This window comes from Rhipicephalus microplus, unplaced genomic scaffold, assembly GCF_043290135.1.
Source record: "Rhipicephalus microplus isolate Deutch F79 unplaced genomic scaffold, USDA_Rmic scaffold_43, whole genome shotgun sequence".
NCBI classification, from domain to species: Eukaryota; Metazoa; Arthropoda; class Arachnida; order Ixodida; family Ixodidae; genus Rhipicephalus; species Rhipicephalus microplus.
In genome coordinates this window covers 2,892,439-3,036,617 of record NW_027464616.1, presented here as the reverse complement: position 1 = coordinate 3,036,617, position 144,179 = coordinate 2,892,439, and the positions used below count along the sequence as shown (strand labels likewise).

At 44.6% G+C, this 144,179-nt stretch overlaps 1 long non-coding RNA gene across 3 annotated transcripts; it reads left to right on the top strand.

Moving 5' to 3' along the window:
- The first annotated feature begins 25,151 nt into the window (after nt 1-25,151).
- Nucleotides 25,152-71,204, top strand: LOC142787061 (uncharacterized). 3 transcript variants are annotated; one of them, XR_012889236.1, is made up of 4 exons: nt 25,152-25,373; nt 32,615-32,747; nt 34,965-35,079; nt 70,966-71,204. It is a non-coding gene; the product is annotated as an uncharacterized LOC142787061 (long non-coding RNA). The 3 variants fall into 3 exon arrangements; XR_012889237.1 differs by lacking the exon at nt 70,966-71,204 and adding an exon at nt 66,917-67,149; XR_012889238.1 differs by lacking the exon at nt 70,966-71,204 and adding an exon at nt 35,979-36,183.
- Nucleotides 71,205-144,179: the final 72,975 nt, after the last annotated feature.

Genomic DNA, 144,179 nt, shown 5'->3' with positions numbered 1-144,179 from the left:
TTGACTTGTGCGTTGCACATGCTGCTGAGTGGTGACGAAGTGTGCTCCCTGCGTGAGCTACCAAGGAAGAGAAAGGAAGCGAATGTGCCGAGAGTGGTGTGCGCCGCCATGAGCGACGGCGCGCCATCTAGCGAGCATTCTTATAATCACCACAAAACAGACGACTTGGAAAGCGCGTTCGCGCGCGACCAGACCCAACACCACTGACACCCTCCTCTCTCTTTCACATTCTTTTCTTTCCCTAATACCCATCATCCCCCGTGTGGCGTTGTTGAGGTGACCCCCTCAGAGAGAGAGAGACAGTTACCACGACACACTTTCTTCTTTACTTTCCTTTTTTAAAATCCACTTCGAGGAGAAGAGAGCATGGGCCATCGAAAACCAACGCCTTGGGGAATGGTGCACAATCTAGTGAGCATTGTTGGAATTACCGGAGAGGCGACCTCGAGAGTGACCGCAGAAGTGTACAGGCAACTCTGGTGTACAAGCCACCGACATTGGACAAGCCGCAAGCAGGAAGAGCTTTCGTTGCCTCTGGCCACCTGGAAGTCGAAACAACGACCTTTCGGGTTGGTAACACCCACTGTGTTACCGACCCGTGGCTCATAAACACGTGCCCTATTTCTCGAATATTCTACCTCTCCATGCGCATTTGGTTTGCCATGATGATTGCTGTCTAGAAGCGGTGAAGTCAAGTACTGCGTCATGAGACTAAAGAGCGCCGACGGGGAGTGCTTTGATTGTGCAGCGGAGGCCAGCTCACCAACTTCCCACTCCCATTCTTTCAAAATAATTATCTCTTGTTTAATCAACAGGTACTGGCGACGTAATGAGTGTGATGGTCCTACTAAAAATAAAACTGCTGTTTTTTGCACCGCAGAACGCAAGGTCAAGGGTAAAAAATTCCGTGAACGAGTGCTGTAGTGCCGCAAGAGACATGGCAGCCTTCGCGTGTTCACACGTCAAACTACGAGCTTTGTCTTTGGCGCTCTTGTAGCATCATGCGGTATTCAATGCATGACAACAGGCGTAGGTTGACCCATCACTGATGAGCGCACATCTTGCCATTCATCTTCAAAAGTTACCGTATATCAAAATGTCCATCGGTCTTTTTTATTATTGTTTATTTTGTATGTGATTTCGCCCATGTGTGACTTCGTGTAAACAAACATCACTTTTTCATGTGCCTTCCCTTCTATAATTTATGAAGAAAGTGGTAGTATTGCTGAATAAAAATATAGTTGGTTTAAAAACGGTGTCGTTATGCCAAAGCACGAGAACAAAAGGGCATGTGAACTTGCTGAAGCATCACTGGTTAATCTGCATCGTGGTGATAAGGTCCTGTTTGCTCCACACGAGCCTACGTTTCGTTTTATCCAGCTCCCCTGTTAGAAGCAGCATAAATGCCAACAGCATAACCATTTACGTTATTACGGCAGCAAAATGTTCATTTCCTGATTTGAGACCCCAAAGGTGCAAGTGTTATTTCATAAAAGCGCTTTTTTCCCCGAAAATCAAAGCCAAAACAAGCCGGGCCCTCGGAAGTCTTTGAGGACCAACGTCTGATATTTCCGGAAAGTTGGCACTTAACGCTTTTTTTTTTTGCTAGCAGAAAAATACAATTCTCTTTTCTAATCCAGTGGGACAGTCGGGCAGAAAAAGAAGATACTTCCGGCTTCCTTTTTTCCCCGGCATCAAAGGATCCTTAATTCTATTTTGCGCGCCCGAACAGCTCTTGGTTTATGAAGGCGTGGTTCAAAGATTCGAAAGCGAACTTATACTTCTTGGAACGCCATAAATGGCTCTGTTCGCCTTTTTCTTCAACGCGGTATAGAAAACGAAATATATATTTCTGCTACGCCCGCAGCTAACACGCGTTGAAAAAGAGAAAAGAAAGAAAGAAGGTTGGAAGGAAGGAGGGAAAGAAAGAAAAAAGGAAGGAAGGAAGGAAGGAAGGAAGGAGAGCTTGACCAATTGAAAAAAATTTAAAATTTGAGAGTGATTCTCTGCGCCATAAGACCAAATACCTGGCCACTTCTTCGGAAAAGCTCTTGGAATGGAATGAAAAAACTTTATTTCGGTCCTGCAGGACGCGATTAGCGCGTAGCGGGCGTCTCCCACGTAGGGACCGACAGGGAGTACCTGGCGGCCGCTTCGTGGGCCTGCTGGACAGCCCATTGCTGGTCGGCGAGAAGTGAGCTCCTGAGGGACCTCTTCCACTTGCTTGATGTAAGTCGGGAGGAGTTGTTCTACACTCCCAGAGCATGTGTTCGAGTGTCGGTGTGTGTCCACATGATGGGCATGTGCCGCTGGGGTATGCATCGGGATAATAAATGTGAAGCGTAGAAAGGTTTGGGTACGTGTGTGTCTGTAATGGGCGTAGGGTTAATGCCTGCGGTCGGTTAAGTTTCGGACGTGGGGGTGGAAAAATGCGGCGTTCCAAGTAAAAGTGCTGTGTAATTTCATTGTACGTGATTGGTGCATTCCGATTGGTATCCAACCCAGCAAGATGAGGTTGCCCTGTGGCAGCGCGGTCGGTAAGTGCGCGCGCTGCATCATGGGCGATCACGTTGAGGTTGGATAGGGCACCCGGCATCTGCCCGAGATGGGCGGGGAACCAGATGACAGTGTGGTGCTTCAGGGCACTTGGGTCCGCATTGCGCAGGATGCGTAACGCCTGGTCAGAGATGACTCCGCGTTCGAAGGCTTTGATGGCCGGCCTGGAGTCGCTGTAGATGAATTCCCCTTTGCTGTCGAGCATAGCTATAGCTATAGCTACTTGCTCCGCTACTTCGGGGTTTCGGGTGAGGATTGTGGCTGAGTTAACAGTCTGCTGCGCGGATGATACCGCGACCGCGGCGAAGGCTTGGTTGTTGCGATAGGCAGCGGCGTCCGCGAACGAGACGTTGTCCGCTTCCATGTCTATGCGCTTGAGAATGGTGGTCGCCCGCGCAAAGCGCCTGCCTCTGTTGTATTCGGGGTGTACATTTCGTGGTATGGGAGCGATCGTGATAAGGTCGTGGGTTTCACGGGGAATTAGAGTCAACTCTGGGGGGTCCCTGGCCCTCGAGGAGAAGAAGCCGAACTCGCGCAGAATATGGCGGCCCGCCTTGGTGGTAGTGAGTCGGGTCAATTGCACACGTTCCTGAGCTTCGGCGATCTCTTCTAGCGTGTTATGTACACCAAGCTCGAGGAGTTTGTACGTTGGAGTGGTGATAGGGAGGCCAAGGGCTCGTTTGACCACCTTGCGAATAAGCGCATTGAGTTGATCGCGCTCAGCACGTAGCCACTTGTCTGAGCGGCAACGTAGGTAAAATGGCACAAAACAAACGCGTGTGCGAGACGCAGCAGGTTGTCTTCTTTAAGGCCATGGTGCCTGTTGGCTACTCTACGTACGAGTCGTATGGCATTCTCAGTCTTATTCCTGAGCTTGTGTACTGTTTGGGTGTTGGTTCCGCGGGACTCGATGATCATGCCGAGAACCTTGATGGTGTCTACCCTGGGTATAGTACGACCATCTCTGGTGTGGAGGGTGATATTGCGTTCCGCCGGAGGTTTCCACCCTTTGGGCTTGGCACCCCGGCGTTTGGGCAAATATATCAACAGCTCCGACTTCGCAGGTGAGCACCTGAGACCGGTGTGGTTGAAGTAAGACTCGGTGATGTCGATAGCCTCTTGCAGGGCGGACTCAATGAAGCCATCCGACCCTGTGGAGCACCATATGGTTACATCATCCGCATAGATAGTGTGATTTAGCCCGTCTATTTTTGAAAGTCGTTCGGAAAGCCCAATCATCACGAGATTGAAGAGCGTGGGTGAGAGGACGGATCCCTGAGGAGTGCCCCGCTGTCCGAGCTCCACTTCTTCCGACACTAGGTCTCCTACGCGGAGGACGGCTCTGTGTCGAGTGAGAAAAGAGCGGATAAAGTAGTAAAATCGATGACCTAGGCCGAGGGCTGCGATCGCTTTCAAGATTGACGAGTGCGTTATTGTATCGAAGGCCATTTCTAAATCGAGACCGAGTATTGCACGAGTGTCCCGAGTGTTTCCGCCATCTAGAATTTGATGCTTTAGGAGTAACATGGCGTCTTGAGTGGATAACCCTGGTCGGAAGCCAATCATGTGGTGCGGGATGTAGTCGTTATCTTCGAGGTATCGACCAACCCTGTTGAGGACGACGTGCTCAGCCACTTTGCCCACGCACGACGTGAGAGATATGGGGCGTAGGTTATCTATGCTCGGCGCCTTTCCCGGTTTGGGTATGAGAACCGTGTGAGCTAGTTTTCAAGCATCGGGTATCTCACCCTTTTTCCATATCTCGTTGATAGTGTCAGTGAGGTAAGTGACGGAAGAATCGTCCAGGTTGCGTAGGAGCTTGTTGGTGATGCCATCGGGGCCAGGGGCTGAGCGGCCATTGAGCTCATGGAGAGCTTGGCGCACATCCTCAATAGAGAAGTCGGCGTCTAAGTTAGTGTTGTGGCTGCCAGAGTAATCAGGGTGAGGGGTCACAGGGCCCGTGGGGCGCGGGAGATATTTTTCCACGAGGTTCTTGACAACATCTTCCGCTGACACTGTTTGTTTAGCCTGATGAAGTATCTTCACGATCGAATGACGCTGATTTGTGCGGGTGTTGGTTTCATTGAGGAGGTGTTTGAGTAAGTTACACGTTTTGCCATTTCGAACCTGACCATCAATCGAATTACAAATTTCGTCCCACTGCTGTTTTGAAAGGATGCGGCAGTGATCCATCATTGTCTTGTTCAGTTGAGATATGCGTTTGCGTAACCTCCGATTAAGGCGCTGGCCCTTCCACTGGGCCAATAGAGACTGTTTGGCCTCTAGTAGGTGGGCGAGACGACTGTCCAGCCTTTCGGTTGGAAGGTCTGTGCTGATAGTTTTTGTTGCCTTGTTTACATCAGCTTTGAGCTGGGCCGTCCACGTCTCGAGGCTCGGTGGGGTATCGGGAGGAGGTCGTTCTGCGCGGGTCTTACGAAGGAGGTCCCAGTCGACCCACGTGTACGACTTGGTTTTCCTGCTTACTGTGGGGAGGTGTACAGCCAATATGAAGTGGTCACTACCGAGATCTACCGCGAGGTTGGACCAGCGGGCGTCGGAGATATTCTTGACGAAGCATAGATCCGGCATAGTATCTCTTTGCGTGGACGTACCAGTGCGAGTGGGGAAGGCCTGGTCCGTAATGAGAATAAGGCCCATGTCATTCGCACTTTTCCAAAGCTCGTTACCTTTGGGTGTATCGTACGTGTAGCCCCAGGCGCTATGCGCCGCTTTAAAATCGCCTGCAATCACTAGCGGGTTAGGCCCCGCGAGACGGACAGCTTTCTGGAACAAGCGTGTGAATCTTTGTCTATGGTGGCTGGGACTACTGTATACATTGAGCATGTATACGCTTTGTTGTGATATGTTGCCAGGGAGAATTTCGACCATAACGTGCTCAATTTAAAGCACATTGAGGCTGTGCGCTGTGCAGGTAATCTTGTTAGCGACCAGGGTGGCGATACCGCGTCTTCCCGAGGGGCCGGGCAACCACTGGTATCCGGAAAACGTGGCGGTTGGTACTACAGTCTCTTGTAATAGCATGATGTGAGGTTTGGCTTCGTGGCTACGGAGGTATTGCTGCAGGAAAGCTTTTTTGTGGGTGAAGCTCCTGCAGTTCCACTGCCAGATTCGCAACTCGTCAATTGGCCTGGCCATCTTGAGCACCCGGCGGGTGCATAAGGGCCGCGTGATGTGGTGGACTGGGCATGGCTGTACGTTGCGACAACGGCTTATCCACGGCAACGGCAGGGGCGACGACGTGATCAAGATATTGCTCCACTTGGCCCAAACGATTACCGTGTACCGTGAGAGTAGACTGCATGAGAGCCATGCTTTCGCCAAGAAAGCGAAGGCTTTCCTTAATCGCTGATAGCGTGCTCTTAATGTCGTCTAACTCTGTCTTCAAAGCTGGCTGGTCGTGGGCGACCGCGCGTTTCTTGGGTGCGCTCTCGCCGTCGTTGTTACCAGCGCCTACGGGTTGCGGCTGCAACGGAGTGACTGCATTGTCGTCGTTGTCGGTTGCGGGCATAGCAGCGCGTGCGTGTCTGTCAGTTTTTAGTTCGGCAATTGTGACTGTGAGTTTGCGTATTGTTTCTTTCATCATCGCATTTTCGTGCTTTAAGATCGCTATCTCAGAGGTGTTGTGTCTTTCATGCTCTGGGAGTGAACCCGATCCTACCTGTGATATAGTGTTTCCTTCTCTCCGGACGGCGTCCGCCCAAGTGAGAGGTCCCCGCTTATTCTTGCTGGCGTTGCCTGGCGATGGTGGTGCCGATGGGCTAGGCGATCGTTCACGCGAGACCCCGGTGAGACTGGGGTGAGGCCTGGAACCAGCATGAGGCCCGTAACCAGAGTGGGAGCCGGAGCGTGACCTGGGCCGAGAACCTGAACGGGAACCATGACGTGAACCAGAATGAGACCTGGAGTAGCCTCGCCATATAGATCTGGTTGGGGTCCCACTTTGCGCGCTGCGGGAGTGGGTCCGAGGGTTGCTCCGGGACCTCGATACACGCATGGTGCGGTTCCTGGGACGACTCCGGGATCGGGACCGGGATCGGCTGCCATCGGATCGACCATCTGTAGAAAGCTTCGAGGCCTGGTCGTCGACAGCGGTTGCGTTGAACTCGTTCATTGCATCGTAACTGTTGTGTCGCGTCGAGTGTGCTCGCTCCCATCGTCGTCGGCGCACCACGTATGGAATGTGGTAGCGTTCTTTACATTCCCTGTCGGCAGTGAGGTGGGTTCCTCCGCAAAGCTTGCATGTTGGTGTGCAGCGGTGTTCCTTCTCGGGGTTCGGCACGCTGCAGCCTCTGCAGATAACGTCTCCAGGGTTCGGGCACACGTCCGCTCGATGGCCTAGCCAACCACAGCTCTTCTTAAAGAACTTTCAAGATAGAGGGGCGATTGATGAGTTCAGCTAAATAATAGGTATATAAGTACGAACGCAGAAAAACACTTCGATAATCCTGGCAAAACGCATGTACCAAGGTTATGCTGCTATTTTTTGAAGAACACCCAGAAAATCGAGATTTGTGAAGGAACAAAGTGGGTATTTAAATCTGGCACACGGTAGCGCAAAAAAGAAAAGAAATAAAGACTTCTTGAAAAGCAGTGCTGAAGAAGGATAAAGAAGGCTCATCTTATTTTCCCGAAAATGTGTAGCGACGTAGCATCATCGCGTCACTGCTTTTCGCAGAGATTTAATCCCAGAAAATATCTGTACTCCAATTCTTCCTTGCACCATCCAAAAATTACGTCGTCCTTCAGGAAAGTGCAACGTGTCGCATGGCTCGCTCATGAAACACTAAACATGTGGGTTCCCGCTTGGAGCCTCCGTGCACAACCTTCGCCACACAACCAAGCTTATCGTCTTGGTCCACTTACTTTTTCGAGCTTTTTGTTTACCTGTCGTACCAAGGTAATCTGTCTTATCCTCTATCAACCAACTACACACAACACACCCGTCCCGTTATCGAAAGCGGGCCTGCCCTGGGAATGACAACAGGAATAGAAGTCTGCGCTCTTACTTCTGATGGTTCGCTGTTGTGCGCTCATGAGTGAGTGAGTGAGTGAGTGAGTGAGTGTTGTGTAGTGGAGTGGGTGAGTGGAGTCAGTGAGTTAGTGGTTTTTTTTTAGTTAATCTGGCGCCCCATGACGTGGGAATGCAGTGTCGTAGGAAGATGAAATGACAGCAATCTCACATATATCCGAAGAAGCAAGCCATCCGATGCAGCTGGGATTTGTGCCGTAATAAACAATGTGGTATATTTTTGTAATCGTTTATATATTTACCACCAAATACACAATCAAAGAGAGAGAAATACACGAAGACAGGATGACCTGTGGTCCTTTTTGTTACGTCTGCTCTTTCGGCGCTCAATTTACTCTTATTTACACACACCCGATGAGGGGGCAATGATGGGGCTGTGCTTTTCGACTATCCATCGTTGTCAGAGCCACACCCACACATAGGTTCACATACAGCTTCATTTACGCTTATCCGACAAGAAAAAAAAATTGTACTTACACATGCCTGCGGACGAGGGCAGAATGCATTATTTATGTTTATTCCAAACAAAGCTTATGACATACTCAAGGCGTAAGCCTAAAGTATCGTAGTTCATGGCCCCTTAACGAAACACGGCAGGTGAATTAACAGGTCGAAAACCCACGTGTTACATGTTATATTAACGTCACATTACGACATCACTGTAATACGCAATAATAGTGTTAGTTGCACACAGCAGACACTTGCGAGGCAACTATGACGGAGTGCGAACAGGTAATTAAAACAACAAATTAGATAATGAACTTTACATAAAATTCATGAGCTTCGAAACAAAAACCATATTTCAGACTTACATGACCTTTTATAATGACAGTCTGATTATAGCAGTTTGCTTTAAACAAGGCAGAGTTGGCAGTGCAGAGGCAAAAAAAAGGAATTTTGCAAGAACCTTGCGCCAAACACTAAGCCGCGTAAGCCAGCGTAGATCATTCTCGAGACTAAGCCAGTTCTTTATCAGTTATTCTAGGCCTTCACAATGTCGCGAAGGTTGTTTCTCGATTGCTTCAAAGACTGATGCTAGGCTTTTTAGATAAGTCATGCGATGTTGTTTTCTACGCTGACCCTAAGCGCAGAGAGTTTCAAGTTAATTGAGCCATACACAGTCACAGACATGACGTTGATTTCCCAACTTCAGACACACAAGCTCGTGCGCAAATTGAGTGCTCCTATGTCTGCGACCACGTCGTCATTGGGGTCGGCCTTCCGTCATTTCCAGGTGGACTCACATCCGCTATCACCTTTGCCGTTCTCTCTATAGTGTTGGAATAACTGCTGCCTCCTTCCTTTTTGGCGGACCAGGGGTGAAACATGTCCATTTCAGGTACACATATTGCGGCAGCTCAAACAGCATCGCCGTCGAAAGGCATAGTGCATCATTGTCTGCCCATCTATTCGACCATCTGACAGTGCATCGAAAGTGAAAAAAAAGGAACGGAAATATGAGGAAAAAAACGACATGGAGGTTAATTAGCCTATATGCAGCCGGTTTGCTACCCAGAGAAAGTGAAAATTGAGACGTAACACAAGGTACGTATACAACGTGTATAGTTCTGGGACCGCGTAGATTATGACAGGTACAGTTGCATGGTGTCCTTTATTAGGGCGATAACCTCGGATGCCTTATCAAATACGAGGATTCTCTCGGCCTGAAGACGACCGCTGAAAAAAATAATCAAGTGATGACGTCCCAGATTGAAGTAGCATGATTACGTCATCTAATTACATATTCACTTGGTCCATCGTAGACCAATCACGGAGGCCATGCGAAGCTAGATAAGGTGCAACAAGCTCACAATTCTATGATTCTTGAGTCAGTGCAAAACCATGTTAAGGCAGAAAGCTTTCTGAAAGGGATAGGCATGATTAATACTTCAAGTGAGTGGAAAAGACGAAAACTGCTTTCGCGTTACAGTCGTCTGATATGAATGTAAAGAAACTTGTGCGTTTATTTTTTCATGATTGAGTTGCTTTCGTGACTCCGTTATAGAGCGCACATTCGCGATCGATCTGCTAGCTTCCTGAGGGTTATCGTTCTCATACGTCCCAGGTAATCAACTGCACCTTTGTGATTAGTTACTGGTTCAAAAGCCATATTCCCGTATCTTTGACAAATGCAACTGCTCTTTGTAATTACGAAGATGTATGTGCTGGGAATTTTATTGCGCTTCAAAGACTTGCTTTTGTATGCCTATGCATCGGAGTCCATCAGAGACTCTTTTGTCGGCAAGAGCTGTGAAGGCATTCACTAGAATGAAGGGCGCAAAAATGTCCAGCATATGTGCTCTGAATTAGGGGCTCTATGAACACTACTTTTGCAATCAAAGGAGCTCAATAGGAGAAAAGCATGCACTAATGTGCCAGACTGATGCTAGACATCTTATCTTAAGTAAAAGAAACATCATCAGTTCATCAAAAAAGCAAGTGAGCACAATACTGAATCTCCTTAAAGGGATTTCTGAGTAGCAGTTCCAACAAGAAAAGTTTTGTATCCGAAAATTCTGTTCTCTTTCCTTGTGAGTGTGTAATTTTCCATGCTGCAATGATTCCAAGTCACTTCTTGGTTAGTATATGACGTGAATAAGGCTGTCTTTTGTCGCAGCACCAAGACGTTGGTGGCCGCCGAAATAAGAGAGAAGTCCGTGACCTAGCCAATATACAAATGCCGCACTATGTTGAGCTTCCCTTTACGATGCTTTGTTCTGCACGTAGCGTACTTAACAAGAAAGATGCATCCTCTCAACTTATGCTTAGTTTAGAGGTGCAGTGGCCGCACTTTCATATACAGACTGCTTCAGAAGATCATTTCGGTCTCTTTCATTTTTTTCGTGATAGTGCTGGAAAGATTGCGCTAATTCTAGTTAGAATTAACATGCTTACGCGAAGCACGTTATGTGGCCGTATTCGTGCTATGATCATGTCTCCGAGTCACTGAATAGCCGATTACGATCGTGGTGACAGAATCACGATCAGAAGAGACCATGAAGAAAGGGAAAGAAAGTGAATGGAGAGCCAAAAAGATCTTGTTTCTTACGCTCGGACAGCCACCATGAAACTGCGGACGCGTGCTTTTGGTTGGTTGGTTGCGAAACTTTAATAAAGTCCTGCAAGGCGCGCTGACGCGCGCCTTGCAGGACTTTTCAGGTGCTTTTGGTATGCGGTTTTTAATGACGAAAGGTTGGAGTGTTGCCAAAGAGTGCAATCAGTGTTTTATGGCAAACGATAAATATTTGGCGAATGAACTATGATGAAAGATTGTAATGTAGCTCTACAATGTGTCTAAAAGACACATTCAATGAATGGTTAAAAATGCACATAGAGAATAATATTATATACGTGTGATGCGGGATGGTCCATGGATGTTGAATTAATGGAGTCGTGATGTTAAAACTGGAGAATGTTGAAGTAGCACGAATGCCTCATTTAAGCTTTTCAGCCCTGGGCAGTGAGCTAAATGCTTCCTTTTAACGAACCTACGCATTTCCCTGAGAAATTCAGGCGCAGTGGTAGCCGGCGTTGACATCCAATCTAATTTTAGATGTATCAATAATCACCACCACCTATAGTGCGCGTGGCGTTGAAATTAGTCTATGGCGTGCCGTCAGCGTCTACAAGAAGACAACGAAGTTGCGCCTCAGCTGCTCCGCACGCTCGAGCCCAGAGCGAGAGAAGAAGACGCCGGCAAGAACAACAGAGGCTGTGGTTGTCCATCGCAGAGCAGGCATCATTAAAATGTGCGAAAAAGTGCATCGCACCTTCCCACAAGTTTAAGCCCACAGGGTTGTTTCGAATTGATTACGCAGAATTTGATGCTGCTCTTTTTGTTCTCCCGTGAAGGGAAAGCGATAGCGTAATCAAGGAGGTTTTAAAAAAATGCTGGAGTAGAAGCTCCCGAAATGCTTTGCCAGCAGTATTGAAGCCAGCTTTTGTTCTACATCTCAGAAACATGCTATTTTCTGGTGGTGCCCATTCAGACATCAAGTGGTTTAGATTTTTTAGTCTAAAGGCTACGTTAATTATACATTAAAAGACAGTTGTTTCTAAACAAATAATCCAAAGAGACTATAGTATTGGTGACTTGATCTACAATTAAATTTGTCTTGTATTCGAGGTTTGCTAAACAAAATTGTGACACAAGGATGCACTTTGACCCGAAAAGGTTGCCACGTTAAACTCGTTGGGCGTGGGAGGGAAACTCGCCTTAGCAATCGCCGAAGGCTGATAGCTCATCATGACCCTTTAGTAAGATGGTTGCTGCAGTCGCCATCTTGTGCTGGGCATGGCGGCACTCGCGGCCAAGAATTTTCACTCCAATGCCCCTCGTAAGTCAGTCATAGAGGCCAAGATTTCAGCAGTAGCAAATAAATGCGTCAACAGTACCTCATCCCGTAATTCTGTCAAAATTGTTGTGCAAAAAAGATTGTCGGAAGTATAGCGGTTTGCGGACATATATACACTGACAGGAATCATGCGCAAAACAAAGAATTATCTAAAAAATTACCGTTTATTATGCAAACTTACAGTACCGCTGTATTGTTTGCTACACTAGTACCAATATTGTTATTGAAAGACATGAACGAAAGACCAGCTTGGAAAACAAACCAGGACACTATTAAACACGGAATACCTGTCGCGAGCGTCATGAAACCTTTCCTATATACCGTCACGCGTTGTGCATAACACACACCACGGTCCATGTGCGCCGTGGATTGTTTACAGTATGTGCGAACCGAGACCAGCGGCAACAAATATTGAGAACTGTATAATACGCTTGTCGTGGAGTAAGATAGAGAAATGTCTACCGGTTGTTATAGTTAGCACTATTATTGTTGCGTAACATGAAAAGGCTGCTCCGATCATTTCTTAATATGAAACTCATCTGAGTGAACTCTTAAACCCGTTGAAGAGGGTATAAGGCGTTGTACTATGAAACGATCGCTGAAAGCCCGCTACAAGGAAGTTGAGTTGTGAGAATTCCCGAGAGTTTTTATGCAGAATGAACTTGCGAGAAATCTTTTGAGAACTCTCAGAAGGCTGCAGTATTGATACGTTGACTAACCAATTTTACAGTATAATTAATGAATGTATAGCGCAGTTTGTTCCTCACAAGAGCATAAAACGTCATGCCAAACACCCTTGGTATACCAGGTCAATTATACAGCTTAAACGTCATATTAAGCGACTGCGAAAGCGACGGAGGGTTCACAATAATAACGGGGAGTCCCAAATTAACTTGCTTAAATCTGAACTAAAAGCTAAAATGAGTGATGCCAGAAAGTTTTACTTTAATACCACGTTAAGCTCTTTTATGAAAAATAATCCCATTAAGTTTTTGGAAAAGTATCAATCCTACCACGGCCTGTCCGTCAACCTTCATGATAGATGATGTGTCCTGCTCCGATTCATCCAAAATTTCTGAAGCCTTTAATAAGTATTTCCAAACTGTGTTTGAAGATGACAATGGAACTACCCCTGACATTCGTAACAGCCAGGAAATAGATTCGTTTCCAGCAATTGAAATTAGCTACACTGGCGTTCTTAACCTTCTGTTGAATATCGACACTACTAAAGGTGCTGGGCCAGATGGCATACCAAACATGTTTTTGAAGCGTTACGCAGAATGGAATGCTCGTTATTTATGAATAATTTTTGTTAAATCATCAGAAACAGGTATTGTGCCGACCGTTTGGAAAGTCGCCAATGTAATTCCTGTGTTTAAATCGGGTAATAAGCAACTCATTTCTAACTACAGGCCTATTTCATTAACGTGTACCTGTTGCAAGCTTTTAGAGCACATAATTCATCAACATGTACTTCAGCACCTCACTAATAACAACTTATTGTCCCGTAATCAGCATGGTTTCCGCTCTGGTTTTTCTACAACTACACAGCTCATTGAATTCACTCACGACATCGCTTCGGCTCTTAATACTCGAGGACAGGTTGATGCCATATTCATAGATTATAGCAAAGCATTTGATGTAGTATGTCACAAAAAACTTCTTACTAGACTTAGAAGTATTATTAACGATGACAAAATAATAGGCTGGATAGCTGATTGGCTACGTTTGAGGTCACAATTTGTTACGTTTGAGCATGCGCAGTCATCGTCGTGGGCAGTCACTTCCGGGGTACCACAGGGCTCGGTGCTTGGGCTCCTATTGTTCATTATTTATATTAATGATGTCACACAGGTCATTAAGGACACACCAGTGAAACTGCGATTGTACGCTGATGACTGCGTTTTATATACTAGAGTAAATAATGCTCATGACCAAGATGTTCTGAACAAAGCATTTTCATCCTTTTGTGGTTGGAGCGCCACGTCGTAAATGAACATTAATTACCAAAAAACTGTTCAAATGACACTTACTAATAAAAAACAGCCGCTAAGGTTTAGTTATAGTTACAATGGGCACTACCTAAACTCTGTTAATACATTCAAATATCTTGGTGTTACCTACACTCAAAACCTAAAGTGGCACCATCACATTGAAACAATTTGCGCTAGAGCACTTCGAAAACTGGGATACATAAAACGAACACTCAAGCACTCTACCAAGGACTGCAAATTAACGGCATATAAATCGCTCGTCCGACCATTGCTAGAGTACGCCTCGGCGGTATGGTCACCCTATACTGCACTTGACATAAATATGCTCGAGGGCATACAGAAAAAAGCAATACGATTTATATTTGGCCGGTATGACCGCAATTTTTCTCCCTCATCTCAAGCATGCTCATTGTCGTTAGAATCCCTTGCTTTCCGACGCACACTTGACCGTATCACTCTGCTACATGAGATTGTACACAGCCGCAGTTGCATTGAAGCACCGATTTCTTTTTGTGACTCAGCACGACGAACCACGCGCCGATCTCACCCACTCAACATTGTTCCCTTCCAACCATTTGTAAATTGCTGTAAGCATTTCTTTTTTCCAGCCGTTGTTGAGATTTGGAACAACCTAGATGGTTCCCTGCGCGAAAAACCAATTGAACTGTTTTTGAAGGAACTGCCTAACCATATTTTGTAATATGTTTTAAATGCTTTGTATGTTTCTTTGGTATTGCCTAATGTATGTCCGTTCCTTTTCCTAATGTACCCACTCCTGCTATGTCTCGTGTATCGAGACAGCAGTATCTGTAAATAAATAAATAAATAAATAAATAAATAAATAAATAAATAAATAAAATTATCACTTCGAGTACCTTGCAGCGTATGCAGTCATGAAATGTCCGGGGGATGAAAAGCGTTGTTGACACAAAGGAGTGACGAAAAATTTGGTGGGTTGTGTTTATGCCTAAAAACAACAGTGCTAGCCAGAGTGCTCACTGAGAGAGGTTTTGTTACGCGAAGGATTCGAATTCACGCGGTTTAATAAGCCACAGTTATTAAAACCGAACGTGGCGCGACCTGCTGCAGCTTTTCAGAAAAAAAAAGCAGGAAAAGGCCGAGCGGTTCCTCATGCATTCACCTAAAATAATAGAGGACGGAAAACGAAAATAGGGGGCATTACATCATGCCACCAGCCATGGCATGCCAACCCGTGTTGGAGTCAGCAGTGTCGGCAGAACACGTGACCATTTGAGGTGAGGTCAGTAATAAACGAGATAAGCAGATGGTTCTGAGCGTGTTCTCGGTATCTTTTAATTGAAGGACAGTCAGCCAGCGCAGTTCGGTTCGTTAACGGAGGTGCTTCAAAAACAGAGCGCTGTCAGGAGATCTAACGCTTACTTCCAACGTTTTGATGAAGTTTTGTACTGACACAATGGTATTTAAAGGGCCCCCTCACCACCACGCGTTCGAAGATGAGGGAGTGGTTCCCTCCTCTACTTCTCTACCCTTTGCACAGACGATGTATTCTCCTCACCACTAATTTCTTGCGAGCACGTGAACAAAGTCGGCACCAAGCGCAATACAGAATTTCGCGCCTCTAAGCTGCACGTTGTTATCGCCACTTGTGAAAACGTAGACGCGCGAAATGAAGTAAGATAAGTTGATCGCGCACGATAGTCGTGTGAGACAAGGAACAAAAGATGGGCAGCTGCAGGGCAAAACAGTGCAGGAGAAAAACCACAGCTCATGTTTCGCGTATATGAACCAATTAGAACACCTACACTACAGACATCGCAGGAATAACTGAAGTCTACTTCACGAAATGCGCAAGAAAGACTAGGAACGCTTGGAAAGAATAACGCGCCCTTCTTTTTAGGGGCGGAGCTCCTTATAGCGGCACCCGTTCGTCCCTCGTAGTCGTAGTCGTAGTGAGTAACAAGTGTTACATTCTGACCTCCAAGGTGGTGCTGGCGGGAGATTTCTTCTGTACGTTGTTGAACAATAAAAAAAAATTCGCAGCGTGCGCGTTCACTAAAAGCCGAATGCACCTGTCTTTCATTCCCCATTAGCAGCCATTGGCATGTAAATTGAGCACTATCTGACAGGAAAAGGTTGCTACGTTACACTCGCTGGGCGTAACCTGCTTGGTTTTAGAAAGGTTTAGCGCGCGTTGGGCCACAGTGCCATGAATACAGTGAACTAGTATATATACCATGAACTCGAGGTGGTTAAAGGTGGGAAGTAGACCCGAAGCGCAAGCCGTAAGAAAGTGCGCGTGTGCCACCTCTCGTTTAGTCATTGGAATGTCCGCTGGATGACGGTGCATATGCGGAATATATGATGAAAAGATACGAGATGGTGGTACTTGGAGTGTGGAATAGATGGACGAAGGAACACAGACAGATGCATGGACGGACTCACGGATGGCTTCACCGACGCATGGACGCATGGACGGACGCAGGGGCGGATGCATGGGCGAATGCAGGGACGGACGCACAGATGGACGTGCGGACGCACGACCAGACGCCCACACGGACGGGCGGATGGACGCATGGACGGTCACACAGACGTACGCATGGACGGACAGAAGCAAGAACGAATAGACGGACAAATGCTTCGCCCCACTCTCCATCATTCGCTCCGTGGATATGCTGCCATATTTTTTTCTATTTTGAGAGGCTGGTGAGGGGCCCTTTAATGAGGGGAAATTTCTGTCTCTTTTTTTTCTTTTTTGTTACAGCCCTGAATGCAGCAAAGGTATTTCTTTCCCATCTAGTTGCTGAAAGGAACGGTGCCAATTCATTAATTTCAAGTTGCGTTAAGAGCCACAAAAGTTCACAGAAAAAAAGAATGGTTCCTCATTCTTGCATGAGCGAATCACTTATATGCTCGGCATTTATTGTGTACTGCACTTCATACGCATTCATTCTTACAATATTAATATGTGCAGGACAACCTTGATTAAGGCGAATGGGTCCATCTCAATAAGGTGTTTGATAAACGCAAACAAACAAGACGTAACTATACTATCTGTTTTATCATTGCTGTTTGCTCTGTTTAAACAGTGGTTAAAGTGAAACAGATGAGAAAGAAACTATTCCTAATGCTGAGGCTGATACTTAAGCCTGAAACACACGCTCAGTGCGACATTCGGGTGAAAATTCAGCCAACAAATACCACTCAGCGTTTACGATGAGCGCAGTTTTCAATTAACGGCACTCGTTCGACGAGCGCCCACCCGAATCCCAAACGATCCCGGCATGAACACCTACTCCCACGGAGAAAATAGGGGTGGTCGGGTGAGGGAAGCCCTCCTGTCCGTCAAAATGCGACAAAGAGAATGATAAAATTCTGAAGCAATCACCGACTATGGTTCCGGCGGGAATCGTTCGGTGCATAACCCGCGAGCAATCTGCCACAGGGGGGCGCGACGTGCGACGTGACACCCATTTAACCGCGGTGCCCACTCAGAGCAACAAAAGTGTGGCCATAGCGGCTCAGGCCACTAACACAGCCGCGCCACTTTAATATATGCTGAACTGGATACACCCGTTTGGTCTCACCCGAAATAACTGCATGCAAGCGTATACGATCCGCGCTGTATTATCGTGATTTGATTTAAAATAGAAAGGCAAATTTTCGCGATCGAGTAGCGAAATAGAAATATGTGATCGACCAAGGCTTGTACTCCACAAAATACGGAAGATTCCTAACACTAGTTTTCCAGTCACTCTCATCTTTAAATTTTCTTTTGCCTTTCTGAGATTTAAAGTTGCCAAAGAGGGGCTTTCTGGAATGCTCAACGTGTTTTTGTTTTCTGCTTCTGTCGACGTTATCAATTCATCAAAAGTATGGTTTAGAATTTAGTGGCCCTTAAAAAAACTGCCGCTGCTGAAAGATACGAATCCAGCTTGTGCACGCGTGTGTCATCATCATCATTATCGACAGACGACGCTCTTCGTTGGGCAAAGACGTTTTTCATGTTTCTATAATTACCCAGTCATTTGATTGCTATGACCACAGAACGGACGTCTGCCCGCAGCCCGAACTTCACGTTTGTAAAATATGTGGATCCTTACAGCCAACGTACGGACGTGAGTGCACTCCAAGTTGATCGACGTGTGGAGAAGAGGACGTGACCGGAGATCGCAGCTGTCAAAAGCACCTGAAGCCCGCTAGACATCGCCTCAAAAAAACTGAACAGGAATCCGTCACCCTAGATGCAACAGATAACGCAAGAACCTGGTGGTATTCAAAGGAGCCGCCGACCACGCTGGTTTGAATCCGAAGAGCGAGAGATGCTATTTATCATCATCATCAGCCTGACTACGTCCACTGCAGGACAAAGGCTTCTCCCATGTTCCGCCAGTTAACCCGGTCCTGTGCTTGCTGCTGCCAATTTATACCCGCAAACTTCTTAATCTCATCTGCCCACCTAACCTTCTGTCTCCCTCTAACCCGCTTCCCTTCTCTGGGAATCCAGTTAGTTACTCTTAATGACCAGCGGTTATCCTGTCTACGCGCTACATGCCCGGCCCATGTCCATTTCCTTTTCTTTATTTCAACTATGATATCCTTAACCCCCGTTTGTCCCCTAATCCACATTGCTCTCTTCTAGTCTCTTAAGGTTACACCTACCATTTTTCTTTCTATTGCTCGCTGCGTCGTCCTCAATTTAAGCTGAACCCTCTTTGTAAGTCTCCAGGTTTCTGCTCCGTAGCTAAGTACCGGCAAGATACAGCTGTTATATACCTTTCTCTTGAGGGATAGTGGCAATCTACCTGTCATAATTTGAGAGTGCTTGCCGAATGTGCTCCACCCCATTCTTATTCTTCTTGTTACTTCAATCTCGTGGTTAGGCTCTGCGGTTATCACCTGCCCTAAGTAGACATAGTCTTTTACAACTTGAAGTGCACTATTACCTATCTCGAAGCGCTGCTCCTTTACGAGCCAAGGTTGTTGTACATTACTTTCGTTTTCTGCAGATTAATTTTAAGACCCACCTTTCTGCTCTCCTTGTCTAACTCCATAATTATGAGTTGCAATTCGTCCCCTGAATTACTCAGCAATGCAATGTCATCGGCGAAGCGCGAGTTACTAAGGTATTCTTCAATAACTCTTATTCCTAACTGTTCCCATTCTAGGCTTCTGAAAACCTCCTGTAAGCACGCGGTAAGATGCTATTCAGCAATCACGAATTCCCAGGTTTGCAACACCAAGCGTATGCCATGCTACAAAATCCACATTGAGATTCCGGTCCGGAGCAAGATCCAGATCAGGCCTCAGACCAACCAACAGCGAGAAGGAGTCCCAATCACCACCAGCACCCAAGACCCCTCGCCAAAGCCATCCAAAGTCAAGGTCAGCTCCAGACTAGCGGCAATCTGAACTACCAGTAAGCTAGGCACGAGCCACTTGTTGTCTACCAATAAAACAAAACCCGCAATATAAAAAGAATGAATCACAGCAAGAAGAAGCAGGAGGTAAAAGCGACAATATTGAGAATTCATTTGTCTATCAAAGCGCGACAAACGCAACTGTTGTTCGCCAAAATACACAAGTTAAAAAATACGTAGACGTTTCAGTTCATTTCGTCACTGAAAGTTTTGGGAAATGCGCGCGCAACAGCCTGGCAGCCCCAACTCGCCGTCTTAAAGTGTTAAAACTAATTGGTTACCTGATCGATGGAACCAAAAATGAGTCAATATTCAATACGAAACTAGTCAATCGGGAACGAGTCAAACGGCATCTCTCACATTCATATGGTTGTTTTGGGACGTTCAACCCAACATATCAAACGGGTCAATATTAGGAGTTCGTTTTGTGTATACTCTGTTTTGCTCAGCTTTTATAGGCGCCTATTGAGACATAATTGCTTCACAAACATTCTTATGTTCTTTTGGCAGAAAACAAGAAAGTTTCTAAAATATAGGACCTCAATGGCTCTATGTATTGTTGACTCTACATTTTATCTGTAAGCCACCAACACGAAGCTCGCGAGTTTGATCTCGGTTGCAGCGGCGGCATTTCGATAGACAAGAAATGTTATAGGGCCGTGATCTTTGAGATGTCAGTGCACTATAAATAACTCCAGATAGTCAGAGTTTTTGCACCCTACGCAATGACGTTTCTCATATTCATAACGTAGCGTTGAGAGCTAAAAACCGAGATGATATCATTGTTAATCTCGTTATTATTTTTCGGTGTTCTTGAGTATGTATACATACATGACACACCAGCCTGCTTTGATCACTGCATCATTTATGCTTCAAGGTACCTCATACATCGTACTTCTTGCTTTTTGTCAAGAGAAATACACCTAGGTGGCCTTCTTTTAGCCCATTAGAAGCTTATGTTCCCGCTAACACCGTTACGTGACTAGAACATGACCAAAGACATACGAACTTTCATGGTCGTCTGAACACTGAATTGGTTTCCGTTTGTATGAGAAAAATTCTACCGTAGTTGTTGGATCAAATAGAACAATAACGTCTCGATGTGAACAGCTTCTCTGATAGATTGTAATTTATTAATACACTGTAGATTACATAGTGAAGAAACTGCGACGCCTTCTCGGCACTTGGCGAAACAGCGCCTGTGTGACAGCAATACAAAAACAGCGTTGGTTTCTTTAGGGGTTACTTACCTTAAGGAATATTTAAGAATAGATATGTTTTACACATGTGTGTGTGTCACTGTACCTTCTACTTTGTGCATACGTTATCATTGTATATACTATCTCCATCAACCAACACCTGGTGCAGCAAGCCAGCCTATTGCAAAATATCACGTGTCGCGTGTGAACCATCTCGAATAATCTCGCATGATCACATGAGAACTCGTACGATTCATTTGCGTTCATACAAGATTATTAGACACGAAGCATGATTTAAAGCGGTATAGAACGCATTGCATAAAGTGTCACTACTTACATTGGCATGCCCATCGTTCGCCATTACGTATTGTTACCACATATATAATTTAGGTGTGTGCATCGGTGTAGCGGGGAACAGGGTGGTGGAAGAAGAAGAGGACGTTAGGCTCCGGCGAACTCTGAACAGTTGTGGCCCCGTGGTACGTCGACGTGCCGTACCCAGCACCTCCACCACTCTGTTACATATACGATGGGGTTTATTCAGAGGCGACGTAACGGTCGACTTGAAGGTATACAGTGAACGCGCACCGGAGACCTCTTGCCAAAAGCCAAACGTCATCTTCTTCTGCCACCACCCTGTTCCCCGCTACACAGATGCACATACCTGAATTATATATGTGCTAACAATTATGTATTATTAATTGCAGGGTCATATGTCACGCACCATTTGACTCTTTGTGCTGTTTTGCTTGTAAGCTCTTTTTTACTGTTCAAGTGCATTTCCACAGAAAATTTAATGCCTCCCCTCCTGCTTAAGGCCTGGAAATTCAGGCCAACAGTATTGAATAAATATTTGCCATATGAGAATTTTTAATGTGTAAGTAATGAGCCAGGCTAACATCTCAATGATAATATTTAAGCGGTTGTTATCTATACAATATTCCACAATGCAATTTTTGCTTCAGCTGTGGTCACGCGACCATGCACAGCTTGAAGCGTTAATATTTCGTTGTAGAGAGCATCAGCGGGCACAGCATTTTGATAAGAGGAAATTCGTTCCTCATAACGTCTACAATAAATATGGGTCCTATTATCGAAAAGTAGATGCCGAGAAATGACATTCAAGGAAATATGTTAGAGCAAGTCTATAGGCTGTCTCCTACTTACAAATATGTAAGCGTTGGACGTGCAGGAAGTTGAGAAAGAAAAGGATGAAAATGTACTGTAAAAACAAAAAAAAATTCTCTTCTCACTACTGAGTCATATGCAAATCAGGCTGAAACTTAACTATAGCGCAGCTATCGAAAACTAAATACACGTTTGTGAGGGTTGCGTACTTTTAATAAAGACGTTTAGAACTCCTCTTTCAGGCGCTCAGCAGGGCTTGTTTTGATTGTTGGCAATTTTTTTTGCCCCAGGTGTTCTTTGAGCTCCACACCAGTTTGTTTTTTTTTAATGAAATCATCATTCTGTACCTATTTTTTGCGGCACTCCCACTGCTTCTTTCCACGTCTGGCTAAGTGGTACCTTCGTTTTCAGGTGTTCGTCTTGGCTGCTCGAAGGGGACGATTCGCAGTTGTTTTATTTTTGGGCACGACCGCCAGGAATATCACTCCTGCTCCGCCGGGGGGCTTCGCTAGTACCTACGGTGCCATTAAGGCCTAGGCGTTAATTAGCATCATCACTCCATAGCAGCTGCTTCCCATTCGAGTAGCAGGGACCCGTTCCACGTTCGTCTTGTTCGGTTCACTCTTTCATTTCCCGCAGCTTCGGCAGCGAGGCCGAGGAATCAGACTTCTTCCCCATTTCGATTTTTCTATTCTGTGACAGGCTTCTGCATTTTTTCTTTGACTTGTTTTCACACGAGACTTGATGGCGTTGAAAGCAGGTGCTGGGATTCCGCGCAGCTCAGGAGCTTCACTTGAGAAAAGTGAAAGCGTCGATTACGAAGGAAGTGACCGATATTTAAAGCCTCGGGCTCTGCGATCGAATAATGAGCCTCACTCTATACTCTATGGTCTCAATTCTTTCAGACTATAAGCTCATCCTACTCACCATAAGCAATGGGCTTATGGCGAGTAGGACGATGGGCTTATGGCGAGTAGGACGAGCAAGTTATTACCCATCGCTTATAACGAGGAATGCAAGTCATCGTCTGCCTTACGGACGAGCATCGAGTTATTTGGTCTATGGTGAACCGTTAGTTTCTAAATTGAGTGAGCTTAGTCATGCTTCTGCTGATGGTGATATGGAATAAAGGTTTATTGATTTCGCCGGCAGACGGACAAAGAAGGAAACAACAAGAATGTTTGACTTAAACGCCGGCAGAACGAGAAATTTTAACGGCTATATTTTCTTTGTTAGACACAATAGTAGTGACAACTAACAGGCCGCATTGCCAAGAAAATTATAAGTGATGTTATTAGAAGTAAAAATAATGTATATGTGATGAGAGAAAATTGGACGATGAGATAAATTGCCGTGCGCAGGGACCAAACCTGTGACCTTCGAGTAACCCATCCGAGCTCGACCACTGAATATATCGGGCGGCCGTGCCACTGAGCTGCCCTAGCAGCCGACTCCCTGTCTACTTTATAGGGCATATGGGCATTCGAGCGTAAAAGTCTCATTCAGCGCCGCTAGTAGTCATTACAGCCGTTATGACGGCGTCGTGGCTACTAGCAGCGGTGACTGACGTTGCTGTGTTTCAAAGTATATATGTAGCACATGAATTGGAGGGATTAAAGACACCCATGGTTTCTTAGTTGGTAAGCATTGGAATGTTATTGGAAGGTTGCAGGTTGAGTCCCTGCGCATGGCAAGTTATCTTTTCGGCCGCTTTTATTTCTTCACATTTACGTTACACTTACTGCTGGTAGCATGTCCAATACTTTTCTTGGCAGTGCTGTGTGTTAGTTACTACGTGAATTTGAAATTTATTACTCATCATTAATTTTCAATGATGCTTTGCGGGTTCATATGGGAGCGCACAAATTGTGTTCATATTTAACAACCGCAAAACATGCACACAAAGAAGTGAGTGGCATTCCAGATAGAACAATAGTTGCCTGTTTATGTTCCATTCACTTCTTTTTTCCCTCTCAGCGGAGAATCGTGCGAATACTGCGCTATAACTTATTTGATGATCTAATTAAATTGATGGAAAAGTAGAGGACTACTAAAGCTGAAATTAGAGAAAATACCGAGAAATAAGGTGCACTTCACGCTATATCGCCCCGACAGGACTGAGTGGAGTCGTATCCATTCTGTGCCGGCTCGAAAGCAATTATACGTGAACGACCAACCGTATCGTTTCTTTCTTCTGGCGTCTGCGGATACGGGTGACTGGCTGAAAAACGCAAATAGTGGCAGTTTTTTTTTGTCCCGGGTATACTGCTTGTTTAAGTAAATACCCCGCTGAACTTGTCATTCGAGAAAGGCCGATTGCAGGAGATTTATATCCCGCTAACGGATTGCGAATGTGCTTATCGGCGTATTATTGCTTTTGTGCGATACGTTCCGATGCGATGGATGCATCGGAATGAGAAACTGTGGTAAAATGGTTGAAGAGCAGAAATGCTGGCGTGGTTGCCCAGAATTCTATTCGCTTTGTTGAACCGTGCATAGCACTCAGCGCAGCTGTGCTTGCATGGCAGGAATGATGGAGATTCGGAGCTGTTCCTCGATTATACGTCGGTAAACAAGTGGATTACAAACTCCGGCAGATGGCGGGGCCTCGCGAACATAGAGATCGGAAATGGGCCGTATCGGTGCAGTTGTGTACGCGTCAGCAGTATTCTCAGGGTATGCAATGGCTTTCTAGCCAGGTAATTAGAATGTGGCTAATGACGGTAGCGGGTGCTTGATTTCAATTAAAGCTTAGGTTCGACAAGTGCCTCAGCTAACTCTCATGATTGGCTGAGTTAACTCAAACTCACTTCTGGCATTTGTTCACAGCGAATCACAGCCGAAATTTGGACGAAGAGCTATCGTGTCTCAGAGAGTCAGTAACAAGCGGTTTCAGTTAGGCATTAGGTAAAATACGGAATTTCTGTATGCCGAAAGAGGTCCAGTTGTCACCTCCTAAGGTTTTGAATAATGTTTCTTCTTGGTACTAATTAAAGCTGTTGAGAAGATCGACCAACTCCATCGCAGTGGAGGGCTAAGGATAATGAATGAATAATTTAATGGAAATGTTGCTAATTTGCTGGAAATGTTATTATTTATTATTTATATTAATGATCTTGTCGATGCAATTAAATTAACTCACTGCGTGTTATACGCAGACGACACGACTATAACTGCAGCTGAGGACTCTTTAACTGCTCTTACTTTACACTTGAATAACACACTTCTAGATATTACTAAATGGTGCTACGAGAACAAACTTAGTATTAACCCAGCCAAAACCAAGTTTATGATATTTAGGTCCGCTCAAAGGCCATTGCCTTTTCATCAACCCTTAACCCTAGGTCCTGACTCTATACCCACCTGTGATACTGTAATTTTTCTTGGTGTACATTTTGACTACAATTTAAAGTTTAATCTCCACACTGATCACCTCAGAAAGAAAACTGCATTCGGAATTTGGTCTATAATAAAAGCTCGTGAAGTTTTTCATATAAACGTACTTATGTCTCTGTATTTCGCCTTCATTCATTCCCATATCATGTATGGTATCGCTGCTTGGGGAAACACGTATGACTGTCATCTATCACCCATTCAGAACATACACAATCAGGCGATCCGCATTATCACTAATAGCTCACGATACTCCAGTGCAGGCCATCTACTCCAAGACAACAAAACCCTACCTGTTCGTAAGTTATTTTTTTATAGCATAGCCGTTCTTCTGTTTCAATTGCGCAATGCACTGCTACCGTTTGAGTTCATTGATTCAGTTTTCTTACAAAACAACAATGCAACCAGATTTGCAATGAACCTTAACTTTTTGCTACCCGCGTCGCGCACAAATTATGGAAAAATGACCTCTGCCTTTGCGGCCATTACTTTTTGGAATAACATGCCTCTTTCTGTTAAAACGATGCCCACATTGTCATCATTCAAAAAGTCGCTTAAAAGTTTTCTGTTAAATTATTAGCTGCCTGTATATGGGCTTTTTGGGGGCTTTGCGTTTTTGGTTATGCCATTTAGATTATTGCATTTCGATTGACAATGTCCGCCACTGAACGAGATGTTTTTTTTTTCGTTCTTTCTTTTTTCTTTCCTTATTTGCCTTGCTTTTTGTTGCCTGATGTGTCACTTAGCCTATAATAATTACTCATCACTCTATATTGTATAATTGATTTCCATTCACTCGTTGCTTGTTAACTTGATCTGATTTTATTGATTGTTATAATGCATCGAGGGTCCCGTTACAGTTTTTATCTTTGGGACCCTCGTCTGTATATTGATATTACTGTACTACTTTTTTGAAGTGAAAAATAAACTGAAACTGAAACTGAAACTGCAGGCTACGTAAGTTTGTATTCCATCAGTACATGACTGAGTTAAGAGCGACGTTGTGTGAAACCGAAACGAGAGAGAAGAGAACCAGTAGCTCGTAGCAGCTCATTATGTTGCAAGGGTGTGTTGAACAACTTAGTTGCAGGAGAACTGCGACGCACTGGTATAAGTGCTAAATGCCAATTTTACCATAACTTTTACCCCTACAGCTGCCGCTCAATAACTTTAGTCTAAATGGTACAAATTTAGAAACTTCGTGTAGTTGTAGGTGTTCATAACTGATTACAGCTAGACATAAGAATATGACAGGTGATAGGCATTTGTATTTGATAGCCCGGCATTGTCTCTTTGACTTGTCTCAGCTTGTTCAGGTTCAGTTGGTGCTGCTGGCATTCCCATGAAGGAGTTTGTAGCCCGTTAATGTTGATAATATGACTACATTTCCTCATTATTATGGTCATCTCTACTACCCAAAATATAGGGTAGTCAGGTTAAGGCAGGTGGACTAGCTGAGAAGAAATTAAGTGGTTACACCTAGTGTAAGTTTAATCATACAAAATGCATGACAGCGAAAAATATGTATTGTAAGTTGCTAAAAAAATTGCTCCTCAGTGCCAGGATTTCGTGAAGCTACAAAAAAAATACCAACGAACCATCAGTTTCAAGCCAGTGGTTCTGTATGCATAATAGCACGTTTTGTATAAGAGTATATTGCAATCTAGGGTTATCGCGTCGAAGTGGCTTAGATATTGAAACTACTAAGAGGCTGTCATTCAATATCAATGACAGCCTCTTAGTATATGCAATTGTACAAGAATTAAGTCCTTAACTTTTTATTCTACTAGCGCACCTCTCTATTAAAAACACAGCGTGAGCGGTGCCTGTCGGCGCGACACTTTCTATTCTAAATATCTGATAGCGTACGATGTCACTGATGTCATTAGCCTTGCGTTCTTGAAAAACAACAACAGGAACAATACCTTGATTATAAGACTCCACTGTGTAATAAACAACTATTGCCTTTTTAACATCGTCGCCTTTCTAAAGCTCCGTGATATATATTTGGTTCATAAAAATGTGCCTTATAGGAAACCTATATGGCATATTATCTTTTGGAAGGCGTGAGTAACTTTTATTTCACGCCCGGCCGTATACCACCATGTAAAATTTCAATAGTGAAGGTGCACGAGAATCCGTATAAAAGTGTGATTCTAAGAAAATAAACTGTTGCGTCACGTTTTCCTTTTCTCGTTATATCTCTCTCTCTCTCTTTGGAGAAAAGGCACCGTAATTATTCGCTGGTATTCACAACATCGTAACGCAAGCTTATTCAAGCTTATTCGTAATGAGCACAGTACATCGCGTCTTACATGGTTCATTTTTATTCAAGCAACGCCAACCCGTTTCCTAAATTGTTTTATCCAGCGATGTTGCTAGACAGGAATCGCCTAAAAACAACAAATCTATTCGTGTTTCGCGATGCCTCAAACAACCTTACTAAGGTAGATGTCATGTTATTTACCCGCGTATGTTATGTGTGTTCTTTTTTTAATTTTATATTTACCTTGACCTAAGAAAAAAAAGTACATTTAAGGGCTCGCCTTTCTTTGTTAGACTCAATCATCATCATCACCACCACCATCATCATCATCATCGTCATCATCATCATCATCATCATCATCATCATTATCAGCAGCAGCAGCAGCAGCAGCAGCAGCAGCAGCAGCAGCAGCAGCAGCCTCACTACGTCCGCTGCAAGACAAAGGCCTCTCGCATGTTCCGCCAGTTAACTTGGTCCTGTGCTTGCTCCTGCCAATTTATACCCGCAAACTTCTTAATCTCATCTGCCCACTCAACCTTCTATCTCCCCCTAAACCACTTGCCTTCTCTGGGAATCCAGTTAATTACCTTTAATGACAAGCGGTTAACCTGTCTACGCACTGCATGCCCGGCCCATGTCCATTTCCTCTTTTTGATTTCAACTATGATATCCTTAACCCCTGTTTCTTCTCTAATCCACTCTGCTCTCTTCTTGTCTCTTAAGGTTACACCTACCATTTTTCTTTCCATTGCTCGCTGCTTCATCCTCAATTTAATCTGAACCCTTTTTGTAAGTCTCCAGGTTTCTGCTCCGTAGCTAAGCACCGGCAAGATGCAGTTGTTATATACCTTCCTCATGAGGGATAGTGGCAATCTACCTGTCATAATATGAGAGTGTTTGCCAAATGTGCTCCACCCCATTCTTATTCTTCTAGTTACTTCAATCTCGTGGTTTGGCTCCTCGGTTATTACCTGCCCTAAGGCGACATAGTCTTTTACTACTTGAAGTGCACTGTTACCTATATCTATGAAGGTTATGTATAGTGGTTGGCTGTATTCTGAGCATTTCTCTATTACCTGATTGGTAGTATGAATGTGGTAGATTGTTGAGTAGCCTGTTCGAAATCCCGCTTGTTCCTTTGGTTGATTGAATTCTAATGTTTTCCTAACTCTGTTAGCAATAACTTTTGTAAATAGCTTGTATACAACGGAGAGCAAGCTGATCAGCCTGTAATTATTCAAATCCTTGTCATCTCCTTTCTTATGTATTAAGATGATGTTAGCATTCTTCCAAGGGTCTGGTACTCTTCCCGTCAGGAGACACCTCGTAAACAGGGTGGCTAGTTTTTCTAACACAATCTGTCCTCCATCTGCAGCTGATCTGATGTTACACAATAATAATAAGATCTAACAGACACGTATACCAAGGAAAGCATAGGGGACGTTACCAGAATTATTTAGAGTGTAAATGTTAAGAAAGAAACGTGAATGAAGGAATAACTTGCCGTGGGCAGGGACCGAACCAGCGGCGCTCAAATAACACGTCCGATGCTCTACCAACTGACCTACTATGGCGACCATCCATCCTCCTGTCCACTTTATGCGGTGTATAGCTGCATGAAACGAGGGAGCGTTAGGTCAGCGACACCACTATCGTGGCGAGTGTGACTCAATACTTTCTATTTCTAAAATTTTCTCCCTCTTGCAATAAATTACTAATAAATTATGCTTTATTTGTGTTTACACCTTCTCACTGCAACCTGTAACTGTTTCCTTTTTATGCCTTGTCTGGCTCTGAGGGTGCTGATGAAATGAAGCCCAATTAACAAATATTATTAACAGGTGTTATCTGTTAAAGTGAAACCAAGTTTTGTGCATGAAACATTAGAAGTACGCTTGAAAAAAAGCAACGCATAGAATTTTTTAGTTGTGGTGTGAAATACTTTTTTTACTTCTAACAAAGAAAATTGGTTTCATTTGTGAAATTTATCAAGTTTCAATACTAATGCGTGTCTTGCTATATTTAGTATTTTATTTTATTCATTTGTTCTAAAGCTGCCTAGGCCTTAACGGATAATATTTAATTAGTGTAGTCAGTTTCATTCGGCAATATTCAACTTATTCCAAGACAGGAGGCATTCGGTATCACTCATACAACACCGCCGCACGCGCCCGATCCAGGAGGCCATGCTCATACCCAAAGATCGTGGAGACGTAATGTTTGAAATACAATCAGCATTAATTCGATACGAAACTTGCACGTATGATTGATACTTGTTGAACACGTTTTGTCTACTATACAATATTGAGCCTTCCTAACGCCAGCAGATTGTTGGCGATCGTAAAAGTTGCAGTTGAGTATTAACAAAGCATTTACTTCCTTTCTGTATTCAATGTGATTCCATGGTCAAATGGGGAAGTTAACATAGTCTAACCGAATGGCTATATGGGAATGGCCAATTCATGTACACAATGAACTAAATAACTGAAGAATAAAGCAAGCAATACAGGAAACACACATTTGAAAGCTCACTACAGTCATGTTTTGACCACAGTCCTTGCGTATAGCAAAGATTTAGTGAATATATGTTCTTAAAGTACTGAAAACACGTTCAAAATGCAGTTCTTTTTAATACTTCTTTCATGAGATGGGAGCTTCGATCTACAGTGGATTGCTTTAGTGTAGCTCCATATATCGATTTGTCTCTCTCATTTCAAGGGTTGCAGACACGTGGAAGTGTAAATCCGGCTGATTCTAATCCCCGTTTCTGCGCGAACGTTTCGACACGTCACGCTGTCGGCGAGTCGGCGCAGATTGTGACTTTATGCTTTGATGTTTATATCTCTATATACCCGATTTTTGTTCTTTACCCTACAACTTGTATGCATCAATACATAATAAAGTTAAAAGTGCCTCATCACTTTATTAATAAGAAAATAAGTTTCATAAGCTCATACATTTATTACGACATGACCCGTCTGAGTGCTCTTACTAAGGGAACACCACTTTCATCTGTGAAATATTTAACAGTAATGACTTAATTTTTAACAATACAAGGATATACCTTTGTATTTGCGCTTGTTGGCTGCCCCCCCCCTCTACCACCTTTTTTTTTGCAGAGCAATACCGAACATTCGCAAAATCTGTAAATGGAGACAGAAGCGTGCAGATAACAATATTATGTTAACCAAAAAATAAATACGACTGTCTTATATGCTGAATTTCTTGGAACTGACGAAGCATTCAATTTGTACACGCGTCTATTTGATGTTAAGTTTGAACACTATATATAAGTTATTTGCACAATTAAACTTCGGGGGTTATCAGATTGAGACACCACGAAATGCATAATGCATAAGCTTCGTACAGCGATCCCCATCATCGCGAAAGCTAGTCAGATATTTTGAAAAGCTCTTTATTCAAGCTGTAGAGATTCACCGACCGGGCCATAGACATAACGCCTAAAATACTAAAATGCTCAGTGATATTTTTTTTTTGTTTTACAGCAAAGCCTTTATCTTCGAGCTTTAGTGTATGCTTTAGAAAAAACAATATCGTCATCATTAACCAGTAAGCTACCAATCGCGTCCTCGCAATCAACTACAGAAGGCACGCTAATAGAGCATAGCATAGTAGCCTTCAAAGAACTAATGTAACAATTTTACTATTACGAAGAAAGAACTATTACAGAACGTAAAATAAAAAGATGAGTGTCCCGAAGTATGAAGCTGCAACGAAACCCTCGTTGGTGGTTACAAATGGATACATTTAGTATAGTTTAAAAAGTTGGTGAAAAAGAGAATTGAGTGTGAAGAGGACCGATATGTAAAGGTGGAGAGGACTGAAATGAGGGCTGGACAGCGAGTTCAGATAGAGATAGAAACCATCTTAATAATAATAATAATAATAATAATAATAATAATAATAATAATAATAATAATAATAATAATAATAATAATAATAATAATAATAATAATAATAATAATAATAATAATAATAATAATAATAATATCTTGTGTTTTGCGTCAAAAAACTGTGATATGGCTATGACAGACGTCATAGTGGAAGGCTCCACAATTTTTCATCACCTAGTCTTGCTTAACGTGCATCGCACACTACACCGGTCTCTACCATTTCGCCCCCATCGAAATGCGATCATCGTAACTTTTGGGTCGGCAGCCGAGCCCCATAGCCTCTGTTCCACCGAGGCGGACATAGAGAGAGAAAAAAAGAATATAAAGAAGAATAAAGATAGAAATGGGCATATAGAAAACGAAAAATTGGGAAAGAGACGAAAAGGCGCCGAAATGAAGAGACAGAGGGGAAAAAAGCACGCAGCTCTTCTCGTTGCGTTCTCTATTCTATTGGTTCCGAGAACAGTTTGCGTAGATGCTCGGCAGTGTCCCTGTAGGCTAATCATTCTTTGCCCCGCTCGTGTTCTAATTGTGTGCTTAGATTCCGCACATGAATCTAAGCACACACTTTTGGTGCGGCTACCATCCGTTTCAATGACTAGGGCGGCCGGTGATCGAAACAGAATAGCTGTAAATCTTGCTGCCGGCACTCCCACACTGACTGGACCTCTTTCTTCGACTTCGCACCCACCAAGAATCTTGGGGCAAACATTCTTCACTATTCTGGCTAACAAACCAATCATTGCTACAAGAACCTAAGGTAAACAATAACGCATACATAAAGAACAAACACGACAAGTAGGAGCACTTGTCCTTGTCGGTTGCGTAATTTTTAACAATGAAGCTGTTTAAGTTTTGCGAAATTCCGTTGTCATTCAGCATTAGGTGGTTTAGTGTGGAGCCTAACTAAGAGAGGGGGACCGTAGCCTGTCTATGCCGAGGGACCCGAAGCCGAGAAAAGGACACAGTATAGTGTCGCAGAGAGTGCAAAAGGGAAGTGACGCTCAGAAGCGGTGATCTGGAGCTGAGGAGGAGGCAAAATAGGAGAGGGAGCTTGAGGCATAGCATATACATTTACAATTTAGTATACAAAAGGTGTGAAAGTACGGTGAGGGTTGGAAGGAGGAAAATGGGAAGAGGCAAGTGTGAAGCTTGCCATTGTCATTTGTATTATGTATTGCAGCAAAATGTAAGAAGGAGATACGTCGGGGATGATGAGGAGGGGACATGATAAACTTTAGCGTAGTTTTGTGTAGTATAATAGCTAGAGTTGGGACAGGGAAGTAAAAGTGAGAAGAGGAGGCTCCTAACTATGCTATTTCCTTAAGTATTCGCATCATTATTGCGTAACTTTTTTCAGTTTCTGCGATGGATTTTTGTTGCAATATAGTAAGACCAGCCAGTCCAGCATGGATTTCTTTTCAAGTACAAACGAATGAATCGTAACAGTTTCTGAAATCAACAGGTCCACCAGACTGGTCATAGACATGATAGTGAGTTCATTGGGCTTGTTCTATCTTTTTTGTCTTTTCGCCCATTTATTTCGTGCTTCAGAGCTGCACGCAGGCAATCATTCGTGAAATTTCGTTAAGCGTTTCACTCGTCTCATTCTCTCGAACCTGCGCTGAATCATAGCTGTGTCTGAATGAACGTCCCGCACGTGTCAACCTTCCGAGTTGTCCGAATTCATTCATGTGCCAGCACGCGCATAATGTATGTTGAAAGTTGAGAAAGGTGGAAGCAGCCATTAGAATCCATTATCAGCACTGACCGAGAAGCTGTCAGTACCCTCCTTCCTTTCGCAATCCCCGCGTTCTCTAATGGCCTCCATTTGTGAAGGTGTGCAACAACTAGCGAATATCGCGGATGATCGCGGAAGCGTGGTCCTGGCTGCTTACTTGCATAACGTTTTGTTTTTCACCTTGTCGTGACGTTATACGCGATTCAAGCACGCTAGAGTGGTCTTTATTCTCAGCATGTAACGTCAGGCTTTTCTTTTACTCGTCCTAATGACTTGTACTTCGTTCCTGTTTCCCATTTTATTCTTTTTATTAGGGGTCTGTTCGTTGTATGTAGCGTGTTGGTGGTTCCACTCCGGCAACGTTCTTCCCCAGTAATACATGCACGCAGGCGCGTGTTCCCCACGCAGCGCGCAGAGTTAGCCCGCGGGCAGTCGTTTTCACCCGCACACTTCGCTAAGCGAACCACGAAACATGCTAATGGCCAAGCTACTCAAACAGCCGCCGGCATGTCGCCATCAGCCCACATCAGCTGATTCGTGCTTAATACCGCGTCTCAATCTTGCCACACGCCCTTGTCATTTTCTAAATGTGTGCGTTTTACTTTGAACCTACTGTAAGCAAAAGTACTTCCGTGAGGTACAGAAGGCTGCAAGGCAGCTTCTCGCCGCTTCCCGCTAGAAGCCTTGGTTTGCTGCCGCCGAAACGAGAGCTCATTTCCCGCGTAGCTCAACGCACGCCTGCGTCTGTAGCCACACTACTACTTTTGTTGATATCGAGCCACTAAACCATTTCCGAAGACACACTTGAAAAGAAACAGCTATTTATTTACAGATGGGCCCGTTTGCCGGCAGAGAAGGATTAGCCTTTTTTGCACTTCAAGGATTGCAATTTTTCGGGGTTAGCGCTTTAGTTTTAGCTCCTAAGTAAGCCAAGACACTATAGAGTTCTCCCTGACGCTACTATTGAGTATTGAGGCGCGATGTTGACGCCTTACAAACACACCCATAGTTATTTGAGAACCTGGTTTTCACGCAGCTCTCTCAATACGCCACATGACATATTTGAGCAACACCTCATTCAGGCCTGCCACCTCCATCGGACTAGTTACACAGGAGATCGTCTAGTATAGCCTCGTTGAGCCCAAATAAAGCGTACCTATGCGGTTTATGCCTATGAAAGGAAAAAAAAACGCTGTTTCGCGTTGCCACGCCGACGTGTCGCGATGCGCTGACGACGTAATCGCCGAAACAAGATGCCTTTATATTATGCCTGAGAGGCATTTACTGCGTTGAAGTTGCGAAGCACATAGCTGTACACAGAGCCCTCATTGACTTGTGTTCTGATACCAGACATAGCATGCAAGTAAGGTACGGGTGTAGCCATGAAAGGTCTCTGCTTTCTTAGCAGCCGTAATTGAGGAATGAAGGATTCCACTGAAGCAAATAGGACAGACAGCATTGAAGAGTGTTGCGGAAAGAGCGTAGTTGAACGTAGTCTGAAGGCCTGAAATTTGATTATAACCTTTAGCACCTGCATTCACGAGAAACTGTAAGCCCTCTCTTTGGAAACCTCTCATGAAAACATCAAAATTATGGAGCAATGAAGCAATCAACCGTGAAGCATAAACCTACACCACGATGCTTCCAGCCACCGCACCATAAAGAGATGTTACTTCATAATATATCAAGTCATCACCATCTGTGGCCTTGAAGACAATACCGCTTATTGAATTATTGGCTCCAGTGGCATTCTCTGTTCAAGAATTTGGCTTCGAATCACGTCACAATTACTTCATGTGCACCACACAGTAATGTTGATGAATAGCCCACGATCGTATCTCTGGCAGACGAGTGGTTGGTTCTTTGGTTGCATTGCGTTCTCTTGTTTTCATGCACGGCTTTCTTTGAACTAATAAGTGTGCCATGTTTTATAGAACTTTTCTCGCGCCATTTGCCACTTTCGTATTAGAATAATCTACACGTGCCACGGACATCCTAGTCACTAGGCTCTAACCAAAATAACAGGGCAATACCAGAAGAGGAGCAATCGGGAGACCGGTGCGAAGCTCTACTGATGACGCAAGGTAAGGATCAGTACCTCGAAATATATGAACAATTCGTGCAGCTTGCTCTAAGCCACGGAATGCTGGTTCGCGGCGGAGCTGGTAGTTAGTAACCTGGTTCGAGGTTTGGCTAAAGGTTTACCCTATCGCTCTCGGAGCTCTTGCTTGGCACCTCCAGATTGTTTTACGAATGTCCTTAGAGTGAGATGGATCAGTAATTCTGTTGAAATGTTTGCTCCACTGTTTTTTATTCTCTGCTAATCGTGTCACGTGTTAGTTAGATGAAGGATTTGTGTATTCATGGAAGCACTGCAGAGTTACTGTGTAGTTTTTTCCACAAACGAGTGGCACATGAAATCCAAGAAAACACTCAAGATCTTAATGTTTGCTTTATTTGGAATGAGCTACCGTTTCTTGTCACCCATGATTTAGGAAAAGACAAGAAGAAACAAACATGCAAAAAATACCACAAACAAATTAAAAAAAGACAGGTCATATGAAATCAAAAGCTTTAAAGTTTTCAGCGCAGCGCTTTAAAGTCCATCCCAGCTTGCTGTGAAACGATGCACGACAAACGAAGAAAGCGGGACCACCATGAACAACTGTTCACCATCCCCGAAGGGACCATTCACCTGTTTCATTGACAACGCAAAAGTTCGACTGATTGCTTTCTGCATAACTTAGCGGAAAATAGTTATACATGAGAACTGTATATCATGTGAGTGGCACAAGAAAAGGACACTGAAGCCACGGGTACTCATTATGACCTATACGGTCAGCGAGTCCATGAGAACGACCAGGTTTTTAAATTGAAAAAAAGAAAGACAGGACGAGTGTTCAATATTGAAAAGGAGATTACTTGTGTGTTTTTGTCCTATTCTCAAACGACTTCACTAACTTTCGCGCATTCCACATTCCAGAGAAACGTCGAGCGCCCCACAACCGGTTCTGCCAAGCGACTGCTCCATTCTTTTTGCATTCTTCGTCACTGGTCTCGTCAGCTTGTTTCCTCACTCTCTTTCTTGACCCCCAAAACGATTATTGATTATGACCCCCAAAAGGATTATTATCTCAGATATCACTTATATAATCAAAATATATTTTTCGCCAAAAGAAGTGCGTGTATGAGTTCTAAGAGTCGGTACCGAATACACAGCCCTAGCTCAGTTCACTACATTTGTAAAAAAAAAAACTGACTCTGATTTCAGTTATTCATGTTTCATTAGTTTAGTTTATGCCCGACGCGGTGAACTAGTGACTAAGGTAGTCGTTGCTGACCCGCAAGTCGTGGGATTGAATCGCGGCTGCGGTGGCTGCATTTTAATGGAGGCGAAAATGCTGGGAGGTCATGTGCTCAGATTTGGATGCAGGTTAAAAAACCCCAGGGGATCGAAATTTCCGGAGCCCTCCATTACGGCATATCTCGTAATCATATGGTAGTTTTGGTACGTCAAACTTTACATATCAATCAGTTAGCTCAGCTTGCATGATTGACCAAAATAATTTGTACGCAGTGGCAGACCTCGACTTGGCGTTAGTTATTATGGAAAGCCGACAATTATTACCGTTTATGTATACTGACTAGACCAAAAAAATTTTAACAAGTTAGGTTTTCATACACAAATTTATATCTTCTTACAGAATCAACCAATTATTATGATATTTTCAATAATTGCACAACTCATAAGTGCTCCAGATATGACTGCGGTGTAATTAAAGTAATAGAATATATGTTAAATAAAAACACAAGCTCAAAACAACGCACTATCGCAATTAGCGCTATTTTTTAACTGACATCCTTTAATATTACTCTATTATTGATATCCTGCTTCATTGATAACCCAACATTACCTAATCTTAGCACTACCTCGCAAGCATGAGACGTGATTCAAAAAGAGCTCACTCACCAGTTTTGCGACGCACCAGCGACCGGTGAGTCGCTCACCATTCGCAAGATCACAATGTGTCGTTCGCAGCCCGGAACCATCATCACACGATTCAGGTTCATACAACTCCTTTCTGTCGATGATAACCTTCATTGCCCCTTGTAGTTATTCGTGATATCCAGAAGGTGGACCGAGCGATTTCTTTTTTCTGAACGTAGCCGAAAGCTTCGCTCTATCCTCACTGCACTGGCTTGGTCTGCGCCATGTTGTTTTGTATAGGGAATGGTCGCCCGGCGAGGCCGTGTACGTCACTCCTCCCACGGCCAATGAAGCTGCCGAGCGATGCGCCAGAGCATTGCAGAACGACCGCTGGAGAAGGGAAATTAAGGAATAAGGAAATTAGCCCAATTTTTTTTCACGTTTACTTGGTTCGTCACCCACCGAAGGAAAGCGGTGGAAGACGAAAGTATATGCTCCGGTATATTTTGGTTTGATTGAGGCCACCGGAGCAGAGCGGGACATCATTCCCCAATTCCTCCCTGCAGGGTATCTTTTTTTTTTAATTTATAGACTACTTACACATGGAGGGGCCGTCACAAACGTGCATGGCTTATATTTCTCATACCTTCTTCTGCCAATGATTTGAGATGGCGGGAGTGTTGTTGGAGGCTGGCAGTGGTGAAGTGAAGTATTGCTTCATGACAGTAACGCATGCGAGCAAGAGGAGCCTCCATATATTAGGTGTATCATTGCAGGAAACCCTACGATTGGTGATTCGGTTTGGTGATGCTATTCCATTGTCAACTGCTTCTGCGGTGCGATGACGCCACCTAATAAACAAACAAGACCCTCCTACCACTTATGCGTGACAGTATCCCGTTCCTCTCTATCGGAACTCATTCAGCTTATGTGATGACCACGCTAAACACTTACACAGACATCGTCCTTGAGATCCAGGCATTGGTGCAGCAAATTGAGTATATTTCTAGTGGCTTCTCCGACCAGAAAACTTCCTTCATTACAACAGGAAACTGGCAGTCGTGGGCTCCCTAGAGAGAAATTTGTGGAAAATAAGCAGTGGAATGCAATTATTCATGCATGCACGTCTCTCTCGAATTTTTCTAAGCTTATGGCATAATCGAAGCAGCTGGAAAGTGTCGCTCATAATTCTCGTTTGGCAGTATTGTAATCGTGAGTAATTTTTTTCGTCTGATTTATTTTACTTTGATCATATATATATATATATATATATATATATATATATATATATATATATATATATATATATATATATATATATATCCGGGCCATGTTGGTGATGGAAGTTACGAAAATTTGGCCGGAGGTCAATATGATTGTTATCGCATTAAGACACGAGTAAATGCCTTCGCGATAAGTTGCCGCCGGTATAAGATCAAAGCAATATGCTACAACAATTGCGTCAATTGTGAAGGTATCCCTTTCTAGACTGCTTGATTTCCTTCTCTGAAATCTTCCACTCACAGAAACACCTCTGCGAGGCTCACAAGCCTAACGTAATTAAGTATCTGCAGTCTGGCTGAAAGCTCACAATGTCACTCGAAAGTCTGATGCAACAGAATTAAAGAACTCTGATACCCTGTAGCCACCCACTCGGCTGCGACGCAAATATTTGGGACATTTACTGTGTGCACCCACTAAAAAGAGAGGCAGCCGAAAAAATACAAGCCCGTTGCCGGTATGAAATAAGCCAGTAACGAAACGGGAAGCTTAAGGCAGAAGGGGAAGGAAGCGAATCTACCGAAGCTTATTTTTAGGCTCGCTTCAATTCGATCACTGAGGAGACCTCTTCTTAGAGCATCGTGTATTCGTCCGGCTTCATTATCAGGTATACTGGACAACTTCTGGCACAGATAGGTTGGAAGAACGCCTCGAAAGGTGCGGAGAGCGCGGTGGCGGTTCGTTGCACAATGATTGCGGAAACAGGCACTGGTTTGAAAGGGCACCTGCAAGACGGAGCTATTACGTGGGCGAATCTCTAAACACGACATGTGCCATTGTATGCTGAGCTGTATACCCAGGTTCTTCGAGTGAAGGGTTCCTGTCACCGCAGCCGTGGCCTAGTGGTTAGGGCGTCCGCTTCGGCTGCGGGAGGTGGCTGGTTCGAAACCCACCGCCGGGCACCTACCGGATTAAAATTGGGCACAAGCATCCCCCGGCCAGACGCCCGGCTTTCTTTAGGGGGATCGCTCGGGGCAAGCTTCGCTAACTCCGCTGTGTCTGTTTCGAACGGCACAGCCTTTGCTGAGGCAAAGGTGGTTGCCGCGGTAAGCGGCTCAAACATTACGAGTGCAGACGCAAACGCGCGCAGCGAGCACACGTAGTGCGCTTCGTCACTTACTCGACCCCTCACACGGGTCCACAGCTCGCGGCGCCAGCGTACACTGACATGATCGGTGTGCGCGCATCTGCCCACACCGGCGGACTCCATTATACTTATTTCAGGAGTGATACAGTTTCTGACAAAAGTTGAAGATTCACTGGGATTTAGAAATTGAAATACTGTGGGCCTCAACTTTCATACTATAGGCCATGAAAGTACCTCTTGTGGAGACTTGATTGCTTTTTACAGTCGATTTAGAAGGGGTGCGTTTAATTGCGCTTTCTAGAATCGTTTCGAAATGGTATCTGGTGCTTTATAGAGATAGCAGGGAATGAAACCAGTTTAGCATCGCTTTGAAACACGTAGTAGAACAAGATATATCGACTAATTTATGAGGCAGAGATATGCATCATTAAAGAGATAATCTACCTTTGAGTACGTCAAGATGAAGAAGCTGTGCACGACGTAGAATTTTCTACATCAAAGTGTACCAAGAAAACATGCCCATGCCTTTTCAAGAAAACGTACAAAGGTGCTGATCAGTGGATACAATATATCACGTTTTTCTAGGACGTTAGTTGATTGTCGCTTAGCAACGGAACAGTTATCACCATCCAAACGTCAACAGTAAGTGAATTTCATGATTCTTGGCACCGTTTCACAACGATACTTAGATTTCTATCGAAAGTCCGAACGTGAAGTGGACACGACATAAATCACTTCGGAAGAAAGAGGCAAGCGCAACAAAAAACACAGCACATCACTTTACTGCAATCAAAGGAAAGTTACACTTTAGTGAAGCAGCACAACGCCGAGGATATGGAATCGCCATCTTTACAAGCTATAGAAGAGAGATTGCTAGCGGGCTATTACGTCAACAAAAATGACTCGTACACACACACACACACACACACACACACACACACACACACACACACACACACACACACACACACACACACACACACAAACACACACACACGCACACACACACGCGCGCGCGCGTACTCGCACATGCACACGCACACACACACACGCACGGACACGCACACGCACACGCACCACACACCACACACCGCACACACACACACACACACACACACAAACAAGCGCAATACTATCATACGAAAAGCGAGAAAACAATCAATTGCGAAACTATCGCTTTCGACGTGATGAGTGTGCACTGGTGAGTTATCAATCACGCCAAGGCTCTGCTCAACGGGAGTCACTTAATCGTCAGAATCGCGTTACTTCTTAAAGCAATTACCGTCATGAAATGGTGCTTCTCGGGAGTATATTTATATTCGGGGTGGCTTCCAGTGCGCCCATTCATTTTCTCGATACCTCTTACAAAGAGTGATAGTGGACCTTCGACGTCCGCTTTCGCGAGTAGCATGTCCTTTTCTGTGTACGATGTCCTTCTCTCGCGAGATGCGCCTAACGCCGGAAATAGGGTGCCTATAACGGGTCTAAAGCCTGTGTCCTTCTTTGCTATGTTCACGCCGCTCTTTCTGTAAAGGGTTATATTAGCAGCGGGGGACGTAAACAACGTGAAATTTTAAAAGCAAACGTCTTTAAAACTGAAACTAGATTGAAACTTGAAAAGTTAGCGTGAAAACGAAATGACGTCAACTGTATGAATCACGTGACTGCAGATGACATCATCCTACCGTCATCTGTAATTACGTAATATGTACCGGCATCACTACGTCCCGCATCAACAGTTCTTGATAACTCCATCTTTTATGTCATCATAGATTACTTGTTATCACGTTACAGAATGGCAACAGTTCGTCATGTCATCAGGACATCCCCAGGACGTCCGCTCTTGGCATCACATCATTGGTTGGTTAAAGTTGCGTTGATCCCCATGGCCATAGAAGAGCAAGTGAGAGGCAGAAAACTAAGAGGAAATGAGAGTAATAATATATTCAAATGAGACGAAAAACAAGCTGGAGTTTGCTTTCGAGTCATCTTACGCGGATGCATAAGTGGACCACGTGTTTATTTTTATTTATCTCCCTTTTAGGTTTTGTAAATGTAGCGATGTGAGTTAATGGCACTTTTGTTGGACATTGCGGTTTTGTTTTCTCGGTCCGGTACCCTTTATGGAAGTTCATTTCCTTGCCACACACAGAGAGAACTCTGAAGAAATAGTTCCATTCTGAACCTATTTTGATGAGTCCAGTGGGGCAAGTAGCGTTATCAAGGCTCATTGGCAAAAACCCAAAGTCTAGAACTCATGTCACTAACAAATGAGACGTCGCTATAACTGCTATATTAACGGTTCTCAGTCGCCTATGTGCAACTTTTATTTAAAGAGCGCCAAGAAATCTGAAAAAGAGCAGGAAATAGTACCTAAATGAAATGGTGATTTTACATGGCTTCGGAAAGAGCTCAAATCAGTCGCGGTATAAGAATGCGAAACATTTTAAGCTCCCTAATCTCTATCCGCAGTGTAGGGTAGCATACCGGTCGCTCCAGACTGGTTAACATCCCTGCCTTTCCTTTCCCTCGTGTTCCTCATAGCAAATGAGATAAGCTATTATTGAGCGCTGTGTTAACATGGTGTGTAAATATAATGTAGGCCACACGTGCGTCGAACATGTCAGTTAGACCTTCGAGCTTTAAGGCAGAATGTTAAGCGCATTAAAAAAAAAGATGTCTGCGATCACCAGTCGGGTTACGGTTTCTAATATATATATATATATATATATATATATATATATATATATATATATAACATGCAGTGTAAAAGAAAGAATCATCAAAAATTATGCTATGACTTAAGAAATGTGCCTTTGATAATAAGACATTACCGAATGTGATATGATTCGCTGGTGTCGTGGCATTCGAATCAACCGCGAAAAAGTAGCGCACAAGAACTTCGGGATAAAGGATCAAGCGCAACAACAACAATAATAATAATAATAATGATAATAATAACGAAGGAGGTTGCTGCACAAAGCACTAAGCTGGGAAAACTCGAAACTGCGAAAATGGACGACTCTGCAGACTGGATGGGCTGCTCTATCTTGTTTCTAGGCCTTAGCTTGGTAATGAATGTTGCTTCTAGGTTGCTTGTAGGTCGTTACTAGGCTTTAGCTTGCTGATGCTAGGCTGTTACTACGTCCATTCTCAAATCAAAGAGGATCGACTTAAACAACGCGCAGTCGCAAACACGACAGGGATGTCCAACGAAAAACGAGGTGACGCTAAAACCAAGCGCTTGTACTTTCCACAGGCTTACAGGCACGTCGTCGTCGGCGTAGGCCATCCATCGATTCGGGGTGTTCCCGCATGCACCATTGCCTGTACCGTTACGTGGTGTGGCTCTAACTGCTGTCTGCATTGCTTACCAAATTTAAATGGCACTTATTATTTCATGATGATGATACTCCCTCCAGCCGCCGTTCCTTTTCCATTCCGTAGGGTTGGGCTTACTGTTACTCTGTTCATTTTTTTAGTAGACCAGTTGTGATCAGTGGGACTCATATTTTCTTAAGAACTACGAGAGGGTACTCTGGCACTGCGATCGTTCGGCGACCATGGGAATGATGGGTAGTATACGGAATTTTCCCGGCCTTCGTAATTACGGACCCCGAACGCACAAGTGGCTTCGTTTATTGCTGTGCATCCGTTTCGCTTCTACTGAAATGATGGGCAGTTATAAACTCTGCGAGTTGGTTTGAAATGGTAAACCTGAAAGGTTTAAGTACTGAAGTGCAACGGCTGAACATTTGCCGATTTTCATTTTGTCACAAAGTCAGTTCAAGTGATGCGAAGTCAACCGAAGCCAAAAGAACAAAAACCAGACAAATTCCTGCACTACTCATTATTCCCATGCTCGCTGAAGCTCCGTGCGTTGCCGCTCGCATAGACGGTAGCGTGAAAGTTAACTTCAGTGTATTTATAGAAAACTCATTGGTGAAACTTACCCAATTTCTGTGATACATACCGGGATAAAAATCGTAATACGGCATACATAATAAAGCTGCTTTAACAGCTTTGCTATTTAAATACGTCGGTGAAGCAGTGAAGGAAAGCCCGGACTCGGTCAACTACCCAGCAGCTCGAGTGACAACCATTCACGTAAGACATCGAACAGTAGGTGAGTGGCCACCATCAATTTTTGCCTCCTTTATAGTTGTATCGGGCTAGGAGTGCCTGATACTCTGAGGAGGGGAGTCACACACATCTTTCCCGCAAACTACCGAGGATTCATTCCCAAAAACGGTGAGGCCCAAACTATTATGCCTCGGAGTCTCTGCACCGCCTGACAACCCAGCACATCAGGCTCTAAGACCACCATGTAATGGCGAGCAACATGAGCATACTTCCACTACCCTGCAAGATCAACCTGGTGTCCCGCAAGCAGCGAAAAAAGGAGGCATGGAACCATCCAATTCAGCCTCTTCATATAAGTGCGAATCATCTGCAGCCATAAACAGGTGTGACTTCTCACCCCGGTTGAACGGCCATGACAGCTACCCTAATTAGTAATTGTGCCACATTAGAACACAGAACTCACCAAACAATTCTCTAGAAGCCGAGAACGTGGCCGTAGTCTCCGCCCTTTTTCTCTCAATGCGAGGCATAGGTCATAATTATTGGCTTTCAAATGGCGTCTCACAGCTTTGCCAGTAACAAAATTGATAACAACGCGCCCAGAATCAATTTCCTAAATTTTAAACGAAACCAGTCTTGTTCACCTGGGTGGCAGCACCAGAGCCGGACAAAGATACTATGAAATTGTATCGCGATACGATGCAAGATACTCGAGCAAAAAATATTGGAGATACAGATACAAAATACTGCTGCGAAATTTGTACGCGATACGATACTTGTCAGTTGTATCCTAACATATTTCGATACATTCGCAAATTTCTTGTTATAGAACTCCACAATCAAATAGCTAACGCGTATGCACAAAAACAACGGCTTGAATATTTCTGAAACGTGCTCAATTCTGTTTTATGATATGTTCGTTGGTATCTGAAAAGTTTTGTCCAAAAGTAAACTAGTTTACTTCCGAAGAATATAGTAGGCGTTGCTTTAGCTGCTTAACAGGACAGCTAAGCAGACCCTTCTCTCACAGCGGTTCATGCTTCTCATTTCTGTGATAAATTAGAGGGGCTGCTGAGCTTACCGAGCAGCTAGCGGATTGCCATCTCAAATGAGCTTTAATAAACAGCGTTTGCAAGATGGCACAAATACCCATGTGCAGCTTCAGCTTGTCCATAAAAGGCCGTTTTGCGAAACCGAATCACCGATGCACAGCAGCAACAACGCTGGTAACGACGCTATTGTGAAGCATTGCGTATATAGGCATACGATTAGTGCATACAGCTGCTATTAATTTTCTTAATCTTCTTATCTTCCAGCGTAGACCGTCTGTTATCTCTATATTCTCTAACGTGCAATCAATTTTCTTGAGCGAGATAGTCACCTGTATACAACTCAAACTCCTGAGACCTATTGTGTTGTCACGTGGGTGTGACAATGAAGCAAGCAGTTGTCACTCAGGTTGATATGAAACTCGCTAAAGAGCTAGCTCGGTCCCATAAAACTAAGTAGGCGTAATTAAAAGCGCTTTACTATAATAGCGGCTATAGGTGTCGTCGGCCTTCGGTATTGTGATCATCGGCAGAACGCGTCTTGTATCCATACAGCAGTGATCACACTTTCTAGCCTTATCGCTGCTGCCCACGTTGGCTCGCAAATTAAAAGGAGTTCTTTTACTGTGCATAATCCGAATAAGAATTGTTGAGTTTTTACGTCATACAACTACGATATGGTAATGATAACGGAGAAAGGGAGCGCTCCAGAAATTTTCCCTGTGTGGTGTCCTTTACCGTGCAATCAAATCCAAGTACATGTGCCTCTGGCATTACACCTCTTACGACATGTGGCCGCTGAAGCAAGATTTCCGCGCAATGTTAACAGCCCAATCTGAGACAATCTCGAAGTTTACGAAACATTGTAGGTGGCTTACGCCAAGCAGTTATAAGTTTTTTTTTGTGACTTAAATCCAATCGCACCGAAGTAAAAAAAAAATAAATTAAGAGTGCGTAGCAGCATAATTGCACAAATGAAAGCAGGACAACGTCGCTATTCACGCTATTGTTGCCCATAGCTACTATTAACTGACAGTTATTAGAGGTAAAAAAATCGAGACGACTAAAAAAGGAAGCCAATTATAACTGAAGTAGAGTTTCAAGCATTCGTTGTGAATAAGCGGAGACGCATAATACAAGTCGAACTGCTATTAGCAATGACAATTAGGCATAAGGTATTATGAACCAATTGATAAACTAAGATGATAAGAGATCATTGCCTATGCAAGATTGCCTGAAATAGGTTCTTGAGATGTTACTAAGGAAAAAGGATCATTTTACATAATTATTTCTTGAGTTTTCTTCCTAGGATCTTTAGGGTGGGTTTTATTTATTCTCATTATTATAATGGAAACTGAATTTAGTCACTTTATTGAGCAGTAAAGTTTTTGCTGCTGTATACTCCATGCACGCCCACGTAAATGCACATTTGCCAAATCCCCTTGGCAGAAGAGAAACTCAAATGAATATAAATATGCAAGTAGTAGCAAAAATAAAGTCGACAATAAAGGTAAAAAAAACAGAGAGCTTATTTTGACTGAACTTTACTAGAGGCATATCGCATTCTCGAGTCCGGAAAAAAACAGTTCAGAGCACTAGGTTATGAATGGAATGCAACGGGACAACCGAGAAAGAACATGTGCTGACATTCATACCATAATTTTGAATTGAAACAGCGGGATGAAAACTACCTGGTATGCCACTATATTGTCTGATCGGTAAGCACCTTCCCTATTCGATATAACTTCCGGACACATTGTGGTACACGGCACTTGCAAGTGGCTAAGGGTGTCATGACATCGACACAACTGAAAGGGGGAAAAAATAAGAAAACGAAATACACGCAGGCTTGATGGATTCAAAACTGTGATTAAGCTTAGTTGGGACATATCCATCTTGAAATTTTTGTGCCAGCACACAGAGACACAGAAAGGAAGACAAACGGGCTCGATTGATTTGTTGATTGATATGTGGGGCTTTATGTCCCTAAACCATCATATGTACATGAGACACGCCACAGTGGAGAGCTCCGGCAATTTTGACTATCATGAGTTCTTCAAAGTGCACCCAAATCTGAGCACAAGGAAGTACGCTCAGACAAACACGTGAACGTAGTTTTTGTCGAGGCAGCGCGAGCTATCATGTTCCTCTGCTCCACCAACAGGGACACGCAGACCTCATTCCCTGGCCACACTTCTGTAGTAGGGTGGAAAGAGAAAGTTATGTCACCAGTACCCACCTGAGAAGTGGAGTCAAGTCAGCTGTTAATGTTTCGCACTGAATAATGTAAGGTGCCAGCAAAGTATGTTGTATCTTAAGATAAACGTTACAATATCAAATGTAACGGAAATACAGATACAGATACTCGCCTTGCGGGACGTATCGATATACAGATACAAGATACCCAAAGAGTATCTAAGATAGTATCTCAGATACATCTACCTTCGATACTTCCCAGCCATGGGGCCCAGCATATCACGGCACACCAGGCAATCTGATATCAAACCAACTGGCTTGAGATTCGCTATGAAACAGCCATTCTAAATCACAGTTCGGAATAAATTACAAAACAAGAGCTCTGAATTGCACACTTCAACATCACTTTGAATATCCTGCACCGATTTTTTTTCAATCTTACTTCTTTATTGTATGTGCCTTGCATTTGTTCCTGCGGTAATTGTGCTAATCACTTCAAGTAGTTTGCGATATACTCATGTGTTCTGAAATACCCAGTTGCATTCTGCGTCGCAATCAGCAATGACACAACCAGAAAGCATCTTTCCTCCTGAAACATGTCTAACACTTTGTGCTCGTCAATGTTTATTCATAGGCCTTCATCATTATTTCGTACCAGGCTTTAGGAAAACTAAGAAAAGATCACCCTAGATATTTCTGTTATTAGTACTTGTAGCGGTGGAGCAAGCAGAACACCAGCAGGTAAAGATGAAAAGAAAAAGACGCGTCCACACTCAGTAAAACAACAGGCTTGAGCACAATCGTCAGTGACCTGATGAGCAGTAAAAAGGTTCAGCATATTGTGGGCAACTGTGGGCACAGGTTAGCCAGATGAGGACAGAGGACGTTCTAGGACCACGAGAGACTTTTATATACACGAAGACGCACAAAGGGATACACACAACATAAACTCACACATATATACACGCGTTCATGGTCCTACGCGAAAGAGAGTTAATGTTCTTGTTCGTCCACTCACATTCTACTCTTGGGGCGTGAACGTTGCGCTTGACCTTGAGCTCTCTGGTAGTCAGGAGGCGGTGTGTCTTGTGCTTGCGCAGTTCGTACCGAGGCAGGGCCCGGTCTAGAAAATAACCGCCAGGGGCATCCCAGTACGGTGGTCAACGCCTGGGCTTGCCTGTACACCACCGAGAACAGCGTACCGCCGACTGCCGCGAACAGACCTGGGACAGCGTCTCGCTCCGAGACCAGAACAGCAGCTGGCCGGGAACAACATTGCTTCAGACCAACGTGGGGGTGGGGTGGGGCGACGCCCAGTCCAGGACGCACCCGAGGACTTCAACGCCGGGACGAGGCCCGGACACGGAGGGTCAGAACGAGCAGCCGGGGCGTGGCCCGAACTTGTCCTTGCGCTCTGCTCTCTGGGGTTAGCCGAGCTGTCCCCGTGGCTCGGGAGCTTTTCACGTGATACGCGCACGAGCACGCGCATAGGCGCGCTCATAGTTTTACCGCTATCACCATCATGATGATACCCGCGCAACTTGAAATACTAAATAAGCCCCGCACACCAATTTTCTACGTCAAAGCATGACGCACACTCTTCAGGGCAGCGTTTTTGACCACAATATATACTCACGGCAACGAGGATTTTAGAGTCACAGTTAGGGGCAGCTTTAGTTCAAGAGTAAGCTCTATTGTTCACTTTGTGCTCCTGTAAAAGTCAGAAAGGTCTAAAATTTCAGAGTCATCATTAGGGGCAGCTTCAGTTTCAGGATAAGCTCTATTTTTCGCTTTGCGCTCCCGATCACACGAGAAAAGTCTAAAAAAGAAGGTTCTCAGATATCCGGGTATTGTTTGCGCAAGGCTCTGGTCATGCATGGATTTGACTTGTTACATAAAAATACAAAATGACACAGCCTCTTCAAAGCTTTAAAGAGCAGTGAAGCTGGGTGACCTTTGTCACAGAACGAGCGCTAAAAATAGGCGCGCCGCAAATTCTTGCGGTAACGCGCGGAAGAAACGCCGCGAAGTCAAAAGAAAAAAAAAAGGGAAAGAAAAAGAAGACAAACGGCCAAGGCTCCCCGGGCGCGCGCTCTCCCCGCAGAAGCGTGGCTTCATCGACGAACCTCCTCACCCCACAACGGCGGCCGAGCAAGCCCGCGATTTTTCTAGAACGAAGGAGGCATGGCCACGCCGAGATGAGTCATCCGACGCGGAGGGCAGTCGAACCGTCTCGGGTCTCTCCCCAGCCTTCGTTGCGCATCGCGCCGACGAAATGAAGAGAACTTTCTGGAAGGTGGCGCGGAAGGTATTTAAGCGAGCAACCGAGATGAGAGATCAGGAGGAGACGGAAGTTAACGCCAGAGCGCGTAGAGATTCCGCAGTGTAGTCGGCGAAGGCTTTGGTCCGTAGGGACGAAGCCGGAGATGAAGAGGATTTCCACCTGAGGGGTGACGACTCGAGCTACCGGCAAGAGTGTGTGTTTACCGCTATCGAGCGAAGACGCGGGGCAACAGCTGCGGGTGTGAAGCCGACGTGTTCCGGCGAAGAAGTTGAAGTTTGAAGAGTGGCCAATTGAAGACGGGAGGTTTCCTGGAAGAGAAACTTCGAGGGCGCGGAACGACAACAACGCTGGACTTTGAGTGAGTGATTCTCGGAAGAGCATCATCCAGACTTTTGTTCCAAGAACTTTGGACTGGATAGGTTTCTATCTCTTTAGTCTTTAAGTGTCTTGGTTGTTCAATGCATGCGACTGCATTGTAGAGCGTATCGTTCGTTGTCTATGTCCGTTGTTTTGAGTGTGGCTGATTGTACTGTGTAGTACGTTGTTTGATTGGTGACGTATTGTATGTAACTATTGTGGAGTGTGCATACGTGTGTATTGTTTTTGATCTGCCGTTAATGAGAATATAATTTTGTTTGTTTATCAACTCTCGGCTCTGACTTGTTCTTTGGACCACAGCCGGCGTCCGCTGGCGTGCCAAAAAGGACCACTTCTAAATTGTCCACGCTTTCGTGGTGCGGTTCGGGAGGCCGATACTTCGACCCTTGGAATTAGCCCGGCGATTGCCTCCCTAATTAGCGGGACCGGTGTGACAATTACTCTGGCGTCCGCGACAGGACCTTTGGTGCACAGTGTGTCCAAAGTAGTGAGAAAGAGCCTCGAGTTGTGATAGTGCTATCGGAACGATTTTGTGTGTTGTTCAGTGTTCTCGTTAATGAGTGCAGGAGAGTTTTCCGATAGACTGATTTAGGCAGATACTTTTTGCACGCGGCAAGGTTTTATATGCGAGTTGCGAGACGCCATGGATCTCGAAAAGTTAATCGCTATTGGTGAGAAGATGGGTCTTTCTGGCGCCGAACTACGGAAGTGGGTAAGCCAGAAGGAGAAAGAGGCGGTGGAAAGAGAGAGGTTGGCAGCTGAGAGAGCCAAGGAAGAAAAAGCGGCTGAGTTGGAGCGAGAGAGGTTGGCAGCTGAAAGGGCGAGAGAAGAAAGAGAAGCAAAGGAGCGACAGCTGAAAGAAGAAAGAGAGGCAAAGGAGCGACAGCTGAAGGAAGAAAGAGAGCAGCAATTGAAGTTGGAGCTGGAGAGAGAGAACTTGGCAGCCGAAAGGGCGAGAGAAGAAAGAGAAGCGAGGGAGCGACGGCTGAAAGAAGAAAGAGAAGCGGAGATGGCTGAAAGGGAACGGCAGCGGCAGCACGAGTTGGAACTCGAGCGGCTCCGTTTGCAACAGCGAAGTGAAACTCCCGTCCAAGCTAGAGTGGAAAGCAGCGAACGGGAAGATCATGGCTTCCGCTTGAACCCGAGCAAGCTGCTCGTAGCGTTTGATGAAAGGAAGGACGACCTTGACGCGTACCTTCACCGATTTGAGACGATTGCGAAGAGCCAGAATTGGCCGGAACATCAATGGGCAACTGCTTTGAGTACTTGCTTGAGTGGTGAAGCGCTCAGTGTGTACGGTAGGCTGACGCCGACCGATGCAGCCAACTATGCAAGGGTGAAAGCTGCTTTGCTGAAGTGATTTAGATTTACGGTGGAAGGTTTCCGGGACAGATTTCGGACAGGAAAGCCAGCTGATGGGGAGACGGCTACGCAGTATGCCGCCCGACTTTGCCATTATTTCGACAGATGGATTGAACTTTCAGGGACAGCACAGGAGTACGATGAGCTTAGAGAGCTCCTAATTAGAGAACAATTACTTACTAGTTGCCACCCAAGCCTGTCGCTGTACTTGAAAGAGAGGAAGGCTGAGTCACTTGAAGGAATGCTTGAATTGGCTGACCAATTCTTGGAAGCGCAAGGTGGCACTAATTTGGCCAAGGTCAAGAAGGATTGTCCCGATGATTCGAAGAAATTGGCTCCCGAAGAAAAGAAGCGTGCACCAGAGAGCATCCCGAGATGTTTTCTGTGCAACCGAGTGGGTCATCGCACGAAAAACTGTCGAACGATCTTTACGAGCCCTACGGCAGTGAAATGTTTCAAGTGTGGTCAGACTGGGCACAAAGCAGATGCATGTCGGAACGGAGTGAGTCAAACTCACCAGGTATCCTGTGTGCAAGCAGCACCGAAATCTGATAATAATGCCGTCACAGATGGATTCGTAGAGTTGAAGAATGGGGAGAAAATTCCTATTGTGGGTGCTGTAATGTCAAAACAGCCAACCGGTGTTACGACAGGAATGCCAACACTGCCTGGAAAAGTTGCGGGCAAAAAGATTACGGTGTTAAGAGATACCAGCAGTTCCATGGTTATCGTGCGGAGAAATTTGGTACGGGAAAGTGAGTTGACAGGCAGAACGAAACCGGTTTGCCTAATTGACCGTACGGTTTGAATGCTTCCCGAAGCAGAAATTGAGGTTGAAACCCCGTACTTCAGCGGGAAGGTTACTGCTTTATGCATGGCGACCCCCCTGTATGACCTTGTCATCGGAAACATCGACGGGGCCGAGGGCCAAGTGATCCAGAATGTTTGGGAGAAGACCCGAAGATAGAGCCCTCACCAACACAGCGGCCGCGAGATACAGTGGAGGAGCATCCCGTGACGGATCTCACTAGAGCCCAAGGTGAAGCTGCGGCGCAAGAGACAGCGAAGGAGAAGACGATCGTGTCGAATAAGTTCGCGGGCCGAGCAACCGGACTTACGTCGGCACGACCTCAACCGACCGACAGTGTAAAGGAGACGGAGTTGGCCAGCCGGGCAAAATGTAGAGGCATGATCAAACGGGTAAATAAACAGACAGGACCCGTCGAATGTAATGACGCATTAACGGTGTCGGAAGAGATAACGATGGCTGAGACGACGCCTCAGATATCGTCGTTGGAAAGGGCTCACCGAAAAAGAACGTGGAAGCACAAGAGGAGATCGAGCGAGCACCGCAAAAAGGGGCGCAAGCGCTGCTCGAAGTACGTAGGATAAGTGCTGAGGTCAAAGCAGAATGTGTTTGGCAGTGTTGAGTGCCATATGTTGTGTTAATGTTGTGGTATCCTGTGTCACAAGTGTCGAAGTGTTGTGCTGTGATGTGATGTATAGTATTGTACCATTGTTGTAATGAGAGAACTTTGTACATTTGTATTGTTGGGAATGTGTGGTGGAGTGTTGTACTCATGCGCTTGTGGTTGTGTTTTCACGTGTTGTGTAATTGAATTACAAGGTACAATTGTATTAAGTGATCTATTGTGAATGTGACGTGTCGAGAGCGACGAACTATGTTACAGTCTGTGAGATTGTGTGGTGACTGTTCGCGCTCGTTTGTGTGGTTTTGAATATTATGAGATAATATTCTTAAAGTGGGGGGCAGTGTCACAGAACGAGCGCTAAAAATAGGCGCGCCGCAAATTGTTGCGGTAACGCGCGGAAGAAACGCCGCGAAGTCAAAAGAAAAAAAAAGGGAAAGAAAAAGAAGACAAACGGCCAAGGCTCCCCGGGCGCGCGCTCTCCCCGCAGAAGCGTGGCTTCATCGACGAACCTCCTCACCCCACAACGCCGGCCGAGCAAGCCCGCGATTTTTCTAGAACGAAGGAGGCGTGGCCACGCCGAGATGAGTCATCCGACGTGGAGGGCAGTCGAACCGTCTCGCGTCTCTTCCCAGCCTTCGTTGCGCATCGCGCCGACGAAATGAGGAGAACTTTCTGGAAGGTGGCGCGGAAGGTATTTAACCGAGCAACCGAGATGAGAGATCAGGAGGAGACGGAAGTTAACGCCAGAGCGCGTAGAGATTCCGCCGTGTAGTCGGCGAAGGTTTTGGTCCGTAGGGACGAAGCCGGAGATGAAGAGGATTTCCACCTGAGGGGTGACGACTCGAGCTACCGGCAAGAGTGTGTGTTTACCGCTATCGAGCGAAGACGCGGGGCAACAGCTGCGGGTGTGAAGCCGACGTGTTCCGGCGAAGAAGTTGAAGTTTGAAGAGTGGCCAATTGAAGACGGGAGGTTTCCTGGAAGAGAAACTTCGAGGGCGCGGAACGACAACAACGCTGAACTTTGAGTGAGTGATTCTCGGAAGAGCATCATCCAGACTTTTGTTCCAAGAACTTTGGACTGGATAGGTTTCTATCTCTTTAGTCTTTAAGTGTCTTGGTTGTTAAATGCATGCGACTGCATTGTAGAGCGTATCGTTCGTTGTCTATGTCCGTTGTTTTGAGTGTGGCTGATTGTACTGTGTAGTACGTTGTTTGATTGGTGACGTATTGTATGTAACTATTGTGGAGTGTGCATACGTGTGTATTGTTTTTGATCTGCCGTTAATGAGAATATAATTTTATTTGTTTATCAACTCTCGGCTCTGACTTGTTCTTTGGACCACAGCCGGCGTCCGCTGGCGCGCCAAAAAGGACCACTTCTAAATTGTCCACGCTTTCGTGGTGCGGTTCGGGGGGCCGATACTTCGACCCTTGGAATTAGCCCGGCGATTGCCTCCCTAATTAGCGGGACCGGTGTGACAACCTTCCTTAACAAACCACCCAAACCTAGCCTAAAAATAGCCAGTTCAGCAAACCAATGGCCTCAGGAGCATGTAGAGGGGTAGTTTAGACTGGCAAAGCTAAGTTGAGGCTGTATGTGTATTTATTTCTGCCTCCCTATTTCTCTCCTTTCTTACCTTCTTTCTCTTTTTTGCTGCCTCTATCTCCTTTTCTATATTTTTTCTCTCTCAGCTTCTCCTTACTTCTATCTGACTTTCTCTTTCATTTCATATATTTCTCGTTTTCTAGCCCATAGCAACCCATTCAAGTGGTTTCGAGAATGTCTTGCTCTGCTTGCGTGCCTGGATAGCCGAGTGGTAGGATGCTGTTTATCGGACCATGGTTAACAAACTTTGGATACTTGTTCGGTCTTCTCTCACTACTGCAAATACATGAAAAATAGCATACGTCCCACTAAAATTCATTTTAAATGCGAAGCATTTCTTAGCGAGCTTCGGTGCCTTTGAGCGTATCTATCTATCTATCTATCTATCTATCTATCTATCTATCTATCTATCTATCTATCTATCTATCTATCTATCTATCTATCTATCTATCTATCTATCTATCTATCTATCTATCTAGCCGCTTACGTTTGGGTGCTCTCGTGCTCACCCCCTTAACTTGGCGTGAACCAAAATTAGCATGGGTGGGTAAGATGGTTTGACGAATATGACGCGCTGGTCAAGACAAGAAAAATGTCACAATCCCCTCACGTACGTCATCAAACACTTCCCGTTAGACAGTGGCACATACCCACGTGCGGGTATGTGCCACAGGTATGCGGATATGTGCAACAGGTTATTGACACTTAGCATCTACCCAGAAACGCCGACAACGCACGTGTGCAATTTTAACACGCGAGCTTTAAGAAATACCCCACATCGGTAGCGTCGACCCGACAAATGCGAAGAATAAATGTCAGGGTCCCACTAGAAGCAAACCCAAGCATTCTGCGTAGCAGTGAAACATTTTACCACAGAGCTACGCCAGATCTTGGAACTAATTTTCAAATAGACGCTAATATTCGTGAAACGTCAATAGTGGCTGCAGTGCTGCCTACCTAATTTCACAAACATTACATGTGAACTCCTTTGATACAGCCGTCACGTCGGGTTAACGTCAATTGTGGTCAGTTGCCATGCGCTGAAGTTGATTTATGTAGCAGTGTCAAGGGCCAGCATCTTCGCGAGCATCAGCACTTCATATCAGCTTCTTGTGTTGCTAATAGGCATGTTCCAGTTGGCATTGTTGCACAAGTGGAAACAACTGGTTATATGAACATTTTCAACTCTTCAACACATGTCTGTGCGTGCAACATTTGTACATATAGTTAGCGTCATTTCATGACGCGACGCTCAATAAACAAAATTGCAACATAGTCACCTTCCCTCCGCATTCTTCTCATAACGTCGATTCTCAGGTACGTGGGATCTGCTGAACTATATATATATATATATATATATATATATATATATATATATATATATATATATATATATATATATATATATATATATATATATATATATATATATATATATATATATTTATATATATATATATATATTGCCACCATTGATAAACGAGCCACGGTGGCTCATACGCGTTTTTGGGCGCGAAAAAGAAGAGAACATCTTCGTTGCTCTGGTTCAAGTGAACTCTGGTTCAAGTAGCTCGAGAGAAGAAGAAAACAAAAACGTGGTCGTGCAAACGGTCTCTTATTCAGCGTTTCGATCGCTGGTCGGTTTGGACGTGGATCCGTTCCTTCGCTGCCTGAGCTCCTGTTCCTGGTTCCTGTTCCTGTTCGCGTTGATCCTGTTCTGCGCTGCTGCTCACGGGTTGGAACGGCTTGAACGACGGGCGGCGGGATTGCACTTGAGTTTAACGTTTGCTTCTTTGTTGTTTTAGTGATTTTTCGGCAGTTGTTTGTGGTTTGTGCCATATGATTTTCTGAGTTCAAGCGACTCAGGCTATCTAGATGTCGGTTTCTTCGCCTGGCCAAGGGCCTTCTCCTTGGCTAGCATCTATACCGGTCAAGGATTGGCCAATTGATTCTTTTCTTTGCAGTGGGGTTATTAACGTCCCCGTGGCTTTGGTACCGACCAATGGAGGTACGATACCTATGAAGAACCCGAAGATGATTCAAATGGAGCTTCGGAAAGCCACAACACACTTTCAAAAGATCACTGAGGTCCGGCATTTCGGTCGTGGTGGTATTTTGTGCTGCTCTGCCGATCAGGAGTGCGTCCGAGAGCTTCTCAACTGTTCCGAATTTGCAGCACAGCCGGTGAGCCCGTTTATTCCAGCGCATCTGGAATGTTCGAAAGGCATAGTCCGCGGTGTAGATACGAGCCTGACCCCTGCAGAAATTCTTGAGTTATTTTCAGTAGCAGGTGCAGTGTCAGTATACAGGTGCACGCGTCTGGTTGACAATAAAAAATCACCTACCGAATCGGTCATAGTAACCTTTGCGGGAACGATAAGACCATCTGAAATTAAAGCTTGGCCTCTTATCTATAAGGTAGAGCCTCTATCCCCTAAGCCACTGCAGTGCTTGAATTGTTGGAGATATGGCCACAGCGTGAAAGGGTGCAGATCAACTGCCAGATGTCGACTATGCGGAGAAAATCACGACAGCCGTAAGTGCAACTCGACGGAAGAGAAGTGCTGTTTATGTCATGAGGCGCATCCTGCAGACTCTCCAGATTGTGAGGCGAAAGAACGAGAAGTTAAGCTGTTGGAAATTGTGGAACGCAGGCGTTGCTCCCGGAGGGAAGCTGGGACTGAATTACAAGAACGCTCGAAAGGTTACGCAAGCGTAACAGCACGACACACCACTGCTATGGATGCATCGTTAGCAAAATATATAGCAGAGGCTGTAGAGAAGGCAATGGAAAAGGCGATGGAGCGTCTTGCCAGCAGTATTATTGGAGTCGTGGCTGAATTGTTAACATCTCAGTTGACCCAAATCATTGCTTCAGTGTCTATGAAAAATCAGACTTCACAGAATTTGGAGGTTTCAAATTGTGCCGGGACAGAAAGTCCGATAGCTCCTACACGATGCTCATCTCCTAAAGCAGGACCCTCCAATAAGATACTGCGGACAGATCTAGAAACCGTATCAGATGACACTGATGAATTCACAGATATGGATGCGGAATCTCATAATTTCTTGAAGCGCGCCAGATCTCCCCTATCGAAAAAGTCTTCACAGAAATCAAAATCTAAAAAGTTCCTGTCAAAGAAAGACGTTTTGGAGAACCTTTCCAAAAAAGACTTTTTGAAGAAAGATCTTTTGGATCAAGCAGTCTCTGCGGCGGGTTTATAGAATCAAAATAGGCTCCTTAAAAGTATTACAGTGGAATTGTCGATCAATAGGGTCGGCTACCACAGATTTATTGTGTATTTCTTCGCAAATTTCCCCAGATATTATTACTTTACAAGAAACTTGGCTTACAAACGGACAAAAATTTTACCTAAAAATTATCGCTTATTTCGTTTAGACAGACCTAGCAGAGGTGGTGGACTTGCCATTTTTATATCAACTAAATTTAGTCCTAGAGCGAAGATTAACTACCTGTGCATGGATTCTAACTATGAAATTATGGTATTAGACATCACTCTGCCAGGCTGTTCCCCTTTTTCTTTTGTTAACGCATACTTTCCGGTAGGAGTACAGGACACAAGATGCTTAGATGCAATGTTAGCTTCCTGCAGGAAGGATGTAATATTAACTGGTGACTTTAATTCACACCACGTGTCTTGGGGTTTCAAGACTGATGTAAATGGAAGACGCTTGTGGGAATGGACTGTTGATAATAACTTATTTTGTGCAAATTTCCCCACTGTTACGATTATTAGGAGACAATCAAAGTCGGCGATAGATCTGACCTTTTGCAGCTCCTCACTAAACATTTCGTCGTGGAAAACATTAGATTGCGCAACAAACAGTGACCACCTTCCTATTAGCTTTGATATTAACTTTCCCGGAATATTTTTAACTGGTAAAATTGGCTCGTTTGTAAATTATGAGCGCTTACAAAAAGACTTGAAGCCCACTTTGGTTCTTCGCAAGGACATGCAGGAAGACATTCGGGCTATGAGTCTGTGTGCGGTACTGAAAACAGCAATAAAAAAATCAACTTTTTCAATAACTTCAGGCACAGGCGGGTCGTTTAGCCCATGGTGGAACGCTGATTGTACAAGGGGGTATAGAAAACGAAAAGCGGCGTGGAAGCAACTTATCCACAACCAATGCCCAAAAAACTGGTGTGACTATAAATACGTGGCAGCAGATTTTAAACGCACAGTACGCAAAGCAAAAGATGACTATGACACTAACAAATTTAGCTATCTTTCAAAACCATACAACAGAAAGGCGCTTTTTAGATTTTTGCGTTCTAGATACCACCATCAGACAATACTGATTCTTCAATTCTATCGCCTAGCGAACTCACTGGAAATCTAGAAAATGTTGCTAAAGGCTTAGAAGAAAGATTCAGATCAACAATGCCAAGGACACATAGTAAAGCCAATTGCAGGGGAGGAGTTCAACGAGGTGACATTAGCGGAACTAGCGGGTGTAGTGAGGCACTTACCCTCCTACAGCACCTGGACCAGATGGAGTAACTTCAGCAATGATAAAAGTACTATATGACATTTCCCCACATGAACTCTGTAATATGGTTAATTACTCTTTGAAAACTTCTTGGATACCGGCGGATTGGAAACTTTCCAAAATAATTCCGATACTTAAAAAACAGGGGCTTGGGTATACACTTGACAATGTGAGGCCAATTTCTCTTACATCTAATTTGGTTAAACTAACTGAAAGAGTTTTGAATGCACGTGGTGATAAAATACATTGAGGAGGAAATCAATATTGAACCCCAGTCAAATTGGTTTTAAATCGGGATGCTCCATATGGTGTGCGCATGCGGATTTGGAGAATCGTATACCAGTTGGCTAGGCGTAGAAGAGAGTATTGTGCATTAGTTACTCTGGATTTGGCCAAGGCGTATGACAAAGTGGAGCATAAAATACTAATAGAGCAGATGGAAAGGTCACACTTACCAAAATACATGACATCATGGGTAGCAGAGTTTTTAAGGGAGAGAGAGTTTTATTGCTTTCAAAGGGGTTGTTTTTCTAACAGATATCGACAATACCGTGGCGTACAACAAGGTGCAGTGCTCTCACCGGTGTTGTTTAACATCTTCCCTCAGTTCGATTCCAACACATAGCGATATTCATTTATATCTTTACGCAGATGACATTGCTTTCTTTGCGACAAACAGTGATCTGCAATTACTTTATCAGACATTACAGAATTACCTAAACATGATAGAGGAATGGCTTCAAAAAATTGGAATGTCTCTAAATGTAAACAAAAGCGCGCTTCTAGCGTTCTCGTTCAGGGATCCTGTTAACATCTCCCTTGATGTATGGCACAGAGCAGATTCCCCAGGTGGATTCACTTAAATACTTAGGCATCATATATAACAGCTCGTTAAATTGGAAAAGCCATATCGATCACATTGCGTCCAAAGCAACACGAGCCATGGGGTGGTTACGCAAGCTCAGCAACATAAAAAGGGGGTTTGCGAAGAAATACATTGGTAATGGTCTATAAAATGTACATTCGTCCTATCATGGAATTCGGCTGCGTCTTATTTTCGGGCATGCGACATATAAAATGAGACCGCTAATACTATTAGAAAGGGAGGCCTTACGACTGTGCCTTGGACTGCCCAAGTTTGTTGCTAACAACGTGCTATACATGGAAGCGCGTCTACCGTCATTGTTAAATAGATTCAAAATGCTTACTATCCAAACATTTTTAAAACTATACACTGTGCCCCAGAGAGCATCCTTTTATGCTTTTATTAAAGAACCAAGTTTATTTTTTGAAACTTGGTGGTCACGATTCCACTGCCCACAGATCTTGTTCGTTCAAGCGCTGCTAGAACCACTGAACGTCAAAATAAAACATATTTTCACAACAAGAGACGTTAACTTAGATCTTATGATAGAATTTGAGAATATTTATCCCTCTAACGCAAAGCAAATGCCATTTCAATATTTAAATGATCGGCTGCAGGATTACTTGGCGCATTTGAACTTGAACAACATAATTGCGACCGATGCATCCGTATCAAATGAAAAGGCTGGGGCAGGTATCTTCTCACGTTCCCTTGACTGGTCCTTTTCGGTTAGACTCCCAGATTACACACCAATATTCATGGCAGAATTATTTGCTATTGTACTGGCACTACGGAAACTTCCTTTGGGCGAATCGGAAGCAGTCCGTAATTACAGATTCTTTTTCAGTATGTGCTGCTCTGTCTTCAGGAGCCAACTTAACACTTATGCACATGTTTCGACAACTCATACCGACAAACTTGAAAAAACTGCAGCTCTTATGGGTACCAGGTCATCGTGGCATATATCTCAATGAGATGGCGGATGCACTAGCCACAGTATCTCTTAGCGGTCCCATTATCCCGATTTGCCTGATACGGCTTACGCGACAGCAATAAGGTTTAGAAACCTCTGTTTGCGTGAATACGACTGCTACTCATTGGATAAATATCGAGATTTCGCACATCTAAGATGCCGCTGGAATAGACAGTGGTGTGCAACACGGCACTTGGAAGTTACTTTTACAAGATTGCGTTGCAGAATTCCTCAACTGAATTATTATTTGCATAAATTGGTCTAAAGGCGTCACCTTTATGTCAGACTTGCCAAAAAATGGAAACGATAGATCACTTCTTTTTGTTCTGTCGCCGGTATTCTCATCAGCGGAAAAGATACCTGGTAGCTCCACTTGAAAAATTGGGATTAGAATTAAATGTGGCAGTAATTTTGTCGTTTGGCAGCATTAAATTCGGTTATAGCCACAGGGACGTCTGCTCTGCGGTATTTGAATACATAATTGAAACAAAGCGATTGCCATGTTAATCTGCCTATATATGTATATATATGTATGTGTATATATATATATATATATATATATATATATATATATATATATATATGTATGTATATATATATATATATATATATATATATATATATATATATATATATATATATATATATATATATATATATATATATATATATATATATATATATATATATATATATATATATATATATATATATATATATATATATATATATATATATAGACCCACTATTACCTCTGTCTCAAATCGCATCTGATGGCCTGCATCGCTCCCCGCTCAGATATACTCCTTTTTCGATTTTCGGCTTTCCTTTCTATATTTTTTTAGCCCAAAATTACGTTTTCTTTGAAAAACCATTAGCCTTTTAGTTAAGATCCTGCCGCCCGGTTCTTGGCCGATCCCCCTTTGTGGGTGTGCGCCAGAGTGTCAAGGATCATCATCATCATCATCATCATCAAGTGAACTCCTGGCTGCGGGTCTTGTTTTGTTCGTGACATTACTGGTGGAGACGCTGGGTACGTGTACTTCGGCTGTGTCGGCCATCGTGGAGACAGCTACATCTCCCAGAGCAAGAATCAGCCACCGCCTGCGTGGGTTACCCCCTGAATTTGGTCCCTTGGCATCGACACCCAGAAAGATGGCAACTGCGATGACAAGCCAGGCGGTCCAAACCAGCGATGGCCATGATTCGCTTCTCGCCCATGTTCTCCACGTGCCACAGACACCAAAGCCGTTTCATGGAGACATCTTCGAGGATGTTGATGACTGGCTAGACCACTTTGAACGGGTTGCCAATATCAACGAATGGGACGATGTTCGCAAGCTGCGCCGAGTTTATTTCTACTTGGAGGATTCTGTGAAGACGTGGTACGAGAACCACGAGGGCTCCTTTGCAACATGGCAAGAGTTCAGCCGACAGCTTCGTGACGCCTATCGCAACACCGAAAGAAAGGAGAGGGCCGAACAAGCCATATCCAGCAGAAACCAACGGCCGAACGAACGTGTATCCATGTTTGTCGAGGACATGCTTCGACTCTTCAAGCGCGCGGACCCTGCCATGCCTGAGGAAAAGAAGGTGCGCCATTTATTGCGCGGAGTAAAAGAACAGCTTTTCGCTGGGCTCGTGCGCAATCCACCGACGACAGTCGACCAGTTCATCAGTGAGGCGGCTACGATGGAACGTACGCTGCAGCAGCGGTCGTCACAATACGAACGCCAGATCCCGGCCACCACATGCTCTATCGGCTCTGACAGCGAGAGACAGACCCTCGCAGACTTCATTCGAAGTATCGTTCGGGACGAATTGCGACAGCTGCAGGCAGTGGGATCCCATCCACCCGTGTCAGCCCTCGCGGATGTAATCCGACAAGAAGTCCGGCAGGCCGTCACACCCCTAGCCTCAATCGCACCGCCGATTCCCGAGGCCCCAGTCCTGACATACGAAGCGGCATTGCGATCCCCTGCGCCACCGGCTACAGATACTGCTATGCGGCCAAGGTACCAGGCTATGCAGCCATATCACGACACTGCTTCAAGCCCACCTCTCGGCTCAAGGTTTTCGAGCCCACCCACTTATCCGCCGTCCATCTCAAGACAAAGTGGTAGCAAGGCAAGCACGTGGCGCACCTCGGATAACCGTCCGCTCTGCTATCACTGTGGCGAAGCGGGTCACGTATACCGGAACTGTCAATACCGGCAACTAGGTCTCCGCGGCTTCCACCCTGATGCTCGATGCCCGCGCTACGGTGAGCGCCCCCGCGAAATTCAAGCCTATCTCACGGGCCAACGTACTCCTTCGACTATTCGGCACCACCAATCGAGATCACCATCGCCTCGCCGGTCTACGTCACCCAGTTTGCCCTCATCGTCTTCCGCTCCTTTCAGGAGCCGGTCACCAAGTCCCCGCCGGGGAAACTAGGAACGGCGACTTCTGGGGGTGAAGTCGTGGCCCGGCGAACTGTAAAAGACCCTCCTTCGACGCAACGACCAGACGAGGGCGATTCCGGTTTTGCAGTGTTCTCCGACAGAAAAAAATTGTTTCTGCCGAAATTGCCGTCTTCGTCGACGATCATGCTGTTAACGCCCTCGTCGATACCGGTGCCGACTATTCCGTAATGAGCGCAACACTGGCATCTGAACTGAGGAAGGTTATGACGCCTTGGCAAGGACCTCAGTTGCGTACGGCAGGTGGCCATCTGGTGACGCCTACTGGTATGTGCACGGCACGCATTCGAATACGTACGTCAACATTTGCGGGCTCTTTCCTCGTATTGCGCGTGTGCTCTCGGCCAGTCATTCTAGGAATGGACTTCCTTCGTGAATACGGCGCCGTCATCGACCTCCGTGAATTACTTGTGTCGTTCGAGGATGCAATTGACAGTATGCAATTCCGGAAAAGAGCGCTCCGTGTTACCGACGATTCCCTGACTCTCCCACCTCGAAGCAGCCTCTTTGTCAAAGTAGAATTGGGACAGGACTTGTCTGACGCGGTAATTGCAGAGGCCACTTTGTCTCTCCTTATTTCACAACAAATCTGTGTTGCCCGAGGAATCCTTCAGCCTAGCAATATACATGCTCACCTGCTGGTCACGAACTTCAGCGACGAATATCGCCACCTAACGAGACACACTGCCATTGCATATTGTGAAGAACATGCCGATGGTCCATCTACGTTAGCTTCATTTTCATCGAATGGCCACCCTGACGAGGCCTTCGTGAGCACTCTCGACGTAAACGAGAGACTACCTTCGGCTCCACGAGAAAGCCTTTTGCGTATACTCGGCTCATTTCAAGACTGCTTTGCCACTACGTCAAAGGTTAAACAGACACCACTTGCTCAACATCGTATCATCACGGAACCTACTGAGAGACCCATCCGACAACATGCCTATAGGGTGTCGCAAAAAGAGCAAGATGCTATACGTGACCAAGTCCAGCAGTTGCTTCAGGATGACGTCATTCAGCCATCGACCAGTCCCTGGGCTTCGCCAGTTGTGCTAGTAAAGAAGAAGGATGGTACGTTGCGTTTTTGCGTTGATTACCGTAAACTGAACAAGGTCACCAAAAAGGACGTTTATCCTCTACCCCGGATAGATGACTCGTTGGACCGTGTACGCAACGCTAAATATTTTTCCTCCATGGATTTGCGTAGCGGCTACTGGCAAATCGCAGTGGACGAGCGCGACCGCGAAAAGACGGCGTTTATTACTCCCGACGGTCTGTACGAGTTTAAAGTGTTGCCTTTCGGTCTATGCTCAGCGCCAGCTACTTTTCAAAGAATGATGGATACGGTTCTCACGGGGCTCAAATGGCAATCATGCCTTGTTTACCTTGATGACGTCGTGATCTTTGCAGACACGTTTGAACAACACGTCCAACGCCTTTATGCAGTTCTTCAGGCAATTAGAACAGCGGGGTTGTCTCTCAAACCCGACAAATGTCATTTTGGATATGAAGAACTGAAGTTTCTTGGTCACGTTGTGAGCCATGCTGGCATCCGCCCAGATCCCGAGAAAACCCGCGCCGTTGCCACCTTTCCCGTGCCCACAAATAAGCGCGACCTACGCCGATTTCTGGGGCTCTGTGCGTATTACAGGCGCTTTGTCAAAAACTTCTCGAAGATTGCTGAACCCGTCAACAAGCTTACAAAAGACGGTGTCTCGTTTGTTTGGGGTCCCGATCAGTGCCATGCGTTCGACACCCTCCGAAACCTCCTCCAGGCTCCGCCTGTACTAGGTCATTTTGACGAAAGCGCTGACACGGAATTACACACTGACGCCAGCAACGTTGGACTAGGAGCGGTATTAGTTCAGTGGCAAAATGGCATAGAGCGCGTGATCGCTTATGCGAGCAGAACGTTATCCCCAGCGGAGAAAAACTATTCTGCAACCGAAAAGGAATGCCTCGCTGTTGTCTGGGCCGTAACAAAGTTCCGCCCATACTTGTATGGCCGCCCATTCAGGGTAGTTAGCGACCACCATTCCCTTTGTTGGCTCGCGAATCTCAAAGATCCCTCAGGTCGTCTAGCACGATGGAGCCTTCGGCTACAAGATTTCGATGTCACCATCGTCCACAAATCTGGGCGGAAACACACCGACGCCGACTGTCTCTCACGTGCACCGGTCGAAAATGCCAACACTGACCTTGAAGACGACGACACTTTTCTTTCTGCCGTATCAGCAACCAGCTTAGCGGAGCAACAGCGTCATGACTCGGAGCTCATCCCGCTCATTGACTACCTGGAAGGACGCAATTCCCACCTTCCCCGAAGCTTTGCGCGCTCACTATCTTCCTTTTGTTTCCGTGATAGAGTGCTTTATAAAAAGAACTTTCATCCTACACAAGCTATGTATCTGCTTGTTGTGCCAACTACGCTTCGTGGTGACATTTTACGTGCGTGTCACGATGAGCCATCATCTGGACACCTCGGCTATACGCGCACGCTGCAACGGATTCAACGCTCCTACTACTGGCCACGTCTCGCGAAGACTGTGAAGCACTACGTTCGCACATGTTGCGACTGTCAGCGACGTAAGATTCCACCTTTACGACCAGCGGGACTACTGCACCCAATTGGCCCACCAAAGGCGCCCTTTCATCAGATTGGCATGGACTTGCTGGGGTCATTCCCCACGTTTTCGTCTGGAAACCGGTGGATTGTTGTCGCTACAGACTACTTAACACGCTACTGTGAAACCAAGGCACTTCCAAAAGCCACCGCCGCAGATGTCGCCCAATTTTTTGTTAACAGCATCGTCTTACGTCACGGTGCTCCAGCTGTCGTCATAACTGATCGTGGGACAGCTTTCACCGCAGAGATGCTGCAGGAAGTCTTGCGATTAAGTGGCACGGAGCATCGTAAAACAACGGCTTACCACCCGCAAACAAATGGGCTGACTTAACGACTCAATAAGACAATTGCAGACATGCTGTCAATGTATGTGGACATCGATCACAAGAACTGGGACACCATACTTCCCTACGTAACTTTTGCGTATAACACTGCTGTTCAAGAAAGTACCGGTTTCACGCCTTTTCGCTTAGTCCACGGTCGTGACGTCACGACGATGCTCGACGCCATGCTCCTGCCCGACAACTTAAGAATATACCACACGGATGCCGCCAAATTCGCGCAGTGCGCAGAAGAGGCCCGTCAACTTTCTCATCACTGCATTCAACGTCACCAAACCACACACGCGCGCCGCTACAATCTTCGCCACCGTGAAGTTATTTTTAAGCCAGGTGATGAAGTCTGGGTGTGGACCCCTATCCGACAGCGTGGACGTTCCGAAAAGCTTCTTCGCCACTACTTCGGCCCTTACAAGGTTGTGCGACGTCTCAGTGACGTCACTTACGAGGTTCTCCCACAAAGCAATTCGAGACGTTCCCGTTTCACCCCGCAAACTGAAGGCATTCACGTTTCACGTCTCAAACCATACTTTTTGCGCTGTGAATCGCCAGAGAGTGACTGACTTTATTAGTAACTTCGCGTCTTTCTTTTTGTTTCGTCCTTTCCTTACATTTTTCCTATTTTTCTTATTTCTCTAACTTTTGTTCCCACAACCAACTACGTTATTCTGCCTTACGCCATTCATTTTGCTCGCATGCTAATTTTCATTTAATTTTCTTTTCTTTTTTTTTTGCCTTCATGTACAGCATCGAGACGATGCTTCTTGGGAGAGGGGGTAATAACACCATTGATAAACGAGCCACGGTGGCTCATACGCGTTTTTGGGCGCGAAGAAGAAGAGAACATCTTCGTTGCTCTGGTTCAAGTGAACTCCTGGCTGCGGGTCTTGTTTTGTTCGTGACAATATATATATATATATATATATATATATATATATATATATATATATATATATATATATATATATATATATATATATATATATATATATATATATATGTACATTCACTGGTGCATACATTCACTGGTATATATGTACATTCACTGGTGATGAAGGCTGGCCCACCAGCCGAAACGTATGTGATTAATAAAAGTGTTTCCTCGTTAGTCGTGCTTTTTCGCCTCCGTTTATACTACGGAGCCAGTGCGGTTCCTTCCTCGCAACGTCTATATATATATATATATATATATGTGTGTGTGTGTGTGTGTGTGTGTGTGTGTGTGTGTGTTCATAATTGTTAGCTCTTTCCCTTTTGTTCTGCTGTGGAATGGCGAGAATAAATCAAAATATAGTGAAGACTGCGATGCCACACAGAATAACTGAATCCGTTTGGTATGAATCTAGAAATACACATTTGCTCTTCATTACGAGACGTCAAGATCAAGTACGAAAGCTGCATGAAATACTTACTTCTTTTCAACTAATATATTGCTTGTCTCTAATTTTTCTTCAGAAAAAAATGTCTACCAAGATGCCTAGTGGAGCAAATAAGAAAGGTTGGTCACGAAAAGGCCATGAAAGATGAAGAGCCGCGCGTGACTCACATTGCTTTCTGCTGACCACCAGATTTCTAGAGCAATAGAAATATTGGACCCAAGTATGTCAGCCGCAGCAAGAGGGTAATAGTAACTGCGTAAAAAGTGAGTGGTGATAAGAGTTAGTGGCCATAGTATAAATATATATCGCAAAAACAAACGTCAAAGTAATTACGTACCGTGGCTTTGATGATGTTTGATGTTTTATGGCGCAAGGGCCATTTCACGGCCAAAGAGCGCCACTGGTGACCATTCACTGGTGACCATTCTGGGTGAAGACGTGGAAAGAGCGCCACTGGTGACCATTCACTGGCTTTCACTGGTGACCATTCTGGGTGAGGACGTGGTCAAGTGTCCAACCACATTTCGGAGCGCCTGTCCTTGTCGTACGATGTATATATAGTTGGAAAACTAAACTGCCCACCCATTATAAAGAATTCATTTTTTCTTCCTTTAATGCGCGTGTGATTTTCAGAAGGCTACCCGACCTAGATGTTGTGAAGGAGAGAAACGTTCCTCACGTCGAAAAAAAAAAGCTGCCTCATAGAACATCTATCTCGAAAATCAGCCGTAGAGTGGGGCTTTAGGTTGATGAGTGGGAAGGAAGAGAAACAAATATACACCAGAAGAATAAACAGTCGGGTGAGTTGGGTGTAGTTAAACTTATTGAATGGAGCGCAAAAGAAATGAGGTCAGAGGCAAAAAAGAAAGACAAAGACTAACTAGCACCCTTGCACATTTGAGATTATTCACACAGAAACATGCATCTTATGCCCAAAATTTACACTACATGGTATATAGGTTCACGTGGTATTTAAGTACTGCTTAAAAACATGTGCCATTGGGCTAATAGAGATACTTGTGCGGCAGCGTTGGTCTTCGCGTTCCTTATTTGCTTCAGACCTTAATTCTCCTGTGCTAAGACAACCCAAAATGTTTAGAAGTAAGGAAGACGCCTACCTGCACGTCGGTCCCACAGCGTACTAAAACGCCTCTGCGTGAACTCTTCCCGTACTGCGGTAGCGCCCGAACTATAGTCGTGGGTGCGTGCGATTATTGTACGGACTCTAACATTTATATAAGGGCCGTGGCTGGTAGCAGCGGCTGTAGCTCTCGGAAAGGAAGGCAAGGTGGGCACTCAGCGAGATGGATATATACGAAAAAATCACAAATTGTGCTCAGATAGCACTTCGTTCCTGCTTTTGTTGTCTAGATGTTCCTACGTTCCTATTGCTTCAATTCATTGTCTTTCTTCCTTAGTTCGAAGATGTGTTGTCATTTGCGCATGTGAGCGTCTCTATGCATGGTGTAAAGTGTCCTCTTGTTATTTTTTGCACCTACTCATGTCGAAGACTGCACCCTTCTTGCTTTCGTACGAGCTTTCTAGCTCTATCAGAATAATGATGAGATATTGAGCGGCTTGCATAAGCGGTGCTTATCACTTTCTTTTTGTCAATCACGACTATAGGAGAGCTACCGCACTAGCATGCTTGCTAATCTACACCGCCGCTTTCCTTTTGTGAACGTCGCAGCAATGAGCTTTTTTTCAGTGACTTGTAGCGCCAGCCTTACCTTCTAATTAAGGTGCTGCATTGTTCCCGGCTCTCGTCCGCTGGCAATAATTGTACTTGCGGGATGTCACTGATTGCGTTCATTCTTATTCGAGCGTGTGATGGAGAGAATAGAAACTTGCTGGCATAAAGAAGTGGTAAAAAGGGTGATAAGAATCCTTGCCAAGAAATACACTCACTAGAGACACAGTTGAGGTCGCCCACAAAATAAAAGACACTGAAGTTTTCAATAAACACACTGGTGCGGAAAAGGAATATAGGCCAGAAAAACAAATTGAGTTAATAAAAAATGGCATGGGTGACACAAGGGGCGTACAGCACTGCTTGTTGGCTGTTAGAATAACTTAATTTTTCCTTGATTCGAAATTCACTACTTCACAAAGGAGCGAGGCAACCTTGACAATGCAAGCTTAGTTCTCTTTTGCTACAATCAGCCTCTCCCGTCGACTCAAGCCTCATCGGTTTCTCGCGTCCATGCTAGGAAAACCTACAAAAAACTATGCACTACATAAAAGACGCAGATAGGCTGAGCCTACACATGCACATGTTATCCTCAAACTATCTCGTGCAGAGCACAGCTATACTGCCAGAATATTCTAAGACGAAGGCGATAGTGTTAAAGTTAAGGATAATAACGGAGTGCCTAATGAGTTTGTCCTAAGCCTCTAAGTATTCTAGAAGCTTACGGTGTGGTCGTCACCTTTGCGTAGAAAATTATTCGCGTATATAAATGCTTTGTTCACTTAAACTTGCATCCGTTTAACAAAACCAGCTATTTGCGCTTAGAAAATATAAATTCTACAATAATTCGCCTTTGCCTATCCGGGTTTATCTGCCCAGCCTGTGAACACGCTCTAATTGCGGACTTGACGCGGATATGCCTAGGTGGTTGCAGAAAAGCTTCACTATCTTCTCAGGCTGACCAATTTTCATTAGGGTAACCTTCAAGGCCCAAAAAGAGAAGATTAGACCAACGCAACCTATTTCCTCCATCTTCGCACCTATCTGTAATTTTTAACAGCTGATTCGTGACATCGTGTCAGACTTCAAGCGAACCAGAAGCTGTGGTCACCGGCAGGTGAAATCCTTCGCTGCGCGAGGAATGGGCATGGAACATGTTGCACTGGGACCGGAGCAAGACGTGACACTGGAGCCGGTCAGAAAGAGCCCAGCAGACCGCACCTTACTGCCCAGGTAACAGTGACCTGAAACAGTAAAGGTCGTAAGCATCGCATCATTCCTTTTGGTGGTGTCGATTCCCTTTGGTGAAAGGAATATGACGATTCAGTTTCTCACAGCATTCGCGCCTCTTAAGAAACATGTTTCGGTTTGTATAGACGCTGCATGGTGAGTTATTACACCCACAAAACACAGAAACACACAAATAACACACAAGGTGGACACCCGTACGTTACGTTCTCATAGTACTCGTGCATGCTGTAGAGGTTGCCTCGTTGAACTTCATCTTCATCGTCCTTTCTACTAGGCGTTACGCACTTGAACTCTTTTGCGGTGATCGCCTACTTTTTCTGACACTTCGTAGCCAGGAGCTGGCATTGTTTAGCGTGCGTTCGCATTTGGTGCGACGGTGCAGAAGTCGACGAGAGGCGGCTTGGCGGCCGCCTTCCGCTCAGCGGTTCTGCGTGCGACGGGTGACAGTAATGACAGCTACGCGCCGCCTGGTGTAGAGCGTGAGATAAAGAATGGGAGAAATACGGCGTTGATGGTCAGAATCGATGGCTTTGCGTCCTTGCTAGCATGCTGGCGGTGCGGTTACTACTTCTTTGCCGCATGCAACAGTAGTCTGGCGCAGCTCAATGCGACGCGGAAGGCTCCGCAGGGGCGCCTACGGAGAGAAGACTATCCGTTCTTCGTCTGGATCTATGCAGAAGAGTTCGCAGACGCCTCAGACAATGCGTAGAATAAGAGTTTACTAGCGTAAATATGTCTCGCTGGCTTGAAAATCGTTACTGATTCTGTGATTCAGCATTTTAGGGAAATTCATGAGTTATGAAATACATGGCAGAACACGCTGGAAAGTCGAATTATTCTAACCTGAATGTTATGCGCCGTAGACAACTTTCTGGAGTAAAGTTTTGTTGGCGCATCTAGATTAAAAAAGCGACCCCAGAATGTAAAGGCGTCAATGCGTAAAATGCAGGAAATGCCACTTCCCAGTTACGTACAAGTAATAAGTTAGTCAATAAAACAAATATGTTTTACTCACGAGACGGTTATACATCAGTGTAGTGCTACACACAGGTCTATGAATATCGCTTAGAAAAAATTTTTACCTCACTACAAAACCTGAAATGATTTATCGAAGTTTCTGTCCCACGAAAATTGTTATTGCGCTGTTAAACTGCGACGAATAACTGATAAGCTATCTTTTTCAGAAAAATGACTATCATCAATACCACCATATGTAAAACTAATATGAAATATTCCATCAAGCAGCATACAAATATAGCTGTAAAAAAGCTCAGCGAATGACTCCTGACGTTTCAGTTTTACTGAAAAAGAACTACTCAACATATAATGTCAAGTGCACACGGACTTGCATTTCTATACTTCTCATACGTATAAATGCGCTAAACATCCGGAGAATTTAATGCTTATCTACACTTACCACAAAATAGCCAAATAAATAGTGGCAACTCTCGTATTCCTGAGTTTTTTTGTCCTATAATATTTTTACTGGGACAAAAGAACACTGAAACAGTATAACTTTGCTCAGTTGCCATTGTTTTCAGCAAAACTATCTTTTCAAGCGGCTGCAAAAATGTTTCAAACGATGTCCGCGTGTTGTCAGGACAAGCTGGAATTGAACAGAAACACGATACAGTTCCACCTCTTAAGTCTCTCTCAAGCCAAGCCAGCCCCTTCGTTCTCTAGACTTCCCTCTCTCAAAAGAATATACCACGTACACGAAGTAGGGAAAATTGACGTCAACAAATAACGAAGCACAGAAATCTTAAACATAACACAAAATCTGTATCAAGATGCGCAAGACCCACAAAAGAGGGGCCGCAGCCGTAGAACTCTATCCTATCAATGAGCACTGTGTCGCATCAAAGCAAGTATATGTATACATAAAAAAGACGTCCCCTGAAGAACGTGGGCAAGTCGAGACACTTCGTCTGTCGTGACAGTAGAGTGGTCACCCCTCCTGCAGTTTTCGTTCTGCAACCAACCACCGCCCCTTCCAACATACTACTCCATCCGGGATGGCGGTCTACCCTCCTCCCCTTCTGCCACTCAAACCCCTCCAAGCAATGGTCCCCATTCTTCGACTAGGCAAGCCGCATCGCTGAGATCGATTTTGCTTCTGTTCTCAGCAGGAGACGAGCAGCCCCGAACGCCCAGTTCCCCCCTCGACCTTTTTACGCAAATGCACTCGCTTCGATCGGTGAGTTGGCAAGACGTGGTAGAGGCACGGTGCCTGACTTGGCCTTTCTGTTGGGGCTTTCCACGCCTCTCATATATTTTTTCGCTTTTTTTTTCACGAATCGTATTTTTTCAATGCGGCTGTGCAGGAAGCTCTAGATCTTGTTCGAGGGTAAACTCTAGAGCGTTGAACGCATCGCTTGTAAACAGACGGTCACGGAAGGAACAAGGAAATGAAAGTAAAGAAAAAAACAATACAAAATAAAACATGCTGCCGGGGTGCAATATATCTTTTGTGTTGTGCAAGAATTGTCATTTTTTGTACTGCACCTATATAATGAGTTTTAGCGCATATTAATGCAGCTACAAATCCGCTTAGATAACGACCGAGAAGTCAATGACTTCATATTGGGGGCCCAGTAAAAAGGCGTTGTGGTAGCTTGTTTTGTTATCAAAATCATCAATATGTTTTAACGCCATAGCATCAAAGAGCTCTCACCTCTTTGTTATCTCTATTGCCCCTTTTCCTGATCCTTCAGTGTAGGGTAGCCAACCGGATGTATTTCTGGCTAACCTATCCGCCTTCCTCCCTTCCTTCCTTCCTTCCTTCCTTCCTTCCTTCCTTCCTTCCTTCCTTCCTTCCTTCCTTCCTTCCTTCCTTCCTTCCTTCCTTCCTTCCTTCCTTCCTTCCTTCCTTCTCGCAGAAATTCTGTTGTTGACGTTGTCGTTGGTGTTGGTGTTGGTGTCGTTTGTTGTGCGAGAAACATCATCACCTTGTCTGTGACCGAAAAATAGAGAAACATGCAAATAAAATGAATAGTAAAAATTTCCAGGCCCGAGTGCGACTCAACACCGAAATTCCTTGGGTGGAGAGCTGGTGTTTTACATAACGACCACGCATCTTCTGCTTTTAAATACAGTGCAAACAATTACCCGTGCTTTCAAATGCTGTTGAAATAACTTTCCTACTTTGAAAACACAGGCGTTCAGTATACAGGCTTCCTGATACAACATGTATTATCACTGTAATAACAAGCGTACATTGTCATCAGGTGTCAGAACTTATGATTATTACAATTTGCTGGTTGAAAGCAACCCATTCATCACAAAAGGCACACATGTTACTGCACTTACTACTTATCTCATAGTGTCATGGCTGCATTGCAAGGTCGAAACCAACTAACTTGCAGAAGTGCTTGTGGTTCAAAGCATGCCACTCATTAAAAGAATGCTGCCTCACGCAAAAGCTTTCTTGGCACGAACCACTTACAACTTTTCGATCACATTGTAGTAATTCCGAATTTAAACTTATAACTCGAGTTTTCGGCTAGCTGGCTTACATTTTATGAGATCAGTAAACAAACCCAAACTCCGGCTGGATTTATTTCGCATTTTTCGCCGCATCCCACACTACACATTGTAGCTTTGTTTTACGCATAAGTTTTCAAAATTGTAAACATTGTAGCACTGTAACGCTAGAAAATTAGAAAGTTATTTATTTTTTAGTATTCCGTGGAGCTTATTTGCAGTTCTGTGTGGAAACTTTTATTGAATGCCTTGGCGAAGTCCAAGAACACTGTATGAATTTGACCTCAGACATTTTTAGTGAAGGTGAAGTCAAAAACTGCTTCAACAAGTTGGGTTGTTGTTGAGAAAACTCGCCTAAATCCATGCTGAGTGGGTGGCGGAATAGAATGAGCATAAAGAAAAGTAGTAATCTGCCTTTGAACGATATGTTCTATTGCTTACAGCAGGAATAGGTTAGAGCAATAGGCCAAAAATTATGTAACAGTTGTTTGTAGCCACCGTAAATAAAGGCCCCGTTTTTACAGTTTCCAGTCATCTGGCAATGGGCTCGAAGATAAAGATGCATTGAATATATCTTTATAATAATTTAATGGCTACTCTGCATGCCTTTTAAAAAAGCATTAGATATTTCATCTGCATCGGAGGATATTTTCTCGTATAATTTCAACGAAATAATAGACACTCCCGTTTCATTATTGTCGAATCATCAATGGCATTCGAGTTTTCAATTGCTGAAAAATGAGTTCTATGCTAACCTGCCTGACCACGTCTTTTTTTTTATTCCCCTCTTCCTTACCCCGGGTGCAGCGTAGCAGGCTGGAGTGGCTGGCTAACCTATGCCCCCCGGCTGACATCTCTGCTTTTCAATAAATTATTTCTCTTCCTTTTTTTCTTGGAGTTCACGCTCAAGAATCTGTAGATTTCTATGATTCATGTTCAAGTTTACTGCATGAATAAGTTCATCGTGGAACTTATCTATAATGTGCTTATATATTACATACAGCACTACAAGGGCCCTAAGTCAGAGAGTGTCAGAGTGTGAGGGTGGGGCCCATTGGCTTTTCTATTCCCTATGATTTATACTTTAAACCTACGTTCTTCTGCGAGTATCAACAATGATATCTTCCACAGGCTTGAAATAGGTACTTGTAAATGATCTGTGATCAAGAAAGCAGCTGATTAACAGAGAGAAAAATAAAAAGTCTTCCGCTTTCTCCTTTGTACTTGCCACCTGTGCGCTAGCTTCTGACAGAAAAAAAATATCACAAGCTAGAACCACTAGGAATAGAAGGTCCAAGCCAAAAATTATGCTCAACATAGCATCCACCCAAATAATCGCAATATAAAAGGACAATAACAACAAAAAAATGTTTTGTGATAGATGTTTTACTATTTCCTAAATTTATTTCATGAAAAGCCCAACCTAAAAGCTGTATTCTGCGCATATTCTTGCCTACGTCATAACAGAGGTGCTCTAGCATAAGGCTTAAAGAAGCAAACATGCTTGTAAGATTTTTAGAGGGCCATGTATCAACTGCATTCTGTTGGTGTTACAGTTTAGGTTTCGCACGCAGCCAATGCTTCGTCTACGTTGGTTTGAGAAAGTATGGAAACAAGAAACCGCAACAGTATGCGATATGACAGAATAAACAATAAATATTGAAGAATATTTCATATCGGAAACTAATCGAAAATGCAGTAGGGGAACTACCTGGGTTTAGATATTGTAGGTGCAGAATACTTAGCATACTTAGTAAGAAAATTTACCATAGCTAATGCAGCTAATAAGGTGCAAAGTGAACATTTCACACTTTTTTCGGGCTGGGAAGCGAAAAATTGAGGAGAGTACACAAACCAGCGTATTCATTCAAAGTAATGAGTTTTTTTTACTTTGCAATAAAAATCTCTCACATTTCGGGTCCGAAACCAGAAAAGTTGGAATGTTTTGTTTTAAAGTAAAATTTATAATTTAATTGAATACGTCGGTTGATGTCCACTTTTCCAAAGCTAATAGGGTAATATACCTCTTAAGGCCATATAGACGCGTCCACGTGCATGTGGGAATGTGTGTGTGTGTGTGTGTGGAATTATTCTGAAAGGAAGAAAATATTCAGATGCGGCTAAGCTCCAACGTGCTTTTGCCGTACTTTTCAAGAGGCGTCAGGAGTGGGAGGTGGGCCGAAGAAGGAGAGCAAAATATGCAATGTAAAATGTTAAATGCGCTAGTAGGCAGGGCACGGCTTCGAAACTAAACGGCTTAGTCGTTGCTTTCGAAGATGCTGCTTTTGCCAGGATCAACCAGCCTTAGGTGGTAAGGCGCCTCCACATGGAAGACAACTTAAATTTACGCTTCTCTGTTTTCAAACGGAGCCCACGGGAGCAAAGGGAGCTTTCGTGGAAAGTAAAATGAGCGTGAGAAAAACGATTGTGTGGGCACTCATATTTTATGCGGGTAACTTAACAAAACTGCTGCTTGTGGTGTGCGTCATCCTAGAAAGGAAGCGATGCTGGTTTTCATTTTTTTCTACGTCCAGTATCCCTCTGTACTAAACGAGAAAAAAGAGAACTGAAAAACGCTTCTTTGAGCATCAGCTATTGCTTTTTTTTCTTCCTGTGGAGTTTGCGAAGTTGCCAAGAAGAAGCAATTTACAAAGGAGGTGTTGACAGCGCTTTTGGGGTTAAACTGCATGCTCTTACAGAACATATGTGTGAATGAAGAAAACAATAAACAAGAGATAATATCTGAGGCAAAGTAACACGAGTGCTCTCACATTTTTCTGTTTGCTTTTATATTTAAAACACCGCGCTTTAAAAGTAAAATACGCTTACCTGCTCTCATACATGTGCAATGAACCCCTAACTGGCGCTATCTCCACGAAGCGCGATTTTGCAACTATCCGCTTTTTGCCAATCGCTGTGCAACGAGAGAATGTAGACTTGAAACGTACCATGACCATTTGCATCATATTTAAAAATGATAAAATGGGTTCATTAAAGCACATTCGAGTCCACGGGAGCTACTATTAGCGATAATATGAAATATCAGTCACGGCAAAACTTACAAGCCCCGGCGTTTTGTTTTTCCACGAGCTCACCTTTATTGCGGCGAAGCACGCTCTACAGGTAACCTTTATTGTTTGTTTACTGATAACCAAACATTTGTACAAGAGCAGTAGTACTCGTACAGAGTTTTTAAAGACGATAGTCTTTCTTGGGGACCTTCGACGCAGAAAGTTTGGTCTATCTGTACATTTGTCTGTTTGCCCACCGTTACCGCGAACCGGGTACTCTTAACAGCCGATACCACGAACGGCCTACCCCATGCGCAGCGCCCAGCAATGTTGCTCAAGAATCAGCGCTCATACGTGAGCGATTGTCAATTAAAAAGCAATTATTGAGCATATCTGAGGCACCATAAATGCGTATATGTTCTGCATGTTCATCTTTTACTAGAAAAAGCACGCAAAAGTTATTTTAATGATCGTAGCACTTACCACGCCGCGCTGACATGCAGCGCTTGCACGAAGAAGCGAGTGTTTCCAGCGCTTTCCTAAGATGACACGGTGGTGGCAGCTAACCGTCACCTTGCGTTCTAAACCTTATCCCCCCAGGGCCACGCGCTTTGTTTTCCAAAAAGAACTGCCAGATGGCGCTCGTGTCTCATGTGTGACGTGACTTGATGCGCTCGTTCGCCTCCGCTGCACGCTCGAGGCACTCTAACGCAGCACCTCCGGAATACCATTCACCATTTTTTTTGCGAAGAACATCAAATAAATCTTTCGTTCACTCTACACGCAAGACTATTGTCTTTCGATGACATATGCAGATTACATGAAGATACGGGGCCATTTTTTAGATTGCATCTTCTCATTGCTATTGAATATAAGTGGACACTCCGGCTGAATTTTTTGCCGCTGCTGTCGCAGTAAGTGTAACCACAAACTTCCGCATGAGGTTGTCACACCGGTCCCGTTAATTAGGGAGGCGATCGCCGGGCTAATTCGAAGAGCCGAAGTATCGGCTCCCCGAACCGCACCACGAAAGCGTGGACAATTTAGAAGTGGTCCTTTTTGGCGCGCCAGCGGACGCCGGCTGTGGCCCAAAGAACAAGACAGAGCCGAAAGTTGATAAACAAACAAATTATATTCTCAATAATGGCAGATCAAAAACAATACACAAAAATGCACACTCCACAATAGTTGCATACAATATGTCACCAATCAAACCAATCAATCAACGTACTACACAATACAATCAGCCACACTTGAAACAACGGACACGGACAACAATACGCACTACAATGCAGTCGCATGCATTGAACAACCAAGACACTTGAAGACTAGAGAGGTAGAAAACCTATTCAGTCCAAAGTTCTTGGAACCAAAGTCTAGATGATACTCTTCCGAGAATCACTCACTCAAAGTCCAGCGTTGTTGTCGTTCCGCAGCCCCCTAAGTTTCTCTTCCAGGAAACCTCCCGTCTTCAATTGGCCACTCTTCAAACTTCAACTTCTTCGCCGGAACACGTCGGCTTCACACGCGCAGCTGTTGCCCCGCGTCTTCGCTCGATAGCGGTAAACACACACTCTTGCCGGTAGCTCGAGTCCTCACCCCTCAGGTGTAAATTCTCTTCATCTCCGGCCTCGTCCCTACGGACCAAAAACCTTCGCCGACTACACGGCGGAATCCCTACGCGCTCTGGCGCTCACTTCCGTCTCCCCCTGTTCTGTCACTACGGGCATAACCTTCGCCGATTACACGGCGGAATTCCTACGCGCTCCGGCGCTAACTTTCCGTCTTCTCCTACTTTCTCGTCTCGGCCGCTCGATTAAATACTTTCCGCGCCACCTTCCAGAACGTTCTCCTCCTTTCGTCGGCGCTATGCGCAGCGAAGGCTGGGGAGAGGCACGAGACGGTTCGACTGCCCTCTCCGGAGCATGATTCACTCGGTCTGACCCCGCCTCCTTCGTTCTAGAAAAATCGCGGCCTTGCTGGGCCGCCGATGTGGGGTGAGGAGGATCGTCTGCGAAGCCGTGCTTCTGCGGGGAGAGCGCGCGCCCGGGAGCCTTGGATGTTTGCTTTCTTTTTTTTTCTTTTTACCTCGTGGCGTTTCTGCCGCCCGTTGTCGCAAGGATTTGGCGGCGCGCTCTTTTTTAGCGCTCGTTCTGTGACAGAGGTCCAAGAGGGACAATATCGCCCCGTGCATCGTTCATTGTATGTGGTAGTCGCAAATGGTAAGCAGCGAGTAAGTAGCGTTGGACAGTAAGTGAGTGAGTTACACTTGACAGAATGCATAAATATAGCGAGTTACTACGGGCATGAAACCTCATGGAGCGGAAAATGGCAGCCACCACTGTTTCAAGTGAATCTAGTGACGAGCTTCACATAGGTTGCTATCAAATGTCAATTAGTTTTGCTTGTCTATTGGTAAACTCACAAACCAGCGCATATATATATATATATATATATATATATATATATATATATATATATATATATATATATATATATATATATATATATATATATATATATATATATATATATATATATATATTGTTATGATTGTAAAACGACAAACAAAACTAATGAGACATACTTTCCGGAGTGCAAATGCCAACGTGTGACTCACAGCTCACGGCGGCATTGGACGATTCGGCAATAGTGAGTCCACCTTCCAGCGGGGTCACAGCAAGCTGTTTATACACCCTTTATAGCTAGTGGTACGCACGGCTTGGAAGCGCTTCGATTTGTTTTTTTTTCATTACCAATAACATGGCGCAAAAGGCGTGAATGATTTGAATGTCTTGTAATCCGCCACGTAGTGATCGGGGAAGCAAAAGAATGCAGCACAGACAATCACTTGCTGACTGCTTTGCATGAAACGAAATCGCAAAAGGTATGTAATTTACCAATTTTTTTTGCGTCATAAAGTACGTTCACGTTTCTTGCTTACGTAGAACAATTTTCGTGTCTCACAGCTCACCCGCGATAATGTAGAGAAATGCAATGGCAAGTCGCAGAGATCTCAGTCCTAGACATCACTAGCAAACCCTTATTTTTTCATGGTGGGTGGTTGCATTCATGCTTTAGGTACGTTCGTGTCGGGCTTTGTGTGTGTACATGTGTATACAGACATGCAAAATAACAAAAATATCACAAGATTTTCACTTTCCCAACTCCATCTCCCCCCCCCCCATCTCAACCCAGCTGCGCCCCTGCTAGCCATCGATTGCTACAACTTTCATTCCTGTTCGAGGAGGTTAAAGCGCTCTCCAGAGTTGTAGCGCTTGAGGTAAAGCTGGAAACAAAGCACTTTCAAAAAAGTGAGCATAAACTACGGCCCACCAGAACAGCTCCAACGTGACCCTGGCTTCCCCATCAACGTCACAAAATGGAGCAAACGCTCTCAGTGGCGCCACAGTGGCCGCCGGGCCAAAGGTTTCAACAAATTGAAAAGTGCGCCTTGAAACCCTCTCGCGAGCGCAATGATGAATATTGTGCCCGTGAGAAATCGAATCACGCTCGTGCTTGAAAACTTATTGCTAGAGACGTCACACGGTGTTAACGCGGAAAGAGGCCAGTGACGCGCGAGCCTCTGTCAGACATCTGTTCGAGGACGTCATCATTTTTCTACGTGAGAGCAGCTTTCCCTTTCCGCACCGACACATATCGGGAAATTCTAGTCGGCGTTAGAGTTCACTAATGGTGCCACCTCCAAATAGGGTCTGCGCAATCGGGTCTCTTGGAAGAGTATTGCGACTGTTTTATGTATATACATATAGTTATGCACTCCCGCAGCCTTGAAGCGTATCCACATCCATCGTGTGACCATATCAGGAAAAAACAGGTGTCGTCACGACACAGGATGACCAGTCGGTTGAAAGAGGTGCCCGAGGAACTCCACAGAACATGCTAAAATGGAGCTCGACTAATCAGAGACGCTCACCGTTGCGGCTCCCTGCACTCTTCGAAAATGGGTTTAAGAGTAAGCGAATTTGACGTGGCGAATGCGTTCTAGAGAGATATCGGATGGTCTAAAAGGAAGCGCGTCCCCTTCCTTTCAAAAACAGGTTGAGGGACCATTTTGTTTTATATATTTTTTGTTGTTTGAGACGGACATTGAAACAGACATTTACACGAAAGTCGGCACCCACAATTTGTCAATTTAAAAGTTCTGCTGCGCTTGATGTGCGAAAATGAGGTGTGCGGGAACTTGTTGGAGGACTGACCGCACAGATGTGTCAGCGGTTCCCCGATCGAAAATTGGGTAACGCTGTGAGCTTAAACAGTGGTTGCACAATGCGTACGAGGAGAGAACCATGCTGCATGATTTCGTTCAAACTGTCTACATTGTCCACATGATCAGGAATCCACTGGCAACAACTGGCTCCGAAAGCAGCAACGTCTCGATTTGGTGCCTCATCACACCGCGAAACTTATTCATACAAATGTATATAAGGCCATCATGTATAGCACGCCTTGTCTGCTTTAGATGTTGATGGTTTGAAACGCTGGTGGCTTGTCATGCGTTTGCATTCCACCAAACGTTTGACGCTGGTCTTGCCACGTGTCGTTCTCCACTTCCCTTGGAAGTGTGTGTTCCCTAACTGAGCAAAAGCTAGAGTTCGGGGGAAGCAGCACCCGGACCCTTAGGGTACCTTTCTCAGATACCTGCCTCCATAATACGGTGTTTAATCCAGAAGAGAATGAGAAATCTCTAGATAACAATTCCTAATAAACGACAATTCTGTTAATTTCGCGTGGCTTGTTGCATTGCTTCGGAATCCAAGTACAAGCAGTCTTTCCTACAGTTTTTCCTTTTCAGGCGTGTGTCGTCCCGTGAAGCAAATAAATGTAGTAATGGCAGCGTTTAGGCAGGACGTCTCAATAGAACTGTTTTCCACGTATCTCGCGACAGTATAACTCGGTCAACTGCCATTGGTGTACCGGTGCTCACTTTACAGAAGATCTCCACAATGTGGTGACCTTTTAAAGCTACCGACAACTGCCCCCAAGATGAAATCAGGTGACTGCATAGGTGGCAAAATTACCCTTTATCGTGACTCAAGCTAACCCTGTTCTTCTCAGGAAAAGTTGAGTTATAGTTTTATTTCTTCATTGAATATCACGAAAAATGACCCGTGGCACCACCTGGTGGCATGAACTTCAATTATTTGATGTACTCTGTTACGCGACCGTAGAATAGTGTATGCGTTCAACAATTTTCTATTTAGTATTGAAGTATTGTTTACTTCTTTATAGTAAAAGGTATTACTTCATAAAAATATACTCACAGGCCTTCATTATAGCATGCAATAATGTAGCGCTGCCTTCACATGAAGCAATGATTTCATGCTTGTAAGTGCGCATTGAGCAACTTTCTGCGTGTTGATGAAGCCATGCACGCAATTTCCAGGTCAGTAAAATTTAGGAGCCACGTTGTTTTTCTACGTACACTTGTCTCAGAAATGACGTGCACTGCTACTCGGCACGGCCGCGCATGTGCGCAGGGACAATCCATCCAGAACACGAGTGCAACAACCCCGTGCACAGGCACACGCAACGTGGTATCAACACAGGTAAGCTGTATAAAGCCCCAACGTGTCATTGTAACAGTTTGGTATTTCATAAATAGCTGTAAAGCTCAGAATAAACGATTTCAAGCAAATATGGTTAAATGAACTTTTGCAAAATCAAAAGAACGACAGCATGCACAAGCCGCTCGAAGGGTTACGGACAAAGCTATATCGATCTTGAGCTCTGCTGGACGAAAAGGGACATCCGTGTTCAGATCTCTCAGATAGAAAAATACTGCTGATGAAATACCTACATGCCTTTCCGATTAACTAAGGCAGCTACGAACACTATGCAAGGTAAGCCTTCTACGCCACCTAAAAATCTGGATCGAAAAAATTGGTTGTCGGTTTCTTTGAAGTCTTGTGCCCATTCAGCGCTTCTAATCATGACTTACCGTCCAACTTGAGACCAAGCTGGCATGAACACAAGGTTCACTTATGCTTAACCTGTAACATTTGACAATATCACCATCAGTACGGCAGTCATGAGTTTAGCCAGGACATTCTTAGTTCCACGAGTTTGAAGCCCAGTTTACAAGTAAATCAGCTTGATTTACAGGTGCCTATTGCAAGGATCGACTCCGGGTACCACGTTTCCTCTTGCCAAGAAGCAGTGCTCTTGCCGCAATGTGGTAATCGGTTCGATACAGTTATGAGCGGTACAGCACAGTCCATGTTCAAGCGCGCGAAGAATGCTTTTTCATATATGGTGCTACGAATCTCGCACTCCTTTTCACCGCACTCACGGCGCACAACGCACTGCCGTTGCAGCTAAAAAGCAAGTGTCTTTGGTCACATTTGCTGAAAAAAAGTGTTGGTATTTTATTTGTGTTTGTAGACCTTGCTTTTCTACCGACTAAATATTGTAAAAAAATATTCAAATATTCGTTCAAAGGAAAACGATTTGTGCGGGTGTTGTGTTTGCATCATTTTGTGGCCTTCAAGAGGGGAAGTTCCCATGCTTCAGGTGAAACGACAGAACTCGCCCACAGAGGAAAAGTGTTGTCCCCCAAGAAGAAGAAAAAACATTTATTAGAAAACCAAGGAAAATGGTTTCTCCATGTTGCGGGAAAAGGTGACGCTTAGTTGGCCAGGAACCCCGCCCTCACCCCCTTCTTGGCGGCGGCCTCTGCCCGCCCCTTGATCTAGATTTGCTTGGGAGGGCAACACCTCATTTAGGGTCACAGCTGAGCATTGTGGTCTCCCACTGCTGCGTTAAAGACTCCCGTGGAAGACGCGATGGTCAGCTGGCAAAGAGATGGCGGGAGATTCACGCTGCCATCGCTGTGCTGTTGAAATTTTGACTGAGTGGCAGCGCTGACGTGTTAGCATGCAGTTTTTATTTTAGAATAGCAGCAAATATTGCATACGCGTTGATAGCGCTAGGCGCATTCTTGCCGCTGGTTTTGTTAACGCTGATTTTGTGAAATATGCGCTTCATGACAGGCGTGGTGTGAGAAGAGAGCTAACTGATGTTCTTGATAGGCTCGGGTGATTCGGCATATCTCCCCTGTGCAAGTTAGAGAGCATTCGAAAAGCCACCTTGTTTGAACTAGTGCTGCTTCTCTATCTAAAAGGAATGACTGAACAGTCAGGACCTTGCATTTGTGCGGAGCGTGCATGCTGCCATGCAATACGACTCGTGTGAAGGATGCTGTTAACGTCGACGTGTATTTAAGCCTGCTAGCTCTGAACGAACCGGCAATGCCATGCTCATGTGTACGAGATTTTGTTAAGGAAAGTGTTACTACGGCGTAACAACCTTCGTCAATCCGTAATGTCGTTTCGCTTTCGCCCCACAGAACACCTGTAGTGGCTTCATGCAATGTCTCCTTTGATGGACGGGTGGATACAAAGCCACTGAAAAGAATCACTACATATCCACGGAGTGAATGATGACGAGTGGGGCGAAGCATCCGTTCATCCGTACATGCATTCATGTGTCCGATCGAGTTCGAGAATGCAGATGGCACGTGGGTTACACTGACGAGACGCGAGCCAAGAAAGCCGAGCGCAAGCGTCTTGAACGCGCCCGCTGCTCTGCTTTGTTCATGCCCTACCAACGATCCACCACGTACTATCCAGGAGACTGAGAGAGGCGTTCGTTCGCGCACTATGCAGACGGGGCGCGAGTAACACCAACGATCGTGCACTCAGGCAAAGCGTGCGCAGCAGCCAATCAGAGAGTAGCGGCACTTCGGAGAGTAGCGGCAGAGTAATGCCACCTAAATATCGAGACGAGAAATGGTCTTGCATTTTTCTTTCTCATCTCTTTTTCTCTTAGTTACACGTGACTAGTGACAAGGTTAAACTATAAGGAGCTTCGCCCCTAAACCCCGAGGGCTGCGACGCAGTGACCCAAGTTGGCACGAACGTGCAACGGGCATTTAGGTAAAACGAGCGTAGTTGCTGCTCCGTCGGCTGTGGTCGACGACGCTTGACGGTGGTGAAGATATGAGCACTGCAGTGTACAGGCCACTGCGGCTAACGGGAAGTCTGTGCAAATGTGCCACTTCAAAAAATGCAGCTTTCACTTCAGCATCTGGACAAGCCTAATGCTGAATATAAGAACATACGACACTGCGTAATCGAGAATCAGAACGATGGGCGTAAGGAGCGAAGGACAAATATATGTTCAAGACAAAAAAAAAAAGACTCGCAGTAGGCGCTCAATCAGTTCTTCCTTATTCTAAACAAATAAAGAGCTCATTGTAGTTCATGTTGTCTCACCTGACCGTGATAAAACTTTCAGTTTCTTGTATAACAAGATTATATCACCTGCCAAAGTTCTTTTGATTTTTTTCCGATTTGCTAACATTAGCTTTGGTGGCCATTAAACCTATATTAAGTCACCATTAAATAGTCCTCCTGGTAGGCGGCTCAAAATGCTTTTTTCAAGTAGTTGGCTTTCAACAAAGCCCGCATGACCTCATGTCTTCAAAACAAAATAAGGTGTTCCGCCATCCTCTCGCTAAGGTTTGTCGAAGAAACGTGGGCAGTGTGGCGCATGGAATGTTTATGTTTGACATCACGAGGTTCGTCACACTAACTGACTGTCATATACATTCCTCAAGATGAGCTAGAGGAGTTTCAGCACCTGCGCCAGGCATGCAAAGTCAACGTTAAATATTTACAGACCACGGTACAGATGGGAAAACAGAATATAGCATCTGCTTCGTTAGGCAGTCTTTACTTTAGATCTGCGGCATGTTCCAAAACGCACTTACAACATAGACTGTCCAGTTCGATTGAATACAATGAAAAATTGGTGAGAATTTGTAAGTATTTTTAAACTACTACTGGTCTGGAGAAAGTTATGATATCTCTAACTTTCTCTAAAATTTGACTACAATTTCTCGGCAATTCATGATTTCTTTACAACTTTTTATACCAAATGCCACAAGAATGTCTCTTAGTTCTTATGAAAATTGTGTCTAACAAAATAAATGAGCCTTTAATTTTACACTGTAGTACAGGATGATGTAGTAGCATCACACGATGACAACACATCTAGGTCATAGCTTTGGTAGACCAATCTGTGGCGGCTTTCGTTAATGTACTGCAAACTACAGCCGCTTCACGAGGATACCTTCGTAATCATTAACTACCCCTAGGGGCTCGTCCTAATAGACAACTCTGTCCTTTTTTATCTGCCCCCAACATCCAACGCAAGCACCTCTACATGGTGAACAAACTTCCGGAGTAGCGCTAACTATGTGCCCCCTAATACGTGGGCGTGTGTGTCCCTGCAGCCGCTGTGTTAGCCAGCACTGCTGGTTTTCAGAAATGTTTGACATAGTAATTTATCAAAGCTAGTGTGAAGCGTGTTGAACGTAACCAGTCCTGCAGATGCTTTTGCGTCTTTTTTTCATTCTTATACAACGCGTGCAGTTCATAGGAGACCGCGCTCCTGATTTTGCATGGTGCCTTGCAGCTGGCGGAGCCTGTGCCCGTTCGTGCACGCGTAGAACATAGCTTGTTACTATGTGGCAGGTTTGCACAAAGTTCGGCAGTCTTAATCGCACGCTTTCGTTCTGAAGCAATAAAAGCCCTATTTTCGCAAAAAGCAGAGGGAGCTTTGCAGCTATGTTGGCAGCTTTGCATAAGGTTCAGGAGTATAATGAATCACACGCTTTCGTTCTAATGCACTACTGGCCCAACCTTTGCAAGCAGCAGACATATCGTTGCAGCTACGTGGCAGCTTTGCAAAAAGTTCAGTAGTATTATTAATCACACCTTTTCATTCCTATGCACTAACAGTCTGCAGTTGTGAAACGGCATACAGAGGCTACTTGCCTTGCTAACGTGGCGATTCCATCTGCGTTTCGTTCCATCAGGAGCAAACAGGCAATCAACACGTCCTTAAACAAGAGCAATCGCCGTGTGCTCTAATCACCTATTTTCACGCTTCTTGACAGCCGCAATATTTCTGTTTAGGCCAAGCATTAGCACTTGTGGCCATTTATTGTCAGAGTGGCATTAAGGAAAATAAGTTAGTGGGAAATATAGTAACAAAAAATGGTGACCGAGGCTGCAAAGTCATTTCCGAGAAATGGCGAAATAACAATTAACTGTTGGCATTAAAATTAAACCACTGACTGTTCAGTATCAAGGCACTTCTGGGCCCTTGGCCAATCGAACCTTTACAGACGTACAATTTAAAATTGTTAAAACATTTTTAAGACAGCGGAATCACTGAAAAGTACTGATAGATAACGAATTTTCATTTGTATAGCACATATTTTACTTTTTATGCGCAGTAATATATGACACCCATAATTTTTGTGTTCTGAAGTACATGACGTGTCGACTGTTATGTACACATGAGCGAATACATTCCCATAAAGACAACACGTGTGCACTCCTATGTTGTGCTGGTTGGATTGAATGTTAACAAGAGACCTTAGCAGAGACACTATTCATTGACTGTCGAATATTTCTTTATCTTTGTGTTCGTGCTGTTTAATATGTGTGCATGAGTGTGTTCTTGCATATGTGTTCTCGGGTGTTTTGTTCTCCATGCACTGTCCTTTATTTTTCTTCTAATATTTATGTTTAACATTCATGCAAGGGCTATGGAGTAGCCGGTGCCTGACTTGCGCGTTAATATTTTCTTATATATTATATCAGATAAACAAATGAAACTGTGTGAATATTTACCTTGCTAAAAAAAAGTTGCCTAATCTTTTCAGATACATTGCGAATCATAGCTGATCCGAGGAAAACGACATCAGGCCATGATGTCATTTTCTTAGAATCAGCTGTGATCACCAGACCATGACAACTATGATGGCATTGATAGCCCACTATCGATGGTTTGAACTGAGGCTTTCCAGATATTCCGCGCCGTTCATGGACACTCTGCTTCATCCGTCATAAATGACAACTAATAATACAGTTGTCTCCTTTAAGTATCGTTTTTACACTTCAAGGTGTTTCGATTTTCGAACATGCGCTAAAGTTGCCTGGCGAAGTGGAAAGTGAACACGGCCATCGCTGGATGTGGCGCGAGCGCCTGCTTTGAAAAATCGTAAGTGGTTTCGGCCTTCTGGGATGTATGCGGCTTATTTCATCGATTCAACGAATCTGCAGAGTCTGAGGGTCCTGCTTTTTTGTTGGACTTTCACCCTGAGAGTGACGACGATGCAAGCTAGCGAGGAACATCGGTGAGCTTCGCTTCCATCTTCTGGCCATATCATTTCGCGTTTCTGCGCCAGCCTGCCAGGATGCAAACTTTTGGAAATAGCAAAATATTCAAAAGCAACTAGGACACCCAAGTTGAAAACATAAGTTTGCTGCACGCCACACAAGGTTAAGCTATGCTTTCTAACGAGGAAGCGATTTAACACACGAAACGCCTATTGTAGCGCTCGCACTTAAAAAATCTTCCCGGGCAACTTCTGTTCAATAAAAAACTTGAAATTTCTCAGTAATGGTGGCTATTAGAGGGCAGCATCTGATAATTCCTATTACACTTGTTCTTTTATGGATATAACCGCGTGTCTGGAAATTCTGTTTAGTTTTGTCGTGTAATTTAAACTTAGGTAGTTTATATTTCTCAATAGTATACGTATAGTATCTTGTAAATAAAAATCGTATGCATACATTGTTCATTTCGTCGGTCATTATTTTCAGTAATAGATGAAATATTTGGAGGCAGTAGTTCCTCCCTAAAAAAAAAGATGTAGTGCAACCTACGAAAACAACCTTTTTCGGAGTGGTAAAGAAACAGTTGAAAAACCAACCTTCCTCTAATCTAACTTGCAATGCTTTTCAACAAACGTCCTGCTGCGAAATAACACGACAGGAAGTTAGCGTCTGGCATTCAACATCTGTTTTTTTTGCACCTATTTGCGTTGTTTATTCCACTACGTATTGCAATAGGTCCTAAGTTTATTCTGACTTCGGGCAAAACTGTCAGTGTTTTGCCCGAACACGCTCTTGCTTTCGCTAAACTATACTGCAGCTGCTTCCAGCATTCTCAGAGGCAATATTCGAAACCCAGAGAGATGCCGCACCAACTGTACGTGACAGGTCGCTATATCTTTGTCGATTTTTTATGCGTTTTCTTCTCTCCTTTTTTTTTTGTTGTTCTCGATTCTTATATGCATCGTTGAAGTGAACCCTCTTATGCATGAAGGCTATAAAAACTGAGACAACCAATACTTTCAAATATTTCGCTTTGCTAACAGAGCCTAGCTTGGTTTCTCTTGAACTCCCGCAGCATAAATGTGCTCCCTAATATTAGAACAATCGAAGCTCCTTGAAACATCATTGAATCATGAATTAAGTTCAAAAACAAAAAGCCCACAGACAGCTTGCAGATTGCGATTGCCATGATGTAGGTGTGCACGTTGCAAAACAAGTCGAGCCGCCAAGCATTACACGTCAAAATCAGCCGCGTTGAACAAACTGTTTCACCTGAAAAGTCCTTCACTTTATTCTTTTCTGCTCGTTCTTCTTTATCCGTTCTGCACATTCGCGTGAACTGTGAACTCAATGTTATTCCAGCAAACGAATGGGTACGCGAATGTCGGACTCGAGTTTCTCTTGCAGTGGGCCAGATGGGTATAAAAATTGCTGCAGTTCCCACGCGGAAAAAACAGAAAAACAATGCAATATACTCCGCAAAAAATTACGTGCTCAGTCGTACCATCGAACGCCCACTGCACTATTCAAAAGAACCAGAAACATTTTCAAAAGCACGGCAATCGCCCAACCACATCTGCGTTCGCGACACAGTTTATACTACATCGCGCAGCTGGTCAACCACGTCTCGTTTTTTCTACTCTAACGGCAAGCCTCAGCGTTGCAGTGTTCGTTTGCCTGGCGAGTCAATGGTGTTATCGGGCAAACATGAACTAAGGCTGTGTAATGCGCATGTAGCTGAGAGGATTCGCGGCGGTGGTGCTAAGAACGCTGGCCCATAAGAGCTTATACGCCCCCTATAAGGGATGCCTCCCACACCTAAAGAGGGCATTTTTTTCAATCAGTTTGCGTATGTTGTCTCACTTGTGAGAAAGAAATAACGTATAGCTCGAAGCTTTCAAAGCAGCTTCTAGCACGAATATGTATACCTAGAAATATAGGCGTATATACAAACATATGCTCACGTTTTCAGCAATACGCCGTCCCGAATGAGGCCTCCGTTCGTCGCAGCCTTAATTTGTCTTGCTTTATCGGACGTATGTTTCCGTAATCTTGGAGCTTAGAGGAACTCGGCAGTGGTGCGTCGTTTTGCTCAGACGTTCTCTTCGTATAATCGGAATAAAAAGCAAAACAGGATATTTTTAATGAAAAAGAAAAAAGGTATACAGCGCATATTTCATTTTGTAACGTGGTTGCACAAAAAACTAAGCGAAGTTGTTAATTTCAGTGAGCGCTTTCGTTCTCGAAGCTCTGTTCATGCACGTTCACGAATTTCTCTGCATTAATTCACCTAATTTTTTTTAATGCGAGTAAGAACGTTTGTCTGAAATTCGTACCACTCTCACGTTTATACTTAGTCATCGCTAATGAGAACACGATGAACTGAATACTCTTTTTTATTGTCCGCTTGCTTCAGTTTGAATTTAGCGCAAATTTAACTCAAAGAAGGTAAGTCATTACGGGTTACCTGAGGAATATTACGATAATGAATTCGTGAACGAACGAATCTATGTATAAAAAGCTTTATGTCTTAATATCGGGAAGATGGCAATGGAAGTGGAGATAGGAGAGGAACAACTTAAAGTGGGCCTCTTCTACTTTATCTGCCCAGACATTCATCGGCTTTGCTGATTCTGTGAATCCTATTTTTCCGGACACCCCTGCTTAAAAGAGGTCGTAAAAATGATATTAAGATACTGCCACAAATATATATCTCTTCTTTGAATTTGGGCAGTGTAACATACTATTAACAGCTTTTCAACCAATAGTTCTCAGCGGAAAAAAGTACACGACACATAGATTGTTTTAGATGAAGAAGACGTGGAATACTCAGCCGTCACATGATGGCGCCTGCGATTAAAAAGAGCCCGACAAACATACTTTGAGGTTGTGTTAGAAAACTGTGAAGGACGCGTAATTGGACACAAATGGAATGCCTTACTTCCCCAGGTAGGAAAATCTGTGGAGTTGAAATTTATTTACCCACAAGACGTCCTTCTGTTAAGTTACGTGGTCTAGTTCAGCATGGCGTATGATGTGAACGTACAAGCTGCGTCGTCCAGTAGCACCAGAACACACAGCCTAGTAAATATAAGCAGCAGTTTCGGTCCCGCCAGCATGTTTTTTAGGTGTCAAGCATATTCAGAACATCCTAAAAGAAATTTCGACTGCACCTAGGCCATCTTTGTAGCAAAGGTGCACAAAAGAGAGACCATTGAGAAAGTTGACATATTCTGCGAGCGTCTGATTTTCTTTGTACCGCTGGCGGCTGTGCCTACGCTGAGAAAGCACATACGAGTTCCGTCGTGTGAGTCACCTGTAGAACTAGATTTCTTCGAAAAGCAGTGATATTTTACGCAAGAAGACGCGCCAGTCATTTTCAGGGGCTGCTCGAATTCTGTGCACTTGGCACTTAGAAACGTTGCACAAACATTGTGTGCCAGCTTTTAAGTCGACTGCAGTAAAGAGCTCATTTCGCAGACACTACGGTGTCGGTGTCGACTGCAGCGTCCCTGGTTGCAAGTGAAAAATCAGCGCTGTCCATGATGGACATTATGAGCTAGCTGGGAATAAAGAAATAGTAAGAAATGTTCGGTTCGAGTGGGTTCGCAGATTCGAACGTGCGACCTCTCGGTCATGACGCGATTCGCTGAGTTGCACGGCGATGGCACTTACATCCTCAAACATATTGATGGCGATGTATCATATGGACCATTTACAGTGCTTTCAAAAAATGTCATGCGTAAACTTTGATTGTTACGGTGAAAACTTCTCGATGACAACCCAGAGGCTAAATCAATGGCATACGATATCATCATTCTAGCAGCACTGATATACGCTAGTCATCTGTGGGAACCATAGGCACTAAAACTGAATGCACTAAAATAATAACGTATACAAAAACAAAGCCTTACGGTTCATTTTAACTCATATTACGAAACACGATCTGTTAGTGATCTTGGAGACAAAGCCAGACTAATGACGGTGACACGGAAAATGTAAGTGAATCGACTGATATTCTTTTTTTTCGCATATTGATGTAGATTACAGGCTTAAACTAAGGGAATACATCGCCCAACAGGAGCTTAGCACATGCACAACAAAACATTCTTGGGCCAACCTTGGGCCAAGGCCAGGCTAGAGTTTCGCTCCTCTATAGCCTGGCCGTGGCCAAAGTTTGACTTACAACGGTAATGTTGTTCAGGCTTTCACACCATTTTCTTTGGTTCAGATCACGCCTTTAGCGTATACAGCAGCTACCACAGTCATCCACGATCACTGGGGCATGTTTATCATTAATAAATAATTAATCATGAAGGTTAGTTGTCGGAACGAAGAAGTATCACTAGAGGTCAACGTGGATGCATTTATGAAAACTGTACTACAGTTGTCGAACACCGCCAGAAATTTTATATGCTCTCTTATGTCAATATATACAGTGAGCGGTAAACAACTTCTTTAAGTTGAAGGTTTACTTTCGTGTTGTATTGTTTGCTACGACGGGTGGAATCATTGACGTTTTTTTTTCTATTTAGTCGAGTTTCACCCACAAAACGCAGTGTTTGCAACGCTAGGCGCAGAGCATGACGCTGTTTCGGAAGCTTTGCGTATATACAGGGTGTCCCACTCATCGCGCAGCATGATTAAAAAAAAAGGATTGGTGTTACGGGAAGCAAACCTGGTGCATATCATTTCCAGTATACTAAAGTGGCCGCTAATAACTTTTTTTGTTATTACTAGTAGGTAATTCATCTAATAATATAGATAACTTAAAAATTACTCGCCTCACTATCAAAATGTCTATGAGAAAGTTGTGCACGTCTTAAAATGACTTCTATAGGTATTACTTACAGCAATTACGTATTAATTGAGTGCTCATTTTGTCTGTGAATAAAGAGAGTTCCCGAACTATGAAAAATAACGCGTGACCGTTCTCACACTCGCAAAATGAAGCAGTGCTTTTAAATAAATAATTTTACTGGAAGCAACTGCTTTGCCTCTTTTCTGCTGCCGGATACAGCATTTTGCATATTGGGGGGGTGGGGTACAAATCGAGTGCCAACAACATGTGTCGCAGTTTTGCAGGGATTCCATCAACTTGATTGTACGTCCCTGTCACCATTCATATCTCACGGTCAACTGTTCTCGTTTATGACCTGGCCGGATTACTGTTCTGATTAGAGCGATTAAAACACAACTGTGTAAGGTCAAGACGGTGCGTTTGTTCCGATGGTAAATGGCATATAGCGTGATCCGTATTTTTGGCTTTTAGATTTCCTTCATTGTTACTGGCTTTGCAATGCGCGCAGCATTCTAGTGTTATTTTTTGTATTTCGCAAGCTTTATTCATTAACAAGTAAAAATGAGGACGCAATTAGTATGTTTTTCAAGGTATGTAGCGCAGGAGAAGGTCGTTTCAACATGCGCAGAGCTGCCTCCTTGACATTTTGATAATTAGGTGGATACTTTTTGTTACGGATATAATTATTACTAAATAGTTGTGTCATTAACAAAAACATAGTATCAGATACTACAGTACATTCGTAACAATATACACAAGCTTTGATTCGCGTAACGCCATTCCTATTTTTTTTAATTCGCGTTGCTTGATGATTGGGACCCCCTGTAAAAGATCGTTTTGTTTAGACTGCAGCCAGGACACGGAGAGGGAACTATATTCTAGAAGTGATACGAGCCCCTGCGACAACATTGACAGGTTTGATGACTGCATTATGAAAGACAATGCGTTCAACCGAAGACAGGATTACTCGACGGCCGACAAAAATTTTTGCCGCTGTCAGTGTACAGCGTGCATTGCTTGTGCTTTAACCGTTCATTTACCTGGCACAATGTCACCTAAACAGAGAGTTCCGCCTTTTCGAATGTTCCTCAAGCCTTCTTCGTCATCACGACGTCTTTGAAAGCTCATATTTGAAAGTTACCACAAGCTTGCAGAATCATATTGGGTTCTGCGAGATGTAACCTCTGTTAAACTACACGGGAATATTGGAAATGCCTAACAGATTTTTTTATTTTCCAGAACTGTCACGAGATAGATACGAGAGTACGTGCAGCAATATTAGTGCGGTTAACTTAAACAAATTCACTACTAACAGGCTAACAGCCGCCACAGTTTATTGTTCTCTTTCCTACCGTTATAAGTGTGCTATCTTTCGTTCTGTTCTACATATCAAGACTGCGACTCATCTCCAGAAACAACAGCGTTCCTGTTATGATAGCACAAAGCAGCGACGTCCCGCCTCGTTGCCCTGTTGATTTGTTGACCTTATGCCACAGCCAAGGCGGAGTTCGCAATACCGTATACTGCTCAATAAGGGGTGCCGAGGCCCGTTCGCTCACGTATGTTTGTGAATAACACAGACTGCAGTCACAACGCCTTTCATATTGGCTCCGCAATATCAGGGTGGAGAAAACCTTTCGTCGACCGATCATGTGGAAAGCGTACGCGACGTCCACAGCACATTGTTTATTTTTTCTTCACACATCTGGTCTGCACCGAAGCACGTGCGGTCGTGATCTGACACCCAGCCATGCACTAGTAACGTGCAGTGAAAGGAGGACAGAAGGCGACAGCGATGAATGAAAAACATTGGCCCCGTATCTGAATGTTTCACTTCAAATGTTGTCGAAAGACGATAGTCTTGCGTCTGGAGAGAGTGAACAAAGCATTTATTTGATGATATGCACAAAAAATCGATGAATTCTATTCCGGAAGCGCTGCGTTAAAGTCTCGATCTGTGCAGCGGAAGCGAACGAGCGCATCCAGGCATGTTAGACACGAGTGCTATCTGGCAGTTATCTTCGAAAACGAAGGAAGGCGTGCGCGCCCACGGAGAAGGATACGCACCTGTCCTCGGAATAGATAAGGTGTGAAACGCTAACAGACGGGCAGATGCCACCACTGGGTCGTCTTAGCATAACGTTGGAATCACTTGCCTTTTTGAGCATCACCTTGCACTGTCAGCGCAGCGTGAAAAACGCTACGGTCCTTAGAATAACTTACGTAGGCCTTTTCTAGTATAAAGCCACGCATACGAAATATTGACATGTTGTTATAGTGCCTCAGATACATGCAATAATTTATTTTTAATTGACAGTCGCACTAGTATAAACGCTTAAATATGAGCAACATTGGTGGTCGGTGTGAACGGGGTTGGCCGTTTAGGGTATCGCTTGGTGTCACTTAAAGGGGGTATGGTTACGGCGACAAACAAAGAAATGTACAGATGGAGAGAAGAAACTTTTTGCGTTGAAGTACCCTAAGAAAGACTATCGTCTTTAATAGCCTTAAGAGTTGTCTCTAATGGCACGGACCAGCCTTCGAGAGCATCCTCTGGTAGGGTGTCGTCAACATTGAATAATGATCAACCTATGGACTTAGTGTAAGCGCTATGCACGTAATATTATTATTATTAATAATATTATGAGAAAAAAAAGCGTTTTATAGTACCCTGGTTCTCTACCAGATATGGAGAAGCATGTGGAAGTGTAAATATTGCAAACATTTTTAATGCACTACCTGCCAGCGAGTTCAAAGAGGCAAAAAAGAAATTGCTCGCTGAGCTGTAAAATAACATGGTCTATTTGTATGCCACGTATGCTCTGTGCCCCTCCTTTGTTCCTTTTTCTTATTTACTGCCTGTAAAAAAGTAATGGTGTCAATAGTTTGTCTGTTTGTTAGTAAGGAAACAACAATAGCTTTGTTACCTTGTATCCACATCGCTGTAACCGGCTCTGCCGGGCCTTGTCACACAAGTCTTATTGACATAGACAGGCCCGTTTCTTCGTATTTCTTATGGATGTGCACAATAAAGTGTTATTATCATTATTATTATTATTATTATTATTATTATTATTATTATTATTATTATTATTATTATTATTATTATTATTATTATTATTATATTTCGCAAGAAACAGTGTATTTTGATCTCTCCCTACCCAGAAACAGCTCGAAGCCATTTCGTGAATTCTTTCAACGTGATGATTTTGTTTGTTTCAAGATCTTGGCATGTAGAAAGCAGTCTTTCTACGCATGTTTACGAGCAGTACATCCTGAATGCATACAACAAGTGCACCGGAACAAAGGACGATCCTAATTCGATTCCTTCGGTAAACAAACAATTGTAGCAGCAGGGGCAGGCTCTAAGACAAGGATCAACGTACATAACTTCGGATTAAGCAGAGATGCTGAGTTATAGAGCAGCGAAGCTCTACGTGGGGACCAATTTCTCTCTTTCTCTCGCTCTCTATCACACACACACACACATACACACACACATACACACACACACACACACACACACGCACACACACACACACACACACACACACACACACACACACACACACACACACACACACACACACACAGAGCTTCTTTTGGGGCAACATAAAAGTTATTTCGGTGATTTATTCTGTATTTGCAATCGACCTATTGTTTTCTTTTTTCTACGGGTTATCTGGTCTTCAAATAGAATTACCTACGATCACAGGGCTAGGTGCAGTTTTCTCGTTTATGCATGTTGCTTAATTGTTAGGTTACTTGTTCATGCGCAGTGTGCACATAAATTCGTGATTAGATGAACTTTTGAGACGAACGAAGTAAAAAAAAACAGGAATGTTAACGAGAGTGAGTCCCTGGTTTGCTACGTAGCCAAAACGAGGACGGGCTATGTAAGAAAAAACGAAATAAATAAATACATAAATAAACAAATAAGGAAGGAAGAAAATAATAAATAAAGAAAGAACGAAAGAAAAAGAGAGAAAAACAGTGAAGAGTCTGTGTCGACACTAGAGAATGACACAAACAAAACAAACAAGTCAACAAAAAGCATGATAATTACTAAGTAAATACGCTAAAGTACGCAATAGAGAACGCTTAGGTACTCAATACACAGTAATCTACCAAGGGAGAACGTTATCGTTTCTCGTTGCGAACGCTTTTTTTTTTACCTTGCCATACACGTGCTTTCATTGCATAATTCTGTACAAGTTCACCTCGGTAAAACCTCGTGCTTCAGCATATTAACTAAAGACAAAAGAAAAAGACATGTAGGTGTACTAAAGCAAAAAAATAAATCAGCGTTAAGTGCATATTTAAAAAAATTGACTAAACGTGTTCCCGGAATGTTAAGTACTTCAAGATTCTTTCTACGTGTGCTTTTCTTGTCGACGTTACACTTTTGCTTCTCAAACAGCAATTTCGAGAAATTGAATAGCATTGTTAAGACGTACGTCTACTCTGAAATGTCGGATGTACGGTGATGACGTGTCTGCACAGTACTCCCGGTGTCAAAAAGGGTGTATTGAATTCACATATATAATACATTATTTGAACTGCCCGATTCATCTAAGACAGGCACAAAATCTGTCGGCCCTGTATTTAACGTTCGTGTCAGCGGATGCAGGCCGAATTAACACCCATGGCGTCAAAACAGAATATACGCTGCGTTCCGCTTCGCAACGAAACGTTACACCAGTCCCAACAAACTAAACTAGACGAGCTGCATGTTAGCGCCCTAGCCCGTATCGACAATCGTGTACCTCTTCGGGCTTCAAAACCAATACTGGACGAGACCCCGTGGAAATAGCACTGCAGAGTATGGTGTAAGAAAAATATTTTTTTTGCTGCAAAGGAAGTTCCCGAGAGACAAAAAGAAAACAGCTGTGTTCCGTAACTTCTGAGATGCTTGCACGTGGGCAACAACAGCCCGAATAAGAGATCAAGACAGCTGGAACAGAATATACCTGGGAGGGCCTATGAAAGAAAAAGAAACAGTGCTATCACAAGCAGAGAACTGAAAGCAAAAGGAGTTGGCGCATTCTGTACTCCTCAAAGCGATCAATCAATATAGAGCTACATTTTGCGCGATGTATAGAAGCCGTTACGAGTTCAAACATGTCTAGCACCACTTCCTCTTCGCTGTATGCTCGTCTCATCTTCCGCGCATTTGTGCTGGCAGCGTGACCATATGCTGCAGCTCAATTTTTGTGCGCCGCTACCGATTTCCCGTATCGTCTTTTCGGACATTGGATTTCTTTGGATTCGAGACGGACATGCAGTCTCTCGAGGTGTTCAGTATCGCTCAAGAAAAAGCGCTTTAAAGGAACGGTCACTCCAAGACCGAATCCTCAATATCTAAGTTTTTTCTTGTTTTTCTCCAAGGCTTTCAAGTCGACTAAAGGAGCTCCGGAAAGATACGGTGTTGATATGGACTTTATTTCCTTCGCAGACACGACTACATGTGGTACAGCGCCACTCAAGTTTGGGCGACAAGGCTCTTTCTTTAACCAGTACAGTTCATACATAGTAATTTCGTCCAACGCACTCCTCCAAGATCAAGGAACGTACGTTTACGTAGCATTCTCAAAAGTGGCTCCTTCCTTCTACCTTTATGGTTACAAATTCGAGTGAGTGGAAGAAAAGTGTAAAAAAATAAAGTCTAGAAGATGCATATCAAAAGAGAAGTTTGAATGGCCATGTCCTTGCAAAAAGCTAGGAATCGGCTGCAAATAAGCAAGTGATAAATAGGCACCTTCCACGCACCATCGTAAATAAATGGCGTACTCCAATGGACTGATTAACGTGTAAGAAGAAAACCTATGCGCGTATTGTAGTTTGCAAGATTTACGTTTCTTATGTTCTGAACATAGCTAAACGATGTTGTCATGCAGGATGCAGCCGAATATTCAACAAGAGTTTGTTAATATTCAAATTTAGTGTAAGGTCCATGCTTGTATGAACAGCTTAGTATACCTTGAAAACCTCGAAGTCAAAACACCAGCTTTATTTTTTGTTATTGGTAAGGTTTGTGAGCCTAATACATCCTTCGTATATGGGTGTTAGATGGGCGCTATAAGGTGTGTGTTTTTTACGAACTGGTGTCTTGCATTTTCTGGTAAAAGCCTAATATTCTGATACACAGTATCCAACGTAGGTTCGTAACTGAAGAAGACTATTTTTTTCACTACATGACTTGCAACGCACCTTTTACTGGACGAGAAAACATCAGCACCAAGACAACCACAGGTATGTCCGTATAGTGTCTCTGGGTTTCACTTCTCACGCATCTCGTAAAACTTGCGCGAAGCCCTCTCTGTGAAAAAAAAATCACAGCATATCCACGGAGTGAAGGATGATGAGTGGGTAGAAGCGTCATTCTACGCCCTTATCGACGTTTCCCATTGTGGGAACGTCGGGTTGGTGGTAAGACGAATCCGAACACGAAAGCATAATGACTCGTTATTCGCTTAGCCGGAGCAGTAGCAGGTTCGTCCGTCCGTCCAGATGGAAGCATGAACGGACGGACGGACCCGCTACTGCTGCTCCTATGCGAATAAAAGGTTCTTACGCTTTCGCGTGCGGATTCGTCTTTCCGCCGACCCAACGTTCCCACAACAGGAAACGTTGGTAGGTGCGTAGCAATCAGTCTGTGCTGGCGTTTCCCAAAGCAACATCTTTACTCTTTACTGAGTTACTCGCCACCGTTCCACTAGTGCACCAACACTTTGCAGGTATGTTTCAAGAGGTGTGGTTTCAAACAAATGACTTTACCGTAGTTTTTCGCGTTTGCGTCTTATAAAATTGATAATATACTTTGATGTCATTGTAAAATATATCCTGAGGGGCCACACACCAGTCTCGCAAAATACAAAAAAGAGCGCATTGTTTTTCCTGCTATTTCTCGTCCTTCTTGGCGCAGTACTGTGACGTAGACAGGAGTTCCCGTAACGTCTACAGTGTACATGCTCTCTATTAGCTGATTTGCGCAAAATACCACACGTGAATTGTCTTCGCACTGCTTTACCATGCAGCCGCCTATCCGTTCTTCTTTGCCTCGCATTATTATCGTAGTACAATCAACCGACCAAACTTCATTTTTTTGCGTTCACAACTGCGCCAGTGGCGATAACAGCCTGCACTCGAGAAGCGCTAAATCCTGATAAGCTTTATAGGGCTTAGAGCTGATATTGTTCACGTGCATTCAAGAACTGAGGGGCGAGGAGGATGCATCGTGTATATGAATCAGAGAAAAAAATCACACCCTCGTCTTCAAACGCAGGGTGGTGAGTGGCCCCTAAAGAATTCTGACAGGCTAAGTCAAACCGTGTTTCCTGCAGTAATAATGAGCTATAACCCATAAATTCACAGCCAGTATATGAACCGCTGACCAGTGGTGGGATTAACCCAATGTTGGGGTGCATACGCACTCATGGTGAATCATGGCGTTGACAATATGATCAAGTTGGGAGCTGAGCTCCTAATAGCACATCAATTGATATACGTGAGAAGCTATTGTCACTAACCATCCACAGGAGACAGGCGAAGATGTCATTCCATGTCACCTGTATTTCTTATGTGTGCAGCAGACGAGTCATATTGAAGTTTACACACTCAGCGAGGCTCTTTCACAACATTATTTTTATTGCAATTTTCATACGAGCGCGACACAGCGTATCTACGTTTGCCCTATTTCATGTATTCTCAAAGGTGGTATGATATCAAACATGCCAACTATTATTTATGACTACACTTGCGGAAGGGTATATATTCGTCTGAACACTTAAAGGGGAAGTCACCAGGCTCCAACGTTGTTTTTTTTACAACCCCAAACAAGCTCATGCATCTTTCCTACGACTGACCAACCTCCTTCCACGCACAATAACGCCAACTCGGCGATCGGTGACGTTGGCTTTATTACTGTTTAAAAAGACCTGGTTTAGACCAATCGATGAGCTGCGTGCTGCGTCACGTTGCCGATCGCCGAGCTGACGTCGCTGCGCGTGGAAGGAGGTGTCTCATGCCTTTGTACATATACATATTGTTCATATATTTAGCGTCATTTTATGACATGTGGCTCAATAAAAAAATGCAACATGGTCACCTTTCCATCGCATGCTTCGCGTAAGGTCGATTCTCAGGTACGTGAGATCTGCCGAACTTTTTTTCGGAGGACCACGCTTCAACTCCCAACAATGTTAGGCTCCATCTGTTCCCATCTCGAAGGGTTACACACATAAAAAAAAGCACGTGAACCCTCCAGCTTACGTGCAGGCCTGACGTCAAGCGCGGCTGCTTGAGTGAACGCAGCTGCCTTGCAGGTTTCACCTGAAGACGTTGCGACGTGTGTCACCTTCCCCAAGCTGATTGGTCTGATGTACGGCTTCGCCTTCGACTCGGGCGTACATGACTTCTCTGGCTTTTGTTGAGGGGCGGGCTACGCATTGTAGCAATCTGAGAGTGCTCCGGGAAGAAGGGGTACATAGCGTAAGTGGTCGCCACAAGGACTTTCAACTCACGCTTTGCGTTAATTCATTAGCTTCGTTCTGTCACTAAGTACTTCAGGCGTCACATGAACAGCTTTACCTCGATCTCATTTGGGCGGGCACTGACATGACTATATATCCTCACTGGGGTGCTATGCAGGATAGCGAGGTTTCGGTGAAGCTCCGCGTCTTTTCGAGCTTCGGTGATACCCCCTTGTTCGAACGAGCTAACGCTACAAAAACGTCAAATTCGTCCCCCAGCGCCCGCTTCTCCAGCAGCCTAGTCGTTAATATTGCTCAAATACCGACTGCAGAGTTTCTTATTTATACTCTAGAAGGTAATCCAGCGCTAGTGTCTCTAGAGCTACAGCGCATGACGCTTCAGCGAGCATAGAAATCATGGGTAGTAAACGGCTTTGCCTATATAGTCTTCGTTGTTTACGTTCCTTCTGGTTTCGCGTGCATCGTAGCTGCTTTGTCGCGAAACAACGATCGGCAAACGTACAGCAGTTACGCTTCAGTACCTTAATCTTTCCGTCTTACCAACTTAAATTGGGTCACGAAGTTCAAAACAGTTCGCTCTCTGCTGTAAAACGAAACCGAAACACCGCAGCAAACGAAGCCACAAGTGCGATTCGCCGCCCGCAAATACGTAGACTGGGTGAACCCGTGTACCCATAATCACCATGGTCACTGAACGATCTGAGTGCTAGAGTCCCCTCTGGTCAACTTTACGAAACTTTGCGCTACCAACGCGATGGTCTCGGCATCGAATCTCAGTCGCGGCGGCCGCAACACCATGCAAGCGAAATGCTCGAGGCATATGTATGCCGATTTAGGGGGCAAAATAAAAAAAACAGGAGGTCCGGAAAATTTTTCGAAGCCCTCCACAACGAATTCTCTGATGATCACAATGCGGTTTCGGGACGTCAAAACCCAACAATTATTATTAACACCTGTACAGTCATCGATGTCTTCTGCTACGAAGATTAGCTAAGTGCTGCGCACCCAAGTTGTTATCTAAACTCGAGATGCCAGTTGTGTATTTTTTTCTGCCAATGGTTCTAGTTGGATACCTTTAGCGGAGCTTCTAAATTTGAAATAAACAAAGTGAACGCCCCATTTACATTAATTTACAACTGCAGCGGCCATTCACAACAAAATAAAATTTCACTTCCACTCCAATAAACGTGTATGCAGCTTCTCTGGTTAACAAATGAAATGTACCATTGTCTAAAAAAAAGTAGTCACCTCTAAACACCTGGCCGCACGCAGGCATATACAAAGTGTCAACGCGTGGCGTGTAGACTTGGCGTCACGCCGCATTCTTTTAAAGGGAGAGGGCGCGCATTGGAAGGAGGCACTCCTGGTTGTAACGCATTATAACGCGTACCTGGAGTTAGGGCTCAAGCCAGTTTCGTTTGGAGCGAAAGGAGTTTCGCCCGGAAACAATGTGGCTGCTTCCACTGGTCCACAAGGGTGCCAAATAAACTTAGATTGAAGTTGTTTAAATCCGTGCTCCCTATTCGCGTCTGTAAGCTGAATATTTCATCTCAAATAAGTGCATCAATAACGGTCCGAGCAGTGAGTTACAGTCTAGTTTTGCTTCCAAGCATTCTTGGTAGAGAACAATAGGTTTTTCAAAATTTGAGAGAGCTTATCGCAACATATCAAACAGTCACATAGTAGACGGATCTCGTTCAAGTTAAGATACATCCTATACGTATAACAGGCAAGTACAAGTTTACCTACGCTGAGAATCAATTACCCGCCAAGATAAGCCCTGAAAATTATTTGAATTAGTCCATTCAAAGGGAAAATAGCTTTCTTGCCAGCACTGGAATTCTTGCGCCAGCTGTCGGCGCTGATCTCAACCATGCGCTGCTTTCTTCGTCACTTCTGTGATGCGCTTTGGTGCGGCGAGGAAACACAATGTTAACACAAGGAATGCACCGTGGCAGGCGAGATTGTTCAGGATTTCAGGCCAAGGCTTTCTTGGGCCTTAATGCCTAAACAATTGCCATACACCTCGGTCAAGAAGTGGGCACTTTTTTTTAATGTAATAAAGACATTTGCTCAAAGCCCCGCCGCAGTGGTCTAGTGGCTAACGTACTCGGCTGCTGACCCGCAGGTCGCGGGCTCGAATCCCGGCTGCGGCGGCTGCATTTCCGATGGAGGCGGAAATGTTGTAGGCCTGTGTGCTCAGATTTGGGTGCACGTTAAAGAACCCCAGGTGGTCAAAATTTCCGGAGCCCTCCACTACGGCGTCTCTCATAATCATATCGCGGTTTTGGGACGTTAAACCCCACAAATCAATCAACATTTGTTCAAAAAACAGTCGTGAATATTGCCAACATTGACGGTGCAATCACATCAATAACCTAATCAATAACGCAATCGACCTGTTTCAAGAAACAAACATAATTTAGGCAACCATTCCCGAAGCAACACCAAGCTGTCATTTGATTCATTAGCATTTCTCTCTCTTTGCCACATGTTTAAACACCAGCCGTAACCTAGGACGTTGTGTTTGAATCACGCTGTGATCATCTTATTTACAATATCTCTGAAGTCAGTGGAAACATTCAAAAACGTAAGTTCATTCATGAATTCATTTCATCTGGGAGAAAATATGCCAAACAGCAAACGCTGCTTATGCTATCAAAATCCATGTGGGCTGTTGTATATTGTGCTGGACTTGCTCTTCTAACGAGCCATTCGATGGCAGTACCACTCCTTGATGGGGTCTTTTGCACTCCCACTAAGGACTGGAACAAGATGGAAAGAAAGAGAGAGAGGAAGAGGAGAGTCGGGGCTCATTAGCGAATTCTTTACAAAATAGCCAGCCATCAGTCTTCATTTTCCCTTCATCCTGTCCTAATTTTTGGATTTTTTCCCTACTAGTTTCTTCCTATAGCTTCCTCCTAAATCGTTTGTCGGTACTTAAACAAGAGATGAATGCAAGAATGTAAAACCCCAGGCACTGATTCTCCACTCTCACTCTCATCTTTAATAAAGTGAAAGTGTTTCGTAGAAACTTGTATTAAGGCAGAAACTACGAGTCAAGAGAATAGGGTCACACCACCTATGAAAAGAAATGGCCCTACAATCCTCCATTCGCAAAGTTCTTGCCTTCGCTGCAAAATTATTGGTCCATTTTCAACTAGCGCTGTTCGCCAGGGTCTCCCTGGGGGTGGTCTCGAATGTGCATATATATATATATATATATATATATATATTTGTGTGTGTGTGTGTGTGTGTACATCGCAAGAGTTTGTGTCATTCTTTTTAAAAATAAATGAGCCTTGTAGGGGAAAGAGTGTTTCTACGTCAAAGTCTACTACAACTTTTAACGTTTGATTTCTCTGATCGTCCCCAGCTTAGAGCTCTGTTTGTTCACCTTAACTTTATTTTATTTACTCGTTGCAATCTTCCTTTAAGGAATACATCACCTAGTTCTTACTGCCATCGCTAATGCGAACTGTGTTACAGGAAAATTGTTTTTATCGGTGGACTGCTTTCATGCGTTATTTTTTGTTACTGTAAACAGAATGACGACGAATGCTGTTTTTTTTTCTTATTGCTGTCTTTGTTGTGCGGTAGCAATTGTATGAAAGCTGTCGGTTGCTTCTTACATAGGCGTCACCGTCATGCCCCATATATATATATATATATATATATATATATATATATATATATATATATATATATATATATATATATATATATATATATATATATATATATTTATATATATATATATATTTATATATATATATATATTTATATATATATATATATATATATATATATATATATCGCAATAGCGATGGAAGTAAGAAATAGGTGATGTATTCCTTAAACGACGTATTAGAGGATCACGTGGAAACACTCTTTCCTCTACCCAGGCTCATTTATCGATAATTCGTAAAAAGAATGAAACGAACTCTTGCGGAGTATATATATATATATTTATATATATATATATATATATATATATATATAATAAACAAAAAATAGTATAAATACTGCATATGACCCTGTTTTCCTAAAGCCGCTCGCTTTGCCTCCAGGATAATTGCCGCGCAAGTATTCACCGAGCCCCGCCACGTGGTCAAAACTAATTTCTCTGTCGAAGCGAACCTTTTGCAGTCAACATCAACACTAGGCTGTTTCAGGCCATGCAAGCGTAGTGGCATCAGCGCTGTTGTAATTCGCACTGCTTCTTCAGTGCTGCTTATTGAGATACGTGCGATAACATGGGCATTAATTGTTGAACTGTAGGCGTAAAACTTGATTCAGCATTTTAACACCTCAGAACGTGAGAAGCCATAGTGGAAGGTTCCAGATCATTTCGATTAAGTGGTGTTTTTTTTTCAAATGCATTGCAATAGCACCAATGAGATACCACACTGCCAGCGCGGAAAAAAGAAAGCACCTGGCCTGCGCGGAACGTGCATCACAGTCACAGCAAAAGCTACAAAAGAGGCCTTTCAGGCCTAATTTAAACAATCTTTGCGTAACTACTACCAGCACACTTGCAGCGTACTCACTATGTCATGAATAATCATTATTTTTTGTTATAGGGAGGCATTCGCTATGCCGTCATTCGCCATTGTTTGAAGAAGCATGGTATCCGTTACAAGGATTAATGTGCGATTTTTTTATTCCTGTGGTTGACGACAATGAACAATTATGCCTTAAGCTTTTGTAATTTGTTGAAGCATTTGACGACCCACTGGTTTCGCAATTCGCATTGCGTCATACCTGTTTGTTCCTTTGCTGTTCTGAAAAGCTTCATGACTCTTGTTAACGCGATTCTTTTCCCAAGATGAAGCCTGCCCATGCTGAGTTTGCACTGGAGGTTCAAGCGCCGATGTGGGTCAGCGATACTGGGCCAGCACGCATAGAACCTTGATTTGAATCCCATCATGTTCTTGGTGTTTGCTTGTTTTCTTTTCTTTTTTATCACAAGAATGGTTACGGACACCGGTGGTGGCAGGAAACTACGGCGCCAAAGACGAACATTGCTGTGATGTTATAACAGCTTTAGCTGTAAATCAGTATGAGGGTTTCTGCGGTACCACGATCGAAACCTTCTACACGCCGCCGACTTCAGTGGCTGCTGTATCTTAGTCGTGATCAGCAGTAATTACTAATACGTGGGGTGAGCGCAATAAAAGTTGACTGAAACTTGTGCATATGCCGTATATATTGCGAAATAATTATAAAGCAGCTGCGGCACTACGTTTCTGTGCGATTATTCAGTAATAGCATCCAGTGCAGTAGCCGTTTTCATTGGACAACAAATGTTGCTACAGCATGTTGTGGGGCTACGATCGATTCCGTGAACAATTCTTGCCTAAATGTTTTTCGCACAATTAGTGCAAGCGACCAAAACACGAGCCGGAGATGTATCATAAGGTTCAATCGTAAATATACGGGTATGTGTGTGACACACTGACTGTGCAATGCAATAGAGGCGCACTTGAACCATCATCATAAAAGTACATCTCTTAAATACGAGCCGAGCAATCTAGAGAAAGCAAAAAAATGGCCCCATATCTGCATGTTTCACTGCAGATGTCATCGAAAGACGATAGTCTTGCGCCTGGAGAGAGTAAACAAAATGTTTATTCGGTGTTCTGCCCAAGAAAATTGGTGAATTGTATTCTGCAGGCGCTGCGTAAGAGTGTCTCAATCTGTGCAGCGAAGGTGAACGTGCGCATCGAGGCAAGTTAGACACGAGTGCTATCTGGCAGTTATCTCCGGAAACGAAGGAAGGCGTGCACGCCTGTCTCGGAGGCGATATGGTGTAGAACGCAAAGCAACAGGTAGGTGCCACGCACCACCATGTCGTCTTAGCAAAGCGTCGGAAACGCTTGCCTTTTCGGGCATAGCGTTGCATGGTCAGTGCAGCGTGATAAATGCTACAGTTCTTAGAATTACTTATGTATGCCTTATCTAGCAAAAAATAGACATAAATGTTATTGACGTGTTGTTATGGTGCCTCAAATGCGCGCAATCATTGCTTTTTACTTGAAAATCGCACAAGTATGAACGCTGAACCTTGAGCAATATTGGTGGGTGCTGCGAATGGGATCAGCTATTCGGAGTATCGTTTGGCCTCTTTGGTTCATTTAGGGTACCGTTAAGGGTGGACAAACAGACAGACAGACAGACAGACAGACAGACAGGCAGACAGACAGACAGACAAACAGACAGACAGACAGACAGACAGACAGACAGACTAACCAAAATGTTTGCGTCGAAGATCCCCAAGAAAGACTATCGTCTTGAAAATTTTATTTTGCTCCTAAGATGTCGCAGGGAGGGCCCGTACCACCCGGCTAATCCCACATAGGAACCGTCCAGCCGGGCTTGGCGGCTTGGCCGTGAGCACTCTAGAGGGCCAGGATTTGATGGTCAAGTTTGGGGCTGCGTAAGAGCGCGGCCCACCTCTCCTTGCTGAAGGTGGAGCCGATGGCTTCACCTTCAGCAACACATGGTTCAACACATGGTTGAACGTTGCTAACAGTCCACAGGCAGGGCAATCTGCACTTGGGTGCCATTCAAAATACTTGGCATAAAGAACCGCAGGCTTAATATACATACTGGCCTGCAATAGTCTAAGGGTAACTGCCTGCGCTCTGCACAAGGCAGGGTGTGTGAGGGGGCATGCTCGTCTTGACAGATGGAAGTGTTTTTGTTATTTCGTTGAACGTAAGTAACGGTTCCCCGTAAGGCAGAAGGACTGCGCTGGCGGAGCTGTCAGTGAGTTCTCGTGCGGCTTTGTGTGAACCCTCTTTAGGGTTAAAAGTAGAGCTCTCAATTGACCCTAGAGGTACGGGAAACCAAATGAGAGAATGGGGCGTGATACTCTTGACGCTTTGGAGAATGCGGAGGGCCTGAGCGGCTACCATCCCGGTTTCGTAGGCCTTGATAACTACCTTGAAGTAGCTGTATATTGACTCTCTGCGACTATCTAGAATTGCCAACGTGATTGCAACCTGTTCGGCTAGCATGTGCTTGAGTGATTGAGAGTGAGAAAAACTTTCTAATGGTCCAGTGCAGACGCTGAGGTTACCACGCGTCACCCTGCTAGTCCCACGTGGGGAGTGTGGGACTAGCCGGGTGACGCGTGGTCCCGCGACAGGACCGTCAGGCTAGACCTGCCGGTCTAGCCTGACGGCCCTGTCGCGGGACCACTGTACGGCCAGGACTTGGTCCTGAAGTTCTGGGCTGTGCAGAAGCGCATCCCACTCGGGTTTGCTATAAGTCGGTTCAAGCGACCCGCACTCCCAGAGCATGTGTGCTAATGTAGCGGTCTTCCCGCAAGTGGCGCAGGCGGCATCGGAGAATTCGTGAGGATAAATTGCATTTAGGTATGCTGACGACGGGTACCAATGGGTTTGAAGTATGCGCAACGAGACAACCTGTGCTCTATTGAGTTTTGAATGTGGCGTCGGGAATGCCCGCCTCGACATGTAGTAATACTTGGTAATCTCGTTGTGTGTAGTAGGTGTGTCTTTGTGTCCCACGTCGTCGGCACTGGAGCCGTCGCCCAGGACGAGAGCAGCGCGGTCAGTGAGTGCGCACGCTGCTGTGTGGGTCGACTTGTTCGTGTTAAGTACAACGACGTTTACGGAGCCGGCATGCGCGGGGAACCAATATTTGGTGTGAGGGACAATCGTATATATTGCTGGTGGAGCTGTTCAAGATCCAGGCTGCCTGTGCTGATATGTGGCCCTTTTGAAAGGCTATGACTGCAAATTTGGAGTCGCTGTACACCTCTTCGCACCGACCATTTAGCAGAGCGATTGCGATGGCCACTTGTACAGCCAGATTACATTTGTGGGGCTTATCGTCCCAAAACCACCTGGGGGCTCGTTCAGCCACTTGGGGGCTCGTTGTGCGTACCGTGGTGCAGTTCGTAGTCGAGGCCGTCTCGTTCACGACCACCGCTGTGAACTTCTTGCCATTACGATATGCTGCAGTGTCAACGAAACTTGCCTTTACACCACCTTTTCCCAGTTGCTTCCGTAGAGCTGTCGCCGTTGCCCGACGACGTCCCTCATTTTGTACAGAGTGAGTGTTGCGGGGTATTGGGGGCGATTGTGACGTTTTTCTGCATATGTTTTGATATACGCACGCTATTTGTTTCCAGCTGCATATGGTTAAAACCTAGCTCGCCAAGTATGCACCGACCAGCTGTCGTAGTGGATAACCGAGCCAGCTGCGAGCGTTACTGCGCTTCCACTTTCTCGCAGCAGAGTTGTGCAGACCGAGAGCAAGCAAGTTGTCGGTGTGTGTGCGTACGGGAAGCCTCAGTGCTTTCTTGACGATCCTTCTGATAATCACGTCGAGCTTGTCTCACTCCGACCTTAGCCACTTCTGCATGGCAACGGTGTAGGTAAAGTGGCGGAGCAAGTGAGCCAGAAATTGGAGTCGACTATGGAAACAGTGAATGCCTCTTGTAGGACATATGGCGCAGCATTCGCAAAGCTTGAATCAGTTGGGTTGCTACAGACGTGCTCGAGCTGAGATCTACCCCTGGCCCTACGTCGACCGCAGTTGTGCGCAGGGTGCAGATTGCGGGGAATAGGTGCGTTGTTAAGTTGAGACCTGATGTCTTCAGACATCCGTATGGTATTGGGGCACTGGTCAATAGAATTGAGGCCCAAATCGTCAAGTACTTGCGGCCCGATTTGGTTCCGGGAAGCTTGAGCAGCTGTGAGTGCTCTTGCGCCTCGATTATCTCTTCGAATGTATAGTAAACACCAAGCTTGAGAAGATTTTCAGTGGGAGTGCTTACAGGCAAGCCGAGGGCGAGCTTGATGACCTTTCTTATGAGGGAATTGAACTTATTCCTCTTATAAACATGCCAATTATGCGTGCTCACCGAGTACGAACGGTGGACGAGGTGGACGAGGTACGACGGTGGACATGTATGACGCGGATGAGATTGTCTTCCTTGGTTCCCCGGTGTGTGTAAGCGATCCTTCGGATGATGCCGAGAGCACTTTCCGTCTTTGCAGTGATCTGTCTGAGTGTGGTTCCGTTAGCGCCGTTGTACTCGATGTACATGCCTAATATTTGGAGCGAGTGCACTCTGCGCACCGGGGACCTATCACCAGTGAAAAGCCGTATTTCACTTCGAGGCGCAGGTTTCCAGTCACGGTGACCACCGCCACGGGGTCTTTTCTTCTAGAGCAGTAGTTCCGACTTCGATAGAGAGCACCTGAGCTCGGCGGGACAGAGAAAACGTTCAGTCACATCGATGGCACGCTGCATGGCTTCCTCAACTTCACCACCCCTTCCACCGGTGCATCACATGAGTATATCATCTGCGTAGATGGTATGATTAATTCCTTGGGCCTTCGTGAGTTCCTTGGACAGCCCGATCATCACAATAATAAATATTGTTGGCGAAATAACTGAGCCCTGAGACGTGCCGCGTGAACCAACGGTGACCTCTCGTGAAAAGTACCCTTCAATCTTGAGCTTCATAGTTCTCTGGCTAAGAAAAGGTGTCACAAAGTCGCGGTTCTCCTTCCCTAGCCTAACCACCCATCCCTACCCCTAGGCTGGGAATAGACTGAAGATGAATTTGTAAGAAATGTTGTCGAAGGCCCGCTCCAGGTCTAATCCAAGTATCATCAGGTTCTGGTATTTCCCATGCTTTGGTCGATGATCTGATGCTTTATCAGCTTCATGGCGTCTTGTGTCGAGAGGCCAGCTCTGAAACCAATCATATTGAGGGTGTTCATGTCATTGGTCTTGAGGTTCACCTTTAATAGGTTCACCTTGAGTAGGTTCAGCAGGGCATGCTCTGCGACCTTACCGACACAGGAAGTTAAGGAAATTACTCTTAAGTTAACTATTCCTGGTGCTTTACCGGGTTTTGGGATTAGGGCCGTGTAGGCTGTCTTCCACTGTGCGGGGACCTCCCCATGGCACCACATCTCATAATTCTTTTCTGTGAGGAGTTTTATTGAGGTTCTTGAGCCACTTATTAATGCCGTCAGAGCCAGGGGCGGATTACCGATTAAGGAAGAAGAGAGCCTGTCGGATCTCGACCACAGTGAAGACCTGGTCCAACTCTGGCACGTCACCCTCCGCGTAGTCCGGAAACTGTATGGGGACAGAGCTATCCGTGACTCGCAGGTATTTGTCTATAAGCTTATTGACAACTAATTCGTCCGGGGTAGAGTCGATAGCAAGATGAATGGCTCGCGCAAGGGATCGCCTGTGGCTGGACCAGGTGCTGCCCAGATCGAGAAGGTGTTTGAGAAGAACCAGCTTTTCCCACATCTAAGCTGATCATTGGCGCTTTCCCACCCAGACTTCATACCATTGTGGTTTGCACAGAAATTTGGAGTGCTTCTACATCGCCCTATTAACCTTGGAAACCTTTTTGCTGAGCCTCCTGTTATGCTTCAGCCCCTTCTGGTGAGTAGGGCTTGCTTGGCTCCTGGTAGGAGGTTCAACCTGCCGTCCATATTTTCAACGTAGAGGTTAGTGACGACCTCCTTGGTCGCTGCCGTGGCGTAATCTCTGGTTTCTTTGTACCAACTTTCAAAATCTGTATCGGCCGTCGGTGCTCGTTCGGCTCTGACTTTGTCCCAATCGACCACCTTCACTGTTTTGGTCCTAACGCGGGCAATCGCGAAAGATACCTCGATGACGTAATGGTCTTTTCCGAGGTCTATAGCCGTGTTGACTCACTTCACCTCACCTATATTTTTAACAAAAGGGAGGACTGTGGTGGTATCCCGGCACCTGGAGCCACTTCCTAGTGGGAAAATCCTTGTCAGTGATAAGCGTCAAGTCAGCTTCTGTCGCAGTCTGCCAGAACACGGGTCCCTTGGGCGTACAATACATGTATCTTCACATGCTCTGTGGGAGGTTGAAATATCTGACGACAATAACGGGGTAACCACTGGCCATGCTCGCAGCCCTTTTGAAAAGAGAGTCGCCTCTCACCCTGCAATAACTTGGACTGCAGTATACGTTGAGAAGAAAAAGGCTGTGTTTTCGGAGGCCCTTTCTGAGTGAGATCATTCGAACTTCAGTCACTACGTACTCGATGTTGTCGGCAACTGCACTGAAGTCACGCGTAAGGTAATTGTACCTTTGAGGAGTGTGTCAACTCTCCTACCTCCTGAGTGTGATGACGCTACTATGTAACCCTGGAGTTTGATGGGGAGGTCAGACGCAACTTCTTGAACAGCGATGCTTCGGGCTTAACATTGACGGTTCTTAAATATTGCTGTAGAAGTGGCTTTATGGGAGTAAACCCGTCACAGTTCCATCGCAGATTATGAAGTTTTCGTCCGCACTATCCATGTTTAAGCTGAGAGGAGGGTTGAGCAGTTTAAGCAGCCCGAAGGATTGCGCCCTCAGCCGGTAGCGCTAGTACATTGCGTTGGGCTGTGACTTGCAGGAGTCGGACCGGGGTCTCTCCTGGCACCGACCTCTATTCATTTTCTTATACGTTCGCTCAGTGCTCCTAATGCCATCTTGGGGTACGCCACGACTTTCTGAATATTTGCTAAGGTAGTTTGCATGTTGACAAAATATTCCTTGAGTTCAGAACGTAGGCTTACCACCTCTTCTTCTTTTGTATTCTGAACTGCTCGGCGCTTGCTGCCGCTGGACCTGTGAGGTACCTCATAAGTATTCGTGGCGATCGGGGCCGAGGCGAGCTTCACCAAGGAGGCAAAGACGCTAGCTTTCTAATCTGCGCCATCTCTGCAGCTAGCCTGCTAATGTCTTGCTGAAGCTGCGAATTTTCTTTCTCTCGCTGCTCGTTAGCTCGTCGAATTTCGTCGAGCTCGTTCGCGCGGGGAGAACCGCGATTCGGGTCGTCACCTCCAGGAGACTCACGTCCTTCTCGGGCCTTGTCGGCCCAGAAGAACGTCGGCTTCTTTACTTTAGAGGTGGTAAGTCTGCGGGAGCAGGACCTGGTCGGCCCTGACAAACCTTCCCCTGGACTTGAAGTAAAACGAGGCTGAGAAGTGGAGCTTTCTCTGGCCCGTTCTGTCGACCTGGAGCGTGAGCCGGAACATTCCGTGGAAGCACCGCGGCACCTGGATCCGGAGTGGTCTCCCGAGCGGCCCTTGGAGCGTGGGCGTTCTCTGCGCTGAGCATCCGTGGTGGGCGACGAAGACTGAAACTCCTCTGCGGTGTCGGGGTGACGTTGCGGGGACGGTGACGCGTCACCAGCCATTGTAGCGCGCTCACTGTGACGACGACGCAGAGTGTATGGGATTTTGAACCTTTGAGTGCACTCTTTGCTAGCCATGAGATGCAGGCCATCACAGAGTTTTCACAAGAGAGTACACACATGCTGCTTATCTGGGCTTGCGGCACCAGAGCCTCGGCAAACCGTGTTACCTGGAGTTGGGCACACCTCCGCGCGATGGCCCAGAAGGCAGCATGCGTAACACATGTCGATTTGGAAACGGTAGAGTGAGCAGTGCATCAGCACCGGTCCATACCTGACAAAGTCTGGTAGACGATACCCGTCGAAGGCGACGATGATCGTGCTGGTTTTGGCTATTCTTTTGGCTGCTAAGGAGAATAGATTATTGGTTTTGACAATCTTGGAATCGATGATGTCATACCCGTATTGAAGGGGATGTTGCCAATGACCCCTTTGCTGGGGGAGAGTGGGGCAGTCTCATAGGCATTTCGCTCGTGCACGTTGCCCGAAATGAGTATTTCATTCATACGAACATATTGGTCCACATTTTCGCGCTTAGGAGTACTGGCAACCCTAAAATGTTCCTGCTGATTGCGGCATAAAGTATCCTAGCACAAATATTCTTGGCTTATCTCAGCGGCAATGAGTATTGTGTGTGCCACCGCAGCTGCACCAATTTTTGAAATATTGAGTCTGCCTCCCAGCTGGATCACAATCTTGCTGTCATCTCCTGATGACATTGTTAACTCAATAGACACATCACAAGTCCACATAAAGCTTTTTGCAGATGACTGCATACTTTTTAAAACGATTACTGCTCCGAATGACCAGAAATGCCTGCAATCCAACCTTTGTGCCATTTCTAAGTGGTGTGATGATTGGTCAATAAAATAAATAGCAATAAATCAGTTGTCATGCATATAATAAGTAAGAAACACCGTTTTATTCATACGTATTCTCTCAACAACTGTCCATTGAGTGAGGTTAACGAATATAAATATTTGGGCGTCACAATTGCAAGCCAACTAACATGGTCAAACCACATTAATAAAATACGCTCAGCTGCTTCTAGAAAGCTCGGTTTTTTGAGGCACAAATTAAAAACAGCGCCCTCAGAAATCAAAACGTTGGCCTACAATGCTTTTATAAGACCAAAGTTAGATTATGCTAGTGTCGTTTAGGGCCAACATATAAAGAAAGATGTTAAGAAGCTTCAGATCGTGCAGCGAAAGGCGGTTCGCTTTATCTTTAATGCCTACCACAGAAATAACTCGCCAACAACGATCGTGGCCATTAATGATATCCCTACTTTACAATACCGAAGAGCTGTTGCCCGGCTGAAATTTCTACACTCACTTTATTTCCGTAAATTTAACATTTGTCCAGAAACTTATATAAAAAAACGAATCTCAAGACAAAGTCGACATACTCACAGTTACACTCTTGAACCTTACTTCGCACAAACTAATCTTTTCATGAACTCGTTCTTTCCTCGTACGATCAATGATTGGAACGCGTTACCTTTTGAAGCATTCTGTGATAATGAAAATCCTGACTTAGATAACTATGTATATTTTCGTTTTTAACCGTACAACTCAAGATCTAAGACTGTCTCACGTTGTATTTGATTTGCGTTCTACGGTTGCAATTTGCAATTTCTTGCTGCCATTTAACTTTGTTCAAATGTTATCCTGTGTTCTACTGCCTTAACGTGTTTTTATTGCTTGAGCTTTCATTTATTTAGGTTACTTGTGAATCACTTTTTAATATGCCCCCCTGCTTGGTCTTTCGGCCGCAGTATTCTGTAAATAAAAATAAAACAATAAACAAATCTCGAGGAAATTAGGGCATTTTTCCCGCCCGCAGCCCTTTGGACTTGAGCGCAGTACGACCCGATTTGCCGCGACGTGCATCCGGCTGCGACGATGGCGTGGTAAGAGTCATCAGTGCGCGTTTTGGTTCTAGCTCGTCTAGCTCCAGTGGACTGCCAACCTTTATCTTGAGTAAACTCTTTTTCAGAAATATCTTTCCTGTGCACCCATACTCTCCCGTGAGCAAATAACTCAGCGCACCAGGCCTCCAAATGGCCGGCCACAGGCGAGAATGAGCCTAGCGAAAGCGCAGTCTCCAAAGCCAATCGGTAGGGTCAAAGAGGGCACTGCTCCACAGGAAAGGAAAGTGTTCCTAAATTGATAACAAATCACTCACTGTGGTCAAATATGGCATCGGTAGGATTATGATGACTTCTCGGAACTGATGCGAACAACAGTTCATGAACACTCGACGAGAAAATTCTAGAACTACAAAGTTAGTTGCGCGTCCACAGGAGCCGCACGAACGCAGCCTCCCATTCCGCGTCTCCCCTAGTTTCGTTTTGCGCGGGAACACCACGAATTTTTCAACTTTCCAAATAAAAAATTTTCATCTCATTGTCACTGTGTGTGGTTAGCGTAGTATTTCTTTGATACCTGAGGGTAATGTTATGTAATAAATTCGTTTACAGGAAGTGTTATTTTTGGAAATCGCTGAGAGCTAGACCATACATTCACACATAGCTGTTATTCCCGTGCATTATGTGTTATTCTAAGTACTGATTTGTAGTTCCTTTATATTTTTATCAGACGTTAGGATGTTTAGGTGCAAAAAATTGCAGCGATGTATATGGTTGCACAGGCAATATAACGATTAGCGAGATTCACGTTCAATAACGTTTATTAGAGCAGTAAGGTCTTTAACGACCACACGTCTAACCTAATAAACAACTCTATCGGGCAAGTTGGTATGGATTCATCTTGGATCCATGTGAAAGATTTGTACTATTTTTTACGTCATAATATGCTCCTTGAATTTGTCGAGCAGTGTATACTTTAACATGGATTGTCGTATGTCAGTGCGAGTTTTTTTAGATTTATTGGCTTTACACCTAACGCCTGCATTCGTTGATTAGATCGGAAACACCTACACTCAAAATTAGTGTATTTGGGTTGATTCGGCAACCGCACCAGTACTTAGAGATATTTTCATAACCCACTTGGATCGAATAATTGATTAGAAGTTCTTGAAAACTAAAGATGTGAAAATATACAGGTTTGTGAATCATTATTTGATAATCTTCAAATCTGATGCAAGTGAGTTTCAAAGTTGGGCTGATTCGTTCCTTGAATTTTTTGGGACGGCTCACTAGCCTGTAAAACCTACACATAAAATGTCATGTCTTAACATACTTAGGTTCCTAGATATTTTAGTAGAATTTCAGGACGACCACTTGTGTTAGCTTTGTGAGCCTAGGAGCAGAAATCCATTGTTGCCTTTCTTATCTGCTCACAGTAAAGTAGTCAAGAGCTCTGTTGCACGTATGTGCCTTTTTATTTCCCAAAAGAAATCGTGTTTTCACTTCATGCAGACAGCTTGAGCAACAGGTTTCACGGCTGCAGACAGCAGGCTATTTTCGGCACGACTGATTACGGCTGTCACAGGATCGTTCTATAGGGACCATAAAAAATGAGATCAGCCACGTGATGACGCTTCCCTACAGCAGCGTAAGACGACTGTTGTCGCCTAAATCCATGGCGTAGAACGCTATATTCAAAAATATTGAGCCTAGGACGCGAAGAAATAATGGCGATCCACCCTTTGATGGCAGCATATTCACGGGGGGAATGATGGAAAGTGGGGCGAAGCATCCGTCTGTCCATTCGTTCTTGCTTCCGTCCGTCCATGCATCCATCTGGGTGACCGTCCATGCGCCCGCACATCCATCCGTGCGTCCGTCTCTGCGTTCTTCTATGCATCTGCCCCTGCGTCCATTCATGCGTCCACCCATCCGTGCAGCCATCCGTGCGTCCGTCCATGAATCTGTGTGTGTGTCCGTTCGTCCATCTAGTCAACACTCCAAGTACCACCGTCCCGCATCGTTTCATCATATATTCCGTATATAGAAGCACTGCCGTGCAGCGGACATTCCAAGGACTAAACGAGTGGTGGCACACGCACACTTTCTTACGGCTTGCGCTTCGTGTCTACTTCCCAGCTATAACCACTTCGAGTTCATGGTATGTACTAGTTCACTGTATTCATGGCACTGTGGTTCAACGCTCGCTAAGCCTTTCTAAAACCATGGAGGTTACGCCCAGCGAGTATAACCTAGCAACCCTTTCTTGTCATATAGTGTTCAATGTACACAGCAATGGCTGCTAATGGGGAATGAGAAACAGCAGAATTCGGATTTTAGTTAACGCGCACGCTGCGAATTTTTTATTGTTCAACAATGCACAGGAAAAATTTCCCACCGGCACCACCTTGCAGGTCAAAACGTAAGACTGGTTACGCACTACGATGAGGGGCAAACGGGTGCCGCTTTAAGGAGCTTCGCCCCTAAAAAATGTGTTGAGTAACCTGTCCTGCGTTGAAAGACAACAAGGTTTGCAAGAGTAAACATCGTAATAACTATGTTGAGTGTGCACAGGCCGTTGTGTATAAGTACTCTTGTCTTGCGGTCGTTCATACCTCAGTGAGGCTGAAAAATGTGTCAACGAGGGGCAACAATTATCACAATAAAGTGCAAAAAGCTACAGATTGTCACTTGACTATTCACTGTATTGAGTGTAGTCGTATGCTGTATTTCGACAACACATGACTTTTAAATCATCACAGGGATTTGTTAACCCATTTGATTGTTGACATAGCAGCATTGATAAGTGCAAACTTTTAATGTGTAAGCGCGCCATCTAACTCGCTCACGCGAAAAGAACTTTCTTTTTTGGATGGTGTGGTTGACAATAAGTGATCAGTAATGAATGTTACGACACGTGTGTTTTGGTTGTTTGTTCTTCTTTTCTTTTTATATTTTTTATTTCGCCCTATATATTATGACATTTCGCAATAAACGCTTAGTTGAAGTTAAGTGCTTGTGTCTCTTCATTTGTGTCCTCGCGTAAGAGTTCTGCGCTTTGTTCCAGGATCAATCCATGCCTATAATCTTGTCACTGGTAATGAAAAACAGATGAGTAACGACATTATCTCGCTGTTCGTTGCGATATCAGTAACTGATCGCAAAGGTCGCTGACTTGTTTGAACTGTACGAATAAAACAGTAAAAAACATGGCAGGATAAGAAAAAGAGCGCGCAACTTTCCCAAGAGGTCTCTGTCAATATCTCGAGGTGATTTCTATGGAAACCCACTCGCCCAAATTGCAAGGCTGCCACCGGGAGACGTATACCTATAGCGGGCTGTTTGCACTGTATGCTGTAGTATGGGCGCCCATGTTGCATCCCAATATGCTTCCTGTGCTTCCAGAACGCCAGATCCGGAAACACAATCATGCCGTTGCTATAACCCGGAAGGATGAAAAAGAGAACACCAACTAAGAACACACAACAAGCCATATCATCGGCTTTTCGTGCTTGGTATACCCTTAAGTTAACTTAATACTATTTCTTTACCTTGGCGCTCTGAAGTTATTACGAAGAAAAAAATTCGGCAGATTCCACGTACCTTGGCAACCTATGTTATGCGAAGCATGTGGATGGAACGTGAATGTGTTTCATTTTTTATTGAGCCAGATGTTATAAAGTGGCACTAAATATATGTACAAATACACACACACACACACACACACACATACATTAAACAGCTACGTATTTTTCATGTTAGCAGTTGTGTACAGTTGCGATACGATGCCAACAGCCAAATGGGTATTAGCAACACCAGAAACGGTCAGCTCATATGAAGCGCTGGTGTTTACGCTGATGCGCTCGAGGATGGTAGTCCTCAACACTGCTACATGAATCAACTTAACTACAATTTTCGTTAACTCGACATGACAGCTGTATCATAGAACTACATATATAATGTTTATATTATGGGATAGCCATGACTGCAACCACAATTGACGTTACACGAACATTAGAGTCTATATGAAAAGTATATCCGAGGCCTGGCCTGGCTTTGCAGTAGAACACCTCAATGCCGCGCATAATGCTAGGGTTTGATTCCTGCTGTGTCACTGAAATGTATTGTTTTATTCGCCCGGTCAACGCTGCCTATGTTTTTCTTAACGCTCAAGCGTTAAAGTCACCCATGTCTGTTCTCACCGTTCTTGGGTAGTTATAAAATGTCTATCACCTGTGGCACATACGCATACCAGTGGCACATACCTGGCTTCGAGTACATGGCACTTGTTTTCGACAACGACAGTTTTCGAAAAACGAAGTTTTCGACAACGTACGCAACGCAATTACGGCATTATTTATGTCAACACCAGATACTTGTGTTCGAGAAACTATCTTACCATCCCATAGAAATTTTGGTGTGCCCCAAGTTAAGATGATCATGAAAGCACCCACACGTACGCGGCTAGACAGAAACATGGACGGACGGACTGACGGACAGACAGACAGACAGACAGACAGACAGACACACAGACAGACAGACAGACAGACAGACAGACAGACAGACAGACAGACAGATAGATAGATAGATAGATAGATAGATAGATAGATAGATAGATAGATAGATAGATAGATAGATAGATAGATAGATAGATAGATAGATAGATAGATAGATAGATAGATAGATAGATAGATAGATAGATAGATAGATAGATAGATAGATAGATAGATAGATAGATAGATAGATAGATAGATAGATAGATAGATAGATAGATAGATAGATAGATACCTCAATGGATCACAGTACGCAAATCAATGCTTCAGTAAGTGTGCAGCATTGATTATCTTGTCATAAAGAGAATGAGTAATGAATATCACTACGGCGATAGTATCTCGTCATAATGAGAATGAGTAATGGATATCAGTATAAAGTTTTACAAGGAATAGCAGTACTCATAGGCATAGGCGTATCAGCTGGGGGGGGGGGCAAGGGTTGTGCGGGCTTCTCTATTGAGAAAAGTTGGAGGCTGAGCCTCCCTTAGCTGCACGCTGGGTAAACCAACAAGTGAGGCGTAGTTTTCCATCACAACAGTGATCATTTCATTGTTTTTATGGTGCAATAAAACTTTTGCCAACATTGCTGCTCTGTGATGATCGACCTTGTAGGTTCTTCTCTCTGTCTCTCTCTCTCTCTCTCTCTCTCTCTATATATATATATATATATATATATATATATATATATATATATATATATATGAGGAGAGAGAGAGCCCAGCTCACGAGTGAGGTATGTTTGCCCCCCATCTCATTCGCGACAGAGTTGGTACGCCACTGCTCATTAGAGGATAACCAAAAATATCTCTTGTTCAGGAATCTGACATTCACTTTCAGCTGAGGTCATGCCAGAGTTACGCCGACAGCGCTGTAGCAAGGGCTTACACATGTTCCCAAGATGGTGCAATGCTTTTGCTGGTGTTTGTCCAACGTTTAAGAGCATTGACCACGTGTTTCCTTCTATAAGACCCGGGTGTTCTCGCAACGCCAGCTAGACAGTTTCACCTACCTACAGCTTCAGCGAAATGGAAGTGGTGGTGCTCGCGTAAACTCACAGTGCCTCAAGCATCGCCTCCTTTATTTGTTTCAGTGTCAGTGCAAACGCGCGCTCCTCAACCACAGCCATCAACACGCCTTAGATCAAGCAGTGGTCGTGATGCCACGCCACCCAAAGGGCTGCTTGCGCCACACATGCGTGGAAGCCCTTTCTCACGGAGATGTGACACAAGTGTTTCCCTCTCCAATATCGAGCGTCTGTAAAATTTGTTTCTTCGTGCGCCTTCTATGTGCTTCGAAGGAAAGCCGCCACCACCTCACGGCACTTATAAAGTCAGCGCATGCAGCAGCATCGCCGTGACGCCCCCTCATTGGTTACCTACATAGCGCGCCATGAAAGAAGATGGTCTATCTAAAAACACCGTGCCTCATGCAGAGCACTGTTGCGATGAATTTAGCCATGCACTACCCGAGTTATAGCTGACTCGTAAACTCTTTGGTGAGAAAGTTCTAGGGTACATTTATCAGGTGTCCATGGCAACTACAATTGCAGGTCTCCTGTGGTTTCAAGAAATGATTGTTACTTTTTCTAAAGGCATTCTTTTTCTTTCTACACGCGCGCAACTTCGCAATACAATATCGCCAATATTTTTTTCGCATGCATGCATCAGCACACAAAAAAAAAGCGTCGCCGGAAAATTTCCTATCTTGAACGCTTCCATGCCTTTCTTTTTTTCAATGTACTGTACACTTTACGTGATTCGGGTTATTTGTGTTCAATACAGACGGTGTTCCAGATGTTTGTCGTTAGGAACCCACACACATTTATTTGCAGCTCGAAAACCCAAAGAAGAATTGAAAAATCAATTTGCTGTTTGCAAAATGTTGTTGACTTTTATTTAAGAAACGCTTTTCGTTCTCGGCGATTTCTTTTCTGAAACGTTGGATTAAAAAGAATAAATAAAAACACGCTAATCGTGTCATACATTCACGCGTGAATGTTTTTTTTTCGGTGGTTTCGTGAGAAGCGTTTTTGGAGACACGAGCGCAATAAATGCAAGCGGAAAATCACACGGATTTGAGAAACAATATTTGTGAAGCAGCTTAGATAGCAGGGTGCGATGGAAGCACCCTGAAAAGCAAGAAAAAACGGCAATAAAGCCCAGCTCGACAGGGAGAAACACAGCGCTTTGGAACAAGACAACCCCGACACGAGACAAATATTGCTCGGACTTGTAAGTGAATTCTGCATGTACAGCCAGCGTAACCGCCTGAATTGAAAGTCTTTTCTTAATGGTCAACGTAAGCACGCGAACATTTGTCGGCAAAAATATGCAACGGAATTACTGTAAAGTGAAAGGATGCGGGTATTCCTAAAATAAAAAAAGAAAACAGTCTTTTTCCAGCAGAATATCGCTTTGCTAGATGGCGTGATTTTTCTTTCGTTGTTGTTTCCTTACGCATCTGAAAAGAACACTAATAAAATTGGGGCCCATTTATAGTTTTTACGCTTAGAAAACAAAAGTTCCAAAATAATTCAGCGAAGTTCTTTCAGAACCCGGAAAAACAACCCTGTGCTCACGGCGATTCAAAAGCACTTGTGAGAAGCAGAGAATGAAAGGAGCAATTCAAAGGGCATATCTCGCTTAGTCTAGCCTATTTTATTGTATCTTTCATTTTAACAAACGCCTTGAGTACTCTCCTACACTTACCTCAAGATACTTCATGCTAACAGATTTATTGTAACGTTAGAAAGCGTGGAGCAAAAAAATACTTAGATGTATAGAACACTTACTGTTGGAACAGCAATGCAAATTGTTCAAAAAAACTAACCTATGACTTGAAAATGTCTCCTACGTTCAATGCACATGAGACATTAAAGGAACTTGGAGGTATCCAAATTAGCATATGCTATTCAGCTTCCATGCTCTGCATTGATATTTGTCATTTCTTTAGTGTATTTCTTTTATGTTGTTATTTTATTATCATTTTACGAACGACGCCCTAGTGATATAGCTCTGTCTGGAAACCATTGCTTACGCATTCATACCCTTCGTCGCTAATGCGAACTTGATGACCCAGGAACACTTATTTTCTGGGCGCAACTCGTTCTTTTTGAAACCATGTTCTAATATATCGACCAGCATCTATTATGATTATCATTAGGCACCCTTTAAGACGTTTTTCCGATTGTACAGAAGGAGGGATTTCCAGTGGCAGTAAGCGCAGTGGTAATTATTGTAGTATAATAAAGAAACTAAAAAATTGGCGGCATTTCTGCTGCTACGCTTGGCAAAGTTCATCGAAACACGATAATCTTCTGGCTGCAGAAAGGGAATAAAACGTTCTGCGCGAGAAAAGTAGTGAGTAGGCGCTGCGTGAAATATGGACGCCATCTAACAGTAATTTGAAGATACAAAGCTTTTCTTGAACGCAAAGCCACTGGTAGGTGGTAGCACCATATAGTTTTAAGGAAGCGTAAGAAACGCCTGTTTATTCGAACAAAGCGCCGCATTGCCACGGACGCGTAATATGCTTTGCGGTGTTTAGAATTGTGTATATGTGCATATAGGAATATGGTAACACCTCATGCTTCCGTATGAATGTCGTGCTCAAATATACGCAGTATTTGCTTTTTGACTGACAATATTCACTAGTATGAAGGCTGCGAGGAGATCAAGACAGGTAGTCGTTCCGCGAGGCGTTAGATTTACACTCAGATGGCTGAATCGAGCCACAGACAGAAACGGAAAGACATACACACAGACGGACCGAAATTTATGCATGAAAGTATCCCAAGATAGACTATCGTCTTGAAAAGGAAGTGGCTCAGTCCTCATGCTTGAAATTAGTTCATGATAGAAAACATTCGACAGATTCCAGTCGATTTGCGTGTTGATGTCATGCGATCCAGTATAGCCATGTAGCGGTGTATATTGCATTTTAGATGCGAAGAATCCTATCATCGAGTTCAATCCCGTGTGCGAGCTTTGTGACCACCCTTATTGCGCATGAGCGTTCCTTCCCTCTCTCTCTACTCTCCTATGCTCCTTCTCTCTCACCTTCGATTCCAACGTAGGCAGCGTCTGCTAGCGAGTATCTTAATAAAAGCGACTGCTTGCGCTGTACAACCGTTCACTGGTCATCCCATATATATAAGCAGTAGATCTAATATTTATGTGGGGTTTAATGTCCCAGAAGCACCATATCCTTCAAAGAGACGCCGTAGCAGCGGACTCCGGAAATTTAGACCATCTGGGCTTCCTTAACGAGCACCTAAATCTAAGCACACGGGCCTCAACCATTTGCGCCGTCAACGAAAATGCAGACGCCGCCTCCGGGATTCGATCGCGTGACCTGCAGGTCAGCAGCCGAGTACCCGAGTGGTGGCAGCCGTACCCGAGTGGTAGCAGCCGAGTGGTGGGGCAGGCAGTGGATATTGACCTCCAAGGTAGTGCCAGTGGGAGATTTCTCATGTGCGTTGTTAAACAATAAAAATCCCAGCATATGCGCAGAGTGAATGATGATGAGTCGGGCAAAGCCTCCGTCCATACATCCCTTTGTGCGTCCGTCCGTCCATGCGTGCGTCCATGCGTCCGATTGCGTTCAAGAATGCAGATAGCGCGCGGGTTACACCAACCAGACACGAGCCAAGGAAGCCGAGCGCAAGCGTCTTCAACGCGCCCGCCGCTCTGCTTCATCCACACCCCAACAACAATTCGCCACGTATGGCGACTATCCAGGACACTGAGAGATGCACTCGTACTCCACGTACCCAGACACAGCGCGCGCAGCAGCCAATCAGCTAATCGGAGAGTAGACAGCACCATCTAAAATATTGCTACGAGGCGCCACACATAAACATAATAGAAAAGAGCACGATGTTTAGTGCGAGCTCGTGCAGGCTTGGCTCCATAGTGAAAGCCTGCCTGTTTACATAAAGTAAATATATTTTCAGATGCCTTTTTTGCGTAACATTTGGTGTAGAGTGCGGGTCTTTCCACAGTCAACATTCACGACGATTCTGCGCAGCGGGCGTTCTTTAGCTGCCTCTGCGATGCCTGATAAAGACGAGAACGATGATTTTTCGAAGACTATCACGACCATGCTTCGTCCAACTAAGCAGCAACCAACCGCACGGCATCCAGCCTCTACTAACCACACCATCGTCCTGACCCAACCGCGTTACCCAGGCATCTTTTCGGGCCGTGACAGCACTGACGTGGAGGAATGGCTTCAGCTGTACGAACGAGCGACCGCACTGGGATCCGACGCTCATGTTGGCCATTATTACTTTCTGCCTTGATGGCACAGCTAAAGTTTGATTTTCCAACCACGAGGAAGAGATCACGAGTTGGGACATCTGCAAACAGAAACTCATCGATCTCTTCGGCAAGCCCATTGGGCGTCGTAGCACTGCGCAGAAAAAACTAGCGAGCCGACTCTAGCCCTGTACTGAGTCATACGTTACATACATTGAACATCTTCTCGCCCTCTGCCCGAAGGTTGACTACAAGATGCCGGAATCTCAAAAGGTCATCCACATCCTCAAACGAATCGCGGACGACTCATTCACTCTCCTCATGTATCGAAACTCATCGACCGTGGACTACGTTATTAATGAATGCTGACGCTTCGAAAAAGCGAAAAGTCATCGTATCACTCCACACTTTTCGCGTCTTCCAAACACGGCTGCAAGATTTATCTGCGAGAACGCCCGCTTGCCACCAGCCCCTGCTGCTTCCGGCAGTATCATGCGCATCGTGCGCCGTGAAATCGAGGCAGCATCTCCACTGTCTGACTAAGTCCGGGCCCCATGAATCTCGCGCCACGATTCTTTTGATCCAGAGTGTTGTGCGCCAGGAACTGGCCAACGCTGGACTTCAGACGGTATGTCCCGTTAACCAACCTGACTACTGACTGCCCAGCACATTTATATCCCGCAGACAGAACAACCGCCCACGTTAAGCAAAGCATTTCTTAGCGAACTTTGGCGACTTTGAGATCTATCTATCTATCTATCTATCTATCTATCTATCTATCTATCTATCTATCTATCTATCTATCTATCTATCTATCTATCTATCTATCTATCTATCTATGTAGCCACCTCCGACTTTTATTTCTGCTGGCCGTTTCGATAATGGTATCGATATCAAATTTGGTATGGCATAACATGGCTGAATGAAGAACGTATCTTACTTGTCATAACATGAAAACGATGATATCGATGTCACGAAAGTCATGATTTACATTTCATGGCCTTGCAGTTTTTGCGGTGGTTCCGTTCACATGACATGTTGCAAAATTGGTGTGGTTTGGTATGATTGCATGGCGAACACAAGCGACAGACCCTAACATGAAAATCATAACATGCGTATCATGTAACAGCATAAATACATGCCAAGCGCATGATGCACTCGAGGCTGTTTCCCTAGCTTCACACATGCCAAATTTAGTATTCTAGGACGTTAATGGATGACCGAGCTATGTGACTGGTGCAAACATAATAATCATGAGAAGTGTGTCATGTAAAAATTTGACTACATGCCACCGTCAAGGCGTCAATTCATTTCGACCTGACGCGGTGTACGTGCTCACCGGCGTGCATTTCGACGCGTCACGCCAGTGTTGCGACGCCAGGCGCTGGTACTGCCATACACTCGCAGGCGCGCGTCGCGCTGCGTTGCTTCCAGCGTCCGGCGTCCGTCCTTCACGGCAAGAGGGAGACGCAGTGTTATCTGGGTAACGCATCGGCGCAAAATGCACCATGTCGCATTTCGCACGGGTTGCCGTCGAGTCGCGCCTGGCGTCAGGAGTATATTGGCGCTTCATGGTGCTCTCACAGTCGTTTTACTAGCTCCACATATACAAAAATTGATGTTGAGGGACGTTTATGGATGGCAAAAGTACATGGCTGGTGCAAACATGAAAATCCCGACACGGGTGTCATGTAAGAACATGACACATACCACGCTCATAGCACACTCGCGGGCATTTCGCTAGCTCCACATATACTAAAATTAGTATCACGTGACGTGAATACGTGATGAAGGTAAGCGACACATCCAAACATAGTAATCATGAAATGAAATTCATGTACGGCATCATTTTCTTCCACCTCGTAACGTTGTGCTGATTTTAAAATGACATATCAACCTTTCTCATTCGTGCTTTGCATATCATCAATTCCCTCTGTACGTGGGATCTGCCAATTTTTTTCCAATTAAGAAACTAGCCAGCAGACGCTGCCTATGTCGGATTTGCGATGTGACAGAGCTTATGCGCTAATTTTAGTGTTTAGTGCTGTCAAGATGGCAAACCATACCTATGAGTCATCCATAGCATCGTGTAATTACTGTACTGCCACATGCTTCCACGTAATAACTGAATGAACGAACCTTACAGCACAGCGCTGCGTCAGCATTTTCCTCCGCAAAGTATAAGTTGCTCGCGTGGCCTTTGGTGCTTCAAGTTTTGGCATCATTGCGTTTCTTGCGAGGAATCAACGCGTACCGCTGCACGCACGTATACGTGTAGTACGTATTGTAAAACGGAAGTCTTAAATGCCAGACTGAAGATCTCGCCAGCGAAACGCGCTTTGATTGCTTTTAGTCGAAAGCCAATAAGACCATTCTTTATATCTATCGATTGCCAAGTCAAACCATATATTCGGACGCATAAATTTCTACGCGTATTTATTGATAGAGGCCTCTACTGTGGCCTACATGCAGCCCTTTCTCAGCCTATTTGAAAAATAGACTGACAAAAATGGCCAACTAATTCAAGTATCTTGGGTGAAAACTAGGGGACCTCAGTACTTGCAATGATGCAATTGTACAAGACGCTTTTTCTCGGCTATTTGTGATACAGTTTGCCTGTGCTGACGAACACGTGCGGAACCAGCATTCGCCGTCTCGAAAGCGTCCATGGGCTATGGCTCTGCGAGTTTGTCTGGGCCTACCACGATGTTCGTCAACAGCTGAGACAATTGCGATTGTAAATGCGACAGCGATGAAACGATAGAGCACATTTTGTGTCACGGCCCTCAATATACAGCGCGCACAGACGGTCATTAGCTGCAGTGTTAGCTCTCCTTGACGACAGACCCTTGTCAGAACAGGCAGTGCTCAAAAGCAGACGCGATTTGTCTTTGCAACAAAAGTAGGTCATGGTTTTATTCAACTTTTTGCGTGGTAGTGGCTTATAGAAGAGGCTATAGCACGCCCGTTCTCTTTTTCTTTTTTTGCGCGTCTACTATATTTCGTTTTCTTTATTATTTTCCCCCCTCTCTCTCCCCATAGTGCAGTGTAGAAAACCGGATGCTACAATTTCTTGTTCACCTACCTGTCTTTCTCTCATTTTATTCTCTATCTCTAAAGTACCAGAAGCTAGGAATCTTTGGATAGGGTGGTTGACGAACGAGAGAACTAAAGTTATGGGTCCTTGATCTCATCTCAGCATCCACGCGGCGTGACTCTTAAGTTCGATCATGAACGCGTATAGAAAAAAATTATCCGGATATGATTGCTTTTAATTGAACTTATTTTTTATATTGCGTTTTCTTTCTTTACTCTTGTACTCTTACGCCGGTAGCACTTGGAGCTCCTCTCCGAGGTAAAAGAAAGAGACAAACTTACTTTACACTCGCCGACAACTTGGCGCACCGCGGAACGTATAATTATAGGGGCCACGCTTACCCTCAGCTGCCCATGTCGCGACAGAGTAGCTCACCGTTATTACGCCCTGCGGGTAAGTTTCCGTAGCCACTGGGTGGAAAGCAGATGAGAGCCGCCTGAACTGCCGTCACCTCCACCCCTTCCTTTGGGGAAGTTTACTGTGGTGGAAAGGGTAAATAGGGGCGTAGATAAGTTCGTGAAGCTAGACGATGAGCACTACTTCATCACGTCGCGTCCGTGAAATAGCTGGTCCATCTACTTTGACGATGATTCTTCCACCACGGTTTAAACTTTCCGAGCGATAAAAGGTGGTTGTAGTGAAAAGAGGGTCATCTTCAGCTTTGCAAAGGCGCCCTAATATGATATCATGGAGTCACTGTGATGTACAGGTCCTCAAGGAACGGAGCGTGTTGCAAGTAACGGAAAGCTCATCTTCGTTCTTTGTTGTAAGCAACCGCTATGTCAACAAATGCCTTAATTAGGTATAAGTAAAGACGAATTGAGTGGTGTCTTCACTTTTAGGTGCGTTTTTTTCTTTACATTGGAGGCTATGAGCGCTTGCCCGCGTTTATTTTCGGAGATTTATACGATGACAAATGCGATATGTGAATAAAAATAACAACAATTTGTTCACTCTAATCTTCAAAAACCTCACAACGTATAGTCGGTACGTTGTAGTCGGTACGTTGCAACCAACCTGAAAAATTGTGAAGCAAAAACGTTCAAAACATTTGTACATGGTTCAAGTGCTTTTTTTTACTCAACAATACAAAAATAATAACGAAAAAGAGATAGCTAGGTGACCTCGTTTTCCGTTTCATTCTGGACAATCGCATTCATGTGTGGGTGTGAATGTAATATTGCCTGTTCTAACGTAATGCAGTGGAACACGCATATATGCAACCCGCTTGGAAACGTGGCTTAGTTCTAGGTAACGTGTAATTCGTTATATATCATACTTTTCAATAATTACTGCTTTTTTGATGTTATTTTAGTGCGCAAGTTGTCTTCAAAGCCCTGGTTAACTATAATGCAACAGATATAGGTGACATCAGATATACGTGATACGTTTCTTTAGTCATCATTTTCTCGCGGTTTGTTGTAGTGAGTGTACGAGTTAGACGCAGGAGTTAGCTCTTGATGAGGAAATACTGCATTGATGTGAACAGCATTTCAACATCTTCAAGTGCAGCTGTGCGTGCTCTTTGGGCACTGGAGTCCTCAACTGTGCTGACCTATAATGTTGGCGTTGTTGTTTCGATACTGCACTCAAAGTGTTTTCTTGCAGGCGATGACATCACTGTATGCCTACGTTTCTTTTTTAGGAAAAAAGGTAGTCATGGATGTTAACGAGACATTCATTATCATTCGTGCCTTTACTTGCATCTCTCTCTTCAGGGCCGATATTCAATATCTTACCCTATTACCTTCGCACCATCTGGCATGCTTGCCTGCAATAAGGCCACGGACAACGTCTAGCCGCATTGTTGTTTCCCATAGCACTTCTTTGCCCAGGAGCTATACGCATGCATCACAATCTGTCTCGTCTTTATGGCGCCTACATCCACATGAAGTGCGTCTACGTGGGGTTACGAAGAAGACAAGAATATCATCGTTTGTACTTGAGCAGGCCGCACTATTGTATTTACATCAAATGTGCAGGGCTCACACAGATGTTTACACTGGTGGTTCAGTTATGGCTAAACCACCGCCGAAACAATTTCAGTAAGATCTATTGCAATACAGCTCACAAGTTTTCACGCAACGTGAGCTGCAGCGTCTGAGCTATAGTAGCTGCCCATGCTGCTTTAAAGTTTGTCGTAGAAAAGGCACACAATTAGTGGTCTATCTTTTCAGATAGCAGTGCCGCGCGGATCCAAAGTCTATACCCTCTGCTTTACGGCATGGCTCCCATGAGCACCTCATAGCGAAAATAAGCCAAGTTACGAAGCAATCAAAAAATGGAACAGAGTGATAATCCCGTAACTGTCAAGTCATTGCGACATTTAGGAAAATTACAAAGCTGACGCAGCTGCCCTGTCCACCCTAGACGGTGTATGCAGTACCCCTTTTAAAATCCGACGCCGCAAAAGAACTTCGCGTGCTAGCCCACCATTAAACGTTGGACATTGGCATTCCCCAACATTAACAAGTGCATAGCTCCGTACCACTTATATTTATCTCCAATTAACGTATTCTGTCCAACCGATCATGCCATGATGTGTGTTTATCCTGCTGGTCAATGAGTAGTCTTTTCAATTGCCTATGCATTTGTTATTGCAATAGCTCACAGCCCGTCATGTGAAGTGTGCGGGTGCAGCGAAACAGTCGCACGCAAATTTTGTTAGTGCGCCCGCATAAATTCTGCAAAAGTGATTCTTTCAGTCGAACTAGGTCAGCTAGACGACCGCCACTTCTTAAAGAACAGAATTATCAGGCTCTGGCCTACCCGGCCTACGACAAGAGTCGCTCTCTGTTGTGGTTTCGTCGAGAAACTGGACTTTGCGACAAAGTTTAATTGCCTGAAGACAACATTGCTGTGTGTTGATGGCTAGATAAAACGAAAACTATCGGCAATGAGAAATGCTGAACATCTCCATTGCCTGCTCCACCAGTTACGACGTCTTCTCGAAACCAAGCGCGTCTCATTGGGATCGCTGTCAGTGATGTCTTTCATGTTTCATTCCTTCACAGCTATGCTTCTGAGCCCATGCGCAGCAGATTTCATGGAGTGGCTTTTGAAACAAAAAAATGAAGAAATTACACAATCTCCCATTAAAGAGAACCATAATAAACGAACGAACCGATAAACGCTTCGCGCCACTTGTCATCGTTCACTCCGCAGATATGCTGGGATTTATTTGTCTTCCCTCACCCGCTAGCCTTCTCTGGGAGTCCAGTCAGTTACCCTTACTTACCAGCGGTTATCCTGCCTGCTCTCTACGTACATTGCCCTTGTCCACTTCTTCTTGATTTCAACTACTATACCCTTAACCCCGGTTTATTCTTTGACTCATTCTGCTCTTTTCTTGCCTGCACCTTCAAGTTCAGTTTGCACCTACCACTTCGCTTTGCATCGATTGCTGTGTCGTCCTCACTTTAAGCTGAACCCTCTTCTTAAGCCACCTGATTCCTGCTCCGTATGCAAGTACCTCCCTCATGAATACGCCAATAAATAAATATATGTTTATATAAATATAGAAGGAGCCAGGGGCTATTCAATATATTTATTGTTAAGCTGGCCCAACTTGTTCTTCAATATGGATCTCTATTTCCTCATTTCTTTTCTACACGCTAGAGATACGAAGTCTATGCACGGTGAATAAAGAAATTAATCAATCTAGAGAAATTGATCAGTAGAACAATACAACATTGATATTTTTATTATTTCAGCATTTGGCTTATGCCAACTGCTTCATCCAGTTGCCTAAATTTAATGACGCAAAATTATTTTTGGGTAGTTTTGTGTGGGTCACTTCAATGTTTCGCCCTATATTTTATGTTTTCAGTATTTTCTTATATTTGAAATTGGCTTTCAACCGTTTGCTTAGATTCTATAGTGCTGCGCACATTTATCGTATTATAGCGAAGTTGCATAGTAACTACGTTTCTGTCTTCGGCCTTTTGATGCCTACTGCTAGGCTTTTGATTTAAATTGAATACTCCTTACAATCCTTCTTTTTAAATGTGAAGCATTTCTTGGCGAACTTCGGTGACTTTGAGCGTATCTATCTATCTATCTATCTATCTATCTATCTATCTATCTATCTATCTATCTATCTATCTATCTATCTATCTATCTATCTATCTATCTATCTATCTATCTATCTATCTATTCGCCTACGACATTTAGCTCTCCTGGCCGTTTCGATAATGGTATCGATACCAAACTTGGTAAGACATAACATGACTGTATGAAAAACATATTTTGCTAGTCATAATATGAAAACCATGACATGTATGTCATCAATGTGATGATTTACATTTCATGACCCTGCAGCTCTTGTGATGGTTTCGTTCACATGGCATGTTGCAAAACTGGTATGGTATGGCATGATTGCATGGTGAACACAAGCGACAGACCTTAACATAAAAATCATGACATGCGTGTCATGTAGCAACATGACTAGTGCCACGCTCATGATGCACTTGGGTCGTTTTGCTAGCGTCACATATACCAAATTTGGTGTTACGGTACGTGAATGTATGACGAAGATATGTGAGGTGCAAACATGATAATCATGACACGCGTGTTAAGTTAGAACATGACAACAAGCTACACTCATGATGCACTCGCGGCCGTTTCGCTGGCTTCAAATGTACCAAACTCGGTATTACGTGACGCAAATTAATGACGAAGGTATGTGACTGGTGCAAAAACATAATAATCATGATATGCGTTTCACGCCGGAACATGACGACATGCCACAGTAAAGGCGCCAATACATTTTGACGTGACGTGGTGCGCGTACTCGCCGGTGTTCGTTTCGTCGCGTCACGCCAGTGTTGCCACGCCAGGCATCGGTCCTATCGCAGGCGCACGTCGCGCTGCGTTGCTTTGACGCATGCGTGTTTCAGAGCGTCCGGCGTCCCTCCGTCACGTAAAGAAGGAGACGTAGTGTTGTCTGAGTAACGCACCGGCGCGAAATGCAGCATTTCGCGCCGGTTGGCGTCGAGCCGCGCCGACGTACGCTGGTCGCGCCTGGCGTCAGACTATAGAGTGCTCGCGTTTTGCTAACGTAGCGTCGCTGTGCCGAGCATGTGCCCTCGTCGACGCTACATTGGAGCATATTGGGCCCTTCATGATGCACTCGCGGCCGTTTTGCTAGCTCCACATATACCAAATTTCGTGTTACGTGACGTCAATGAATGACAAATTGTATGACTGGTGCAAACATGATAATCCTGACACGCGTGTCATGTAAAAACATGGCAACATACCACGCTCATAGCGTGCTCGTGGCCGTTTTGGTAGCTCCACATACACTAAATTTGGTATCACATGACATGAATAGATTACAAAGGTTAACGACACATCCAAACATCATAATCACGACACGGAAGTCATGTACGGCATCATTTACCTCCACCTCGTAACGTCGTGCTGATTTTAAAATGACATATAAACTTTGCTCATTCGTGCTTCGCATATCATTGATAGCCATTGTATGTGGTATCTGCCATTTTTTTTTCATTTCTGTGGTCAATTAAGAACTACTCATTTATGTCTGTTTCATTTGTTTATTCTTCGGCCGCGAGTGGAAATTTATAATTTTTAATCTTTATTCTGACATAGCAAGTATTTGCTCGTACATTTACAGGGTATCGCGCAAATAAAACCAATTCGTGAGCACGCCACGCTGTCGAGTGTTTCCTCATGCCCTGTTATGTTCACGCTGGTGAAGAACTGGTGTAATTCTATGGCGTGGTAAAAAAGTCACAGCTTTTCCGCAAAGGCGAATCAATGCACAAGATAGCAACGAATTGGAAGGTCACGCGCAAAACGATAAGCAGATCGAAACATGCCCCGCGTTTCTCACGCACAAATGAACGAAACGTACTCACTGGTACAGATGAACGTGAATAGGCGTCTCAATTGTAACTTCGCTGTTTTTGAAAAGCTCGCCCCTTTTCACGAACGGAGGCTGTGCAATAATTTCAGTGACCTTTGGACGCCCGTAACTGCAACAGAATCGTTCCAATGCAAGCCCAACGCCAGCCAAGCCGTACGATCATCCCCACCGCGAGATATGGGTACGCGAGAGATCGTCCACTCCCCTCCTCTTCACGGGCCAAAAAGTACGCGTGAAAAACAAGAGCTGCCACGCGCTGGTTGCGCATATTGTTGATATTACAGAAAACACGATAGTTCCCTTCCAAGATGCCCGTCAACAGCGGTAAGTGGTAGATATGAATAGCCTGCCAGTTGAATATTGAAGGAGGTACCTCTCGGTGGCTCTGTGGTTAATGCCTCGCATTCACGACGTGGAAGTTCCACGTACGACTCCACGCGCCAGAGTCTTTTTTTTTCTGGATTTGTTTTTCCTTCTTGCGTTTTCATATATATGAATACGTATACATATACGGTGCATGACATCGACCCCGACGCTGGCGGCGAAATCTAGCCGAGAGTGTCCATACAATTGCTATCGCAAAGAAATAAGTGTACGCACGTGATGCATATTACTTGTTATGCACGCATAATAACTATGCCTATGTTTTTTCCTCATTGAATCCGTAACTACAGTACCACATTCGCCTACGAGTCTAATGGGTTCTGACAACCTTGCATGATCTACGTGCGCAAATAAGTTTAAGATTACGATGCGGTATATTTATCCCGAAACGAAGTGATTTCACTCATTAATGACTAGCAAAAAGAGAGCATTAGGTAAGCTAGTTACATTTACAACCACTAATGTGCAAAATAAAGTGCTGGAAATTGAGGCGTTGTGTTTATTTGCTTAGTAGGGTTCGAAACGCGATATTGAAGTCAGTATTAGCGCCTGCCTGTCACTTTGCGTTCTACTTCTTATCATTTCCGAGACAGGCACGCATCTTTCTCCACGGGCGCTCACGCCTTCCTTCGTTTTCGAGGATAACTGCCAGATGTCGTTCGTGTTTAACGTGCCTCGATGCACTCGTTCGCCTTTGTTGCACGGATCGAGACTCTCTAAGGCTGCGCTTCCAGAATACAATTCACCGATTTTCCTGCGCAAAGCATCAAATAAACGTTTTGTTACCCGGTCTCTACACGCAAGACTATCGTCTTTCGGCAACATTTGCAGTGAAACATGCAGATACAGGGTCAATTTTTTTTATCATACAAGCACATCTTGCCAAACTCTGGTACGACTGTGACCCTCGTGTTTATTTTTGCTGTTATCATCCGGGCTTATTTGCCTGCGGCTGCGAGGAGGTGGGCACAATTTGATGCCACCTCCACACCACTATGACAAACGTTTGCCGACGAGGCCAGCGCCTCGGGGCAACCGTTCGGGCGCGACGCTTCAAACATCGCAAGCAACTACAACGAACTCAGGTGCCCCCACCGAGACACTAAGCTAACTGGCTCACGGCAGAGCTCCTAACCATTGCAGACTTCTTTGTGCTATTTTTGTCTCATAGCACTGTTTATTGCTTCAGTGTTCTTGTCAGCTATGTGTGAACTTTTATTTTCGCTTTTTATTTTTAAATTGCAATGTTATGCGTTATTTTCTCGCTTCTGTGCCACGTCTTGTGACGAACTCAACTGGCCAGTGCAATCTTACGGGACGGTTGATACAGAAACGTGGCCTGCACACGCCATCGTCACGAAAATACGAGAAAGTGTAGAGCGACAAAGTATGCAGGCACACAAATGAGAACTGGAACTTTTCGCTGCCAATATTTCAAGCTCACTTCAAAACCCTCCCAGTGAACTCGTGCCGAGTGGTATTGCTATGAAATACCACAAAGAAGCTATCAAGAGAAAGTGTCTTGTGTGCAAAAACACGTGGTAATAAAGAGGTTGTCAACTACAAAAGTATCACCTGCAGCAGCGGAAATGTGTTTACCGCACTCAGCTTTGTCTTGAGACAGCCACGTAGAAAAGCAAATAGTCAAAAAGGCAAATGAGTATTGTGAATTGCCACGAATATAAAACCTAATACTTAATTAACAATAATTAATATAGGTCGAGTGATTGGTTGTTTGATTGAGTGAGTGAGCGACACCGACAGTGCACAACAGGCTATGTACACGTGATACAAGGCGTATGGTCTGAATCACACCTGCCTAGAGTGGCCAGACGTCCTCTTCAACCATCATTTCATTATTGTGCTTAGGCTGACACTATGGTGATGCTAGACATAATTATACCAAGGGCAAGGTCCTTGTGATGTAATTCAAGCATGAACTGAAGCTTGTAGCTCCCGCGAGGTAGCAGGTGCTGACGACTTAAGCCCGCAGAGCCGCACGTTCAACTGGTCTAGACGTGTAAATCACACTCCACGCGTGTTCAGCTCACACACTTCACCTAAGTCACATTTCCAGTGCACGGAGGTAAAGTTGCTCTTCGTTCAAAGTGCGAGCTACTCTCTCATGGCTTTCTGAGCACTGTGACTGTTGATTGATTGATGACTGTGACTGTTGAGTGGGGTTTGACGTCCCAAAACCACCATATGACTTTGAGAGACACCATAAAGGAGAGCTCCAGCAATTTTGGCCACCTTGGGTTCTTTAACGCGCACCGAAATCTGAGCGCACCAGCCTACAGCATTTCCGCCTCCATCAGAATTGCAGCCGCCGCCGCAGCCGGGATTCGATCCCGCGACCTGCGGTGTGACTGTTCCGTCATGGCTAATATCTTATACTCCTAGGGGTTCTCTCGACCCAATCACTTGCTTTACTGTCTTTGTAATCATCCAACGAGGCAGTTATTACATAACGTTGTGTGCCGCGACCATAAAGGAGCAAAAATGTTGGGTGATTGTTTCAGAGTCATCACATTGCTCCCTGCAAAAGTAAATTTTGTGACCTATGTTATAAGCTAACTGTCGTGTAAATGGCAGCCAAGTATGAAATTTCAGTTCTCAAGTTGCAAACTGTCATTTATTTTGAATAATTACTTTACGCTTATGATGTAGAGTAATAAATAGGGAGAAAAGCACTTATTCGGGGCATGTAAGTTGTCAGAAAATATAAAAAGAAATTCCTTTAGGCTTTGGCGTTGGCAAAAAAAAAGCTACGCATCTCCATGAAGTCAATGGTGACTTTTGGGTGAAGCACTGGGAATTATTCCTACCCTAAATTACCCGTGACAATACCCACTCACGCATGTAAATGAGAAACAACGTGTGTGTACAGTATATGACACTGTTGTTGCCGTTGAGCCGCCGCTTCCTGAGAGAGAGAGAGAGAGAGAGAGAGAGAGAGAGAGAGAGATAAGCTCTTGCATCTGCAGTAGCAGCTAGCTTGTTGTCGGCATCGCCAATTCGTTGTTCGTTGGCGAGAGGGCTTCGTGATCGTTTTCATTCATGGCACGCAGGAAGAAAGAGAATGAGTGGTCTGGAACGCTTTTCTAGTCTGGTTAACCTCTCTGCCTCACCTTCTCTACCATTTCTTCTCTTGCATGGGCTGTGCCGTCATAGCAGTGATCGGGTACATTGGATATGCTAAGGCACTTATTATTCATCGCTAAATACCATCATCGTCATGCCGTATACTGGGTACCCTCCATGTTCTGTGCAGGACAGCGCACAATCGAGAGCGAACAAGCCTAGACTCTGAGGTATTTTACCACTAAAAGAGAAACCATTGCACCAAGGCTGTCTTTTTAAGCACTCAAGACAATGCAATTGATGACCCGACACCCCTGTACCATTGTTTCACAATGATTCCAAAGTACTATAGGGAAAATAGGCAGCTGTATCCACGTCCTCATAGCAAGCTCGGCGCTGCGGAGGCAGCAGCGCTAAGAAGAATACACTCTAACACTTACATAAATCTGCACACTCTTCACCTGATCTACCCCACGGCGTACAGAGATATATGCCCGTGGTGTGGAGCCACCCCTACGCTCTTTCACATCACGTGGGAGTCTGCAGAACACGACGAAGAACATGACTCCAATGGCACATGGGAGGAATGGGAGGCACTGCTGTCTAGCCAGGCCCTGGTGCACAGGGCTGAACGGATGGCTCGTGCCAGTGGGGCCCTGGAATAGGGGCACCACCCTGCCGGACGGACTTCGCTCTTCACCCTGTATATTCCTCGGGCACTGGAGCTCTATAGCCTGGCTGGATTATGTACATAATAAAGTTTTCTACTACTACTACTACTACTACTACTACTACTACTACTACTACTACTACTACTACTACTACTATGCACTGCTGCCCACTCGGGTGCATGCAAGTCCCCTTCGTAAATAAATAAGTAAATACATGTACGCATGTGTAGGAGACAGCAATCATAGTCGTCAGAAGAAACTAATCTTACCGAATCGTAATGGTATCGCCGCCAACAAAATGTTGCACTGCTGAGTATTATCGTCGCTCAAGGAATGTTGCAGCGCGGAATACAGTCCCTTACACTGCGGACAACGCTTCATGCAGCGTAACCGTTGTCCTGTTTAGCGCTTACTTCCTCTCACTCTTTGCAGTATCGGGCTTTGCAAACCAAAATGAAATATCAAAGTCATCAAGAGACAGTATAGCACTTTAAATGTCTGCATAACGTTTATTACTACTTGTATGTCATTTCGCTCTGCAGTATCTACGGTTACGACACCGCCTTAGAAAAGAGGCAGAATGAAAGAGTGAAATATTTATGTTTCTGTTTGTTTAATGCGTCATCATACACCCCCCCTTTTTTTTGTTGTTCTTAATAAGCGCTTCAACAACTGGCACGCCAACAAAACAAGAAAAGAAAAAAAAGGCTCTTTGGAGCGCCGCCCCAATGTTCTGACAGACAATTCTTTTCTTTGATAAGCTAGCGGAGGCTTGGTTTAAGCTGTGAAACATTGCTGACTAAAACTAAGCTTCGTATAGAAATTCGTCGAAGAAGAGGAGAAGAGGAAGACAGCGAGCCCAGAAGAGCACGTACAATGAGCTAATGAAAGAAAAAGAAGAATCTGGCTTTTCGTTTGCAACGAACGCAGTTGTGTTGATCTCGGATCGTTTCTGCGACAGTTTCCCTTTTTGCGCCTCCCACAATTCAGCGGTTTTAGTTTTTTTTCTTGGTTAATATCATGACTTATCAAAAGAGCATTTTTGAAACTTTCACTGGTATTGACGCCTGCCAGTTCACGAGCTTCACGGGCTACCCTTCAAATGTGGACACTTTCTGTGGTGCCGTTTCCAAGGGCCCACTTCTCGAAGGTTTATCCTTAAATTGCTGCATAAGCAAGCCATTCGGCCAAAGCATCGTATATCTTCCGGTCGAGATTCTGGCTCCTCAACGGCAGTGGATGCGTATTCCTTGAGCCGCCTTTCACAGTGGCCCCAACAAGACGGGTATTATGTGCCCGTTATTAGAAGCTGAATTTGAGGCTTAATTCGGTACTCAATTGAAAACTGCAAGGCGGTGCTTCCAAACGGGGTACATGCTGTAATGCCTAAATTTTTCTCCACACACGCACAGAGCTGTCTTGGAGTTCGGTAACAACTGCCACAGGACAAGGAAAACAGAAATGTAGGTCGGAAAATTAACATGCAACAGTCTTGGCAGGGAACAGCGCTTTTAGATAGGTAGCCAGACACCAGAAGTTGTACACGAATGCGTCACCTTACAAGAAATGTAATAACTTCAGAGCATGAAAGTGATGTAACCATAAAAACAAGGCTAGCGTGGTACATTCTACAAGCATCCTCACATCACAAATGGGAGAAAATGAACGTGCCTTCGCGGATGGCAGAGATTGAGCTGGGCGAGGGAAATGTGTACACGGCAGGCTAAATTTCACGTCACTTCGCTCAAACAAGCGCACCGGGAAACTTCTCGAAGTTCGCTTGGCAGTGATAGAGAGGTTTCAACTGGCCCGCACTTCAGTCCTACTATGGTTTTGTTACGACGGCTCACATCAGTGGATAGTGATATTTATTGAAATTATGGACACGAACAACGAGTGCATTCTTGTTTCTTTTCCAAGTACCTCCACTGGAGAGGGTACGTCTGCTTTCCCGGGTATTTACAAAATATGTTTCATAATACTGTTACGAAGTGGATGGTTTTGATTCTAGAGCCATGTTGAGTACACATGACATCGGGCACGAAACCTGACCTATGATGCCGTACTTATAATTGCTGTTTTTGCTACATATGCTGCGCTGACGTAGATGGTCCCGCCCATGCGTTGGAGTTCAGATAGAACAGCCGTCGACATGCTGCAGCCAGCTGCCAATCTGCACTGGCAATAGCGCACTGAACTCCTTTGTCACTGGCTTAGCCAAACCTGACTGGCTCAGCTGGCAACCTGAGATCAAATCAAGTGAGTTCGAGGCAGACAGTGCGGGATATAAAGGACAGCCAGCTGACTCCCCCTCTCGGGCACGACATTTCACCTACGATGCCAAAATTATGAGTGCTGTTGTTTCAAAGTTATCAATTCAAAGTAATTTCAAAGTTACCAATTGTATTACGAGTGGTAAGCAATCTTTCTTGGTGGTGTCGTGCCCGTCCAAGTGTTTTGACAAGATGAAATCTTATATGTGTAGTTACTTGCAAATGTCGTGCCTCGTCGGCCCTTTTGATATTGCTTTCGGACGATATAGAGTATAATCCCGGTCCCATGACCAACACTAAATCAGAATCATTTGCCCAGCATTAGATGCCATTAGCAAACATAAAGAATGAGAAGCTTCTTAGACGGCCTCGTTGCAGACGGTCAAGGAGAAGCAGGAGGATGCTGACAACAAAAGTGAACTTGTAAGCAAAAAGTGGGCGTCTTTAAAAAGGGCCACTGCTTCAAGTTACTGCTCTGTAGTTGAAAGGCTGTACGAGTTTTGACGCTGTATGAGTCATGTCTGAGCAGGTAGATTCTATTGAGGCGTGCTGTAAACATTCTGAGAACAAATTGCAGCATTCGAATATGATTTTTCTGTGTTTAAAAATAGCAGACTTTTCTGCAGATAAGCTAGGTCTTATTATGAGTAAGCGGCATTGCAAACGTGTACAGTGTATTTGTAATAGAAGGGAACACGGGACCTGCGCCTACGGTGGCCTGCGCGCTCTGGTGGCTGCTAGAAGCGCGTTCAAGCGGAAGCCAGAGCAACCACAATGTCTTTTTGCGTCATCTCACAGCGAGGAAAACAACTACTCGTTGCTGATATGAAACCAGCGGCAAGATTGCGACGCCCTTCCCCTCCAAAGTGATTACACGAGGGCCGGTAATCGCCTTGAAGGCGGAGGGGTTGCAATCTTGCCTTTCTGTACAAGCAACAAGTGCTTGTCTTGCTCGCCGTGAGATGATGCGAAAAGAGACTGTGGTTGCTCTTGTATCCACTTGAACACACTGCCAGCAGACGCCGGAGCGCGCAGGCCACCCGTCACCGTGTTCCCTTTCATAAAAATTCACACTGTACATCGGCTGGGTAAATATGGCGACGATAAGCGGAGAGCAATGGTAGTCACATTGACCCTTGTTAAACAAGGAACTCAGATCCCCGCCGCCTTTCTCATAGAGAAAGGCAGTGAGATCAACCAGAATGGTAGCATCCGGTTTGCCATCCTGCAAAAAGGGCCGGAAGAGGAACGATGAAAAGGAAAGCGAAGAGAAAAGTAGACGCGTGAAAAAAATAGAGTGGGGTTCCATTGGCCATCAATAGGCCACTACCAAACACTTTAATAGAAGAATACATATTTTCAATGGTGCCTAATTGGGGCAAGCTTAGTACACTTGTTCTTCACAGAAACTCGTAGGTGCGTGGGGATGTTGCAGGCAGTATACATACGCTTTTCAGAAAGCAGTACCAGCTGCGCTTTCATTAACTTTTCTTCCTCTTGTATTCACTAATGCTACCTTCGTATTCACCTAGATCGGAATGTATTGCAACTGATTAGTGGCGACAACTGCCAAGTGCCCGAGACACCATGCACTGGCTGCTCAAAATTTTCAGGAATGACTTGCTTTTTAAACTGTATCTGGGGCAACAACACAAGCGAGGTACTTGGTAGTGAGCCTTGATAAACGACAAAAACTTTACAGTTTTAACACTGCGAGTGACGCATTAAACCAAGTTTCACGGTAGTCAATAATGTTCAAAAACATCGAGCGCTTTTTATGTATCAAAGTGCACTTTCGAGACATTGACACTTCGGGATGGCGAGCTCTGTTTCGTAAAACGCTATTTCTTGTTCCGCTTCGTATGACACCAGTGGTTCTTCCACATCACGAGCGAGTTGCGAAGCTTTTTGTCGGATCCTCTTGGCATGAGGTGTTTTCTCTTTTACTGTGGCCTGGTACTGAAAGGCGGCATGGGCAGTCGGGAAAATAGCGTTGGCACACATCCAGGGTGCAACCACTGTTCTCCTCTCGATGCATGAAGCATCGAAATGATCCGGCACACCTGCACAAACTAGTGAACGTTTCATGCACATCTGAGAAACCACTTTGTAAAAGAATATGAGGATGTTTTCAGTCCATGTAGCCTCAAAAGTCAACTTATGCTTCAGATGCCTCTACTTGAAAGAGCTGCGCCAGTACATGTGGAAGATATATGAAATAAAAACACAGAAGCGAGTGGTCAACGTGCTTCACGAAGCGCTGCCAACAACAGCTTGCAAGTGTGGGCGGTACTACGTCGTTGTGTGTGAACAAATAGCAGCCAGCCACTGCTAACGTGGCTTAGTGGTCGATTCTCATCAATTCTTGACGTCAGCGCGTTGCGAGGCGTGGCCGTCACACGATCCCATGTTTCATATCACTCTACGTCTCACTGTAAAAGCAACGAAGAGCTGGAAACAAGAGCGGCGAAAATCCCTAGCTCAGCGCATGAAGTCGTCACGACATCCTTTTTAAGAACGACGCGTATCCGCTTCTTGAGACTGTTGTGCACACTATGAGCGTGCTACTCAGTGTCGCTCAAGAGGGGTGTTTAGATTTTGTGGTCACCACCCATCATCGCGACGCACGTGACCGGAGCCAACCGACGCACAGGCATCCTTCTCCCCTGACCCATTGGCGTTCCAACATCTGTCTCTCTCTCTTCGGGATAATGGGTCATAATAGGTCATAATAGTCGCGAAACGAAGTTCAAAACGGTTTCTACATTTATTCGAAACTAAAGCCAAAAGACCGCAACAAATGAAGCCCCAAGTTCGATCGAAGCCCGCAAACACGATGACTGGGCGAATCCATGTGCTACACCATAGAGTTTCTCACAAATACATAGAGGGAAGTGTGGCGCCACCGTCTATGTGAAGTTTTTAAGTGGCGATGTTGGAGCGCTGGGAATCAGGGTACATGTGTCTGCGAGGCTTGTGTTGCCTGTGGTTGAGCGAGGCTTCGGCTCAAAAGCGAATACGACTGCGTAAATAAAGCTTCTCTAAAACAAAACGTTTATAAGCGGATCTGATTCACGCGTAATATTTTTTTTAAAATAAGAGTCCACTCACCCTGACGGCAAAGCCAAATGGCGAAGGAACGAAACAGACGACATAAAAGTGGCGGAGGGAACGCTCGCTTTGTCGTCTGCCAGCCAAGTTTAGCAGCCGTTGGTTACTTCTTACGCATCGTAAAATTGTACATCAACGTAGAAGGTTCTAGTCTTAAATGAAACACGTTTATGTGCAATGACAAAAATAAATAGCTTAATAAGTGCTCCTTTAGTAAGAAATCAACCATTTCAACGTGAAGCCAGACGCGTCTTTGAGGTATACCGATTCGAGTCAAGCTCGAAGCTCACACATCCCGCCATTCCCTTGGATCCAACAGCTCACTAGCGCCAGATTTCCCTCTAGGTATGATTGTGAGAAACTCTATGTGCTACACAATATTTCTATGGTCGCTGAACCGTCGCAGTGACAGAGTTTCCTCTAGTTATTCTCGAAAAAAAACTCTATGGCTGATAGTACTGCACTTTTTTCTTTATTTTCTATCTAATAATTTCCTTTAAAGCACTAGTTGACCGCCAGTATGGTGGCATTCCACTATCTCAGTGCCACGCTTAAATTATTCCCGGCTCCTAAACGCGCGTGTGTACATTATCATGGACAACATTCTCGACAATCCCTGCCTTTTCAGTAAACACAAAGAGGAGCCTGAATACCAGTTGTCTAAAACCCGCTGTCAGCAACAGAAGGCTCGACATGAGATTCAGTTCGCTCATGCACATAAGTTGAAGGAAGCTTTGGAAGATGCGACTTTATTTTTTTTTTCTCGTTATCTCGCCATGCTGAACACTCTGCGCGCTCTGCCATCCACTGTAACAAAAGCTCGTCGTTATGGACGGTTTCCCGAGACGGCAGCTTGAGAGCACCCGAACAAGAATTCAATATTCCGCCTTCGTAGGAACAATTTTTCGCAACGTCGAACACATTCCGCGAATGCTGCACGCTCTTCTTTTTTTTTTCATTTAGAGCACAGCAGTC